The 112,944-nt window shown below is 40.5% G+C and overlaps 4 protein-coding genes across 4 annotated transcripts in view; 2 read left to right on the top strand and 2 right to left on the bottom strand.

Moving 5' to 3' along the window:
- LOC306879181 (lipid transferase CIDEC-like) overlaps positions 1-9,085 on the bottom strand; it is a gene marked incomplete at both ends in the record, with an annotated part of 15,650 nt that extends 6,565 nt beyond the window's left edge. Inside the window, 2 exons of the mRNA XM_079431982.1 lie at positions 4,737-4,854; positions 8,850-9,085. Of these exons, the coding sequence (XP_079288108.1) occupies positions 4,737-4,854; positions 8,850-9,085 (354 nt within the window). The remainder of the gene's footprint in view (positions 1-4,736; positions 4,855-8,849) is intronic.
- An 8,207-nt stretch (positions 9,086-17,292) lies between these two features.
- Positions 17,293-31,586, top strand: LOC306878901 (obscurin-like protein 1; the record flags this gene model as incomplete). The annotated part of the gene is made up of 21 exons (XM_079431490.1): positions 17,293-18,403; positions 20,317-20,586; positions 20,859-21,119; positions 21,272-21,577; positions 21,920-22,186; positions 22,593-22,868; positions 23,460-23,735; positions 23,893-24,165; positions 24,472-24,747; positions 24,947-25,222; positions 25,316-25,591; positions 25,684-25,959; positions 27,358-27,627; positions 27,875-28,141; positions 28,385-28,651; positions 28,776-28,888; positions 28,983-29,136; positions 30,402-30,563; positions 30,690-30,794; positions 30,900-31,166; positions 31,315-31,586. The coding sequence occupies 21 exons, from the start codon at positions 17,293-17,295 to the stop codon at positions 31,584-31,586; spliced, it is 6,021 nt and encodes a 2,006-aa protein (XP_079287616.1).
- A 600-nt stretch (positions 31,587-32,186) lies between these two features.
- On the bottom strand, positions 32,187-101,148 carry LOC306879179 (striated muscle preferentially expressed protein kinase-like). Its single transcript, XM_079431980.1, has 38 exons — positions 101,010-101,148; positions 100,168-100,661; positions 62,507-62,611; positions 62,046-62,160; positions 60,164-61,368; positions 58,000-58,146; positions 46,380-46,637; positions 46,047-46,205; positions 45,732-45,921; positions 45,414-45,643; positions 45,125-45,244; positions 44,932-45,036; positions 44,181-44,387; positions 43,538-43,661; positions 43,290-43,459; positions 42,173-42,285; positions 41,904-42,072; positions 41,617-41,722; positions 41,318-41,515; positions 41,167-41,224; positions 40,966-41,043; positions 40,706-40,878; positions 40,593-40,619; positions 40,082-40,234; positions 39,932-39,974; positions 39,677-39,745; positions 37,307-39,569; positions 37,005-37,109; positions 36,756-36,872; positions 36,498-36,665; positions 36,228-36,350; positions 35,927-36,091; positions 35,311-35,755; positions 34,948-35,187; positions 34,614-34,837; positions 34,437-34,512; positions 34,087-34,236; positions 32,187-33,594 (listed from the first exon to the last, which is right to left on the bottom strand). The coding sequence occupies exons 2-38, from the start codon at positions 100,523-100,525 to the stop codon at positions 33,339-33,341; spliced, it is 9,012 nt and encodes a 3,003-aa protein (XP_079288106.1). The 5' UTR covers positions 100,526-100,661; positions 101,010-101,148; the 3' UTR covers positions 32,187-33,338.
- Positions 101,149-110,426: 9,278 nt separating this feature from the next.
- On the top strand, positions 110,427-112,706 carry LOC306879668 (inhibin alpha chain-like). Its single transcript, XM_079432818.1, has 2 exons — positions 110,427-110,946; positions 111,865-112,706. The coding sequence occupies exons 1-2, from the start codon at positions 110,730-110,732 to the stop codon at positions 112,488-112,490; spliced, it is 843 nt and encodes a 280-aa protein (XP_079288944.1). The 5' UTR covers positions 110,427-110,729; the 3' UTR covers positions 112,491-112,706.
- Positions 112,707-112,944: the final 238 nt, after the last annotated feature.

Below are 112,944 nucleotides of genomic sequence, written 5' to 3'. Positions count from 1 at the left end.
CTTACACGGAGAGTGGTTTGCTATGGTGCGAGAAAGTCAGAGTTGTGAGATATATAAACTCGCAATTGTGAGAGAAAAAAATCAGAATTCTGAGAAAAAAGTCAGAATTGCGAGTTTATATCTCAGAATTGCGAGTTATAAAGTCAGCATTGCGAGTTATAAAGTCAGAATTGCGAGTTTATATCTCAGAATTGCGAGTTATAAAGTCCGAATTGTGAGATAAAAAGTCGCAATTACCTTGTTTTATTTTTTATTCATTGGCGGAAACGGACTTCCATAGTAAAGTGATCTAGAGGAAAAGCAGATGTGTTTTGCCTATTGGCATACATAGCCTATTACGTGTATTTGTTTTTATTTATGCTATTATAATTACACCGGGTCACCAACTAATGACAGATTGAAATCTACAGTAAATTAACACATCCTTCTTGACTCTTCAACCGAGTGTAATGGTATTTAAGAAGCCTTTAACATTATGTGCTCAACATTAAATCTGTAACATGTAGCCAACATTAAGAATAGGGTTGTGCCGGTGAGGAAATTCTCCCATTGATTAGTTAACTTATGACAACACCAATGTTATTTGTTAATCTCTTCTGTAGATTTTGATCTTTATAAGTTGTTATGATATATTGTTAATTAAAAAACAACAGTAAAATAGTACAATAAAAAAAACTCGCGTATAGCCTACTATAATCAAACTAATAAGACGGGTGACATAAAATACCCATATTATAACAAATAAATAAAATATATTTGGAAATCGCCCTTTAAAACGAAGGCTCGGTTTGTGGTTCACAATTATTTGATTAAAACAAAGACAAAGCCACTTATATTAAAAAAAAAAAATTATGTTTTTGTTAACAGAAGTTATATTGTGCTTTTAATTGCCTCGCTATCGTCCTGTCAATCATACTCGCGGGTCATTTTCAGAAAAAATGTATTTCACCATCATAGGTACCCAAGTTCTGACTGCTGACTGAACACTGGTCAGTGATCCTCTCTCGCTCGGCGCTGTCTAGCGCAGCTTCACCACACAGATTTAACTCTGCACAGCTAAATAAAACGGGCTGGTGGCATATATAATATAGACATAGACTAATATTTAATATTTCTGATGTAAAGATTTCTGTGAAACGCGTAAAGTTGCACAGAAGAAAGCCCAACAGGACCTGCCCTGTACAGTTTAAGAATCGGTAGCCATAGTAACGTTAGAGGACTATTATTTTGTTGAACAGACCTGAGCGACTACTGATGACGTCACATGCTCAGATTTGCTTGACCAATCGGCGGAAGGGGGCGTCTCAGGACCGCCCACATGTGGAAAGCGAATTTTGAAGTCATTTATTCGTTTTATGCCTCTGAACTAAAAAACGAAAAATCAAGCCGAAATCTCGTTTTTTCGTTTTTTTCAAAAAAACGAAAAAAACGAATAAAGGTCCCGTTTTCTCGTTTCTGCTTATTTCATTTCAAATTGGAAAACAAACTATCAAAACGTACACGGACCGTTAACAAAGTTTTTCACCTCTCTCCCAGTCCCACTCCCAGCCATGGACGCGGTTCTTGCAGCTCTAGACGGGACCGCCATGTGGCCAGACAGCCGTGCATCCTGTTTGCGTATCCTCTGCGCTTTCGTCATTGGCGGAGCAGTCGGTCAATCCCACCTTTCCAGTAAATATGACTTGTGATTGGACTGTACGTCAGCAGACAGCAAAGCATTGGCCAAGAGCAGAAGGCCCTCCCTCCAGGCTTTTTTTGTTTAAGTTGCAAGGTTGCGAAGCTTCATTTTCGCTCAGTCTGTGTTTCAGAGTTTCAGAGCAGAGCTGCGTGACAACGCTGCCACAAATCACGTGAGTCGCAAGCTCGCAACTGTGTGGGCGTATCTCCGCAAAGTGGGTGTTGTAAACTCAGCTCTGAAAAAATAGTCTGCAATAGGAGTGCAAATGTAATGTAATGTAATAAGTTTCGCCCTTTCGAACCTCAGTTTTCAGAGTTTCAAAACTTTTTTTCACCTATTCACACACCAGTTTTCAGATCACCATTTACAAGGTTTCAAATCTGGAAAACAAACTATTCACTGGGAGAACAGTGACAAATTCGAAACTCTGAAAAAAATATTGCACAACACCGTAAAAAAGAGTGTTGTACTTCTGAAGAAGGAAAACTCAAAAACAAAATTATGTTTGCAGAGATTTTATTTTATTTATCTCTTTGCAACCCTGCAAACCTCTGTTTTCAGAGTTTCACAACTTTTTTTCACACATTCGCACACCAGTTTTCAGATCACCATTTACAAGGTTTCAAACCTGGAAAACAAACTAATACAGTGGGAGAACACTGACAAATTTGAAACTCTGAAAAATTGTTTGCGCAACATCGTAAAATTTTTTTGCAGTTCTGAAGAAGGAAATCTCAAAAACAACACAATGTTTGCAGAGATATTTTAATTTTTTTTTACATTTTGCAAGCTTGCAAAACTTTTTTTGTAAGATTTTGAGTGTTCGAACACTTAGTTTCAACCTTTCAGAACTTTATTTTCAGTTTTGAATCATGGCAGGATATTAATCCCATATTACTGAACATGTACCGAGTAAAATATTACTGAAAATTGATTAGTAATGCCTTACACTACTGTGTTACAGGAAAAAGTAATCCGTTACTGTAATACATTACTTTTGTAACGCGTTACTTCCAACACTGGTAGTTATGTATTGATTTTCATTTTTGAGCTGGTGTAGAATTACAAAGATGTTTCACAAAATCATATACGGTTTTATCATGTCTTGCCCGAAATTTGATGTGAAAGCCATAGTCTCCTGAAGAGCATAGGCTGGTTGCCTAGGAACATGCAAAGGTCACATGACTAATGCTGCCTATGTAGAGCATTCCAGATTGATCGCTTATAAGGTACCATGACCTTTAAAAAGGTTTCTTAGAAGATAGGAGAGAGCAAAGAATCTTAACTACTGTAGGCTTTTGAAAAGAGTCTTTATGTTCTGTACTCCAGGAGACAGTGATTTTATTTTCCCTTCCTCGCAATGCAGGAGAGAAATGACAATAAAAAACACTTGACATGAGATATGCTTTAAGGAGGTCCATTTCATTCTTCACACTTACCCTTTCTACTTTTTTGTGACCCGGAAGGTGTTTCTGAAAAGGAAAAAAATAAAGAAAAGAAAAAATAATGTGTCCTTTATGCATGTGTTGTTCAATTGGATCAACAATGTGTTTAAGATCATGTAACATTGTTTGAGTAATTGAGTCTTTTAACTCTGGCCAACTGACTTAAACTAGACTTATCACATGTTTGCATGAACATTTCAGACCTCCTTCACCTTCTCCTTCAACTCACTGGCTGACACATTGCTTTTTTTCATAAGAAATAGGTCAATAAGCTGAGAATAGACTTGACTCTCAGATGTGTATTGCACAAGATCTAAACTCAGTCTGTGCAGTTCAAGGGTTCCACCACGAGGTGCTATCAAGGTGCATGTTAATCACAGTGGAACATAAATTTGTGTCCCTAATTATGCTTAACACTAGGCATGATGTTGTGTGTCAGTAGACCAAAATGACTATGGAATTGTGAAAGCGGTTAATGTCTAATTCATTATGTTACTATAAACCAACTAAATAGTGTTATAACCACAGAAATTCACTAAGTGGGAGCTGTGGTAAAGAACATATAAATTGAATGCAATCATGTGAGCATAAGAAAGCTGATAAAATGAATATATGTCCATATTGACATAAATTATGAAAATGCATTATATTACAGTTAATTTCGAAGAGTGTAAAGACCATCGACTCTACCGTGTGACTCCACCGGGCAGGGACACCGGCAAAGGATAAGTATCACTTTTTATTTCTCCTCTTTTCTACTACTTGTTTCACTTCTGTTTCAGTTTTTATAACCATTTCTTACTATGTGTAAGTAAGTTGTTGTTTTTAGCATGTGTGTTTGGCAGTGCTATTTCTTAGGATTACTTATAAACCATACTGTCGTGATTTGTTATCTATTTTAATTTTAGTTTAATAATGTCTGAATTTATTATGTCTGTATAGGTCTTTTATTAAGTTTTATTTATAATTTGAGTTATTTTAATACTTCAACAAACTAAATGGAAATGAAATATATATATATATATATATATATATATATATATATATATACATACATACATGTATACATATAGAGAGAGAGAATTTATAAATGTGTATGTATATATATTTATGTATGTATGTATGTATGTGTGTGTGGCTGTACATATATATACACATATATACATACATATATATATATATATATATATATATATATATATATATATATATATAGTTGTTTGTTTGTTGTTTGGCTAAGTGTTATGTTAGAATCATTATTATACTCTTATACCTTTTGTTCTTTAATATTTGGAATAGTTTTTAGCTTTATTTATTTATTTATTTTTTCATTTAAATGTTACGTTTTGAAATTTGGTTGTATGCATTTGTCATTTGTATTTAATTTCTTTATTTTTAAAATGTGTATAGGTAGTATTTATAAAGTTTTAGCTTTTAGTTTTGGATCTGTTTTTAGTTGTTTTAATACTACAATTGATTGCTTATGTTGTCCTCATTTGTAAGTCGCTTTGGATAAAAGCGTCTGCTAAATGACTAAATAATAATAATAATAATAATAATTTCAACAGACATGTCTCTGTGCTGTTGATCTTACCTTAGATGAAAACACTGACCTGCTGTGGAGCCCACTTCTGTCCTTCCCCTAAGACCATTAGGACAGTGTTGTCTTTTAAGGTCTGAAAAAAGTCTTCTGTATCCACTCCAGTTCCATCCTCATCCAACAATAAAGCCCTGATGCAGTGCATGTGGAATATATCTGTTACGGGGCTGACGAGACGTGAGACGTGCGGATCCATATGCAAGGCTTTATTATAGAACATGGTCAGAAACAGGCAGGGTCAGACAGTGGCAAACAGGTATGGCAAGGGCAAGACACAGCAATCCGTGGAGCAAGCGTGGGTCGATGATCAACGAACAGTATCCAAAGGGGCAAGGCAGAGAGATAATCCAGAGACGAGAGCAATAGTCCAAACGAGGTGCAAACACAGTCCAAACGGCAAGGCAAAGGGGTAAATCCAGGAGACAAAGGCAGGGTCAGACACGGCAGGAAAACAAGGCAAGACTAAGACTAGGACAATGATTATGGCTCTGTAAAGTTGCTATCGCTTGGTGAGTGATAAATGCTAACAATACTCGTCCCAGAGCAAGAGCAAGTCCCAGGCTTAAATAGTGAGTGATTGGGTGATGGTGATTGCGAGATGGATATCAGGTGTGGGCGTGATAATTGTGAACAGCTGTGCGTGTCGTCAGTGCAATGGATAATGGGAAATGGAGTCCAATGTGCGGTTTAGTGTGAAAAGTCCATGTGGTTAACGGGTGACCTCTGGTGGTGAATGAGTGGAAGTGCATGGCCAGGATTCGTGACATAGCCCCCCCCCAAGGAGCGGTTTCCAGACGCTCCTAAACAATCCAGGAGGGCGGTGGAGCGGAGGCGGAGCAGGGGAGGGACCGAGGGCCAGGTCCTTGAGGACGTGGGAAGACCGGGGATAGAGGCAGAACCGGCAGAGCAGGAAACCAGGGCAGAGCCAGAGGCCAGTTCAGGACCGACAGAGCAGAGGCCCACCAGGGCGGAGCAGACGGCACGGGAGCCCACCAGGGCGAAGTAGACGGGACCGGAGCCCACCAGGGCGGAGCAGACGGGACCAGAGCTCACCAGGGCGGAGCAGACGGGACCAGAGCCCACCAGGGCGGAGCAGAAGACCACCAGACTCGAGCAGAAGACCACCACGGCGGGGCAGATAACCACCAGACCAGAGCAGAGGACCACCACGGCGGAGCAGATGACCACCAGACCCGAGCAGAAGACCACCACGGTGGGGCAGACGACCACCAGACCCGGGCAGAAGACCCCCATGGCGGAGCAGACGACCACCAGACCCGAGCAGAAGACCACCACAGGGAGGCAGACAGGGCAGGAACCCATGACAGAGACTGGGATCTGGGGAGAACAAGGACAGACAACACAGAGAGAGCAGAGACAGACAACACTGGGAGAGTCTTCGTTGCAGGGCAGGACGGGACCAGAGCCCACCTGGGCGGAGCAGGAGACCCCCAGAGCCAGACAACTGACCACCACGGCGGAGTAGACGGAGCCGGAGCCCACCAGTGTGGCGTAGACAGGGCAGAGTATCTCCACGGCAGAGCGGACTGGTCAGGAAGCCATGACAGGATCAGGGATCTGGGGAGAACAGAGACAGACACCACAGAGAGAGTCCCCATGGTCCCAGGAGCCGTGACCGAGCAGGTCGAGAGTTCATGGACGGTCTCTATGGCTGTGGCAGAACAGGGCGAGAGCTCACAGATGGCCTCTTTGGCCGTGACAGGACAGACAGTGAGTTCAGGGGCGGCCTTCATGACCGTGACAGGGCAGACAGTGAGTTCAGAAACGGTCTCCATGGCCGTGACAGGGCAGACAGTGAGTTCAGGAACGGCCTCCATGGCCGTGACAGGGCAGACAGTGAGTTCAGGAACGGCCTCCATGGCCGTGACGGGGCAGACAGTGAGTTCAGGAACGGCCTCCATGGCCGTGACAGGGCAGACCGTAAGTTCAGGAACGGCCTCCATGGCCATGACAGGGCAGACCATGAGGTCAGGAACGGCCTCCGTGGCCGTGACAGGGCAGACAGCGAGTTCAGGGACGGGTGCCACCACTTCGGGAGGTTCTGCAGCGGAAGCCGCCACCTCTGGAGGCACTGGAGCAGACTCGTGGACAGGAGAGGCCTCAGGAGCACAGTGTGCAGCCCACACACTCAAAATGGCAACCGCCATAACGGGAAGTACTGAGGTCAGGGGAACAGTCTCTGTAACAGACAGGGTTGAGGCCCTGGGAATGCCAGCTACTCGCACTGACATCAGTGGTGGGTCCATCACACTGGATATCAGACAGGGAACTTGAAGGACTGACCTTAAATCCTTGGGTGTGACAGACTCTGGCTGGAGCACTGTGACGTGGTGTGACTCTGGCTTGACAGCGGAGACGTGGTGTGACTCTGGCTTGACAGCGGAGACGTGAGCAGACTCTGGCTTGACAGCGGAGACGTGAGCAGACTCTGGCTTGACAGCGACGACGTGAGCAGACTCTGGCCTGACAGCGACGACGTGAGCAGACTCTGGCTTGACAGCGACGACGTGAGCAGACTCTGGCCTGACAGCGACGACGTGAGCAGACTCTGGCCTGACAGCGACGACGTGAGCAGACTCTGGCCTGACAGCGACGACGTGAGCAGACTCTGGCCTGACAGCGACGACGTGAGCAGACTCTGGCCTGACAGCGACGACGTGAGCAGACTCTGGCCTGACAGCGACGACGTGAGCAGACTCTGGCCTGACAGCGACGACGTGAGCAGACTCTGGCCTGACAGCGACGACGTGAGCAGACTCTGGCCTGACAGCGACGACGTGAGCAGACTCTGGCCTGACAGCGACGACGTGAGCAGACTCTGGCTTGGCAGGCATGACGTGAGCAGAAGGGGTGCTGTTGCTGCCGCCATTTTGTGAGTGAGTGAGGTGTCGCGTTCCTCCGCGACACCCACAGTAAAAGAGGAGCCCACACACAGTAAAGCATAGTCCATAAATTGACTGAGAGATGAATGGGGACCCTCGCGGATTAACCTTGACCGGAGCGGCTGATTAATGCCTTCACAAAAAAAGTCAATAAGTGCGTAGTCCGGCAGATCAGAAAAATAGGCGAGGTCTAAGTACTCCTGAATATAATCCTCGAGCGGTCGCGAGCCCTGCTCAAGGGTTAATAACAGTCGTGCACAGTCCATACCTGGCCAATGTCCTCTTGAAAAGCCGCTGGATCCTTGTGTGTCCGAGTATTCTGTTACGGGGCTGACGAGACGTGAGACGTGCGGATCCATATGCAAGGCTTTATTATAGAACATGGTCAGAAACAGGCAGGGTCAGACAGTGGCAAACAGGTATGGCAAGGGCAAGACACAGCAATCCGTGGAGCAAGCGTGGGTCGACGATCAACGAACAGAATCCAAAGGGGCAAGGCAGAGAGGTAATCCAGAGACGAGAGCAATAGTCCAAACGAGGTGCAAACACAGTCCAAACGGCAAGGCAAAGGGGTAAATCCAGGAGACAAAGGCAGGGTCAGACACGGCAGGAAAACAAGGCAAGACTAAGACTAGGACAATGATTATGGCTCTGTAAAGTTGCTATCGCTTGGTGAGTGATAAATGCTAACAATACTCGTCCCAGAGCAAGAGCAAGTCCCAGGCTTAAATAGTGAGTGATTGGGTGATGGTGATTGCGAGATGGATATCAGGTGTGGGCGTGATAATTGTGAACAGCTGTGCGTGTCGTCAGTGCAATGGATAATGGGAAATGGAGTCCAATGTGCGGTTTAGTGTGAAAAGTCCATGTGGTGAACAGGGGACCTCTGGTGGTGAATGAGTGGAAGTGCATGGCCAGGATTCGTGACAATATCCATCACCTAAGGGAAAAAACATTCAAAGATCTTTGGAGCAACTTCAAGAATTTCAAGAAGTACTCCTGTTCCTAGGCTGGCTCCACATGGCACTAACCCTCCAACTTTTGAGCTATCACATATAATCATTTATTTTAACCACTAAGAGCCAAAGTGAATAATATTTGTAATGGAAACATTATGTGATCCAGTGTAGTTTAATTCAACATAATTAGACATTTGACTCCACCGTAATAGTGTTAAATACAAATGTATCTTAATTTAACTTTCATATATCAAGCTCCAGTACCAGTGATCAATTCTTTTCAAGTGTGTCAAATGGTAAAATGTTCCAATAATTGGTAGTTTGCAGAAACAAGGACTTCCTGAGTATGTTTCTCCGATCCTTTTAATTCCTGTCCTCACCTTGTTCCGTAGGTCTCTCAGGTCATTTGCCATGATGCCTTTCTTAATGGAGCGGTCAGAGTTGATGACCCGGAAGGGTCTGGAGTGCTGAGGCCAACATGGTAAGAGCTGCTGTGTCATAGAACCGCAGGCTGATATACATCTATGGATGTTTTACACACACACACACACACACACACACACACACACACACACACACACACACACAATGGTTTGCTTGAAATCCCAGTCCCTGGTTTTACACAAATATAAGGAAGGAAACTTAATCTAATATTGGATTAATAGAACAGCAATTGCCATATAAACAGACGATCATAATACAAACACAGTTACTTTGAAAGGGACGTTGAGAACACATCAAAGGATTTCTTGGCCTTTTCCATTGGAATCTACGGTGTAGCCCCAGTAACCTTCAACAATACAGTAAATAATGCATTAAATAACATAAGTAAATAAGTACCATCAACAATAATAGCTAAAATATATACTAAATTATATACTATACTATACAAGCAATAGGGATTGCTTAACAGGGACATATGTAGCACTGTCAAATAAATACTTATCTAAATACACACAGAACAGGAAAATGATACTGTGAACAGAATATCTAATCTAGTTTTTGTCTATTAAGACAACAAAAATATTTAAAGTTTAAAATCTTTTGTAAAGTTGAACATACAGTATAAGTACAGACCTCAAGACTTCTTGACTTTTGTAAAAAAAAAAAAATACAAAAAAAGATTACTTGTGTATGTAATTATTCACAAGAAATCAATAAGACGACCTATAGTAATAGTAATTACACAATACCTTAAAAAGAAAGCTCTTTGGATCAGTTTTTTGTTCTGGTATTGTACAGTAAATCTGTGTGTCTGGTCTGTTCGTTGCTTTGGAGTATCATTGCAAAACTCATCTTTTCACCTTTGTTCCACTCTGACAGCATGAGTATTTGGTCATGCTATGTTGAGCAATAATGTATAAGAGTCTCTCGGTCCCAACTCAGTCACACCACTCGTGACCACTTTCTGATGTTTATCAGTGGTGCATGAACAAATAAAAGATATATGGAAATGCATAAAATAGCACATGCATACACAATATAACACAAATAATACTATGTTAAAAGATAAGACACTTTATATCAACTAGCTTGTAGAGCCGTAAGGCCAATCATTTGATTACCAGAGGGGAAAAAACAAGATGTAAATAAAGGAAGGAAAATAAAGAAAATAAAATGATACCTTTCCTTTTAGTATGTATTTTCTTTGACCTGTTAGTAAATGTAAACAAACAAATAAATAAATAAGTTTGTATTGTTGCTTTTGAAAACCATGAATTATGTCTTGTAAAATAGGTCAGGATATCATAATTGTGACCCTGGACCACAAAACCAGTCTTAAGTCGCTGGGGTATATTTATAGCAATAGCCAAAAATACATTGTATGGGTCAAAATGATAGATTTTTCTTTATGCCAAAAATCATTAGGACATTAAGTAAAGATCATGTTCCATGAAGATATTTTGTAAATGTCCTACTATAAATATATCAAAACTTAATTTCTGATTAGTAATATGCATTGCTAAGAACTTCATTTGGACAACTTTAAAGGCGATTGTCTCAGTATTTAGATTTTTTTGCACCCTCAGATTCTAGATTTTCAAATAGTTGCATCTAAGCCAAATATTATCCAATCCTAACAAACCATATATCAATGGAAAGCTTATTTATTCAGCGTTCAGATGATGTATACATTTCAATTTTGAAAATTTACCCTTATGACTGGTTTTGTGGTCCAGGGTCACAATTATAGTCTCTAGAGTACTTAGAGAGATTTTAAAGGAGGAACTAAGGGTATCTGATAACAATAACTTGGACATGGATAAAGCAGTTTGTAACTATGTAAAATGATCTTGGGTTTTAATTTAAATACTGTTTGACAGAGATGTGTTGGCTATAGCTGAAGAGTTTGTGTTTACAGTTGATGAGACACATATTAAGTTGAAGAGAGACTGCACATGACATTCACAAAAACACAGTTCAGTCCACTCGATCCATCACTACTAATAATTTAATGGGTCCCACTTTATAGGTGGCCTTAACTACTATGTACTTACATTTAAATTAATCATTTGGTGCAATGCACTTATTGTGTACATACATGTTTTTACATTGTACTTATATTTTTAAAAATACCTATATGTAATTACATCTGTAATTAATTTCTGTAATTAAATTTATAATTACACTGTTGACCCATCCCTTACACCTTAACCTACCCTTAAACCTACCCATACCACCAAATCTGTTGTTTTTTTTGTTTTTTTAAATGTTCAGAATTTTAGTTTTTACTTAAAGGGATAGTTAACCCAAAAATTATTTCACTAATTACTTAACTTCATGTTGTTCCAAACCCGTAAGACCTTTGTTAGACATTTGTTACTGTCTATGCAGAGTCGGAAAGCTCTTGGATTTCATTAATAATATCTTAATTTGTGTTCCAAAGATGAACGAAGATCTTATGTGTTTGGAACGACCTATAACTAACTACAAATATCAAACCAATTAGCATCTGCAAACAAATGATGCTAGAGCTTTTCTCAGACCTAACCACAAATTTATGAGCCATTCTATTTATTTATTTATTTTTATAGTTCACGGCTGTAGTTCATTATTTTAAAAACAAAACATGTTCCACAGAATTTGAAATACAGAAAGTATCCAACACATTTTGTCTTAATTTTGAGCAGTATATCTATTGCTTTCTTAATCTTAAAACCTACTCAACTTTTGTTACATTTTGTTTAGGTTTCTGACTGAAAAGTGTTGTTATCTCTAGCTTTGAAAAATGTGACTGCAGTGAGTGACTTTGAATATTGTATAACTTGTATGTTAACATAGAAAATAAATGTAGTTAATCTTTTAGTGTATTAATTTTTTTGAAAGTACCAGACCCTACCAAGTGGAAGGGGTCAAGTGGTTAGGTGGTCTAAATTTAACCTTTGCAGCCCACCACTACCCCAATGATGATAGCTGTGCTATGTTTAGTAGGATGGGTGGCAGCTGTGAAAGCATTTATTGGCTCTGAGCTGACAATGACACAGTCCCCGGGACCGTATGACACATTCATTGTTTGGTGGTGGTGAAAAATAAGAGAGCTTAGTCATACTGAAAGGCACATATGAGAAGCACATGCATACAGAGACACATCAAGAAGCTCGAGCAACAAACCACACCAGTAGAAAGAATTGGAGATCAACCTGGATGGATTAACATCAGTATTAAGAAGACCAAAGCATCTGTCGTGTGGAATATTTTCTATGACTTGCAACTGTTCAATGTTAATGATATTATTTTTTCAAAATCATAACAAACACAGAGGTCAAAGGTCATTTCTTAAAGAAGAAAATCTGACATCAGGGTCAATATCCTCTTAGAAGAGGGCCTGAAGATTAGTGTTTTGGCTGGTCCTAGATGCTGATCTGATACTGCTGTTGACACGTGAGTTTACGTTTGAGATGCTTACTTTTTATGATGGTGTCTTCTTTTGCAATGTAAATGTCATAAAAAATAATGGCTAGGTAAATGTGATCACAATGTTCCACATTCAGATATGAATATTTATTAAACGTCCATGATATTTATAACCATCTGAATGCTAATAATTAATTAATAAACATTGTACACCTATATTATTTATTAACGATCAATTAATTCATGTTAATATTTCTTTTATAAGCACACATAAACTACTTTATATTTTTTATTTACAGTCAGAATGCTGTAATTTACACATATTAATGTGATTCTTTGGTCATGGATATTAATGATATTAACATTATATTGGCACAAGTGTGCACTATTCATCTGACTATTATTAGGGCATGGTTCATATTACTTGACTGGACACTTCCAGAAAATTTACCAAGAGTGACCCAATTAATATTTGCATGACCCAATTACTATTTATGCACTATGTCTTTAATATGCACTCAGTAATCTTTTATGTTGCACTGACTGATATGGCAGTCATCTTGGACGTAATCTCTCAAATTCTCAAAGCCCAGCAGGCATTGGAGTGCAATTTGATCCAATGGAGATCACTGAAATTCTTTCAGTTCGATTACCCCCACTCTCTGGTTCGACTGAGAATTTTCATATAGCTTCCCTGTTCATTCACTGACAGAGATTGTGTTATTTGCATTCAAACACACATTTAGAAAAGTATTGAACAGACCACAAGATTTGTTCTAACAATTTAACTACATTTATGTTGATGTCACATGTCGGTTTTCCTTTCAGTTCTGTTTTGACCTTATTTGGTAGTTCCTGTTCTTATTTAGTTAATTAGTAATCATCATTTAGTCTTGTCACCTGTGTTTGATTAATTATCTAGTTTGCTCCTTTGTTTCCTGTTTCTTTATAAGCATTCAGTTTTGTCCCTATCCTTGTCGGTTCTTAAGTTTACAATGGTTCATGTGTGTTGATGCTAAATAAATATATATTTTGTTATTCATCGTTGTGGGCGCCGATTACTACAACCACCAACCGTGACAGAAGAACCGACCTCTTACAGAAGACGAGAACTGCTCAGGAAGCTGGAGCTTGTGCCCGTTGTTTGCGGGGGTTCACGCCGCCGTTCGCGGCTCGCCCCTGCCCGTGCTGCGTGGGATGTCGGGCTGCCTGTAGCGGAGTACCCTGGCCACCCGTTTTGGGGACAACGGGTCGCCATTCGCCGCACACCCTTACCCACCGCCCCAATGAAATTCGTCCCGCCTGAGACGGCGATGAATGTTCCGCCCGCGGCGAGGAGGATTCCGCCGCAAAGGGCGATGAACGTTGCGCCGTCCGCGACGAAGAGGATCCCGCCATACACGGCGATGAATGTTCCGCCTGCGGCGAGGAGGATTCCGCCGCAAGGGGCGATGAACGTTGCGCCGTCCGCGCTGAAGAGGATCCCGCCGCCTATCACGGTTCACCCCGAACCACCGAGGAGGGAAAAACAGGTGCCGGTAGGGATTCTGATAGAGTTTGAGGGCATGTCAGTCCCTCCAGTGCCTGCTCCTCGCCAGTGCCCTCCAGTGCCTGCTCCTCGTCAGTGCCATCCAGTGCCTGCTCCTCGCCAGTGCCATCTAGTGCCTGCTCCTCGTCTGTGCCCTCCTATCCCTGCACCTCGCAAGAGGGTCCCGTCCAGCCCACCTGAGTTCCCGCTAGTCCCGTCCAGCCCACCTGAGTTCCCGCTGGTCCCGTCCAGCCCACCTGAGTTCCCGCTGGGCCCGTCCAGCCCACCTGAGTTCCCGCTGGTCCCGTCCAGCCCACCTGAGTTCCCGCTGGTCCCGTCCAGCCCACCTGAGTTCCCGCTGGTCCCGTCCAGCCCACCTGAGTTCCAGCTGGTCCCGTCCAGCCCACCTGAGTTCCCGCTGGTCCCGTCCAGCTCCGCGCCTCCCGTGCGCCCTCTAATGTCCGCGCTGCAAAGAGCGCCCTCTAATGTCCGCGCTGCAAGAGCGCCCTCAAGTGTCTGCGCCGCAAGAGCGCCCTCACGAGTCCGCGCTGCAAGAGCGCCCTCCTGCGTCTCCGCTGGTCCCGTCCAGCTCTCCTTCGTCTCCGCTGGTTCTATCCAGCTCCGCGCCTCCCGCGCGCCCTCAAGTGTCTGCGCTGCAAGAGCGCCCTCCTGCATCTACGCTGGTCCCGTCCAGCTCTCCTTCGTCTCCGCTGGTTCCGTCCAGCTCCGCGCCTCCCGTGCGCCCTCAAGTGCCCGCTCCTCCAGAGCGCCCTCAAGTGCCCGCTCCTCCAGAGCGCCCTCAAGTGTCCGCTCCTCCAGAGCGCCCCCAAGAGCCCTCTCCTCCAATATGGCCGCCTGAGGGGAACTTTCCCAAAGAAATTTTGGGGGGGGGCCATATAGCCTCAGTTTGTGTGGCCAGGCCAAAGGCCAAGGCCACAAAGGACCCAGATCCATCATGGCCTCCCGAGGACCCCGATCCGCCATGGCCGTCCGAGGATTCCGATCCGCCGAGGCCGCCCGAGGATCCAGATCCACCATGGTCGCCCGAGGACCCCGATCCGCCATGGCCGCCCGAGGACCCCGATCCGCCGAGGCCGCCCGAGGACCCCGATCCGCCGAGGCCGCCCGAGGACCCCGACCCGCCATGGCCGCCCGAGGATCCAGATCCACCATGGTCGCCCGAGGACCCTGATCCGCCATGGTCGCCCGAGGACCCTGATCCGCCATGGCCGCCCGAGGATCCAGATCCACCATGGTCTCCTGAATCTCCAGTCCCGCCATGGCCTCCCGAATCTCCAGTCCTGCCATGGCCTCCCAAGGCCCCTGATCTGCCCTGGAGGCTTCCCTGTTCTCCTCCCTGTCCGGATCCTATGCCAGCCTCCAGGACGCCCGCCCCCCCCTCCCCGATGTTACTGTTACGGTGCGGGACGCACCTACCGGGAGGGGGGCGATATCTGTCACATGTCGGTTTTCCTTTCAGTTCTGTTTTGACCTTATTTGGTAGTTCCTGTTCTTATTTAGTTAATTAGTAATCATCATTTAGTCTTGTCACCTGTGTTTGATTAATTATCTAGTTTGCTCCTTTGTTTCCTGTTTCTTTATAAGCATTCAGTTTTGTCCCTATCCTTGTCGGTTCTTAAGTTTACAATGGTTCATGTGTGTTGATGCTAAATAAATATATATTTTGTTATTCATCGTTGTGGGCGCCGATTACTACAACCACCAACCGTGACAGTTGACAACATAGTAGCCTATTTTGGTACAAGACACTAAAAACAGTGAGATGTGAAAGAACAAACAAAACGTGTAAACTGACCAACAATTAAAAACATTTAATGTATGAATGTCCTTTAAACAGTAAAAGTATTCTCTACAGACTTGGATAGAAAAGCAGCCATAGAATGAAATGTAATTTGCAAAGTTAAATGGATTTGTATTCATTTAACATTTTATTAGACAGAAATTCATGTTTAGTAGGGGAATGTTAACATACTGCTCTCATAAATATCATACGGTGATGGTATATTGATGTATAGTCCCTGATATAGAAAAGTGATGAATCCTGAAGCTATGGGTGTTTGCCAGAGTAGTTCATCTGAACATGCTTTGTCTTGTGCTGCACATGGCCAACTCTCCCGCGTCTTTATTTGGACAGACTATTTTAAATGCTTCCTCCTGATAAACAGCACCAGCTGTCTGGGCTCAAGTAGGGAATGGGGACTGGAGTTATCTTGACTGCTGTAAGAGGACTTCCTTTATGCAAGGAATGTCTCACTATTCCACATAAAGTTCACAATACGTATATACATTGTTTTGTACCATTACAAAAAAGTAACTGCAGTGGTTTAAATGTAGTACTGGTGTGGTAATTTTGAAAAGTGGCAGTATTGAAAAATGCACTTACACTACATTCAAATGATCACTGTCTCACTGCAATAGTGAAAAATGCTTTACGACAGTTATTAAAATGTGTACTACTGCATCTATAATACTGTACTGAACAGTTAAAAAAAACTGTAGAACAAACATTCTTACTCAAAAACATAATTGACCAGGTCTTGTATTATCATTAACACAGATAGCAGATCGTTGACAGCAACTGATCCGGTGACACTGGAATAAAGCCCTAATGTCAGTCATATCCATAAATCAAATCAAATCACTTTTATTGTCACATCACCACAGCACGTGTGCCTTCGTGAGTGAAATTCTTGAGTGAATGCCATGTGCATCCATATGAATGCCCTGTGCATTTTGTGTAAATTGTATATTCTTTTGTAAATTTTTAAATGGAGGACAACATAATCTTGAGCATTTAAATTCAGAATTTTCTTATTTAAATTTATATATAACATTTACTCGAGAGAGAGAGAGAGAGAGAGAGAGAGAGAGCGAGAGAGAGTGAAGGAAGGTTGTTGTAACATTTTATTTTACTGGATCCAGAAAGAATGTATAAAATGGAGTGTTTGACATTTGTCACGGTTGTGAAAGTTCTTGCACTGCGTTTTTATTAAATTTTTGTTAGCCAAAGTTTTATGTATTTGTTTATTAACTTGTCTTTATGTAACTATGTCTCGTCATAACCATCTATAAAATGTCTTTAGTGATTCATTGAGCCACAAGTCCTCAAATTAGAGAGAGAGAGAAAAACACAATGGGTAAACTCATAACTCACAATGAGTTATAATAGCAGGAATGTTACAAATGTCAGATTGAAAAATGATGACAAGTGTAAAACTTTGTTTTTGTTTTTCCAGAGCTGGGTATGTGCCACAGATATTTGTGCCATTCCTAATTCCAATAATAATACAGAATAAGTGAAATATGGATGTATTTGGAGGTGCTCCACGTGTGCTTGGTTACCCGCGTCCAGTATTGGTGAAATGTGGAACAGATGCTGTTCTTAAATGTCAGATTGGTGGAGATCCCCAACCAGATGTGATCTGGGAGCGGAAAAACGAATCTATTCTTCTGGAGGGTCGTTACCGTATTACTCAAGATGGCAAGGTATACAGCCTTTATATCTCTGGGGTGACATTGGAAGATGCTGGTCAGTATATCTGCCGAGCTAAAAACAACATTGGGGAAACATATGCAGCTGCAACGCTTAAAGTGGAAGAAGAGCCCCAAGAGCTCCAGCAAACACAGCCTGCCCTACCACCACCACCAACACAACAAAATGAAGTAAACGTGATTCCACCAGAACAAGAAATCAACATTATGAATCAACAACAGGGTGGGATGGTACAGAAAGCAGACCCATTCCAAGACAACAAGCCTCATTTTCTGATCAAACCTCTTTCTTTAAGAGTTGATCGTGGAGAAGATGCTGCATTCTCCTGCAAGCTGTCTGGTGAGCCTTTACCTCAGGTGGTTTGGGAGAAAGATGGTAAACAGTTGAATGAGATCTATGAAAGTTCCCACTACCATGTGGGCCAGCAAGATGGTGGCTGGTTCCAGTTGAAGATTTTCAGAACAAGAGCCCCAGATGGAGGCGTTTACATGTGCAAAGCAGTCAACACGTACGGAGAAGCGATGACTGGAGCTGTGCTCCTGGTAGAGCCCATTCCAGAACAAAGAGAGGGAAGCAAGACAAATGGCTACACCAATGGCCATTACTCACCACACCAATCGAGAGCCAAACACTCAAAAGAGCCTTATTTAAATGTGTCGAAGGCTAAGAAGTTCACAGTCACAGAAGGTAAACATGCCAAATTCCGTTGCTATGTCACAGGAAAGCCTAAACCAGAGATTGTATGGAAGAAAGATGGAGAGAATATTGTGCTGGGTCGACGATTTCTCATTTTTGAAGATAGAGAGGGGTATTACACCTTGAAAGTACTGTACTGTAAGCAACAGGATACAGGACTCTACATATGTGCCGCCTCAAACGCACTGGGAAACACACTGAGTGCTGTGCAACTGTCAGTTAAAGGTAACTCCATTTTTAATTGTCAACTATGTTTGATTAATTACTAACATATCTGTATCAAACAACTATGTCTCTGGGTTCTCTTGACAGTTCAGAGAACTAATCAAAACATTCTTACCTCTTCACCAAGAATCTTACAACTAAAATATGGCAAAAAAATATTGTCTTGATTGTTTTGTGAGTTGTCATATCACCATTATCTCCCATTATGGGTTAATATATGTTGCTGTGTGCTTAAAGGGATCATATGATGCGATTTCCAGTTTTTCTTTCTCTTTGGAGTGTTACAAGCTGTTTGTGCATAGATAAGATCCCTGAAGTTGCAAAGACTAAAATCTCAGAACCAAAGAAATATTCTCTATAAAAGTTAAGACTCGACCACGCCCACCTAAAACAGCTCATTCAAACATGCCCCCACATGTCTACGTCACGGTGTGGGAAGATTTGCAAAACACCGCCCAAATATATATGCAAAGAAAGAAGGCAGAACTATTATTCTCGCTATAGTAGGGTTTCTGTCGCCGGCGCCATGTCCTGGAGACGCTGTGTTTCGTTGTGAAAGCGAAAGTACTTTGTTTGGACTTCCAAAAGGGGACACAACTAGAAATCAGTGGTTAAGTTGTATTTACAACACTGTTCCAGAACAGTTCAACCCAAATATTAGAGTGTGTGCAGCGCATTTTACGGAGGACTATTTCCTGAACCTGTGAGTAGCCTGACAGCTATGCACAAAGTCTCTATAAAGTGGAGCAATTCCAACTTAGCAAGGACAGTCTGGTGCTTCTGACTCACAGCCTGTAAGTATGTTTTCTTATTTAAAGAATTTGCCACTGACGATTCAAACACAAGTTTTGAACAGTGTAGAGTAGCTCTTGTTGTTTGTCGTTTCTCCAATCACAAATGCAGATATGGTCATTTTTATGGTTTATGTTGATAATGTCGCATTGCATTGCGCTGCGTAAAAAGACAGTATAAGTCATAATAATAAATAATTATGTCCCCACTGGATGCAACAAATGCCTCGTTTATAATGGGATTTTTTGTTTATGTGTCGTCACGCCGGGACACAGCATCACAATATGGTAAGGTGCCTAACATTTCCGTCTCACACTTGAGGGATTCTGCCAATCACAACGCACTGGATAGCTGTATAGTGTGTGGAATAATGTATAGTATGTGGAAAATAATGTGTTTTTTTAACCTTAAACCACATAAGCACATTGCATTACAGCAAATACACAAAACAATGTTCTTTTTAGCAACGTCATATGACCCCTTTAAGACTTAAAGTTAGCATATAATTAAAATATGTGACTATGGCATATTAATAACACTGATATACCAAGTTCTAACAAATAATGTGTTTTTGTGTGTTTATATTCTCAATATAAGTTAATAAAACATTGGTTGTATTGAATTCCTTACTCTTTATGACCATAATATAACAGTGACTGTCTGACTTTGTGGTGATATATTTAGTTGTAAAGTTATGCACTGAGCAATGTATTCGATGGATACTGACCAATGGTCAATGCATGATGAAAGGTGAGAAAAGCCACAGAGCTCAGTGCATTCCTGAGTGACAGCATCACTGCAATCTTATCAACAATGCAATGGGGCATATCTTACGCTTTGTAAGGTGCAATTAAGCCTGTAGGATTATGTCCTTTCCTAGTAACTGCATGACCACAACCTTTTTTTTTTTTTTACTCTCCTTGGCCTGCCACATCCCAGTTGAGGTAATGTATAATTTAAAAGTGTTTAGTGCATATCTATAGATATGTGAACAGTGTTTAGATAATAAAACTTTGTTGTTTCACAGTGCATCTGCAGTGTGACTTGTTTTAATCACTTAGCAAACTGCAATTACTATAAAAATTAAAACATTTCTTATGGTAAATTTCTTCCATTTATAGGGCCTCCGGTCCGATTTAAGCGAGCTCTTCAAGATGCGGAGGTTAGGGAAAGGGATGTTGCTGTTCTGGAATGTGAGGTTCCAGAAGAATCCTTTTCCACGGCATGGTACCTGGAGGATCAGAGGCTGCAGCCAGGAAATAAGTATAACATGGAACAGAAGGGAACACGGAGACGACTAACCATACAAAATGTTGGGGCAGATGATGATGGAGTTTACCTGTGCGAGATGCCTGATGGTGGAAAGACTATTGCAGAATTGGCAGTTAAAGGTATGGTACAGAGAGAATAGGTCTTATTAGGGCTATCGAAGTTGACATGTTAACGCTTTAGTACTCAAGCCTAAAAATGACCAAAAGCATTAAAAAATTAACAATAAAAACATAAAACAATATTTTGTGCTTTCCAGCTGCATTTTTTTTATTACCTAATAAAATAAAATTAAAAGTGATAATAAAATATTTAAAAAAATAATAATATAACTTGTGTCATACATATGTAATAGAAAGATCTGTCTAATTTCATTTACTTATTTTTCTGTTAGGTACAATTGTGAAGAAACTTCCACGGAGGTTAGAGGTGATGGAAGGAGAGAATGCAGCGTTCTTTGTGGAGGTGGAACAAGATGATATGGATATCTGTTGGTTTAAAGATGGACTGCTGTTGCAAGAAACACATCAAACCATTATCAAGTCTTTTGGCAAAACCCACATCCTTGTTTTTGTCAATACATCATATCAAGACTCAGGCACGATCACCTTTATGGCAGGCAGATCGACAACAAGCTCCAAACTCAGAGTCAAAAGTAAGAGAATACACACATGGCGTTGTGATGCACAAGTTCTATTATTGTAAAAAAAAAAAAAAAAAAAAAATTCTACTAAATCTTTTTGAAAATAACATATTTAATGTGTGGAATTTAATATTTAGCATCTGATTTAATTTGTTTTCATTTAGCTGCTCGACACTGCCCCCCCATCTGTCCTGTGAGTGTCCAAATGCACACTGACTGTTTAAATGGTGCCATCCTTTCCTGGTCACCATCACCTAACTTGCAAAACTCTACTAAGTCAGTGTATGTGCTAGAACGTCAGGAAGTGGGCTCTCAGGAGTGGCAGCGATGCCTGACAACAGAGACAGCCACTTCTGCTGAGGTCCTGGGTGACAGCGTGCCTTGTGAGGGTGATTACCGTTTCCGTATCTGCTGTGTTAATAAATATGGCCGAAGTGGACATGTGGAGTTTCCCAAAGTAGTACATCTAGGTAAGAATAAACATTTTACAAACTTTCTATAATATCAATCTGTCAAAAATAGTTTGCATTATAAACACATCACTCATAAGAAACCTATAAAAAGAAGGTAGAGATATAAGTGTGGCAGGTACTACTTACCAAAAAGACCCTTCAGGTTTGTAAAGAACATGAATGTCTCCAGTGAGATTAGGTTTGACAATCACAAGCAATTTGTCATAAGAGCCTACAATATTCATAGTACAGAATGACAAAAGAGGTTTTTTTTGTACATGTACATTATAGTGGCACAATATCATGAGATAATCTTCTCATCTTCTCATCTGATCTCATCTTCTATTTTATTGTCTGCAGTCCCAGGTCCAAAGATCAAAACCCCTCTGAAGAATGCTGTGGTGACTGAGGGGGAGGATGCTATGTTCTCCATTGAGCTCTCTGCTAACTTGATTGGCACATGGTTCCTGAATAGCCAGCAGCTGCAGGATAGTGGACGCTTCTCCATCACTCAGTCAAAAAACCAACACACTCTAAGGATTCAGCAAGTGCCTAATGTGTACGATGGAGCTGTAATCACCTTCATTGCCACTGGTGTACGAGATTCAGCGACCCTACAGATTAAAGGTCAGTATTTACATGGGTGATTCAATTTTTTTTTTAGGTTTCAGTCACCATGTCTGACTAAATATGAAATGAAATGATGAAATGATTGGAGCTAACCTGCATATGTCATCAGATATCTGTAATTTAACAGAAAGTTCAAGTTTTGGTATTTTGATTAAACTTTATATGGGAAAATAAAAAAAATAAATAAACCCTGACACATATGCATTGACAAATTCTTTACAATAAGATCAATATGCATGTATTATATGCATGGATAGGGAAAATTTTCATTTCATGCTAATTTGAAATCCGTATAATGTTCGGATTGATGCACTTATATTTCCAACCAATACTTAATTGCATTACTTTCAAGATTTACGACATTGACAGTCTCACAGAAAATTCTCTATGTCCTGTTTTGCAGCACCTGAAGAGAAATTCTTACCAATGTCAGAGATGGACACCAAGAAGACCACTGAGGTGGGAAATCCCATTGTGCTGTACTGTGAGGTGTCCCATCCCACTGCCAATGTTCGGTGGTTCAAAGATGGACAGGAGCTACATGTAGAGGAAGGTCTGAATATCCAATCAGATGGCAACATGAGGAGGATCATCATTCAGTCAGCAGAGTACTTTCATTCTGGAGTCTACACATGCCAATCAAACAACGACATTCTCACATTTAATGTAAATGTTGAAGGTAAAAACTATACGCAATATTTATTCCTAGTACAACATTACAATCGTAAATGATGAGCTGGACAATTTTAACATTAAATATAAAATAAATTAAATATTCACCAAGACATAGTTGTGCCCTGTTTATTATAATTTTACTGTTTATTACCACATGCTGTGTGCATTGTTTAGTGCTATTCATTGAAGGAATTATGTAAGCCATTATTATTAATGGGTCATTATTAATAGGCATGCATGCACGTGTGATGTGAATTTGACAGTGCTGAATATTCTGTGCCAGATATTGTGTGTATTACATTTTATGGTTATTCTAAATTATTGGAAAGCAGCCAGAGGCTCACCGTGCCTTCAAAATAATCCAAATGAGGTGCATAGACCAAAAAAGTTTCCGAAATAGTAAGAGCTTGAAGAAGGTCAGCACACTCTCAAACATCAAAGAGAATCACAAGCGAGATGATTTTTGGAGCAATTTACTGAATAAAAGGCAAACGTTTCGGTCACATGTTGACCTTTTTCAATGCCAAGCTGACAATAGAGCTAGGAGCCATCTTCTTTATTCTAAATGATTAAAATGCTCTTCTTTTCCCATCAGCCCCACCTGTGTCGTTTAAAGAGATTACGCAGGAAGAGAAGCAGAAAAGCGCTATGGAACTTGACCCTGTGGTCCTGACGTGTGAACTCTCCCGACCAGATGAACCTGTCTACTGGTTTAAAGATGGAGTTGCGGTTCTTCAGTCAGACAACATCACCATTCAGTCTGAAGGCACCATGAAAAGACTTATAGTCCGATCAGCGGCGCTGGCAGACGCTGGGACGTATACTTGCCAAGCAGGCGACCAAACCATGTTGTTTTCTGTCAACATTAAAGGTAACAGTCGAAATACTGGTTCTCTAGAATCATATTGCATATGAAGAATGTTTTTAATATGTTTATATTCCATCACTGTACAATCTAAGTTGAGCCACAGTACACTGAAATTACAAAAAAAAAAATTAACTGATGATGTTGACTGACTCATATCTAGAACCTCTAGTTACAATTGTGGACCCAAAAGATGACATCCACATGGAGCGTTATGTCTCTGAGGAGGTTGTCCTGAACTGTGAGATATCTCGATCAAATGGAGAGGCTCATTGGTTTAAAGATGGCCTAAAGCTCCAGGAAAGTGAGAATGTCAGACTCGGTGCTGAAGGCCCATACAGGAAAATAATCATTCTCTGCGCTTCCAAACGAGATTCTGGAGAGTATGTATGCGACACAGGCGGTGACTCAGTATTTTTCCAGCTGATTATTACGGGTAAGTATCAAAGGATAGGTTTCAAGTGATTTTCTCACTTCTTTATCTCTGTTTTATACTTTATTTCTAAGTAAGATTTTTAATTATTAATCATTTAATTTCAAACAATTGTTTAATTAATTAGTATGGCTGTTTATTAATAAGTAATTTCTGTAGTCATTAATTAAATTGTTATTTAAACCAAATATTTGTTGTATTCATAAACAGCTGGAATAACCTTTTCCTCATTATAGTATTTTTCAAAAACAAGCAGCATGTATTTTTTTTCATGTTTTGTCAACCATTATGCACCTCTTCTAAACCCAGAGGCTCCAGTCCGCATTGTGTCCCCAAGAGTGTCAGAGGTCGATGTGTGTATACTGAGCTCTGAGAAGCTGGTCCTGAGCTGTGAGATCTCCAAAGCAGATGCAGAAGTCTGCTGGTTTTGTGATGGCATGGAGGTGGAAGAGAATGATAACTTGAAACTGGAAGATGATGGGATTTACCACAGGCTGGTGATTCCCTGTGCTAATATTGATGATTCTGCAGAATATGTATGCGAGACTGCAGATGACTCCGTCACATTTTGGGTGAAAGTAGAAGGTAATTTTGTGTAGTTTGTGGAAAGTAGGAAAGAAACATATTTTTTCTCTTATCTAACGTTTGATGTATTTCTTTATATTCTATTCTAGACTTATAGAGGTTTAATATTGGGGTTTATTGATTTAGGGGGGTTAATATTCTTTATAAGTATTGTTTTTTTTTTTAAATGAAATTCTGCTGATGATATTTTTTTCCACAGAGCCCCCTGTTAAACTTTGTTGTTCCAAGGAGACAGGCAGCGTTACAGAAAATTTTACTGGTGAACCTGTAGTCCTAGAGCTTGATGTTTCCCGTGATAATGCAGAGGTGTGCTGGATGAAAGATGGAGTGAAGGTGGAAGAGAGCAGCAACATCACAATTACGGAGAATGGCCTCATACGCAAGCTTACTATCCATTTTCCAACTCTGAAGGATTCTGGGATATATACCTGCAATGCCATAGATGACACAATAGATTTTAAAGTCAAAATTACTGGTATGATGGTAAACCATTATTTCTTAGTCTTTTTCAAAGTTATTAGTACTTTTTTTCTGAAGGTTAGTTTTTCTTTATCGTTATCTCTTCCAGAGGCACCAGTAAAACTCCTGAATAAAGATCAGATTAAGAGTGAGCACAAGGTTGCGTTATATGATGATGTTGTATTGGAGTGTGAGCTGTCCACAGCCAATGGTCTAGTCAACTGGTATAAAAATGGAAGCCCTATTGAGGAGAATGAACGCTTCTGTTTAGAGGAGGAAGGTGCCTTCAGAACACTCGTCATTCTCTGTGCAGAGCTGCAGGACTCTGGAGAATATATTCTTGATGCTAAAGATGATTCGATTTCATTTCATGTCACAGTACAAGGTAAAAAGTGTCTTTCAGTTGTGTTGATGTGAACCTGTGCATGATCCCAAAAGCAAACAAAAGTCATAATAACATACTTTTGATGAACTCAGAGCCATCAGTGAAGATCATTGGCAACTCTGGTGATCCTGATTATCAGGAAATGGTGACAGGAGATGATCTCATCTTAGCTTGTGAGGTTTCTCGAGCCAGTGCACCAGTTACGTGGCTATTTAATGATATGCCATTGGTCCCTGATGACCGCACACATATTGAAAGCAATGGAACACTCCGGAAACTGACTTTGTCCAACATCCTCCTTTCTGACTCTGGGAAATATAGGTGTAATGCTGTTGATGACCAAATGATAACCATTGTTAAAGTTCAAGGTACTGTATTTATTTTCCTTTCCTTAATATAATAAATGTGTTTAAGAACAAGGGGCTTATGACATATATTTTGTCTGATTTATGAAGAATACATTGCTGTTTGAGTCAATGACTTTACACTCATTGTTTCTTCTTAAATATACCTCTTCTGCATGTTTTTAAAATTACATTAACTAATGATTACTTTTTAATATTTTTTAAAGTTTGTCCACCGATTTAAAATCATGTGGTGTGACCAACGCAGTCATGTGGTCTAACTACCTTGCAGAAATATTGAGGAGAAAAAGAAAAGAAAATTGATGATTTTACCTTTATTTTCAAGGCAATGCTAGTTTGGACTGTACATTGTCACGTGGTCTGACTAAAACCTAAAAACCTAATAATATTTATGAATTCATAATTCATGATATTTATAAAAAAAATACTTTCTAACTTCAGAAATATATTTTTAAATGTTTTTGAAAATTATGACTAAGAGATGCTATTACTTGCTTGATGGTTACACCACATTTAACTATTAAAATGAATCATTTCTAGAAAATGGCTTACATTTCTTTGCATCTGTTTTAAACTAGACTTTTCTTAATTGTGGATACTCTTTGTGTCATATGCCCATTTACCTGAAAAACATAATGAAACCTTATATGCCTTATGAGTTGTATTAATCTCCAGAGCCTCCTGTTGAGTTCCTCAACAAAGAAGAAGTGAACTTGGTCACTGGTTATGAAGCAGAGGCTGTCACTCTTACTGCCATGGTTTCCAGACCTAATGCTATAGTGCGATGGCATAAAGACTGGACTCCAGTCAGTGATGAACGTTTCCACATAGCCAGCCTGGGTCTGACCCGCACTTTCACCATCAAACCATTAAAGAAACTTGATAGTGGAGAGTATACATGTGATGCGAACACAGATGAGATGCACTTCAGTCTCCTGGTCAAAGGTTGGTAACTGGAATCAAACGTTTGCTTGTGACAGAGCAAAGTCACATTAGCATTGCAACTCATTTAACATAAAATAATAACCATGTAATCTGTGTGTGTTACAGACATGCGTATTAAATTTGTGAAACCACTGATTGACACAGTGGCCCATAAAGATGGTATGGTAACATTTTGCTGTGAGCTATGCAAGGCCAAAGCAGATGTCCAGTGGAAGAAGGATGGAGTGGAGATCATTCCCAGCCGTCGCGTCTCTATCCGTGCCAACGGGACAGAGAGGAGTCTCACAATCCATCGTCTCACCAAAGAAGATGTTGGAGAGTATGCTTGTGAGTCCAAAGATGACTGCACCAGCGCCAGATTAAGGGTAGAATGTAAGTGTGAAACATCTGAAGATACAAAAAGATACTAAAGCACACACACACACTCAATACTATCCACTTGCTTTGCATTTGCAGTGCCCCGTGTGGTGGAATTCCTCACAGAACTTCACAATACCACAGTCATGGAGGGTGAGGATGCTACCTTTAAGTGTGTGGTCTCACCTGATGATGTTCAGTTGGTCTGGCTCATGGATGGAGAACCCATCAAACCCAGTGATCGCTACCATATTGAACAGAACAGCCTCTGCCATACTCTAATAATCCGGAAGGTCCAGCTTTTGGATTCCTCTCGGATCACTGCAGAGGCTGAGGGTATCATTTCTAAAGCCAGCCTCAAAGTCCAGGGTAAGTAAATAAATTATTCATTTTAATGATTAGTTCACCCAAAAGAAAATTATCTGTTATCATCTACTATCATATACTATCATCTATTTCTAAAATAAAAATTAATATGTGCAATGATCAAGATTTGACACAAAAATTAGAGGGGACTTTTTCAGCAAATACCGACTTCAGTTTTATACTTCTTGTTAAAGAACTTGTTTTGTAAATTCATGGCTTTGTAACACTAAACTTTTACATTTACATGCAGAGGCACAGGTGTTGTTCACAAAGAGAATGGAGGCAGTGATGGCTGAAGAGTTTGGAGAGGCTATATTAGAGACAGAAGTGAGTCTGGAGTCTGGAGAGGTGCAGTGGATGAGGCAGGGGGTGGTAATCCAGCCAGGACCCAGACATAAACTCACCCAGAATGGCTGCAAACGCATCTTGACCATCACTAACCTCAGCCTGTCTGATCGTGGCACTTACCGCTGTGAGAGTCTCCATGACCGTACACAGGTCAAACTCAATGTGGAGCGTAAGTGGCCAATTTTCAAATATTTGGTACTTTAGCCTAACTATTTATAATTCTGCTGAAAAAATATACAATCTGTTGGTGATATTAAATAAAATAATGCACCTAAGAACTTGGCAGTCATTTCAATTGGAAGATCAGCTATTTCTGATCTTTGGCCTAACAGTTCTGAAATTGCTTATACATGAAGATAATTTTTTTTATTTAGTTTAAGATTTACTAAATAAGCTCTGTTACAATTTAAAGCGAGGAAGATTGTCATATGCAAGGGGCTGATGGACATTGAGACGTTTGAGAGAGAGACTACATCCTTCGAGGTGGAACTTTCTCATGCTGATGTGCAGGGTGTGTGGCAAAAAGATGGTCTGCGCGTCAAACCCAATAACAACTGGCATGTTAGTTGCAATGGAAGAGTACATGGTCTCACCCTCTCCAATCTCACCTTAGAGGATACTGGTAGCATCGTCTTCTCTGCAGAAGGTCTGAGAACTACTGCCAGACTGGTAGTCAAAGGTGGGTATATGAAACTAATACTAAAAAACTAAAACTAATAGTATATTTCCAAGTTTAGGGGATCTTAGTTTTTTGTTTTTTACATATCCAGGAAAAATAACAAGCATTTTGCATTACATTGTAGAAACACCAGTAGCGATCATTAAGAAGCTGTTTGATGTCAGGTTTGAGGAGGAATCTCCAGTCATTTTGGAGTGTGAGTTGTCTAGGCCAAATGTGGACGTCAGATGGCTAAAGGTACTCCTATATGGGAAAAAATCCACAGTACCTTCCTAAATATGTTTTCATTCTTTCTTACTGAGCTGTTTTCTCACTATGGATCGATCGGCAGAATGGGTTGGAGCTTAAATCCAGTAAGACTTTGAGGATTTATTCCATGGGACGTAAACGCTGTCTACAGATCTTGGAATGCAGCATCCGTGACTCAGGCCTTTATTCTTGTGAAATAGGTGACCTCAGCACTTCCTGTAAACTTGAGGTCTATGGTAAGCTTTTTCACTTTATTCTTCATTTCTTTCCCAGCTTGTTGCTTATTGGAAACATTGAGAAAATGCACACTAGCGGTAAAATTCCCCTGTTGTTCTGAGACCAAAACCGATTGTGTTTTAGTGAATTTCTCTGAGACTATACATACCACAGTTTTAAGTCTGGATGTCCTGTACAGAGCACATTCAGGGCTTTTCAGAGATACTAAATGTTTGGATGTTTCACCATGACTGCTCCCTCTCCTTGGTCTTCAAAAATGTCTGATATTAATTTAGTGACACTCTTATGGAAATATGATAATATTTTGTAATTATCATTTAAATCTGTCTAATTTTTAAACTGTGTGTCATAAATCAACATCTCAGGAAAATGTTATGGGGTTTCAAATCAGAATATGACCTGTTACGAAACAGGACGTTGATTTCATATATGTCCTCATCTGGGACTAAAAGCATATTTATTACGCATTTTGGGAGACACAACTAATGAATAGGGAAATATTTAAATATTTTATGAAACATTATATATTATTATGTCTATTATATCTTGTCAGTTATTATTCCCATTATTACACTTCTGTTTTCATTAAATGATGCCCCAAAAACACATTAATATGCAAATTAGATTTAGTTTATAGATACATTGTATATAATGAGAAAAACCATTTATGGCCATTTTACACACATTTTGCAGAAAGAAAAATGGTATATCAAATCATTCTGTAATAACATAGTTGAGAATAATTTTTATACAAAGTTTGGTAAAAAATTTTTTAATAAAATCCTGAAAACTAAAAATGTATTGATGATTTAAAAAATTGAGTCCCAATGTTCTCTACCGAGGGCATAGCATAACTTATGAGTGAAATAAATAAATAAATAAATATATATATATATATATATATATATATATATATAATTTTTTTTTTTTTTTTTTTTTACAATGACATGAAAAAAAACAATTTTTTTCCTAAAACTTTTTCCCGGGTCTCAGGAGGTTAGAGAGGATTTTATTTGACACTATAGACATTTTCCACTCAAAATTCAAGACAGACAATAAAGTAGAGGTTCACTGCACCCTGTTTACCACAAATCTAGGAAGGTTATCTGAACTTTAAACTTGGCATGAAACCGAAACTGGCTATATGTATTTTCTTATTGTTATGGTTTTTGTGAATGACACAAAGCAATACACATTTCGGTACCAAATAAATCCCTTAGATCTTTGCTAAAAGTTTTTAAAATTTTCTCCACATTGTGCTCAGAACATGAATTAGAGATCATAACTGGCTTGGAGGATCTTTGGATTAAGGAGGACCAGAATGCTGTCTTTATGTGTGAGCTGTCTATGGAAGATATGCCTGGGGAATGGTACAAAAATGGCAACAGGATACGCTCCACTAGCACCATCAAGACTCGTACAGAGGGTGAGGATAAACTTATGTGGATAAACTACGACTAATCTTGCTTTAAAGTGCTTCTGTGTACAATATCAGACTTTTAAATGATACTTGAAAAAGAAATTAGTTATTTTTATTTTACCTTTTAAACAGGCACAAAGCACTTCCTGCTTATATGCAACGTCAAGCCAGAAGATTCTGGAGAAATCAAGTTTGTTTCGAAACAAGTGGAGTCAATTGCTTATCTTGAGGTTGAAGGTATTGTACAAAAGGTGTACTTTAACTGAATATGATTCTGCCTTCATAGTGAATAAAAACAGTTTAATTCAACCAAAAATCTTTTGTCCATATCTATTTTCACAGAGCTTCCTGTAAGCATTGTCCGTCCCCTCAGGGATCGTACAGCACTGGAAAAACATCGAGTCATTCTAGAATGCACTGTATCATCCGCAAATTGTGATGTCACCTGGTACAAAGGGGATCAAGAGTTGGAATCCACAGAAAACATGGAAATAATACAAGAAGGCTGTTATCATAAGCTTGTCATCCACCAGGTGGCGCTGGAGGATGAGGGAACCTATAGTATTGAGGTTGGGGAGCACACATCCACAGCCAAGCTGATGGTGGAAGGTGAGTATTGTGTGAATTCAACTGCTGACTATATATAGCAATGACTTTTGTGTGCTAATAGAATAGCACAAATGATTAAGTCAATATTATGAAACACACAGCATTAATATTCACAGTTCAAGCATTTTTTTTCTGTTTAACTTCACAGCCCAGTCTATCCTAGTGGTGAAGGACATAGAGGATGTGGAAGTGACAGCTCCTGAAATGGCTTGCTTCCAGTGTGAAGTGTCTGTGACCCTCATCAAGCCTCCCATCTGGACACTGAATGGAGAGACCCTGCAGTCAGGGCCCGATATCCGAATAGAGAACCAAGGGACTGTCCACAAACTGACATTCAAAAAAACCAGCTCTGACATGAGTGGGACAGTCAGGTTTACTACAGGGAAAGCCAAGACTAGTGCCAAACTGACAGTGCTGTAGAAATGATCACATACAGTACATGAGGACAGTATAAAAGAGGGGAATACTATATATATATATATATATATATATATATATATATATATATATATATGGATGTGTGAAAAACGTCATGATTTAAACCTGATGGTTGTCAGTATGAAATATCCAGTTGGAACAGAACGCAGTACCAAGCAAGTGTCATTGTAAACTCAAGATGGACATTGGAAGTGTTATAAAGATGCACAGTGTTTTTATTTTTTATTCATTTTTCAGTACTATTAAATGAAAGTAATACAACTCACTCATGAATGTTGATAAAGAGAAAGTATGTTGTATGTTATGTGGATGGGACACTTTTTATAGTATTTATAATCTTTAATATTTTGCAGAATAGATTGACAGAACATTCTATTTTATAGATGCAAAAATGTAATGTTAGTTTAGAAGTTTCATAATTTTGTTACATGAAAGTCAGCAATAATATCAAAGCTAATATGTAATATAAAACCATTTTCAGGGTAATGATGACATTGTAGCAGTAAACATGTCCCTTTTTAAAAAAAAAGAAAAAGTAAATAATTAAATAAAAAGTCATAAGATGCCCATCTGTCAAAAAATGGTGTCCATTTTGTGTCTTTAATTTTCCATTTTATTTTGAATTCTGCTGAAAGAATACTTCATTAGAAAGGAGAAAGTCTCTCACAAGAATCAAAAACACGTAAATATACGTACGTTATCACAGTACCCTTACCCGTTATTGTTGTTGGCTTTTTTTTTGGTTTTTACAAAAACTACAGCAAAAAAATCTAAAATAAAACATTGTATTGAAAGGCATGCCAAACAGTGCGATTTACAGAGTTCCAAATATAAAATCAAATGTAAAAGTACATCAACCAGATTTACAGACAAAGGAGAACATTTTCATTCTTGGTTTGACAAGGTTTTATAAAAAAAAAAAAAAATGAAACAAGTTGGAACACCAGAGCATAATATGTTTCTAAACTTTAATGAAGCTTAACAGTATGTTACTTAATCGCTATATATTTAAAACACTGACAAGTCAGTATTTTACACTGAAGACAAGAAAATCTGTTTCTATGAAATGTTGAAAACAGTATTATTGTATTCTTCTTCATGAACAGGCCGAAATTACTGTACCTGTTTCTGCAATTCTTAACATAATTCTCAGTTTAGGTTTAACATAAGTCCAAATGGATGCATCACATGTAGCAAACTACATTAAAAAACAAAATGATGTCAGCACTGATAGCCTCGTGGGCAGCACGCTGACGTGATGTGGTTGCGCTTCAGGTGTCCCGAGTTCAAGTCCTGGCTCACAGACTTTTCCCAATCCTATCCCCCTCTCTCTCTCCCATTTGCTTTCTGTCAAAATCTACACTGCCCAATCAAAAAAAGGCAAAAAATGCCAAAAAGAAATCTAAAAAAAAACCGAAATGACAATGCTTTATAAAAACATTCATCCTGGTACAATCACGGATCCAAAGTTAACTAAATCCAGTATTGCTCCTAATGTAATGTCCATCACCTTGAAACAACTGTTACTTATCTACAGCAAGCAACCAACTTTCCTATTATCAATACCATTGACAAATAGTCAATGTTTTTTTTTTTTATTATTATTATTATTATTTGTGAGACAGAATCTATTTTGTTCTCATATTACTGGTGTCATCAAGGAAACCCCTGGGTATAATTTCCAGTAGGCATTTTCCAGCTCTCAAGGAATTCATTACCTTATTATGTTCAAAGTCAATGTTTTTCTTCACTGATAGGTGTGCTTGGTGAACTAGGCTTGGTTGGTGAGGCTGGGGATGAAGACCCACTCTGGTAGACTCTCAGGAGGACCTTGTGTTTAGTAGCTGACTCTGCACATCTGCGCTGGTGCTCCTCCAGGAATTCTTTGAGCCGTGTAGTAGTGAAAGTCAAGGTCTGTCGACGCAGCTTCTTAAGATATGAGTCATGAAGCCATGAATGATTGAGGCAGTCCTTAATGGTGGGTCGACACCTGAGGAAAAGTCCATAAAATCAGTTATTAGGATATCTACTATATTTACTCTTCATAACTAAGGACATAACAAAACAAACATAATATCTACTATATAAATGTTGAATAAAAAAAGACAGTGCTAATTTAAACATAAAAGACTTTGAAACTGTTTTCAAATTCAAAAAGAGTATTCTATCATTTGGCCTGGGTGTGTTCAATAGAGAAAACATTCAAAATAGGGGTAGCCAACCCTGCTCCTGGAGTGCAGAGTTCAGTTCCATCCCTGCTTCAGGAAGAATGGAAGTTTTGAGTAATCCTGAAGACACAAACTACTGTGTTTCAATAGGGTTAGAATTAAATTCTGCACACAGTTAACCCTCCAAGAGCTACCCCTAATCTAAAATGTGTAATGTGGTGGAGGCTCCAGGAAGAGTTTAAAAACCCTTGTACTTAAGGGTTAAGTTTTAACTTAAGTTAAATCTGGCTTTAGGTTGTTTTATTGATACTCACCATTGATAGCCAGTTAATGTCTTCTTTAAAAAAGTGGAGGCACTTTGGGAAACCTTTGGGTAGAGCTTAGTTGAGTCAAACTTTGCGGCATGGATTTTGCTCTCTGTCAGTTTTGGGTCTTTGTCTTGGAAAGGAAGTCTACCGCTGAGCCTACAGTATAAACAAAGTGGCTTAAAATTAGATTACAAAAATAGTTTTAAGTAAAAGAAGCTTAAATATGTTCTAAACTGGAATGTTTTTTTTCTATTGCATGTTACTGCTTCTCTTAAAATTATACCACAATACAATAGTAAAGTTCGTTGCAACTTCTGTTTGATGCCAACTTTAATTGCTTTATAGACTGCACTTACATAATATAGGAAAGAACTCCCAAACTCCAGATGTCAGCTGGGGGTCCTACTAGATCCCTTTTCAGCAATTCTGGAGCTTGAAGAAGGCAGGAAACAGGAGATTTATGTCAACAAGACAGGAATAGACATACTTTAAATAATTATATAGAGAAATTACAGGTTCTATGTTGTGCATACCCATGTACTCCAGAGTCCCAAGTTCTCTGCTATACTGTTTGAGGGATAAGGGGTTAAACCTTTGAGCATTGCCGAAATCTATGATCTTAATCACATTGAGGTTGGTGACCATGATGTTGTCTGGCTTAATGTCAAGATGAAGAATTCGGCAGTTGTGGAGATATTCTAAACCCTGAAGGATCTGCACAATGAAACCCACTATATCATCTTCTGAGTAACAAAATCTGGAAGAGAAAACAAGAGTCATCTGAGAACACTGAACTTCATTTTCACAGCCCAGTTAAAATATAATAGATAATCTATCAAATCTTGACCATACTGGACCAATACACACCTGTCAACGAGACTATACAGGATCTCTTTGCCTGTGCAGTACTCTGTTATGAGTACAAGATGGCGAGGTGTGATATAGGCTTCATGCAGGGCCAAGATTCTTTCACAACGGAGGGACTTGAGGATCTCATATTCCTTTATCACCGCTTGCTTGGTCTGCTGATCATAGGGAATAATCTTTGCTATAAACATCTTGCCTGTAGAGTTTTCTCTGCAATCCTGTATCACTCCAAAACGACCCCTGTCAAAAAATTGTGTGAAAATGCTTGCATAATTGATTTGTGAACTGTATAATTCTACAGAGAATTATTAAATTAAATAAATAAATGAATAACAAATATAGGAATTCATTTTATAATCTCACCTGGATTTCTCGTCTAAAAAGCTGTATGGTTTCTGAGGAACTCCTTGTCTCAAAGTGGTCTCAGTTATGGTGGAGGATACCACTCTTTCCATAGGTGTCTCTGGTGTGGGTGAGCTTGCTCCTTCTCCTATTGGATTGATATTGCTGACCAAGATCACAGGAGGAGAGATAGGGGAGGAAGCAACTGAACAAGTGGCTGGAACATACGAAGGGACAGGGGAAATTGATCTGCCTATTGAGGGTGGAGCTGTGTATGACCTTGCAGATAGAGTCCGGGTTTGGGTAAGAAGGGGAACCGTGTTGATAATGTTTGCTGGCTTGGGGTGAACAAGAGGAGGGATTGACGTCTTTGAGCAAAAGTGAGAAATGGGCACTTCAGAGGAAGTATTTGTGACATCACCAGACTGTGCAGGAATAGCACCAGCAGGCTGGTGGAGCGGTGGCACTGCAGAACAGAAGTAGGAGTTATGTACACAGAAATGTATTTCCTTAATCCAGGAAAGAATTATGAATTCACATATTCAGTTCATTCAATCTTTAAACAAAAGCTAATATTACCAGAACAATGAAAAATTATCAGTTTTAATGATGTACAACTGAACTGCATGCATAGTACCTTCAACGTTAATTCTCACTTCCTTTGATACATTACTGTATGGACCTTGGCCCGCTTTATTTAAACATGCCACACGGAATTGGATGGTAGAACCAGTTGGAAGTACAGAGGAATTGTAGAAACAATCAGTCACACTTGTAGCATCAGTCACCCACTTATCATCACCTACAGATAAAAATGTGAAATTTGAAATCACTGTACACAATGAATGGCAAGGAGAACACTTTTAAAAAGAGAATAATATTTAACACAAACATACAGGATAAATCAGTATATGTCAGATGTATTAGACATTCCCTACCATCACATTTCCTCTCAAGTGTGTACGTGCAAGGAACTTTGGAGTCTGATGGTTTCCATTGCACCAGAGCAGTGTTATTATATATCTGTGGAATCTCTGGGGTTCCTGGTCGTTTTGGAACACCTTAAAATGTGATATAAACACAAAATATGGATCAGAAAATAACTTTTGCAAGTTTAGCATATACAGTAATGAACAAAATGTGAGAACACCCAAACATCTGCTTGACATTATGCTATACTGAATAATAAGCAACCTTCTAGAGCTTACAGGCTATGGACAGTATACATGAAGTAGTAGCAGAGGCCAGGTTATTAGAGGCGACACATTCATATATTCCTGAATCCTTCTTAGAGGTTTCCATGATCATCAAAAGTTGCCTTCCATCTGGGCAGGCCACTAAGCTCATTCTGTTATTAATCTCCAAAGGTTTCTTATCTATGAGCAAAGAAGAAAGGATAATTGTTGAAACACTACTAAAAGAAGTTTAATTTCACAATTAAAAGAAAAAACTGAATGAAAAAAGACCTTTTATCCATAATATTTTTGGCTCAGGACTACCAGCTGGAAGACAACTAAGAGTCACTGGATTTCCTTCAAGAAAAACATGATCCTTTAGTGTAATATGGAAAACTGGATGAAAATCTGAAATAAAAGGTTAAAAAAGGATAAAGTGTTAATTGGAGTTGCTGATCAAAACTGTGGAAGTTGTTCAAAATTACACTTTACATATCAGAAGTATAATTATTTTAATGAATTATTATTTTTTTTTTTTACCTTCCCTCGGAATTTCAGGTGCATTTGATTTTGATGGTGTCCTGTCTCTCTTGCCTCTAGACAAACCCCATCTGTCCCACCTAGACCTGGTGTCAGTTTCAGGAGCTGTCAACAGTGAATCATTTTAATGTAGTTTTGTAATGAATGTCTTCATCATTTGCATACATCAGGTTCCAAGGTTTAACATGCAGTACACTAGTTACAGTACAGTATACTTAGCAACATGCTTAGCAATAAGGGTTGGAATAGTTTTCTATCACTGAAAAATAATGTATTGCAAAAAAAACCTCAATAATACATACTCTGAGAGGATTGTATAGAGTGTGAACTAGAGGTGGAGATCAGTGTCTCTTTGGATGATGTAGAAGCAGTTTGTGAGGGAACTTGGTTCTCCGGATTATTCACACTCTTGTGAATGAGCCCATCAGACTGAGAGCAGCGATGACGAGAGAACAAAGGTGTTTTCTGTCCTTCATTTTTAACCTCCTTTTCTCCCTCACTCTTGTCAGACTGACTTTGTTTTCTTAATGAAAATCCAGATACTTTTGACTCAAACTTTCTTCGCAGTGCCAGAACTGGGGAATCACTGATTTTCTTTATGCCTTGCTTCTCTTCTTTTAGAGTTTGTTCATCTCCGTGAGGTTTAGTTTCCCTATCCTTAATGTCTTTTGACTTACTATGCACTCTATCAAATATTCCTGAAACATTAGATTCAAATTTACGTCGCACTGCAAGGACAGGTGATTCAGCAACCCTCTTACTATTTTTTTCAAGATTTTCTTTCTCTGTGTCCATAGTGTTATCAGAGCTTCCTATCTCAACTTCTTTTTTGTCTAGGGACTTGCTACGTCCCATTGCCCAGGTAACACGTCGTCTGTTAGCTACAGCATCTGAGGTCTCCTCTTTCCCTTGTTTTGGTTGCAGTTTCCTTGCACACATAGAGAATCTTCCAATAAGTCCTAGGCCGGGTTCCTTCTCCACCTCCCTGAGGTCTTGGACAGACTTGGATTTTTCCTTTAATCCTCTAGGTCCAAACTCCAATGGGGCACCCACAGGGCGAGGTCGATAAACCTCTTCATTAGATTTCCGTGGGAGAACAGGTGAGTTTTCTTCAGACTTGGTCATTGTCAATCGTTTTAGGCCATGTGTCAAAGATGATTCCTTCTTCTTAAACCTTGCCTCAAAAATTTCCTCTGAATCAATATCTTTAATATCAATTCTGAGAGTTGGGTGATATGCAGAGGAAGCAGAAGCATAAACAACTGCATGTCCAGTGGTAGGCTGAATATCCGGCTCTGAGATTTTCAAGATAGGGGTGGGTAACAATTTACTGGAATAATTTGAGTATATGTCATGTGGAAGTATATCAAGAAAAGATTCAGTACTTTTATTTATCTTTCCTGGCACACAGTCTTCAGAGAACACGTGCTCTTCCATCTTTACCTTCTTATCACTGTCATTTAATATAGATGCAGGTTGAGATGTATTCATAATTTGCATGGCACCAATAGCCTCTTCCTTAGATGCCTGTTTATTTTGTATGTCTGGAGTTGGTGGTTTGGAAGAAATTTCTCTTGGAAACACAGGCTTTGGACCATCCTTTTTTTGTTCTGAGAGAGCAGATGTGGCTTCCAACAAGTTATGGTCCCCAGAAAAAATTGAGGGAATCTCTAATGGGGCTCCAGATCTCCTATGTAGTGAAATTGACTCAGAGTTTCCATCCCTGAATGCAGTATTTGAACAAGTATCCTCAGGGCAGTCAGAGGAGAATGCCCGAGGAACTTCTGAAGCACTCAACTTGGCACATCTAAAGTTACGATCCAAAGAAGCAGTTCGCCTCTCATTATCAACACCCAGTGTCTCAAGCAGGGGGCCACGAAGACCACTCATGTTCTTGTCAACAGTGCCTCCCCTTAGCAACCTCTGCCGCATAAGATCCAGTTTTAGAGCATAATCTTCCTTGCTCATCCTCCCTGTCTTTGGACTATTGCTCCTGTGTGGCAGCTCCATGGAAACTGCCTTTTTTATGTGCTTTTGGCCTTCCTCTGTAGTATCGTTCATATTACCATCTTCAGGTGTGATCTGTAGAAGAAGCGCACTATCAGCAGAACTCCCTTTTCGCATTAGCGATCTTCTGGATTTGCCTGCTACCTGTTCAGCTTCTACACTGGAACCCCTTTCCAATGATTCTTTCAAGTTCACAGTCCTTTCTGCAATGTCCAGGTGGTCTACATCCTTCTGTCCATCAGTTGTCTGACATTCTGTGATGTCCTCCAGCTGATTAATGTTTTTTTGGTAGGACTCATTGGATCCTCTAATGACATCGACATCATCCTCATGGATCTCAGTTAGTGACATCCTTGATCCAGAGAACATCATTGTGTGAGGCATAGGGATGAAAGGAAGTTCATCGATGTCCTCTTCTGAATTGGAGGATGACGATGGAGGTGGTGAACCATCTTTAAGGTTTCTGGGCACAGCAAGGGACACATGGCTTGAAGAGTCATCCAGCAACTCTGACATAGATCTCATCACCATTTTAGATTTGTATCTAATGAGTGAACACTGAAACAGACATAAAAAACAGTTAAGAAATTAACAATGTCATTTCTTTTATAATTAATTTATAATTATTATTATTTTTCTTAATATATGGGTTTTTAATTGCTTACCTGCCATTTCCGTCTGGCTAACACTTGCTTATGTAATGTTGTGTTGATACTCTTTCCCTTTACCAGTGACTAAGGAAAAAATGTCAATTAAATTATTGTGCTCTAAAAATACATTTCAAGCCAACAACATCTCTGCAAACATATAGTGACCCAGAACAGGTAGGTTAAAGCTACCAAAAGTGATTAATTAAAGGGTGCTTGAATTTAAAAAAAAAATGCATTAAGTACTGCAGCCTGTTTGATATTCCATCTTACCTTGAACCAGGGATGAAGAAGACATTCTGTGCAATCAGGTCTCCTAAAGTACAAATGATTAAACAAATTTAAGACTTCATAGCTCCATGACAATAACAAAAGTCAGACATATTTACCTCAGAGATTAAATGAGGTGGAATAAACACTTACAGTTTGCTTGCTACAAGGAGCTTTATGATGAATCCTTTTGCTTCTCTGCAAAGGTCTTTGAACATGCTCTCCTCAAATGCAACATTATAGTTCCTGATGTTCAGCAAAGTGTCACGATCATTTTCTCCAGCAAATGGAGAAACTCCTGTTAGGCTGTAAATTTTATGAATGAAAAAGACATGGTACATAATTTCACACCTAGCATTAAATGCAAAAGTGGTTAAAAATTAAAAAAAAAAAAACTTAATTTTTTTGATAATCCACTTTAGACATTCTACCAACTATAAGTAACTTTGCAATTACACTTACTTTGTCAACTACCAGTCATTAGAGTAATTGTAGACTGTCTGCTATACTGACATTAAGTTTAACTTTGCAGGTCTACTAACCCTAACCAAACAGTCTACTAATACTTTAATGAGAGTTAATTGACATGTTATTGAAAAAGCATAGTTAGAAGAATGTATAAAGTGGACTATCGAAATGAAGTGTAACCTACAAAGATACATACCATAAGTAAGTTATGACACCAACTGGCCTGTGGCGAGAAAGATAGTTTTAGAAAATATAGAGAATAAAATTTAACCATCAGTCAAAAAGGTAGGTGTAGCGATGGTCTTTTACCAAATATCTGTAGATTTGGAGATGGGTGACTGGTTTACGATCTCAGGAGCAATAAATTCTGGTGTGCCGTATTTGCAGTACAATTCTTCATTTGGTTTGACTTTCAAAGCATTGCCAAAATCACAAATACGAATGTGATCACTTTTTTGGTCTGCCATGAGGATGTTTTCAGGCTGAAAGACACACATACTGTATAGTCACTCGACTCTGAAATGTTAAAAACGGTAAAAGCATTTCGTGGTACACTTTTATTTGTTAACCTTTATATCAAGGTGAATTATGTCATTCTGGTGAAGATAGTCGATACCCTCAAGTAGCTGCCATATGATAGACCGAACCTGCAAAACAGAACATGAACATTAATTCTGTGGATTATATTAATCTGTCAGTAATTCACTGATTTTGTTTAACATCATGCAGCAGTAAATAATAGTTACAGAATACACAGTTAAAACACCAACCTCAGATTCTAATATGGTTGTTCTTTTTGCTATTCTTTCCAAAAGCTCTTCGTGGCACCTTTATAATCATTTAAAGATAATAACGCAAGCAAATATAAAAAAAAAAAAATTGATGATTTAGTAGGGATAATTCATCAGAGGGAAAGGATACAGCTCAGTAATGATGACCACTACACGCCTCTTTTCAAATGCATCATAGAAGTGGATGATCTTCTCATGGTCTAACTCTGACAGGAGGGTCATCTCTCTCAGAGCACAAGCTTTTTTCTGTGCCCGTAACGAAATGAATTTTGCTGCAAATATTTGCCCATTTGTCTGTGTCACTCGCTTGATATATGAAAAAGCCCCTCTGTGAGCAGGAATATTACAGACTTGTCAGATCCAAATATATACAGCATTCTCTTAATAATATTGAAAGTATAAACAGGAGTGTCCTTGTGGGTGTCTGACCTGCCAATTTCTTTGTGTATGTCATAGTAATCAGTCAGCCTACGCATCCTCCATAGAATTGTGCCTTCATCTTCCATTTGCTTTTCCTCCTCCTCCACATTTTTGGCTGTGAAATAGTAAGTACACCCACACACATTTACTTTGATATCTAAATAGGGACGTTCCATAGACATGTAAATAACATTACCCTATTAACTTTAAACATACATAACTAGATTCTTCTGGCTGAATTATTCTCTACATCTGCTTCCAGCTAAGCCATATTCAAATTAATCTGTATTACTCACCAGTATGAACAGTAAACTCAGCCTTACAGGACACTGACCCAGCCTGATTTTTTGCAGTGCAAGTGTAGACCCCTTCATCCTCAGGCTGAGCATTGAGAACCACAAGCGAGCACTCTCTGTCATCATACACAAAGGTAAAATGACAGCTTTCTGCCAGAAGGATATTATCCTGAAAGTCAAATTGCACAAATGAGTGGATTCACTAAGGATAGAATAACAACTGTTCAGTGAAATTTCATTTGGCATGGCAATCAAAAGTGCAAACTGACCTTGTACCAAAGGATATCAGGGTCAGGTTTCCCATCTACAACTACAGCAAAACGAGATGTTTCCCCCACACACACATCCAAGTCCTCCATGATGGTCTCAAATGAAGGTGGCACTGAAATGTACAGGAAAAACCCAACAGGATCAATGCAGACAATTAATACTCAAGTATAAAGATTTTTTTATTTTATTTTATTAGTTATTGTGTCATGTCATGAGTTTAAAGTCACATGACACCCAAGAACATATGAGTTTTGATGTTACTGATGTTTTGATGTTTCATTACTCCAATGAGTTTATTATATTACCTTAACCCTACCTTTATATCTCACAATCTAATGGCATCACACAAAAGGTTATATTATTGGAACTGTGATATTGAATTATACATCAATGTTGTTGATCAATGTTTTGATTATTGCTTGGTATACTGAGTGGTTATATCGCTTCAAATTAAATTACTGGGGTTGTTTGGATTACTTTTATGCTACTTTTATGTCCTTTTTGGATCTTGTACTTTAATTGTTTGAACAAGAACAGATTCTTTACTGTAAATATCTTGTGTGTTTCAAAGAAGAAAGAAAATCATAACAATTTGGAGTTTGATGAGTAAATGATAATTTATATATATATATATACACATACATACACATACATATATATATATATATATATATATATATATATATATATATATACTGCAATTTAATATAATTATATATATATATATATATTTGTTGACTATTCCTTTAATAAGACACCTGGTTGAACGTGCTGGAAGGTTTTTGCAACTACAGTACCACCCAATAATCACACATACTAAGATGTATGTGCATCATCTGGAAAGTACTGCATTCTAATTATTGTCTGCAGACTTCAGAATAACATTTAAAAGGAGCCTAATTTTCATATAGTACATAAACATTGTAAATTTGTCAGAGCTAATAATATTGTGGGTAGTGTGGTTGCACTTTGGGAGACCCGAGTGGGCTAATCCATGGACCTTATCCCTCTCCCCCACTTACCTTACTTTTACTGCTCTTCTAAGCAATATCGCTGATGTGCACCTAATATTTATGAGTTTAGAAGAAATGAGTGGCCAGAAAAAAAGGCATTCACCTGCCATTGCCAGCTGCAGAGTGCAAAGGTCACTGCCATACTGGTTGTTTGCCATGAAGATCAGCTGACCTACATCCGTGCTTTTCACTTTGGCAATGTGAAGGGCATGCTGGTCATCATCAGGCATGGTCATCTCTAATGCATCAGGCTTGTTGAGAAGCACCACTCCCCTTCTGGTAAACAATAGCTTTCTTAATAACCACAATTTATATTGCAGTTGGAATGTTTGTTTTACATTTGACACAAACCTTTTCCATGTGCCTGTTGCTTGGACATGATTAAGGGTTATTGTGATGGTGACAGGCCGGTCCTCAACCACATATACAATATCAGGCTTGTCCAGAATGACTGGGGCTTTTTGTAAATACTGTCCTGTGATATGAAAAAAAATAAAAAATAAAAAATTATTTCAACAAGTCTACATACAATGTGCATCCATCAGGCAATGACACAGCCAGCATTTCATAAGCAAAAAGGTTTATGTGGGTTTGCTTTGGCTTGCTGAGATGATTTACAGTGAAGTAAGGATATAGCTATGTCAGATACATTCATTAAAAGTGCAGAATAGCAGAAGATACATGTATCAGCAAGGACAGAATGAACATATGTCATCAGAAAGTAGTAATTATCTTCACATCTATCCATCTGCTGCATTGAAAAAAATATGTACTAAAATTTTTTTAAGGTAAGCGGTTGCAGTCAATTTATTTTAGCTACATTTAAATAAACAAATTTAGTTGAGTAACCTTCAGCCAAATGTGTTTATTTAAATGTAGCTAAAATAAATTGATTGCAACCACTTACCTTAAAGAAAAAAAGTAATTTCAATTAGTCTTTTTTTTTTTTAGTGTGTGAGTACAGACATAATTCAAACACAAATCTTCTCAATACCTCTGTCATAGAGCTGGGCCAGGTCAGTGGGCTGTGAGGGTTTGCTGGATGCTTTTCCAGTAGTACTAAGGACTCTGAAGGAATAACACACTCCTTTAGAAAGAGAGGTGACTGTATAAGAGGTGTCTTTGAGGCTGGAGGCAATAGTTGTCCACTGGGTGGAGCCTAGAGCTTGTTGTTGAACAATGTACATAAGTGAAGCAGGATCTGAAATGAACAAAAGACATAGAAAATGCTAGAGGGAAGAGCAAGGAAAGATGAACAAGACAAAGGTAAAACTTATACTAAAAATCTGTGATGTGACTTCTTCCTCCATTTTAGGGATACGTTGTGTTGTTAACGGGGACATTAAATGTCATCAAACCAAACAAGAAAACTCATCCACTATACAACTTTCCACTCACTTTTACAGCCTCACTGTTTATAATCATTCTCTTTCAAACTATTCTCACTCAGACTTTCAGGAAAAGGGTGATGCTAACTTCTGAATTGGCCTACAACATGATACACTCAATTCCAGATGGACAAAATCAAGTGACATGTCCTACCACATTCTCCCTAGTTGTCAATTAATTATCACAGATTATAGAACATGATAAACTAACTTTACGCAAAATCTAAAGCAGCTGTTTTCAGATAAATGAGATATACAAAATGTCCAGGGCAGTGGGTCCCTAGGACCAGGACTGAAAAACACAGATAGAAGGAGCTATCAAACCAGTTCAGTTAAAGAATAAACAGTCAAATTTACCTATGGATGGGTCTAGGTTTTTTGGTATTTTCCAGCTCAGTGAAACTGTTCTCCCAGTTACAGATTCAATTACTGGAGGACCATCAGGTGGCTCAGGAAGGCTAACTGTAAAGAAACTACAATGTCAGTGGGATGTGACACATGGGATGTCACAATAATAATAGGCTATATATGACAAAAAGTTCCATCTTACCTGCAACATATAAATGAGCATAGCAGACAGCCTTTCCCACCTTATTGGAGATGACACATTTATACACACCACTGTGGCCATGACACACAGAATTAATGACCAGACTGTGAACATCCCTGTCTAGAAGAGGTACATGGTAGGATATAATTGAAGACAACATGTATTCGGGAGACAATAAATGTAGAAAACTTATAAAACCTCACAATTAGAAGTCTAGATAGTCTCATTAAACCAAAGATGGGCCATAAACGTCCTTTAAAATGCCTCTGACAATATTTTGTGGACTTACACTGTATCATCCTTCTGTCATCAGAGCTCTCTATCTTCATGCCATTGTGGTACCAAACGATTTGGGGATATGGAAGGCCTGTCACCCTGCACTTCAATACTGCTTCTTTCCCTTCTGCCACTTCCAGGTCACTGAGAGGTTTTATGAAGTCTGGCATTGTCCTGTGTTCCACCTCTCCCTCAAATACCTCAGGCTCCTCGGGGATTGATGGCATCTTCTCTAACCTTGACCTGAAGAGTGAAAAAGAAAAACAAATGAGTCAGAAAAGGGGTAAAGTAACAAAAAATGTTTTTGTTTAATTAGACATTGTCTTCTTACATGTGAGTAGATATGGCTGGTCGTGGTTCCTGTACATAGAGTTCAGCTGAGCTTTCTACTTCTCCATGAACATTTCGAGCAAATACTGTGTACAGTCCCTCGCTCTCCTTGTTAACGTGAGTGATGAACAGAGAGTGATGCCCATTTACTTTGAGAATGTGAATATTATCACTCTCCTCCACAGGTTGTTCTAGGACACAAAAAAGTATGTTCAATCAGTCTTAACAAATGTCTTGTTTTTCATAAAAATTGTTAAAACAATGTTATTTTAGGGAAATAAAGACTTAATATTTATTATTATTATTGTTATCTTACCACAATGAGTCCAGTTGACTTCAGGAGGGGGAGATCCACTGACTTTGCAATCAAATTGTGCAGAACGGCCCTCGGTAGCCTCCAGTGCCTCCAGTTTCCGTGTAAAGAGTGGCTCCTTAGTTGGAATCACCAGAAGATTAGCTGTGCAAATTAGCTCTTCTGTACCATACAAACAAGAACAAGGACCACAGTTAATATTAATTAAATGGAAGCAAATAAGCATTACTGGGAAACAAGATTAACATAGCATTAAAGAAAAGGCAGCCTAATGTTGATGTGTAAATGATGCAATATTCATCTATGCTCAGTTTGGACTGTAGTTATGACTCCTACCTTTTGTTGAACTGATTTTGCAAGAATAGCTCCCACTGTCGTCTTCATGCACAGATTTGAACAGAAGACGGCATCGGTGTCCATCAAATTGCATCTTACAATCAAATAATGCTGGCTGTATCAGCTTCCCATTGGCCAGCCAATCAACATCCACAGTCTGTGGCCCAGTTATGAAACATTCAAATAAGGCTATCTCTCCTGCCTTGACCTTCACATCCTGCATTGGTCTGGTAATTGTCAGAGATGACTCAGCAGGAGCTGCTTTGCAGAAAAGAACAGTTACAAGTCATGTGTACCATCCAAAGTTCATGCCTTAGTTTGAAATAGAATTACTAGCAGTATACAGTTTTGCTATTTACATATAAAAAAAAAAGATCTGAGACACTGATTTCATTTAAACATAATATATAAATATAAAACCAAAAAACAAACCCCCCCACCCACTAATCAAATGTTAGCAAATTTTGACCATGATAGCTTTTTCAAAATAAGTCTCTAAACTGCAAATTAATTGTTAATAATTTATTTCTATAAATGTAATCACTGCAAACCCTTCTAATAATGAGTGAGCGAGAGAGTTGTTTGATGACATTCATCACTGGAAAATTCAGTGCCATTATTAATACTGTGCACTTTTATATATTCTTGGTATTATCATTATCATTAATATCATCATTATCATCAATAGTAGCACTATTTTAATTGAGTTATTATTTCAATTGTGACCAACATAAGATGTTGATAAATATTTTTCAATTTGTTGGTCCTCCGCAATGTAACTAGACAATTAGACATATAGAGTATTTGAAAGGAAAGGCCTATTTTTCATATAGCAACAGATGCCATGATGTAGTTTGATTATGATTTGCTAAATTTTCTATTGTACCATTACTTCACTAATCAACCATTAATTAGTTATTATGCAAATTGATAGTGGGACCTAGTGGTTAAAGTAATGGTAATTGTTAGCTAGCACCCCCCCTCCAGGTTTCACGAGTTCACACTTACATATAATATATAGTTGATTATATTTGGTGTATATACAGTTATGTGTATATAGTTATGCATATTTGGTGTGCTGTCCCGGCCTCAGAGCCCCCCCCCCCCCCGAGTGCTCCTCCCCATGCTGGAGTAGGAACGGGCTAAAGGTGCAGAGTTGGGGTGGCGGAGGGATGCTGAAAGTCGAGATCTCTCCACCATGGCCAAGACCATAGAGCTGTAGAAGGATGTCAGGGACAAGATTATAGACCTACGCAAGGCTGGAATGGGCTACAAGACCATCGCCAAGCAGCTTGGTGAGAAGGTGACAACAGTTGGTGTGATTATTCACAAATGGAAGAAACACAAAATAACTGTCAATCTCCCTCGGTCTGGGGCTCCATGCAAGATCTCACCTCGTGGAGTTTCAATGATCATGAGAACGTGAGGAATCAGCCCAGAACTACATGGTAAGATCTTGTCAATGATCTCAAGGCAGCTGGGACCATAGTCACCAAGAAAACAATTGGTAACACACTATGCCGTGAAGGACTGAAATTCTGCAGCGCCCACAAGGTCCCCCTGCTCAAAAAAGCACATGTGCAGGCCCGTCTGAAGTTTGACAATAAACATCTGAATGATTCAGAGGAGAACTGTAGTCAGATGAGAACAAAATTGAGCTCTTTGGCATCAACTCAACTCGCCTTTTTTAGAGGAGGAGGAATGCTGCCTATAACCCCAATAACACCATCCCCATCATCAAACATGGAGGTGGGAACATTATGCTTTGGGGGTGTTTTTATGCTTAGGGGACAGGACAACTGCACCGCATCAAAGGGACGATGGACGGGGCCATGTACCATCAAGGCCAGAGCATTGAAAATGGGTCATAGAGGGGTATTCCAGCATGACAATGACCCAAAACACACGGCCAAGGCAACAAAGGAGTGGCTCAATAAGAAGCACATTAAGGTCCTGGAGTGGCCTAGCCAGTCTCCAGACCTTAATCCCATAGAAAATCTGTGGAGGGAGCTGAAGGTTCGAGTTGCCAAACGTCAGCCTCAAAACCTTAATGACTTGGAGAGGATCTGCAAAGAGGAGTGGGACAAAATCCCTCCTGAGATGTCTGGAAACCTGGTGGCCAACTACAAGAAGCGTCTGACCTCTGTGATTGCCACCAAGGGTTTTGCCACCAAGTACTAAGTCATGTTTTGCGAAGGGGTCAAATAATTATTTCATTCATTAAAATGCAAATCAATTTATAACTTTTTTGAAATGCGTTTTTCTGGATTTTTGTTGTTGCTGTTGTTGTTATTCTGTCTCTCACTGTTCAAATAATCCTACCATTAAAATTATAGACTGATCATTTCTTTGTCAGTAGGCAAACGTAGAAAAGCAGCAGGGGATCAAATATCCCCCACTGTACCATTTTATGTATACCGTAATGTTAGATGTGTAGTGTAGTTAAACTTTTTATTGAAATTGTTGTTGTGAAGGGCTGCCTGATTGCATCAAGTTGTTCCCTTACTAACAAAAACAATTCCTTTGAGCGACCATTATTCCATGTCATAAAATTGCTATCAACATCAGCACAATAAAACACGTTGTGGTAATGAATGTCAGCAATTTGATTCCACCCACTCAGACTTTCACACTTCATTAGTGCACTTGGGTTTTATTTCCTAACATTAATGTTGTTATGGCAGTGTAATGCTTGGCAACAGAAGAGACAAACTGCAGTGGATCTTGGCCAATGAACAAACACAGATGGCTCTGAATGAGATTTCTAAGTGACCACAGCTGGGGAGATAATAGATTTACCTTGTGGTCTCTGATCCAATCAAAGTTTTTCAACTTATAAAAGGCAGTGCCCCAGCACAGAATAAACACTGTGGCTTAATGGAAAATTCCAGGAACATTCCTTTGTTGAAATGTGTCACACAATTGCTGCTAGGTTAAACTTGTCATGGCAGTTCCCAAATAAAATAAAAATAAAAATCTACCATTATAGATTTGCTGATACTTTGATCAGAATCAGAATCAGAATCAGAATGAGCTTTATTGGCCAAGTATGTTTACACCTACAAGGAATCTGTTGTAGTGACAGAAGCTCCACATTGCAACTGTGATCGTGGTTTATATCTGGTTTCCCATGACATGAACTTCATATGCTTGATGTTGCTCTCTTATGTCTTCTCACAAGTAATATCTAAAGTTAAAAATACCCAAATAAAAATGCTTTTTCAGTGACAAGCTAAAAGACACTGATTAATTTATTTGTGGAACACGAGAAAAGCCAGTGAGGTGTTTTTCTCACTGGCTCAGTGCAAGTATGAGAACAGACACTTCTAGCACTATGCCAGCTTGATTTCACATGTTGTGTTCCAAAATGCGATTGCAATAATTATGTTGCTGTACAAGTTATGTTACTTGCTGCAGTGGTTAATATTTAAGCAAAGTATATGGCCAAAATCTGAATTTTTTGTCACCCACAGAAGTAAATCGGACACACTGTCCTTCCAGTACATGGTACAATAAACATTTAACCTCATTAGAAACACTATATGTATTGGTGCTGGTCCATAGAATATCTCAAAAATACATAGTAATGCTTTTTAATTAATTTTAATCTATTAAAAGTCTGTTTTATTCAAAATGATATGGTTGTCAATCACACACAGATGCATAATCACAGATGGCCAGATGGAGGAAGGTGCATAAATTAGTTATCAAACAGGATCTGAAGAAAAACATTCTGGGATTTATCTTCATCAGTGGTTAATTTTCAAGTAAATTAAAAACAATAATCTTACATTTTGCAATATAACAAGGCTGCCATTACATGAAGGAACAAGGGGCACCATAAATGTGCTGTGTACTTTGTGGCCTAAAAAGGAAGGCAGCGGCTATTTGCACTAAGTGTAAATAGCGATAGATGGTATTTACACTAAGTGCAAATAGCAATAGATGCTATTTACACTCAGTGTAAATAGAAATGAGATGCTATTTACACTAAGTGCAAATAGCATATTTTTTAGCGATAGATACTATTTACACCTAGTGCAAATAGCAATGGATTCTATTTACACCAAGTGAAAATAGCAGTATTTTTTAACGATATACTATTTACACTAAGTGCAAATAGCTATAGATTCTATTTACACTATGTTAAAATAGCAAGATTTTCTGCTGTTTATACTACTTATTGCAAATAGTGGCAATTAGTATTGTAATACATTCTAAAACAGTACGCAATAATAACGTATTGAGTGTAAATTATAGTTTTAATTCAGATTATGGATAATGGATGCCACTTTATTGGGGCAATAAAGCCCTCCCTACACCTACCCTAACCCTACCCGATACTTTTATTTTCAACTTTTTTATTATTTCTTTAATTTTTATTTGAAAATAAATGCCTTTCTGACACGATATGAGATTTGAAAAGGGAGAAAAAAGTTTGGCAAAAGGCAGACTCATACTCGGGTCGATCGAAGAAGCACGCGTTGTACCATCTAAGCCACTGAAACTGATGCCGAATTAGCATCTATTTTTAGTTTTGGCTAATCCAATCACATGTTAGTGGGCGGAGTTAGTGTAAATAGCCTTTGCCAACCAGGAGGGCTATTTGCACTTATTGTAAATAGACACTCCGAGAAAGGCAACACTTACTAGGCTTCTCCACTAGCCAAAGACAGCATAAGTACTGTGACGAGTCGGCTGCCTCCCCCCTTATCATCATCACCACCCCGTCCCGTATTCGCCGCCCTTCACCAGGCTCCCGACGGGAGTGGGTGTGTGAGAGAGGAGGGGCGCTGAAACAGCCAGGGCTGGCGGCGTGTGATGAGGCGCACCTGATGTGAATAGAGCCTCATCACCGCCGCCGTTTAAATGTCAAGCGCGCCTCTCCTCGGGAGACCGGTCTCTTCCCCGTGCATGCATGCTGGTGTCCTCGTGGGTCCAGGAAGGGCGCGTCGAGTAGGAGCACTGCCGCACCCGTTAGACAGCACCGGGATGCCGGGCCGTCGAGTCCCCCAGAAGCTCCGGGGGCCTAGGAGTAGGATGTCGCCGCTGGAAGAAGCCGCCACCACTTGCTCCCGGACTCGAGAAGGGAGCGCGTGAGGCCACCGGACTCTGCCCCTTCCCTGGACCCTTCCTTTCTGAACACTGCCCTCCTTCACGTACCCCGCAGCACGACGAGGACACCAGATCCCCTGTTTATTTTGGACACTTGTTCCCCTTGGACACTATTTTTGTTGATTTATTGTTTAATAAAAACCTCTCCGAGGCCTGACGCCACGCCCACTGTGTCTGTCGTTTGCTCCTCCCGCCACAGTGGTGGAGAATGCGGGCAGGTGGAGCCTAGACAGCGCAGTCGGGCAACATCTGATGAAATCATCCCCTCTCGCTCGCATGAAGCCGTGGAGCCCGCACGGGGACGGAGGAACGATGGGGACAGCCTCCCAGCCACCAGTGGAGTAAGTGATGTTCTGTCTATTTGTCATCATTACCCCGTGGTTGGTTGAGGCTGTCAACTAAAACCCGCTTTCTCTGTCCCGGTTCCGGCAAGGTGCGAGAGGGAGAGTTGCCCGGAGAGGAATTCCTGCCCCGCCCACTCCGACCGCTGGAGCCTGGTTGAGGAAGGTAGCACTCCTGCGTGGGCGGCGACCCTAGGACGGGGATGTCGCTTGGGGGGGGAAATGTGACGAGTCGGCTGCCTCCCCCCTTATCATCATCACCACCCCGTCCCGTATTCGCCGCCCTTCACCAGGCTCCTGACGGGAGTGGGTGTGTGAGAGAGGAGGGGCGCTGAAACAGCCAGGGCTGACGGCGTGTGATGAGGCGCACCTGATGTGAATAGAGCCTCATCACCGCCGCCGTTTAAATGCCGAGCGTGCCTCTCCTTGGGAGACCGGTCTCTTCCCCGTGCATGCACGCTGGTGTCCTCGTGGGTCCAGGAAGGGCGCGTCGAGTAGGAGGACTGCCGCACCCGTTAGACGGCTGACGGGCCAGGATGCCGGGCCGTCGAGTCCCCCAGAAGCTCCGGGGGCCTAGGAGTAGGATGTCGCCGCTGGAAGAAGCCGCCACCACTTGCTCCCGGACTCGAGAAGGGAGCGCGTGAGGCCACCGGACTCTGCCCCTTCCCTGGACCCTTCCTTTCTGAACACTGCCCTCCTTCACGTACCCCGCAGCACGACGAGGACACCAGATCCCCTGTTTATTTTGGACACTTGTTCCCCTTGGACACTATTTTTGTTGATTTATTGTTTAATAAAAACCTCTCCGAGGCCTGACGCCACGCCCACTGTGTCTGTCGTTTGCTCCTCCCGCCACAGTGGTGGAGAATGCGGGCAGGTGGAGCCTAGACAGCGCAGTCGGGCAACATCTGATGAAATCATCCCCTCTCGCTCGCATGAAGCCGTGGAGCCCGCACGGGGACGGAGGAACGATGGGGACAGCCTCCCAGCCACCAGTGGAGTAAGTGATGTTCTGTCTATTTGTCATCATTACCCCGTGGTTGGTTGAGGCTGTCAACTAAAACCCGCTTTCTCTGTCCCGGTTCCGGCAAGGTGCGAGAGGGAGAGTTGCCCGGAGAGGAATTCCTGCCCCGCCCACTCCGACCGCTGGAGCCTGGTTGAGGAAGGTAGCACTCCTGCGTGGGCGGCGACCCTAGGACGGGGATGTCGCTTGGGGGGGGAAATGTGACGAGTCGGCTGCCTCCCCCCTTATCATCATCACCACCCCGTCCCGTATTCGCCGCCCTTCACCAGGCTCCTGACGGGAGTGGGTGTGTGAGAGAGGAGGGGCGCTGAAACAGCCAGGGCTGACGGCGTGTGATGAGGCGCACCTGATGTGAATAGAGCCTCATCACCGCCGCCGTTTAAATGCCGAGCGTGCCTCTCCTTGGGAGACCGGTCTCTTCCCCGTGCATGCACGCTGGTGTCCTCGTGGGTCCAGGAAGGGCGCGTCGAGTAGGAGGACTGCCGCACCCGTTAGACGGCTGACGGGCCAGGATGCCGGGCCGTCGAGTCCCCCAGAAGCTCCGGGGGCCTAGGAGTAGGATGTCGCCGCTGGAAGAAGCCACCGCCACTCGCTCCCAGACCCGAGAGGGGAGCGCGTGCGGCCACCGGACTCCGCCCCTTCCCTGGACCCTTCCCTCCTGAACACTGCCCTCCTTCACAAGCCCCGCAGCACGACGAGGACACCAGATCCCCTGTTTATTTTGGACACTTGTTCCCCTTGGACACTATTTTTGTTGATTTATTGTTTAATAAAAACCTCTCCGAGGCCTGACGCCACGCCCACTGTGTCTGTCGTTTGCTCCTCCCACCACAGTGGTGGAGAATGCGGGCAGGTGGAGCCTAGACAGCGCAGTCGGGCAACATCTGATGAAATCATCCCCTCTCGCTCGCATGAAGCCGTGGAGCCCGCACGGGGACGGAGGAACGACGGGGACAGCCTCCCAGCCACCAGTGGAGTAAGTGATGTTCTGTCTATTTGTCATCATTACCCCGTGGTTGGTTGAGGCTGTCAACTAAAACCTGCTTTCTCTGTCCTGGTTCCGGCACGGTGCGAGAGGGAGAGTTGCCCGGAGAGGAATTCCTGCCCCGCCCACTCCGACCGCTGGAGCCTGGTTGAGGAAGGTAGCACTCCTGCGTGGGCGGCGACCCTAGGACGGGGATGTCGCTTGGGGGGGGAAATGTGACGAGTCGGCTGCCTCCCCCCTTATCATCATCACCACCCCGTCCCGTATTCGCCGCCCTTCACCAGGCTCCCGACGGGAGTGGGTGTGTGAGAGAGGAGGGGCGCTGAAACAGCCAGGGCTGACGGCGTGTGATGAGGCGCACCTGATGTGAATAGAGCCTCATCACCGCCGCCGTTTAAATGCCGAGCGTGCCTCTCCTCGGGAGACCGGTCTCTTCCCCGTGCATGCACGCTGGTGTCCTCGTGGGTCCAGGAAGGGCGCGTCGAGTAGGAGGACTGCCGCACCCGTTAGACGGCTGACGGGCCAGGATGCCGGGCCGTCGAGTCCCCCAGAAGCTCCGGGGGCCTAGGAGTAGGATGTCGCCGCTGGAAGAAGCCACCGCCACTCGCTCCCGGACCCGAGAGGGGAGCGCGTGCGGCCACCGGACTCCGCCCCTTCCCTGGACCCTTCCCTCCTGAACACTGCCCTCCTTCACAAGCCCCGCAGCACGACGAGGACACCAGATCCCCTGTTTATTTTGGACACTTGTTCCCCTTGGACACTATTTTCGTTGATTTATTGTTTAATAAAAACCTCTCCGAGGCCTGACGCCACGTCCACTGTGTATGTCGTTTGCTCCATTCCCATTCGCCGGGCCTCAACAGGAGACCTCAGACCCCCCTGATGGTTCAAATATGAGACCACAGACATATTGTCTGCTCGTATTAGGACATGGTGACCGCTGAGATCTGGGAGAAAGATCTGGGAATGCCGGGCCTGCCACAGACCTCTCGCATGTGGCCGTCCATGACCGCGCCCCAACCCGTAAGGTATGAGTCTGTCGAAATGACTTTTCGGCGACATGACACTCCCAATACTGGGCCTTGGGACAGAAACCAAGGTCTCTTCCATATGGACAGGGCACGAAGGCATCGGCGCGTGACCTTGATCATACGAAACCCCTTGGTTTTCAACCACCACAGTAGGGGTCTCATGTATAGAAGGCCAAAAGGTATTACATTGGACGCAGCTGCCATGAGCCCCAACAGTCTTTGGAACTACTTTACAGTGGTAGTGTGGCTTAGCTTTAACCTGGAAACCTTCGCCAGGATGGACTCTATAAGAGCATCGTTACCGAGTCCCATACCACCCCCAGGAATGTGGTTCTCTGGGCGGGTGACAACACGCTCTTTTTCGTGTTGAGTCTCAACCCCGAGCTCCGAATGTGCTAGAGCTGACCTCGGGTGTTCTTCGAGTATCGTTTACGATCCCCTGAGGCAGAATACCAGCAGGAAAAGATCGGCAACGATTTTCTGTGTGCGGACACTGTCGCTACCAGGCCGCAAGCCTTTGGGGCGGACACTGCAGCGTGCGTTCGCCGGAAATTGATTTTACATTAACTTTCCTGGAAGCGTTTCATAAGTTGAAGCCAGTGATGTTGTCTATATCATAGAGATGGTCTGTCTAGTTATACAATTGAATGAATCTAAATCCATCAAACTGGTTAGTGAGTTGACAAAATTACCCACCACAATTGATTTTCACCCACATTTGGTGGGAGTTAATTTCAAAACATTTTATGATATATGTGACCCTGGACCACAAAACCAGTTATAAGTAGCACGGGTATATTGTAGCAATAGCCAACAATAGCCTACATTGTATGGGTAAAAATTATTGATTTTTCTTTTATGCCAAAAATCTTTAGGATAATAAGTAAAGATCATGTTCCAAGAAGATATTTTGTAAATTTCCTATCGTTAATATATCAAAACGTAATTTTTGATTAGTAATATGCATTACTAAGAACTTAATTTGGACTTCAATATTTTCTCAATATTTAGATTTTTTTGCCCCTTCAGATTTCAGATGTTCAAATAGCTGAATCTCAGCCAAATATTGTCAGGACATTGTCATATCCTAACAAACCATACAGTACATAAATGGAAAGCTTATTTATTCAGCTTTCAAATTATGTATAAATCTCAATTTAAACATTTGACCCTTATGGCTGGTTTTGTGGTCCAGTGTCTCCACTGTTACTTGTTATAGTATTAAGCCCCGTTCACACCAAGAACGATAACTATAAAGGTAACTAAGATAAAGATATCAGTCTCCACACCAGCGGACAATATTGTCTATTTATTTCTAAGTGCACGCTCATCTTTAAATTCTCCAGCTCGTTATAGCAGGATGGATTCTGATTGGTGTCAATGTTTGTTACACGTTCTCACTCCCAACTCGTCACATATTGATGCTTGGTCAGGACCCCTTGGCGTCACTTTTTGACGCACAGGGTACCCCTTTAGCGTCATTTTTCAACGTGCAGGGTCCTCCATTGCTTTAGATAAGAAACCCTTGGCGTCAATATGCCAATGCAAAAAGTACTGGCAATTTTATCATCATGATTAAATTATATATTGGGTAATAATATTGCCATTATTGCATATATGTTGGGGTGTGATTTTTCAATGTAAACAGTCACAACAGTTTTATTTATATTACACTATTTACACATTTATGAGCACGTTGTCACAGATCAAGGCAGAGACAACAGGTAAGTGAATAATCAGATGGGTTTATTAACAAGATCGGTGAAGCAGATGGTGAGGAGCAATGGCAGGTGAGAATCAAGCACAATGAACAGTCCAATGAGTCTTAGCTGTCTACTGAGATGTGGTGTCTTTGCAGGTTTGTCGAAGATCGGGGACTAGGAACGGAGGAGAGCAATATAGGAGTATGGTAGGAGGATTGTCAGAGAATCTAGGGGTAAGTACACACACAGATAAGTGGAGTGCAAAGACTCTGGTAAGTTCATGGATGTGAATGGTAGACCAGACAGTGAAAGACTGAGTGCAGCGTGCTATTGAAGGTGACTTGATTGAAGACAACAGGTGCGGGTGATTAAATCTCCAGTTGATGGTGATCGTGACCGAGAACAGGTGTGAGCCGGGGAGGATTCTGGGACATGGAGTCCAGAGCTGGTGACTGGTGACAGAGACATCCTGACACACGTAACCCAAGCCCTGCCCCTAAACCTACCATTTGTCAATAACATTTTTTTACAGTCTATGGTGAAAATTTAAAAAATGCCGCCAGAAGAAGCCTTACGTCAGCCTTGGAAATGCCACTGGCTCTTGTATGTCTCGTGACCGATTGCGTCATGCGACGGGATGGGAGTACTTTTTTGAATAAGATGTGAGCACGTTAACGGAGCGGGATCATTTTCAGTGATTAAAACCTTATGATTTACTCTTTTCTTCACCTAAAGACATCGTATGGCTTCAGAAGGACTTGGAATGCAACACGACTTGTTTGTAATGCTTTTATACTGCTTGTTTATGGTCAGTTTTTACAATAAATACCTGTGACCGCACTTATATTTGCCCATTACGTGTTTTATATTGTTCAGAAGGGGGTTTAGGTGCTCCAATGAAAGTATAAATTTAAATAAAATGATTTATATTTTTTACAAATGCATGCAAACAGTTAAATTAAGACAAACAACTTAAAACAACGGAGGACCTTGCACATCGAAAAGTGACGCTCAAGGGGTACCTTGAGTGTCAAAAAGCGACGCCAAAGGGGTCCTGACCAAGCGTCAATATGTGACGAGTTGTGAGTGAGAACGTGTTGTTTTTATCATTTATCAGCTGTAATAAAATCCTTCTGGAAGTGATTCCAACGATATCGTTTATCTGTGCCTTTATCGTTATAGCTGTGGTGTGGACTCTGCTATTCTTTAATATTGAGAGCGATTTTTAGAACTATAACTATATAGAACTATAACGTTCTATAACTAACTTTATCGTTATCTTTATAGTTATAGTTCTTGGTGTGAACAGGGCTTTAGTCCTACATGAGAAGATACCATCATGAGAATAATCATAAGATAATTTTAAAGAGCCACATTACAAGCATTTAAACAATACTGTAGCTTAGGTCTGAATATCTTACCTCTGGGAACAGGTTTTCCCTTGATGACGCACTGAAGCATCACCACTGATCCAGCAGCTACCACTTCATTCTTAAGTGGAGGTTCAGACATGGGGGCCTCTGCTGGGTCCTCTTCCACAGACATGTAGGAATCATTTGATGGGTCTTCTAGAAGGATCGGGAAACGATTGACCAAGTGACAATAAGGTAACATACTGTATCATGACGTAATTACAACCTCACAATAGTAATCTGTTTCTGGTTATAAATAACTGATCTAAATTTAAACATTATTCTGGAAACACAATAAAGAATTTTAATATGTTGCTCTATTATGGTAGACATAGCAGTAATGCAGTAAAATAGGCTTCAAAGATTTTTCTGATCTTTGAGTTTTAAAGGAGTATTCTGTGTTCAGTACAAGTTAGGATCAATAGTTAAAGGGGACCTTTTATGCAAAAATCACTTTTATAAGATGTTTGAATACAGTTGTGGCCGCAGTGTGTGAAAACAACCAGCCTATAATGGTAAAAATCCACCAACTCATTTATAATCTAAAAACATCATAAACAGTCTCTCAAAACGAGCAGTTTCAGATTCTCCCTCTGTTCACGTCACTGAGGGGAAAAAGTCCCTCCCATTTGTGACGCTGCCCTATAAGCATAAACACAGCCCTGAGAGAGGCTGCAGTCCGAATCCGCCATTACTGATTATTTGCTGTAGCTGCTGGAGATATACGATGTCAGCGCCAAAGAGGCATTTAAAGTGTTGTGTTTTGGGATGCACTAATGAACATAGGAGTCTCCATAAACTCCCTCCATCTAAGCCGCTGAGGACACTGTGGTTAAGTTTCATTGTCTAAGGAAATATCCCGGAAAAAATCGGTAAAGTCCCCAATACGTGTAGGTATCAACACCAACGCTATGTGCGCGAACGTCAGCTCCATACAAAGTAAGAATAATGCGTTTGTTTTCCACATTGCCCTTCTGAAAGAGCTTCTTGGCACTCTGTAAGGCTAATGATGCTAAAGCTACCATTGTCTCTGCCTGTTTCACTGGTGCTGCCCATGAATGATCGTGAATAGGAATGTGGTAGTTAAAAGTTGCATATGAAAGCAATGTGAGTCGATTGCTTCAGTTTGTTGAGCTCATATTCACGAGTGGGACTTATAATGTTTGTGATAGCATGTCATGAACCATGAGACCAGCTATGTTGTTATTTTTATTGTGCTGTGCTCCCTGTCTGTGTCATTCACAAACTCAAATTTATTATGCACAGTACAATCAGATAACTGACTTTTAAACAGAGTATGTTTTCTATAAAGATAAAAGGCTTGTACTAATAGTGGAATGTTTATTTGCAAACTAGCACTGCTAATGCAGGAGCTTGAGCTCTTGAAGTTACGCCCTCTTCTCTGGGAGCAACAGCTCATTTGCATTAAAGCAACATACTAAAAATCAGCACGTTTTGGCTCATACCCTAAAAGTGGCCATTTTAACAAGCTATAAAAAAAAATTATCTGTCGGGTATTTTGAGCTAAAACTTCACATACACACTCTGGGGATATCAGAGACTTATTTTACATTTTACAAAAAGGAGCATATTAGGTCCCCTTTAAGACAGCATTTGTGGCATGCTGATTACCACAAAACAATTCCATTAGTCCCTCCTCATCTAAAAAACAACAACCACAAACCAAGGTTATAGTGAGTCATTTTCAATGGAAGTTGTATGGACTATAAATAGACCATTTCCCAATGATTAAAATATTCACTGTTTTAATAATACAGCCACAAGAAAAAGAATGTTAACACAATTTCAGTGTGAAATTACTAACCTTTTTGTTAAATTGTATAGAATTTTACAACTTTGTTGTAAACAGAATAATTAATGTATGTGCTTGTGTAAAAATTGTAAGCTGCACAGGTCTACTTTTGAATCCTCAAAAAAATTGGCCACATTTGCTTCTAAATTCAAAGTTATTTTTGTGGAAATCAGCACTTTGCCACAAATTATATTGATTGCTCTTGAAGTGTATTGAACCCCAAATATTTAAAATTTTTATTTATGAACATGAATCTAATAAACTACAGTTCTGCTTGTAAGATTTGCAAAAGCTTGCATTACACTTTATATTTAACCCTGTGGGTTTTAAGAAATAGTGGCTTATTGGAAGAAGTTTTACCTCTGTTTCTTCTGGTTATTTTTCCTTCATGTTTGTTAACTTCCTTTCTACATTTCTCTGCTTTATGTGCCTCTTCCTCCACAGGCTTATTTTCAACCACAATTGTAGGTATGGTCATTTTAGGTATAAGTGATGAGTCTTTTTTCTCCTCTCTTTCCTTAAATGACTTTGGGAGCACAGAAATTGAACCAAACAACCTTGGAGGTTTTTGGGGTGTTTGCACCAAATCCCCTTGTATTATGGGTTGAGCAGGTGGTATTTCTACAGGTGATTTTGGTAGTTTGCTGGACATATTTGCCCTTGGCACCATTGGTGAACACTGTCCTGGTATTTTACTGAAAGTGACCTTTTCATTGATGACTTGCCTGTCCAACAGCTGCCTGTGCTTAGAATGTTTCCTCCACTGGCTTTCTGTAATATCAGGAGGTGATATCCTTTCAGGTTGTTTGGATTCATCTGCCAGTTTCTTTTTCTGTAGTTGTGGTGATTCCTCCTTTGGCAAGGCTGACCATCTTTCTTTTGATTCTGGTAAATCCTTTGAATAAGTAGTCTCTTCAACCTTCTGAATTACCTGGGCTGGAATTGAATCAGTGTTTCCAGTGGACTGCTCGTCAGTCTGGGTGAGCTGATCCATTGAAAAGGCTTTCTTTATACTGGACTTTCCAACAAGTTTTTTTATTCTGTGAAGCTCTTCTGAGAGTTTACTTTGAAAATGTTTCTGTACATAGGTTGACGGTTCCTCCAGAGAGGATGCTTTCTGCTTGAAGAAAGACCTCTTGTGTGCCACATCACTCTTGGCACTGTCTTGGAGCTTTCCAGATTTACTCCTACTATCCTCAGGATTGCAAGATGATGTTCGATTGAAGCCCCATGATAGTCTCGATGAAGACACCTTTGGTATGTTACTGCTGTGTCTTTGTTCCTCAAAAGCTCTCACTTTGTCTAAGACTTTGGAACTTCCCTGTGATACTTTTGGAGTTTGGAAGGAGGATTTATCTTGGGAACCACTGCTTTGAGATGGAGCTGAGCTTGAGATTTTAACAGCTAGCTCAGCTCCATTTATGGCTGTTTTGGTGCCATCGTGGGCAGTTTTTGTATCAGTTGTTGGCTCTACATCACTTAGGGTAATGGGACCTTGAGCATTTTGGAACGGCTGGGTTTGGACAAATGGAGATGTTTCCCTTTTTATAAAGTCCAACTGGTCCCTGAAATGAGGGTGATTGTGGGAAATGTTGCATTATGACAAAAAATAAAAACACCAAAATGGGTCATTTTTTTGTTACTAGTGCATTTTTTGAGTGAACAAAACCAAAATGGTCAAACATAGTTATCCAATAAAACATGCACTGGAAAACATATCGTGTTGAAAGATATAAAATATTGTTGGAGATAAATAAATCTAAATTAGACTGCCATAAGAATACAAATGTCACACACAAAGGCATGCAAAAAAGTTTGTAAGAAAAAAAATGATGCAAGAGGAGTCAAAGGATAGTAGGAATAATAATAAAAAAAATGAACATGACATGGTTGACATAAAAGTCCACAATAAATGAAAAGTACGGTAACAAAACCTGTAATCTTTAGTAATTCTGTAGACCTGTAATCTAAATTTAATGCATTTATTTTGTGCCACCTTAATTTAAGTTACTTTATGCCTTTTCATATCCAGTGTGCCAGCACTCATTCTTGAACACTGTAAATGGAAAAGGTCCTTCTTCGATAGAGGCTCAAAACACTGCCATAGTAGTCACTGGCTAAGGACATACTCTCCTCTGACCCCAACGCCACGTAGTACACACTTATTTGTGAGGCCCGCACAAGAGCTTCAATCCCCAGGTGTCTGACTGGAGGGCTCTCAACACACCCAGCATTTGCTTGCCTGCTAGGTGACAAGGGATCCTGAAGACCAGGAGCTCTAGAGCCCAGGGTTTGCATCTCCCTCTCCACTACTGGACCATCACTTGGGAGATGGGAAAGCACTGCTCTCCCCCTGCCTGAAAATACATAATGATCTGTTAATGGAATATTATGTTATAGCTTTTATTATTATTATTATTATTATTATTATTATGTTAAGCTTTTTATATTATGTGAAAGGTTTTTTGTTGTTGTTGTTTTTTTCAACTGTTTAATTTGATGGATGGATTCATTTGAATACATTTATGAATTCTGAGCTTTCTTGGAGGGTTTACCAATCACAATTTTAGTTTGTCTTGCAGTGAATGATTCTGAAAGGCATTTCCATTGTTTGAGTATACTGTCATTGGGAAAAACACATTTTTATGCTTTGTGGCCAAATGTGGAAATGTCATTGATGCTACAAACTCAGTACGTTCTTACCGGTGGGTTGACTGTTGATTGCTTCCCCCTGGGGGGGCATGAACTGTTCCTTCATCTCCATGGAGACCTGAGGCTCTGCACTTTCATCCTCTGTACTGTTTGAGTCTAAAGAGAGTAGGCGAGGCATGTTGAAATGTATTGGTATGATCTTAAAAAATAAAAATTTTTTTTTTATTAATGAACCTAGCTGCAAGAAATACCTGGAGAAACAACATGTTTTTATACCTTTGTATCAAATATCCTTCTTAAAATAATAAACACTCCAATGATCTTACACATACTTTCTTTTTAAAATTAGTCTTAAAATATAATCAGCAACAGTTGCCCAAGGGCTAGCACGTTTGCTTAGCATGGCGTCAAAACACTACATTATATGAGATTTTATATCATGTTTTTGCTCTAAATAGAATTTTGTTTTCTTTGAAATGACCTCCCTATGTGATCTGATCTGGCTTTCTATCAGAGAATGAGTCAAAAGTTTAAAGTATTCTATACAGTGATAAAGACTATGCCAAAAAGCACTGAGACCCCCCCCCCCCCCCCCCCCTCCCAAAAAAAAAAAAAACTTTGTGAATTTTGTATTTTTTCATGTCATTACATTGTTTAGAGCATTAGAAAAAAATAGAAAATTAACATTTTTGAAAAATTATATTTTATTCATGTTTTATTCTATGTCCTCTGTAGAGGACACTAGGACTAAGTTTTTCTAAAAAATAAAATAGCATGAATAGACATCAAAAAGGCAAAAACAATGGGATTTGTTTAAATCACCAATATATTTTTAGGTTTCAGGATTTTTTTCTTCTAAACTTTGTTTAAGGATGATTCTCAACTATGTTATAAAATATATAACAAAATGCTTTGATATACCATTTTGTTTTATGCAATATGTCTGTACAAATTTCCATAAACTGGATTTCCCATTAAACACAGTGTATCTATACTGTATCAAATTTGCATATTAATCGGTTGCTGTTGGGACAGCATGTTGAAAAAATAATTGTCATAATGGGAGTAATAATTGGCCAGATTTTCATAATAATATCTAATATTTCATAACAAAATAGATATATAATTTATTTTCCTATTCAATTGTTATGTCTCCCAAAATTAACAATAAACATCCTTTTAGTCCCGGTGTCCTCTACAGTGAACATGTATGAAATGATGTCCTGTTTCATAACAGGAAGTCATATTTGAATTTGAAAACCCATAACATTTTCCTGAGATGTTGCTTTATGACAAACAATTAGAAAATTATTCAGATTTAAATGACAATTGCAAAAATAATCATATTCCATAAGGATGTAAAATGTTTCACTAAATTAAATTTAGCCATCTTTAAAGACCTAGGAGAGGGTGTGGTCATGGTGAAACTTCCAATCATTTAGTATCTCTATAAAGCCCTGTATGTGCTCTACAGGACATCCAGGCTTACAACTGTGACATGTGAGGTCTCAGAGAAATTCACTGAAATAGAATGTCCACTACAGAGGCAAAAACTCCAGAGCTGGGTCTCAGGAGGATATTATAAATTTACTTTATTATTTTGTATTAAAACTTTATTATTTTGTATTACTTTATTATATTTTATTAAATACCCGAGATTGCTAAAACAAACATGAACACTATATATCGACTTCATGTTTTATCATTTAAAACGGTTCTCTTATTTAACCACTACAGCGATGGTTGGATGTCTTTGTCCATGTAAGAGATTTCCTGGAATAAGTTTTATGACTTCTAGAGTCTCACTTGTGGGGACTTTCTGCTGGAGGGTGCCCTCCAGCTACGAGTATGAATGAAACAGATATTACATGTTTAGCGCTCTGCAATGCTTGGAGTAAAAAAAAAGAAAGAAAAAGACCTCAACATTTTTTTTTTTTTTTAAGTAAACATAAGAGATCCATCAATATTTATCCAGATGTGCAGACATTTGGACTAAAAACCCTGAGGGATGATGTCTAATGAAACACTTTTTCCCCCCTCATGGATACAGCGGAGGCTCATACTGTATGTCATATTAAAGGTACAGATTCTGTTTTTTATATTCACAATTCATTGCACATATTAATAAAATACTGGCACTAAAAGATTTTTAGAGTAAAAAGGTAAAAAAATTTAAGCTTAAAATATATTTTTAATGATGTATGGTTTGTCAAGTTAATTAGGCCTATATTGTTTGACTTAAAGTACAAGTACTTTCAGACTGTACTGTGTTTTTCTGGAAAGAAAGAAAGAAAGAAAGAAAGAAAGAAAGAAAGAAAGAAAGAAAGAAAGAAAGAAAGAAAGAAAGAAAGCCATGATGTGAGCAAGGCTTACTTTTCCCATAACAAATAGTGTAGAATTTAAGTTTATGAAATTAATAGAGCTCCGAATGAAAACCTACAGTGTACTTTACTGTTATGTATATAATAATGCATGGTTGCAAACCCAAATCAATTCAAAAACCCAGTAATGAAAGGCAAGGATCACAGAAATGGATAACAATTACCATTGCTTTGCTTCCTGCACAAGCGTAAAACTTCACTTCCATAACGGCAGCAAGCAGAGGTGGACAAGAGAAGACTGTTACTATAGAAACAAATGTCTGCAGACATGCACTTGTGTGGGAGCATATACATGACACACAAACATACGCACATATCCACATTTACAGGCTACATTTAAAAAATTGTATTATTGTACAGCTTCAATCAGCGTTGCATTCCTTACGGATACCCAACAATTTCTGATGTCAACATTTAAAAACCTATGGATAGAAATGTATTATCTTGGCAGCTATTTTTAAACCTGTTTAACCATCTACGTCATGATTATTCTGCAAAACATGTCCATTCTGTAAAGTTGTGCGCACACTTCCATTGTTGTATTTTTGTCTACAAATAGGTTTGTGGTTTTGGACTTTTTACAGTTTTGTCGTAAGCAAAACACACCATGAGTGAATCTCCCAAACGTCCAGCTAGAATGCCCAGCTCTCTGGAAAGACAAAAAATACACAAAAGGCTGTCTGTTAATTTTGGGAAGTGTAAAATAGGTTGTTGATTTTTCTAGCTTTTTTGTTGCATTCATAGGGTTATGCTAGTGGTGTAAATAACTTGGTTTTCATTCAACAATGTACAATATATACAATATTTCATGATGACACAGGGCAGAAATTAAACACAAAGCCTATATGAAGACTTATGTTTTTTCCCTCCTTTGTCAATTCTCATGTTTGCAGGCTTGCAGCATTTCAAAAGTACTCCTACGTTGCTACCAAGGCAACTGGGTAATTTAGTTGTCACAGTACCTAAGAAATTGTTTATTGCCCATTTTAAAGGCAATTAACTGACATCAGGTCTGTTTGTTTCAAAGTCATTGTATTGGTTGTACTGTACATAAACTGTTGGGCATGAGGTAGCTGATAGAATACCTTAAAAAAAGAACTACAACTACATCAATTATTTTACATTGCTACATTGAAAATGTGATTTGCCAATCCAAGAAAAATCCAATACAATCCAAGAAAAAGTCAAATTTTGTCATTTGTGAAGTGTATGACTCTGGATAGAATGATTCGACTCACCTGGAATCTTTTCTTTGACCAGATTTTCTTCATGGCCTCAAATGAACTTAATCTATCTTTCAGACTAAACAACAGAGCCACCTGCCCGTGTTTCTGCGGAGAATACCACTATCTATTTCTAATCTGAATCCTGGTTATTATCGACTCCTGTGTACACTCCTAATAGTCTCAGTTATGTCGCTGTCAGAGCTTTTACCTCAGAAAGAATGTACCAAAATCCACAATTATACAGAAAGCAATAGAAACAGTACAAACATCCAATCATGATCCTCATGTGACAAAAGATAATTCAGGGGAAAAATAAAAAATCTCCTCAAGTAAACAACAATATCCAAGCTGTTTTGGATCCCCTCCAGATGCTCTTAAATGACAAACAGAAATCCAAGTGATAAGATATTCCAAGGCACAGCAGGATGTGGAGGTCAGCTCAGTCCTAGTCACAACAGAAGGGATGAAAAATCTGTCTTTTACAGACACCCACTTGCATTCTTTCAATCCCCTTTGGAGATAAAGAAATAAAGAAAGGGGGAGGGATAGAGGACTAAAAAGACTAAAAAGAGAAACAAATAACAAGCGGCAGCTAATAAAAGATGCAGATCTTAGTGCAGTCAAAGCAAAAACAACATTTTCAGCTGCCTGAGTGTGCTATCTCTCTTTCCTTCTCATCTCTTCCTTTGTCTGTGGTGCTGGTGTGAAGAGAGAGAGAGACTATTGGTCTCAGCGCAAAGCATTAATTATATATTCTGTCAGGCTGTGGTGACGTCACACTATTCCCATGTCAATGGTGCTGCTGCTGGAATGGGAAAGAAGGAAAACTGAGACAGAGCATTAACTTTTTTTTTTCTTTTGCTATAATGAGCTCATAGCATTCTTTCATCCGGTGTACACAATGATAATAGTATATGCTTTATTTTCTCTGTTTACATATAATTATGTGTACTGCATGGAGAATGACATTCAATCTTTACCCGGTAGACATGTGTCAATGAAGCCACAAAGACAATAGAATATATATATATATATATATATATATATATATATATATATATATTTTTTTTTTTTTTTTTTTTTTTTACTTAGGCTGGCCTCAAAACAGAACAATTTATAGTTGAAGCACTGACCTTATTATTTTAAATTTAGCTGTGGTTAATTCCTATTTTTATTTAATTTTGTAAACGAATTCAGTAGCTTTAAGTTTAAATTTGTTTGCTAATTTTATTAGATTTTTCAATAAATCTAACAAAAGAGACTGAGCCAGATGACTGTGTTAACCCAAGTGTTGGGATATTTGGGTATACAGAGCATATGATGCCAGAGTAGCAGTAAAAAAAAAAAAGACTAACATAGATGTAGAAGATGGCACATTGATAAAGCAGATAAATTGATGATAAGGATATATTTCACAATGACAATGAAGATGAAGAGGATCACCAGGGGAGTCATAAAGAGAACACTGCAGCTGGAGAGTACAAGACTAGAAAACAGAGGCAAGTGTGAGGTGAGAATCCTGCTGGAGTTGATGGCAGTAATTTCAGAGGAACCAGGAGCCAGTTAAATAAACATAGCAGTTATGTTAAGATTGTGTCTTAAGAACTTAGGCCAAATCTTAGACCAAATTAGACCAATCTACCTTTATGTAACTGAATTTAAAAAGTTATGACCAGTCTCGAAGAAAAAACAGATTACTTTTTTAGACTAGTCTAAGCAGTTTATGCAACCGGCCCCACAAGACTTGGACTGGCTGTTGGACTGAGGATGATAGCCTGAAGAAAGTGATCCCCTAACAGTGGTCTAACAGTGGTCTAACAGTGATACCCAGTAACTTGAAGCACTCCAGACTTGGGATATGAATTGCAGACCATGATCAGACGCTAAGTTTTCCAGTAAGTCAACGGTCACCTTGACATTGTGGCCATTGCACTAAAGCTAGGGCCACCAGTAACAAGTGAGGATAAGCAAAATTTGGGGGGTTATCCCCAGATGTCCACTTGACATCCCAAAGATATTCCACACTAAGGTGATCTGTGAAGATCTGAAACATATGGTGAGAACCCTCAAGCCAGTGGAGTGACTCCTTGATTGCCAGCTTGAGGGGGGTTGTGCATGGATAAAGCTCTGCCAGGTGCCTCACTCTGGATGTTGAAGCATTATGTAGAAGCATTATCCACACTGAACAGGAGTTCTGGATTGTGTTCATGGAAAAGTTCTGAGGTGATGCGTGTTTTTTTTAGCTGCTGGAAGGCTTGAACAGCTTCAGTAGACCAGGGCAAAGTTTTTGTTGGTGAGGGGAGTTGACATTCAGGATGAATAGTCTGTAAAAAGTCTGAGAATCTGAAGAATGTGTTGGAGTTATTTAAGGAATCTGAAGAATGTGTTGAAGTTATTTAAGGATGATTGGAGCAGACCAGGATGTAATAGCTTGCACTTCTTCAGGGACTATATAAAATGCCATAATGTATCCCAGGAAGTGGGTGGTGGTAGTTCAGTGCATCTAACTTTATATTGCCTTTATTTAACCAGGAGAGAACCTCACTGAGATTAAAAATCTCTTTTCCAGAAGTGTCCTGGCCAAGATAGGCGGCCCAGTTATACAAATACATGTACGACAAAGAACAGTACATCATAACAATAAAATATTACAGCATTAGAAGCATTTGCAAATCATTCTATCATTTTCTATTGCACACAAAAGTGTTTTAAAACTACTAAGAGACACCAACTGATTTAGCCGCAGTTTCATTTGAAGAGAGTTCCAGTCTGAACGGTACAGCATATTCAAATTCAGTTTTACCTAAATTAGTTTGAGCTGAAGGTACATTATAAAAAGACTGGGAACGCAATGAATAGTTAACAACTACTTTTTGTTGAATCACACAACAGAGATAGGATGGCAAAAAAAACAGAATAGCTTTGTAAATCAATAAGTACCAATGCATTTTCCTTCGAACAGCAAGTGAAGACCAGGCAACTCTATTATATGAATGAATGAATTAATTATTATATAGTATACAATGATGTGTAGAAAATTTACAATCCGTAATAAATCTTAAAGCACCATGATACACAGCTTCCAAGGAGGCAAGAAGTTAAGAAGAGGCATGCTGATACATCACATCCCCATAGTCATGAATCGGTAAAAAAAGTTCCAGACACAAGCTTCTTTCTTGCATTAAATGAAAAGCAAGGCTTATTTCTGAAATAAAATCCTAGCCGCTTCTTCAACTTTAATCACAAATAATTAATATATGCATTAAAACGTAGTGTGTCATCAATTATGATGCCCAGGTACTTATACTCTGACACTTATGCAATCAGTCTCCCTTGCAGAGTTCGGAGAACAACAGAACTATCCAAATAATTTCTAGAATTTGATAACCACATAAATTTAGTTTTCTCAACATTTAAGACCAACTATAAAGTAAAAGACCTTGCTTGAATAATATCAAATGCTGATTGTAAGTCACCCAGAGCTTGTTGTTTTGTAGGAGCAGAACAATAGATGACAGTGTCATCTGCATAAAAGTGGAACCTTGCATTATCAATGTTAATCATTAAATAATGATGGCCCCAATACAGATCCTTGGGGGACTCCCGTACCCTCTTCCATTAAGTCTGATTTGATACCTTCCACTTGCACACATTGAGTTCTTCCCTTTAAATAAGCATTAAACATTATTACATTCTCTGATAGACCAAAACTTCTAAGCCTATCTAACAAAATCTTATTGTCCACTGTATCAAATGCTTTAGTTAAATCAATAAAAAAGACATGCACAGTGGTGTCTTTCATCTAGGGACCCCACAAGGTAATTTAAAACTTTTAAGACAGCCGTAATGGTGCCGTGTTTTTTACGAAATCCTGATTGGTTGATACACAAAAGTTTATGACAGTGTAAATACTGTGTCAGTTGTTCACTGATAAAACTTTCCAAAAGTTTTGACAAGATACATAGCTTTGAAATAGGTCTAAAGTTATCTAATAAAGTAGGGTCGCCCCCTTTCAACAGAGGAACAACAAAAGCAGACTTCCAGATCTGTGGAATTTCCTTGGTTGTTAGGGAAAGAATTAACAGATATGTCAATGGTTGTGAAATAATATTAAAATAAAAACGAACTCTGTTGTCCATAGATGCCGCTCTGCATTAAAAAATTCAGAATTTACAATGGTATAATTATTAGTCTGAAACAATGACCCTGATTCGGTAAAGTGGCTATTAAAACAATTGAGCATTTGTAATTTATCCACTATTTTAATACCATCCTTTGTTATGCAATTGAGAAGACCTGAAACAGATCTATAACCAGTCAAAAACTTAGTTTTCCAGAACTTACTTGCTTTTGCTGATTTTTTTAGTTTTATCAAGAAAATACTCTGCTCTGCTTTTGCCTTTCTGATCATAACTGTACATCTGTTACGAAGCTGTTTAAAATACAACCAATCAGGATTTAAGTTGGTTTGTCTGGCCTTAGCCCATGCCGCTCATGAATAAGGTCAGACAGTGCAGTTGAAAACCATGGATTATCCATCATGGAAGTGATGCTCTTGTAGGCGAAGGAGGACTAGGCAGATTAACATGATTGGAGAATGAGTAGGGGTAAATCAGGATATTGTCTATGTAGATCATGAGGAATCAATGAAGTTAGTACCAGAAGATTTAATCAGTTAACCTCTTAAAGATGGAAGGTGAGTTGGAGAGCCTATACAGAATCATCAAGTATTCATAGTTCCCTAGAGTGAGGAAAGCATATTAGTTGTTCTTGACATCAAGCTTGTTGCAGATGTGAGCACCATCTAAAGGGCCACTGGAACCATGGGTACATTGACATGATGTTTTATTAACAAAGTTCGGGAGGAGCGCGTCAGATACTTGGCCTAATTAACACAGGAGGTTCGCACTCAAGTTAATCAATGCACGGATATAAATACAGCTGACATACCTCTATTCATTTGACGGATAATCAGCATTCGGTTTGCACCTTTTACCATTACATTACAGACTCAACGCATCCCGTCCAAACAACGAGACCTATACTGAGGATTTTTCGGATCCGCCGGCCCCATGATCGGTCTTTCTCCACCAGACACGGCCGCCGAGCTCCAGGCTTCGCCGCGGCCGCTTCTCTCTGCCGAGGCTACCTCGCATGCACTGGCGTCACTTCCATCCTCCTATCATTCGGACGCAAATATCATCCGTGCCAACAATCCCTCCAATCGGAAAGTGGTTCGCATTTAAGCCTGAGGCAAACGCTGAATAATTCAGACGCAACGTCCTCACGGAGGATAAACAAAGCGGATTTGCACGTTCTATTCTTCACCACGCAAAACAGCCAACCTCACTCCTAAATCCACTCCAGCCGCCAAGGCGGCCAATAGATCGAGAAAAGCTCTGAACTCTCCTCGCTCAACACCACCGTCGTCACCGCGAGCGTCGGGTCGCAGCAGCAGGCCTTCAACGAGCAAAGCCTCGCAGCAAAGCCTCACTCGCATCCCGCTTCGGCTCAGCCTGCACCGCGGGTCTCCCAACCGCAGCGCCGTATGCTGCAGGACCTCTTTCTTCTGTTTCCAGATGCTAGCGCGAGGTGGCTCCCGCTAGCGGTGCAGACCACCAATGTTGCCAAATAATTTTCAGGTAAAAAATGTTAATGGCAGATAATTCATTGCTAAAAGTTGTTAAAGGGTGTCGCGATATCACTGGATGTTAACGTCTTATGTTACCATAACGCAAAGAGCTAGAATACACACTGGAATTACTCGAACTTTCTGCATTTGTCACCAGCATTTTTACCCGTATTGAATCTACACATTGCATTGCGATAAATGGATAGATAAGATGGATAAGATTAATTTGTTTTATGAATAAGATCAACAGTGGAAGGGGAAGTTTCGCTGGTGGTCACAGTGGACCAACAGATTACAATCATGGGTACAAACTTTAAAAAAAATTAAAAAGAAATAAATAAATAAGGCGCATCATAAATAAACAATTATTTAACAAGTGCAACTTAATACATACGTGAAGCGCGTACTACTAGGCACCTCTACCAAAGTGTCTAACATTACCAGCCGATGTGCACTTGGCTGGCTAGCTGTTTCAATACTTTTCTTGCCTTTGTCTTTCACCCAGATATCACACTATAGAGACTGTGTCTGTTCCCCAAACTAGAAAATACAGAAAACGTTCAAAACAAATTAAAATTAACAATTCAATTGATGTTCAACAAATATTTTTTTTTTACAATACATAGAAACAATTGATAAAGCTTGGCTTACTGAATATCAGGTCCCTTTCTACAAAAGCACTTTTTGTAAATGATTTGATCAATGATAATAATCTAGATTTGCTCTGTTTGACAGAAATATGGCTAAAACCAGATGAATACATTACTTTAAATGAGTCTACCCCCCAAGATTACTGCTGTTAAAATGAGCCACGTCCGAAAGGTAAAGGGGGAGGTGTTGCTACAATTTATAGCAGTATTCTCAGTATTTCTCGGAGGGCAGGCTTTAAGTATAACTCGTTTGCAGTTATGGTGCTGCGTATAACATTATCTAGAGAAACACGTGCTAGTAATAAATCCCCTGTGATGTTTGTACTGGCTACTGTATACAAGCCACCAGGGCACCACACAGACTTTATTAAAGAATTTGCTGATTTTCTATCTGAGTTAGTACTGGCTGCAGATAAAGTCTCAATTGTTGGTGATTTTAATATCCATGTCGATAATGAAAAAGATGCATTAGGATCAGCATTCATAGACATTCTGAACTCTATTGGGGTTAGACAACCCATTTCCGGACCTACTCATTGTGGAAATCATACTCTAGATTTAATACTGTCACATGGAATTGATGTTAGTGGTGTTGAAAAAGCAAGCAAAGCGATGAAATCTCAGCTCATTATCTAGTCTTGTGTAAACTCCATATAGCTAAAACTGTAAATTCTACTCCTTGTTACAAGTATGGTAGAACCATCACCTCTACCACAAAAGACTGCTTTGTGAGAAATCTTCCTGATTTATCTCAATTCCTCAGCATATCCAACAGCGCAGAAAAACTTGATGATGTAACAGAAACTATGGACTCTCTCTTTCTAGCACTTTAGATACAGTTGCTCCTTTACGCTTAAGGAAGAACAAAGAAAACAATCCGACTCCGTGGTATAATGAGCACACTCGCACCTTAAAGAGAGCAGCCCAGAAAATGGAGCACAGATGGAGGAAAACAAAACTAGAGGTATTTCGTATAGCCTGGCGGGAAAATACCCTATCCTACAGAATCTGATTACATTTTGTCTCTTCTAGAAGAAAACAAACATAACCCCCGGTATTTATTCAATACAGTCACTAAATTAACGAAAAATAAAGCATCAACAGGTGTTGGCATTTCCCAAAAGCACAGCAGTAATGACTTTATGAACTACTTTACTTCCAAGATCGATTCTATCAGAGATAAAATTGTAACCATGCAGCCATCAGCTACAATATTGAATCAGATAGTGCACTATAGATCCCCTGAGGAACAATTTCACTCATTCTCTACTATAGGAGAGGAAGAATTGTATAAATTTGTTAAATCATCTAAACCAACAACATGTATGTTAGAACCTATTCCATCTAAACTACTAAAAGAGCTGCTTCCAGAAGTCATAGATCCTCTTTTGGCTATTATTAATTCATCACTGTCATTAGGATATGTCCCCAAAACCTTCAAATTGGCTGTTATTAAGCCTCTCATTAAAAAAACACATCTTGACCCCACAGATTTAGTTAATTACAGACCGATCTCAAATCTCCCTTTTCTGTCAAAGATACTAGAAAAGGTTGTATCCTCGCAATTATATTCCTTCTTAGAGAAAAATAGTATTTGTGAGGAATTCCAGTCAGGAGTTAGACCGTATCATAGTACTGAGACTGCTCTCATTAGAGTTACAAATGACCTGCTTCTATCATCTGATCGTGGTTGTATCTCTTTATTAGTTCTACTGGATCTTAGCACTGAGTTCGACACTATCGACCACAACATTCTTTTAAATAGACTAGAACACTTTATTGGCATTAGTGGAAGTGCATTAGCATGGTTCAAATCGTACTTATCTGAACGGCATCAGTTCGTAGCAGTGAACGAAGAGGTAACATATCGATCACAAGTGCAGTATGGAGTACCTCAAGGCTCAGTACTAGGGCCGTTACTTTTCACGCTTTACATGTTACCCTTGGGAGATATTATCAGGAGACATGGTGTTAGCTTTCACTGTTATGCTGATGATACTCTGCTCTGTCAATTCTTCTTCATCAGTTAGGAACCTAGGTGTGCTGTTTGATAGCAATCTTTCATTTGAAAGCCATGTTTCTATGTTATCTGTAAAACTGCTTTTTTCCATCTCAAAAACATATCTAAATTGCGACCTATGCTTTCAACGTCAAATGCAGAAATACTAATTCATGCGTTTATGACCTCTAGGTTAGACTATTGTAATGCTTTATCGGGTGGTTGTTCTGCACGCTTGATCAACAAATTACAGTTGGTCCAAAATGCAGCAGCTAGAGTCCTTACTAGAACCAGGAAGTACGACCATATTAGCCCAGTTCTGTCAACACTGCATTGGCTCCCCATCAAACATCGTATAGATTTTAAAATCTTGTTAATTACTTATAAAACCCTGAATGGCTTAGCTCCTCAGTACTTGAGCGAGCTCTTATCACACTATAGTCCTCCACGTCTGCTGCATTCTCAAAACTCTGGCCATTTGATATTACCTAGAATATCAAAATCGACTGCGGACGACAGATCCTTTTCCTATTTAGTACCCAAACTCTGGAACAATCTACCTAATACTGTTCGGGAGGCAGACACACTCTGTCAGTTTCAATCTAGATTAAAGACACATTTCTTTAACCTGGTTTACACATAACACACTAATACACTTCTATTATTCAAATCCGTTAAAGGCTTGTTAGGCTGCATTAATTAGATCAACCTGAACCGGGAACACTCCCCATAACACATGATGTACTCGTTACATCATAAGAAGAATGGCATCTACGCTAATATTTGTCTGTTTCTATTCTGTCGGAGACCAGGACACCTAGATGAGCGCCAGAGACAGATCCCCAGTTGAGCCCTTACAATCTGACTTTGCTGCAGTTGGAATTGAACTGCTGGTTCGTTTGGCCAGAGGAGAACTGGCCCCCCGACTGAGCCTGGTTTCTGCCAAGGTTTTTTTCTCTATTCTGTCACTGATGGAGTTTTGGTTCCTTGCCGCTGTCGCCTCTGGCTTGCTTAGTTGGAGACACTTCATTTCCAGCGATATCATCGACCTGATTGCAAAGACACTATTTAAACTGAACTGAGCTGGATGATGACATCACTGAATTCAATAATGAAATGCCTTTAACTGAAAATGTTTAATCTTTTCATTTTACATTATTGGCACACTATTTTCCTTTTTTGATACTGTGCAGTTGCTTTGACACAATTTACATTGTTAAAAGCGCTATATAAATAAAGGTGACTTGACTTTGCGTGGTTAAAAGAAAAACGCATGCCTTTCATCACTTACCACTATTTCAAGGTTGCCACAAAAAAAAAAATAAGGGCCGGTACGTTCGCTGCTTGAAAAACAAAAACAAGGGTTTGCTAGGGTAGTCTGAGAAGTGGCTAATCTAGCAGCAAAATGGCTAAGTCGGCAGCACTGCAGGCCACCTGGACATTCCAGCATGTCGCGTTAAAAGTCACAAACCATTTTCCCGTGGCCTACAGCAGCAGAAGCAAGCACAAGGCTGCCTCCGCTTGCAACACAGGCCCACACATCTCAGTCTTTTTTCTCCCGCTACTAATAACCCCCTTTTTTCGTTTTCAGTGGCCTCCAACTCCCATAGCAGACACTAGTGCGAGGCTACCTCCGCTAGAAGAGCTCAAATTATTCAGGACTCCCTTCCTGTGGCCTACAGCTACAGCAGGCGAAGCAAGCGCGAGACCCACACATAACAGACCCACACATCTTTCTTTTACTCCCTTTTCTCTTTTGCTTTCATCAGTTTCCCACCTCAAGCCCCAGAGGCCGATATTACACGTGAGGCTGCCTCTGATGGAAATTTTGGCCCCTGCTCCTCTCCCTCTCAGCTCTCTACTTCATTTAAAGTCACAATATCCTCTTTTATAGCAACATCACTGCCTGTCCCACCAAATGATGTTGCCTCGGAGCCACCGCTAGTGGCTTACAACATCCGAGCATGGATCCCGGCAGGTGCAAACATAGACCCCTCATCCAAGGCACCTAATTCACTAATGAGCAATTGGGTAACAGATGCATTGCAGGCCACAATAGGCCATAATAATCGTTTCGAATGAAGTATCAAAAGTAAATAACTTGGTTCTGTGGTTGGTTCCATTGAACAAACAAACTTAATAAAATGTATAAAACAATATAACATATATACGCATTACATTGAACGTGGACATCAAAAGTTGCCATTTTTCTGAGTTTTTCATTACGTTCAGCCATTTCACTGTTATAATCTGTTCAGTTTTTCCCCTATTAAACGAGGGTTCAGGATCAGCATTTTCAATGACCGCCTTCTCAGCATTAGCCCATTGGAGTGGCTGCTAGGAAAATTTCCGGGGTAAGAAATGCCTTATAATCGATCTATCAGCTCTGCATAACTCCTCGTTTCAAGCATAAACGCCTCGATTTCCTCTCGACGAATTCTCTCACAATAGTAGGACATTGATTAGGCAATCCATTTGATAAAATCATGGGTCTCAGCACCTGGCTGTCAAAAGTCGACATCACCTCTGCTTCTAAAAACATGCCTATCCATCCAGATTCATGGCATTTATTTGGGCTACGCTAGCACAGGAAATCCTATTTTGTCATATGCTTAACTTTCGAACACTGTCCGACTACCAGCGACGTTTATCCGTCCGATGCTACGAGTATTGAACACCCTTCGAACGCGACAACAGCCTCCGGTGAAGCAAATCTTGGCCTTTTCAGTCCATCTACTGGCGAGGCTTAACCATCCGATGCAGCGAGTATTGAACTCCCGTCAGATGCTGCGAGAGCCTCCCGGTCGAGCAAATCTTACCTATTCAAGTCCCCTGTCCGACTACCAACGACGTTTATCCGTCCGATGCTACGAGTATTGAACTCCCGTCGAACGTGGCAAGAACCTTCCGGTCAAGCAATCTTGGCCTTTCAGTCCGTCTACCGGCGAGTCCTACCAGTCCTACCCGTCGGATGCCGGCAAGAGCTTCCCGGCCGAGCAAACCTCACCTTTTGAACTCCCGTCGAACGTGGCAAGAACCTTCCGAATATGTTTTTCTTTCAACAACCGGTGATGCCTACCCGCTCGTGCCATGAGTATGGAACTCCCGTCAAACGCTACAACAGCCTCTCGGTCAAGCAAACTTGGCCCTTTAGTCTGTCTACCGGCAAGGCTCAACCATCCGACGCAGTGAGTATTGATCTCCCGTCGGATGCCGCAAGAACCTCCCAGCCAGACAACCCCTACCTTTTCCATCCCACAGTCAGCGAGGCTTACCCGTCCGACGCCGTGAGTATTGACCTCCAGTCGAATGCTGGCGAGAGCCACCCGGTCGAGCAACCTTGCTTCTCCGGCTGACTACCAGCTAACCGTATCCGTCCGATGCCATGAGTATTGAACTCCTGTTGAACATGGCAAGAACCTTCCAAAGATGTTTTTCTTTCAACTACCGGCGAGGCTTACCTGTCCGACGCCGTGAGTATTGACCTCCCGTCGGATGCTGGCGAGAGCCTCCCGGTCGAGCAAACCTGTCCGGTGCCGCGAGTATCGAACCCCCGTCGAACGCTTCAACAGCTGTCCGGTCAAGCAATCTTGGCTTTTCAGTCTGCCTACCGGTGAGGCTTAACCATCTGATGCAGCGAGTATTGACCTCCAACCGGATGTCGGCGAGAGCCTCCCGACCACATAACTTTGCCCTTCCGCCCTTTGCTCGGCGACACATTTCCGACCGACGCTGCGAGTCTTGATCTCCCGTCAAATGTGACAAGAGCCTTCAGAATGCGTTTCTCTTTCAACTACCGGTGATGCTTACCCGCTCACGCCGCGAGTATCGAACCACCGTCGAACGCTAAAGCAGCCATCCGGTCAAGCAATCTTGGCTTTCAGTCTGCGAGGCTTAACCATCCGATGCAGTGAGTATTGATCTCCCATCGGATGCCGCGAGAGCCTCCCTGCCAGACAACCTTACCTTTTCCATCGTACGGCCGGCGAGGCTTACTCATCCAATGCTGTGAGCATCGATCTCCAGTCGGATGTCGGCGAGAGCCTCCTGACCACTCATCTTTACCTTTCTGTCTTACCTGTCCGAGTCTTCATTCCCCATTGGACGTCGGCGAGAGCCTACCGGCCAGACAACCTTACCTATTCAAGTCCCACACTTGGCGAGGCTTACCCGTCCGACACAGCGAGTCTTGATCTCCCATCAGACGTCGGCGAGAGCCTCCCAGCTAGACTAAACTACCCTATATATTTTACGGTCACCGAGACTTACCCGTCCGACACAGCAAGTCTTGGTCTCCCGGCCACCCAACCTTACCTTTCTTCCGACGGTCAGCGAGGCCCAGCCATTTGACGTCATGGGTCCCCCCCCACCCCCGCTGTCCGAAACCTCTCAGCCAAACCTCACATCTTTTTTCCCCCGCCTGGTGAGGCTTACCCGTTCGATGTCCTGAGTCTTGATCTCCCATCGGATGCTGCGAGAGCCCTCCCAGTCCGGTTTTCCTTTTTTCCCTACCCGCCCGGCGAGACTTACCCGTCTGATGCAATGAGTCTTGATCTCACGTCAGACGTCGGCGAGAGTTCTCCCGGCTGGGCTCCTATACTTGCCGCCCGCAAGCGAGGCTCGTCCATCCGATGCCGTGAGTCTTGATCTCCCGTCGGATGTCGCGAGAGTCCTCCTTGTCGGACGTCCCAAATTCTTTTTATCGGTCATGCCGATAGGACCCACTCGTCCGACGTCCGGAGTCATGATCTCCAGTCGGAGGCTTCATGGGCCCTCTTGGTCAGCTACCTGCCCTCTGTCCTCTGATTAGTAGGGGCTAACGGCCAGCAGGACCCGTACGCCGACTCCGTGAGCTGCTCCACTCAAGGCAACTCGGGCCCCCCTGGTCAGGGCCAAAATTACACTGCTCCTCCTCCATCTGCCGGTAGGGCTCACTCGTTCCAATGCAGTGAGCACATTGTTGAGCATTGGTTCGAGCCCTCCCGAACAGGCGCACAACCACGCAGTCCACCAACGGCCGGTCGGGCCTACCCATCCTACGCCTAGCCTTGCATGCATCCCATGGTGCATGCAAGCTTCGGCCTACCATAAAAGCGACTTCTCAAAACCAGCTCCCACCAGATCTCAGTGTGTATTTGGGGGGTTCTTAGTCTGGCGGCTGTCTCAATTGCTTTTTGGGGGGTACTCTGGGTTTGCATTACTATTCTCGCCAAATACGCATTACCTTACTAGTGCTAAATATATGCAAGTGTGAAGTCGTGAAATTATGTTTTATTAACAAAGTTCGGGAGGAGCGCGTCAGATACTTAACTAATTAACACAGGAGGTCCGCACTCAAGTTAATCAATGCACGGATATAAATACAGCTGGCATACCTCTATTCATTTGACGGATAATCAGCAACCCTCCACCACCCCTTCTCCTCTCAAGAGGTATCACTAGAGTTCTCACCACACTATGGGGGGTACTCTGGGTTCGGGCCATTCCTGTGCCCGGAGCCCTTCCTCAGGACAGCACGCCAACTACGCATTACTATACTCACCAAATACACATTACCTTACTCATGCTAAATATATGTAAGTGTGAACTCGTGAAAGTCATATTATTGAGGGCATGACAATGAATGCAGGGTTTTAGTCCACCATATTTTTTGGCCACAAAGAAAAAGCTGGATGTAGATGGAGAAATTGAAGGGTGGATGTAGCCCTGCTTGAGTGTCTCTTCAATGTATTCCACCATAGCTCATTCAAGAAATCAATTGCGGGGTAGTACTGCACCCGGCAGAATGTCGGTGGCACAGTCTCAAGAAGACTTCTGTGGTAGCTGTGAGGCTTTCAGCCTTTAGGAAATTGGAACATGCCATTCTTTCCATTTTGAAAGATGAAGATCAATATGCATAGGCTCTTCAGAGGGTTTGGAAAATGGAGGAGAGGACAAAAGAGAATGGATGGGTTTCAATTGTAATTATCTGACCTTTATTACCTTGTGGCAAGGCATACCTAGTGCTTCAAGGCCCAACAAAACCTACCCAAATGCTCAACTAATTGAATGCATAAATGAAATTAAATACAGGATGACTAGTTATGTCACATCAACACCAAGCTCTCTCCCGCCACCAACACAGTGTTCACTCTCCCCAGACTATTAATTATCCACACCTGGTCCATGTTAGCTGCAATCACGCACTGCATTTAAACTCAACATGGACATTCAGTCAGCATCTGGTATTATTAGTTGTGGTCACACCATGTTGTAATTACCATCATTTCAAGATGACAACACGTGATTTTCTACACAGAGCTTCGGGAATGATGTGTTCATATGGCAACACTATCAACGCCAAAAAGTTCACATGCTAGTAGAACTCATAATTACAGCTTGTAAATTGGTAATGCTCTGGATCACATGACATAAACCAAACAATGAAAACATGACACATGCAACAAAGGAACCAACTAGAACAAAACACATGAACTAGGGAAGCAAAAGTGAAAGTGACATACGGTGACCCATACTCAGAATTCGTGCTCTGCATTTAACCCATCCCCACACCGTGAACACACACCCAGAGCGGTGGGCAGACATTTTTTTATGCTGCGGTGCCCGGGAACAGTTGGGGTTCGGTGCTTTGTTCAAGGGCACCTCAGTCGTGGTATTGAGGGTGGAGAGAGTGCTGGTTATTCACTCTGCCCACCTACAATTCCTGCCGGCCTGAGACTCGAACTCACAACCTTTGGATTACGAGGCCGACTCTTTAAACATTAGGCCACGACTTCCCACAGCACAAGACAGGATCACTTAATGGGGAATAAAGACATGAAAACATAATACACAAGAACCAAACAACAGACATGGCAATAACCTAGAATACATTCTGACTCTTGATGGATGTATAAGATTCCCTCCTGCAGTTAGTCTCACCGCCACTAGGTAGCACAACTTGGCTGTGCACTCTTTAGTTAAAACTGTTCATTAAGCTCATTTTTACCACCTGTTTTTGTGCTGTGTTCAGTCTTGAGCCTGCCTTGTAGAGACTACCTGAGTTCAGGAAGGTTAAATGTTGTGTGTTGCCATTTGGCCTAATTTTTTGTAGACAGAATTTAATATGATTCTACAGCAGTCCATAAGCCTCCCCTGTCCTTCCAGCCTCAAGATCTCCCTCAGCTGAGACCACCAGCAGGACTTCTATCCAAGTCTAAACTCCCTACTCCAGAAAGGTATGATGGCAATCTGGAGAGGTGTCCAGGTTTCATTACCCAGTGTAACTTTGCTTTATGGTTGCAGCCTAACAGTGAGCCCTGAGTGCAGCTCTACATCGCATCTTATCACCTGAGTTAAAAGATAAGCTGGTCTTTAGAAATCCAGCTCATGATTTAGAGTTGACTGATGTGGTATCAAAGTGGGCAACCGGATTCAAGATCACCAGGGCAAGCACCATCATGATATTTGACTGCCTGAGCTGCACACCTCCACTATTTTGATTGAATTTCCCCCACTGATGAGGAGTTCTGAGGACCTTATGCAACTGGGGAGGGCCTGGTTCAGAAGGACCTTGGACAGACATCTCTTCACCAAACTAGACCTCCGGAATGCATACCATCTGGTCAGGATCCTTGCTGGGTGCAGAATCTTTCATTCAAAAACCACATTTCTAGCATTTGTAAAAAGTAGTGGACTACAGCTATTTGTTTGTTATACTTTAAAGTTTGGCTAACTCAGTGGCCTAATAGTAGCAAATGTTGTAAAACATCCCATTCACACTGTAGAGAACAGCACATTTCAGTGCCCAGATTTATTGCTGCAACAGTCGAGTAGTGTTTGCTACCTTTTGATTAGATCTTGATGGACTAAAACAAACAAATTTTGATTTGGCCTGTGACCACCATAAAAATTCCTTAGGACCTCTGAATGCAGCAGCTGTGGCTGACACAAAGAAAAGCCACACAATTCCAACCAAATACATTCATAACTACTGTATGTTTGGAAACCTTAAAATTTATATAAACTACAGCACACCCATTTAATACCAGAGAAATTCATATTCAGAGAAATAAGTATTCTCATGTGGCAGTTATCTGTAGTACAACACTTCACAAAAATTCAGCAAATGAATGCAAGTCAGTTTAAACTTTTTCCATCACTGCCAAATGTATGGTTGTTGCATTTTTGTGCAACAAATGGCGCTTTTCCACTGCATGGTACAGCACGGTACGGTTCTGTACAGCTCACTTTTGGGGGGTTTTCCACTGGGTACAGTACCTGGTACCTGGTACTGTTTTAGTACCACCTCGACCGAGGTTCCAAGCGAGCCGTACCGTTAACAGAAGCGTGACGTGTAAACCCTGCTGATCACTGATTGGCTGGAGAAAATCGTCACTGCCTGCGTCATTTGAATTATTATTTTTTTTCTTCATTTGAACTTGCGGCACGAGACACAATAGACCCGCTAGATTTAAATCAGCACAGCCATCGAAGGATCGAACGCAACTGTTTTGAATGAGCGCACCTTTCTTTTAACAACCAAAAAATGGCTGTTTCATTGTCGGTTGAGGAAGTACAGACTGTCCTCTCGTGATAGCCAAGGAGCAGATCCAGTGAGAGCGTGATGGAGCGACGCGGAATTAAAACATTTTTCAGGAGTCACGGCAGTAGAGGCGACGCAACTATAACGGCACATGAATAATCGCGCCCACTCTAAAGCGGTACTAAACTGCTGTGGAAACGCAAACCGAGCCGAACTGAGCCGTTCCGTGCCATTCTGAACTGTGCCAAGCCGAGTCGTACAATGCAGTGGAAAAGCGCCATAAGAAAGGCAGAACAGGCCTCATTGTGTATATTATTATTGTTCTTGTATATGTTTTTGTGTATTGTATACTGTTTTATGCATGATATGATCATGATAGATGATAGATCACTAGTTAATATCACTTTAACTGTACCATGTTTGGTCTCTATCAACTCGTCTTCGGTTGATCTAATTGAGAGTGAACATAACATGTTGATACCTATGCAACATATGAGTGTCCTAAGAATCTTTAGTAGTTTGTGCATTAGCCCAGGCGAATTACCTATGCAAATTACCATGTTCAGAGACAAAGAGTCGTAAAACTTTGGTTACACTTTATTTCGATAGTCCACTTTAGACATTCTACTAGCAATAAGTAACTTTATAACTACATGTCAACTACATGTCAACTAATTCTCATTAATTTGCAACTACATGTCTACTAACTCTCAGTAGGGTAGGTTTAGGCTTAGTAGAATAAGTTGACATATACTTGCAAAGTTTCTAATAGTCAGTATGTTGTATGTTGTGTAACCATCAAAATAAAGTGTTAGAAGATATTAAGTAGACAGTCTACTAATACTCTAATGACTGCTAGTTGACATGTAGTTGCAAAGTTACTTACAGTTAGTAGAATGTCTAAAGTGGACTATCGAAATAAAGTGTTATCAAAACTTTCCCTCCAAAAAGTCAGGACACCATTGGCTCTTTGACACCCTAGAGGTGTGACCTCTATAGCAGATAAAGCTCTCACATCAGTGACATCCCCCCCAGTCTTTTAGTTTATTAGAAGATGAGGATGTGAGCTCTTCTGGACCTTTAAGCTTTGCGCCAGGCCTTGCGGCCTAGACTTTCCATTCAACCAAAGCTCCTCGGACCTCAGCCAATCTCTTTTTCACTTTCTACCTGGGAAGAACATTTCTACCTCAGAACATCTTTGAAATTCATCACTCGTCAACCCGCAGAGGTGGGTAGAGTACCCAAAAACTGTACTCAAGTAAAAGTAAAAGTACTTCTAGAAATATTTACTCAAGTAAAAGTAAAAGTAATAGTCTGAATAGTTACTTGAGTAAGAGTAAAAAAGTATCGGATAAAAAAACTACTCAAGTAGTTTGTTACTAGTTACTTTGGATCATATAGGTACTGAATATAGTCTATTTTTATTTAGATATATAGATTACATTTATGTAATGTGTATGTGTATACACACACACACACACACACACACACACTGCCGTTCAAAATATATATATAATATATATATATATATATATATATATTTGAATGTAATTTATTTCAGTGATGCAAATCAGAATTTTCATCAGCCTTTACCCCAGTCTTCAGAGTCACATAATCCTTCAGAAATCATGTTGATTTATTATCAGTGCTACTCTTTTTAGCTTTCTATTCATCAAAGAATCCTGAACAAAATGTCACAGGTTCCAAAAAATATTAAGCAGCAAAACTGTTTCCAACACTGGTAATAAATCGATATATTATAATGATTTCTGAAGGATCATATGACTCCGAAAACTGGAGTAACAGCTGATGAAAATTCTGATTTGCATCACTGAATTATATTTTAAAGTAAATTAATTATGTATTATCCTATAACCTCTGAAAACGCCTCACATGACTGCTCTGAACATAACGAAACAAATGCATATTGACGGATCTTCTGTTCTGCAAAATGTAAACAAATGTAGCCTATATTTTTGCAAGCGTAAATATTGTAAAAATATGAATATTAATTGTGTCTCTGCTGCGCAGAGCTAACACGGGTTCCGCGGGTGTTCATTTCATACTCTGTGACAGCTTATTTAATGTATAAATTATACATTGTATTTAATGTAAGGTACATGAACAACAAACTGGTAATGTCATAGTGGTATCGTGGCCTAAACCTGTGGAACAGTAGACAGCACACGCAGTGTTCATCTAATAAAAGATCTTCATATAGCTCTAGCAAACAAGCCTTTGCAGATTTGCTTTCAACTGACTGTAGATCCAAAGCCACGTCTTCAGCGCTCTTGATGTTCTTAAACTCTCTGTTATCTGAGTGAGAACCGCTTCAGAGACTCAGCGCGTGCGGCAGGGAACTGAACGAATCATTCAAACTGATTCTCGAACCGATTCACTGGTTTGCCAACTGGTTTGATAAAGCCTTTAAACAGAATCGACTCAAAAGAATTAATCATTCGCGAATGGGCATCGTTCATTGTCCAGAGAAAAGTAGACGACGCGTTTGGAATAAACCGAAGCATTTTTAACTTGTATTGCATTAAGTAACGAGAGGAGAGTCGCCCACAGTAACGAAGTAAAAGTACCGTTTTTTCTCTAAAAATATACTTGAGTAAGAGTAAAAGTACCCATTTTAAAATATACTCTAAAAGTATTAGTTACCCAAAAAATGTACTCAAGTAAATGTAACGAAGTAAATGTAACTCGTTACTACCCAACTCTGTCAACCCGGAAGAACGTGATCGGGAGTCCAAAACCTTGAAACCATTAAGACTTTTATCCGAGACTGCATTCCGGACATTCATCTCAACCAAGGCAATGCAAGTATCGTACATTTAACTAAACGAAACAGAGGTTTAGTATAAGTTATAGACCCCGTTATAAACGACGCTGATGGTTTTACTCAGGTGGTTAAATGACTCTTTCCATTACTGCATTCTCTGGTTTCTCTAATGGCTTCATTCATCCACTTTAGCTCCCCTTTGTATGTACGTGTGAGTGTATGTTTATTTGTTTAGATTAGTTATGTGTGTTAGTGTTTAGTTAATAAAAGTTGTGCACAAATTACATGAGTTTCTGGTTCTGCCTTGCAAATTAAATGTCTCCTTACGATTTTGACCTTTGCTACATTAATAGGAAAGTATTTCTGTGGCCAAGGAAGTATCCCTTCTTTTTTTTTTTTTTTTTTGTTAAAAACCGTTTGAGTTTTATTTTGTGGAACAGTAGTACAAAAAAAAGCAGCTGTACAAATTTAAAACCCATCCCTTCCATTGGTAGACTAAAAAAATAAATTAACACATTAATTAATATTAATAGATAAATGACAATAAAATAATTTTTACAAAGATTTTAGAAAAGAAACAACATTAAAAGTTGAATGCCATGAATTTACAGTTTTCACGTTAGATCCATGTATACGAGAAGTAGAGAGTTCCATTGAGATAATGTCCAACAAATACACGGTCCAGGTTCGTCTGTCCATTGTGTGAGGAGGATTCCAATGGTTGACTAGCAATTTTTTTGCTCCTGTGAGATCAGTTAACAGTAAAGATCTTTGTTGGATGGACAAGGTGAAGTCCCAAAAGTCATTCATGAAAAAATGGCGGAGTCGAATATATCTCAGTACCCAACAAATATGATCCAAATATGATAGGTAAATTTCTCTAGATGACGAGATAGTACTTTAGCATATAATTTAACATCAGTCCCTATCAAAGAAAGTGGCCGGTAACAAGAACAGGAAGTTGGATCTTTATCTTTTTTTAACAAAAGAGAAATAACAGCTATATTAATAGATGGGTGAAATGAGCCTTGAGTAACTGAAACATTGATCATGTCTAACATGAGGGGACCTAAATCCGACCAAAAAGTAGTATACAATTTGATTGGAATGCCATCTATGCCTGGGGATTTCTCCTTGTTCATAGATCGAATTGCTGTCTCCAGCTCCTGAAGAGTGATCGGTTCAGCCAGGTATTCCAAATCTGAATCTGATAGCCTAGGTAAATCAAGGTTGGACAGAAACGATGCAAAAGAGTCAGGGTCACCATCAGCAGAAGAAGTATAGGTTAGAGTAAAAAGAGTGAAAGGTGATATTAATGTCTTTTGGGTCTGTCATAATGAGCCCAGATTGGGATTTCACTGCTGAAATATTAGCAAACTTCACTGTTGCGTAATCTTAGGGCTAAAAGGTGGCTTGGTCTATTCCCTTGAAAATAATAATTCTGCCTGGATCTTTGGATCAGGAATTCTGCCCTGGATCTCTGTAATGAATTGAGTTCGGACCTAACCGCCATGATTTTACTGAGTGTATTGTCTGAGAAACGCTGATTAGCTCTAGTCAGATTCTGGAGCTGTGATTCTAGTTCAACTATATTTTTGTGTCGGTTTTTCTGAAGGAAAGAGGCATATGAATCATATCCACCAACGAGGATAAGGTTACACATTGCCGAAGTTTGTCAGAACACAAAGCTTGAGAGTGTGATTCCTTTGGTCCAGATCTATCTAGGATATTCGACATTACAGAATTCATATCTGCACCCAATACAATTTCAAAATCTGAAAACTTTAAGAGATAGGTTGACAAAACATAGAGAAAAGTAGGGTCAGGAGTACAAGGGGCATAACTGAGAGAAATACAATATTCCTATTCTCCACTATTGTTTTTATTCTACCATCTGTATCACAACTTTTATCTAAAATAGTAATATTTAAAGTCCTCCGGACCAATATTAGGTCACCCTTGGTTTTAGTATCCGAAGATGAGCAGTGAACAGTGAAACAGACAGTCACCTAACCATTTAGAGCATCTCTTCTCCGATTAGACAGCAAATGTCCAGCTGGAGTTCACTGAGAGTTGGTGGATGAAAGGGATCTGAGAAAAACTCTTGCTTCTTCTGGGGAGTGTAGCATTTTAGGTTCACCTTGATTGAGAATGACCTTCAGTGTTGCAGGATAAAGGAGAAAATTCTGGATACCAGCGTCTCTCATCTCCTTCCTAATTGGCGCAAATGCACTTCTTCTTTTTGCGGTGACCGGAGAAAAATCTGTAAAGAAAGACAGCGTTGCTCTGTCGGAAGTTTTCACATGAAGTCTGGCGGCCCACAGAATGAGCTCCTTGTCCGTGTACCGCAGCAGTTTAAAGACGAAAACCCATGGTTTAGCACGATCTGAGGAGAGCCTTGTGTACACGCGATGCGCTCGCCTCCACTTCAATCTCTTTGCCCGCCAGAGACGGGAGCCACGTCAGTAGCGATCTTTTCAAAAAGCCCATAGGGTCGTCCTTTTCGGAACCTTCAGGCAATCCAACCAGACGCAGATTGCTGTGCCTATTGCGATCCTGTAAATCCACAACCTGTTGCTCGAGTGCCGCAACGCGTCTATCATGATCTTTCTTTTGTTCTCTCATCTCCCCTGTAAGAAGATCCAGTTTAGAGCATAGTGGCTGAACAACTGACATGTGAGAAGCGAACTCGTTCCTCAAAGAGTGTAACAGTGTTCGCCATCTTGTCCATCATATCGCTTGAGTTCGGTGACTTGAATTTCTTCTTAATCGGAGAAGCCGACGGAGACATCTCCTGCTGTTTATGACTGTATGCCATCAGGTAAAGCACCACCAATGAATAAAACTTAAAACAAAATGAAAAAAATCTGCAAAAAGAGGCCAAATGTACGGAGCTCTACTCAAGTGCGACTAGGTTCATGAGCACGTCGCGTGACTCTGAAATATCCTTTCTTAGAGTTGATATGAACTTACACTGAATATTCGCTGGACAAACAGATCAGTTGATGGCAATTACATTCTGCAACATTTATTACTGTCAGCCAATATAAATAATTGTAATTAATCATAATTAATTGTCCTCTTTTCAGATGAAAGTAAATTTTGCATTTAATTTGGAAATCAAGGTCCCAGAGTCTGGAGGAAGAGTGAAGAGGCACAGAATCCATGTTGCTTGAAGTCCAGTGTGAAGTTTCCACAGTCTGTGATGATTTGGGGTGCCATGTCATCTGCTGGTGTTGGTCCACTGTGTTTTCTGAAGTCCACAGTCAACGCAGCCATCTACCAGGAAATTTTAGAGCACTTCATGCTTCCTTCTGCTGACAAGCTTTATGGAGATGCTGATTTCATTTTCCAACAGGACTTGGCACCTGCCCACACTGCCAAAGGTACCAAAAGCTGGTTCAATGACCATGGTGTTACTGTGCTTGATTGGTATTGTTAAGAGGAAGATGAGAGACACCAGACCCAACAATGTAGATGACCTGAAGGCCGCTATCAAAGCAACCTCCATACCACCTCAGCAGTGCCACAAACTGATCACCTCCATGCCACTCCGAATTGAGGCAGTAATTAAAGCAAAAGGAGCCCCTACCAAGTATTGAGTACATATACAGTAAATGAACATACTTTCCAGAAGGCCAACAATTCACTAAAAATGTTTTTTTATTGGTCTTATGAAGTATTCTAATTTGTTGAGATAGTGAATTGGTGGGTTTTTGTTAAATGTGAGCCTAAATCATCACAATAAAGCCCTGAATGGTTTAGCTCCTCAGTACTTGAGCGAGCTCTTATAGCATTATAGACCTCCACGTCCACTGCGATCTCAAAACTCTGGCTATCTGATAATACCTAGAATATCAAAATAAACTGCGGGCAGCAGATCCTTTATCTATTTAGCGCCAAACTCTGGAACAATCTACCTAACACTGTTCGGGAGGCAGACACGAGAATACTGGCTGTCCTTCTCCCTCTCCAATCACAACGCACGCCCTCACCTGGTTTCACCTAATCATTGATTGTGCACACCTGCACGTCATTGGATCCTCATCACCATCCACTACAAAGTCACACACCTCACATCTCGTTTTGCTTATGCTTGTTTCATTTCAACGAAGTGGGCTCCTTAAATTATCCCAGCGACTTACCTGCTACTTACCTACTGCCTGTGTCCTCTCCAGCGTCTTGTCATGCTATCTCCTGCGTCAGTTTCCTCCAGCGATCGCCAGCCTGGATCCCAAGTCATCCAGTGAGGTGTGTGCTTCTGAACTGAAGTATGGTGACCCATACTCGGAATTCGTGCTCTGCATTTAACCCATCCAACGTGCACACACACAGCAGTGAACACACACACACCATGAACACACACCTGGAGCAGTGGGCAGCCATTTATGCTGCGGCGCCTGGGGAGTAGTTGGGGGTTCGTTGGGGGTTCGGTGCCTTGCTCAAGGGCAATGGTATTGAGGGTGGAGAGCGCTGCACATTCACTCCCCCCACCTACAATCCCTGCCGGGCCGAGACTTAAACCCGCAACCTTTGGATTACGAGTCCGACTCTCTAACCATTAGGCCACAACTTCCCCACTTCTCCCTGCTTCCACGAGTTCCTGGCAAGGCAAAGACATTCTCTCACGTTCTCATCTCCACTATAATCAGTCCCTTGAACTTTAGACTCATCCTCACCAGTCATTCTTTACTCTGTTGTTCAATAAATGCTTATTTGATTATATTAATCCCTTGTGTGAGTCTGCTTCCCGTAACAAATACACTAATACACTTCTAATACTCAAATCTGTTAAAGGATTGTTAGGCTGCATTAATTGGGTCAACCGGAACCGGGAACACTTCCCATAACACACAATGTACTTGTTACATTGTAAGAAGATTGACATCTACGCTAATATTAGTCTTTCTTATTCCGAGATCACCGTAGCCACCCGATCCGGTCCGTATCCAGCCCAGATGGTCACTGCAGTCACCAGATCCAGTTCGTATACAGATCAGATGGTGGATCAGCACCCAGAGACGACCTCTACAGCCCTGAAAGTCAGCGGAGACCAGGACACCTAGATGAGCCCTTACAATCTGACTTTTATGCAGTTGAAACAAACTGCTGGTTCGTTTAATTTCCAATAAAACAATTAATTTCCAATAATGCTCACCAATCTGTTTTTATAATAGTAAAGCTTTTTTAGTGTAGTCTGTTACACTGTTATCTTGAGTCATTTTTTATCAAAAACACTGATAAAAGCATATATACCCACACTTTATTGGTAGCCTATTTAGTAGCCTATATGTTTATGCTGAACTTTATTCTTGAACAGATTGCACTGTATTAAGCAATAAATAAAAAGTGTTTCTGTTGCTCATAAAAAACGTTTCTGTGTATTTCACATATATTGCATTTAATTCACTTTATATGTGATAAGAGTATGCAAACACCGTGCGAGCGTCACTAACGGGAGCAGAAAGTGTCCGACTTGACGTCTCCACCCTGACTGCAAGCGGCTACTCTCACCAGCCGGTGGCAGGCTAGTACAGTTCATCTCGAACAAGCCTAGTGCCTCATAAGGCAGCGAGGCAGCAAGTCAGCTGCCTAAGTTTTCGGATGTAGCCTTTGTATGTCTCCCTAAATCTGACATACCCACTTCAGGTCTTGCAGTCTCCACTAATGAGCTGATGAGTTGAATCAGGTGTGATAGATGAGGGAGACATACAAAATGTGCAGGGCTGGGAGTACTCCAGGACAAGTTTGAGAACCACTTGTCTAGAGCAATGGTTCTCAACATTTTTTGGTCACACTCCTCTCCAAATCAATACTGTAAGGGCCCCCACACTTTTCTAATCACAAAAACCTTTGTATAATAGTGTTAGCCTGCGTCCCAATCTGCATACTATCCATCCAAAATTCTATGTGACATTAGTAATTTTCAATACTAGTTAGGACAGATAGTGTGGATAGTATGCACATTGGGACGCAGGGTTAGTGTCAGACTTGTGTCCATGTGTTCTGTGTGTTTCCCTCCCTCTTGTGCCCATTTTTGGTTAGTTCCTGTTCCCGTCCCCGTTTTGGATATTAGTATATTAGTCCCCAGCCTTGTGTCTTTAATTATCCTATTATAAGCCCTGTGTTTCCCTGAGTCTGGTGTCAGCTGTTATATAGATGTCATTCGATGTCTCCTTGTTCCTGTGTTCCATGGCTTTTGATTTCCATTAAAGACTTTGTGAATATTATCTCCTGAATCTCCTTGTTTCCGTGCTCCAGTCAACGTGACATTTATCATTTTTCAGTTCCATGTAATTATTTTTTTAATAAAACCAATTCAAGACAGATTTAAACATTCAGCGTTCTTTTTTTTTTTCTTGCAAACATACTTTGCAAAAATGTCACTGCAGATATTCTTTACTAAAAAGTATGTAAAGCTCAATTATACTGTAACTCACCGCACAAGTCAACTTGCCATGCCAAACAAGACCACAGGGAGATGCCAAAGGACTGCATATAAACTACTATATATATACATTCAGAATCATTAAACACACCAAAATACAAATCAAAAACGTACTCCGTGATCTGAAGTAATCAGTTGACGTAATCAGTGAAGAGTTACCCTGTCAGAACAAGCAATCATGTCTGTGTTTGGAGCGTCTGATGCAAATATGTACATAAACACCACTGATCCTCACAAACAAAAACACGTTTTCAGTGAGAATCCATTATAAAACACTCACTGTACATTCATTTTGACAACTACATGAATAAACTGAACAGTGTCGAGAAACGGTTTGTTTGCGCATTAATAATAATGGATACACATTCAGGTGCTTTGCAGTTGGAAAGAATCATGGATGACCCCACGTTTCTTGGGGAAATTTTATTAAAGCCAAAATCTTGATGATAACTAATTTTGAGTAAAATGTCCAATTCATTGACAATCATATAAACATTCACAGAGCTATTTATATAGTCAGCTTGACAATTCTTTATTTTCTTTTAAATACATGCTACTTTGCATAAAACATACAAGATGTTTGAAATAGTTATTGCAGTTCTATATGCAGTTCTCTCCAGTGCTCTCTATCAATTAGGGCAGTCGTGGCCTAATTGATAGAGAGTTGGACTTGTAACCCGAAGGTCGTGGGTTCGAGTCTCAGGTCCGGCAGGGACTGTAGGTGGACTGTAGGAGTGAATATCTCTCTACCCTCAATACCACGACTGAGGTGAGACCCTTGAGCAAGGCACCGAACCCCCAACTGCTCCCCGGGCGCCGCAGTATTGGCTGCCCACTGCTCCAGGTGTAAGTTCACTACTGTGTGTACACTTGGATGGGTTAAATGCAGAATACAAATTCCGAGTATGGGTCACTATACTTGGCCACACACCACTTCCCTTTCCTCCCTAAAAGCAGCAACTGCTTTCTCCGTGTTTAAAGTTTATGGCCTGCACAGCTCAGAAATGTAGGGTATCAAAATGATCTATTTCTAGAAAGGGGAAATGGCCTGCACAACTCAGAAATGTTGGGTATCAAAATTATCTATTTCCTAGAAAAGGGAAAATAACATTATCATTAGCACTGGGCATTAGAGCTAGCTAGTCAGACTTGATAGTTTTTTTATTTTATTTTGGTCAGATTTTGATTTATCAACTGGCTAGTCAGTTGTATTTATTAAACTTTAACCATCACTGCTTGCTATGGCTGGGTGATATGACAATATAGCTATATGTTGGTAATTATATAAAGTGTGAACAACTGAGTGTCAGTCCTTGGGTGCTTCTCAATATCCCTCCTCGCTTCCTCACTCCTCCGTCCTCCATCCTATGACCCGGAAACCGATCGAGCTTAGCCATCTTGAAGGACATCTCAATTCTCTAATTGCACCGTGAGGAGGCGAGGAACGAGGAGTGAGGAGCCTTCCAAAGGAGCTATGAGCGAGGATACACAGGTGTATCCTATGCGGAAGTCTTTTTCATCGAAAAACCTGACGCACGTGTAAATTCTCCTCCCCCTTCTCATCTGTTGTAATAATTTTTAATTTATATTTTACCTTTGCAATTTAAATAAACCATACATGTCATATATTTCAACAGGGCATCTTGCTTTATTAATGTTTATTTTGAAAGTCTTAAAAAACAAACTTTAACAACATAAGGGCAGATCCATTTTGCGCAGCTGATGACGCTCTAAAGTGATGCTAAAGGGAGCGAGGATATATCATTTCACTTGATTCAATTCCTCCATCCTCGCGTCTTTTATGTGCATTCTTCCCTCGTATCCTGAAGGGGTGGAGCTAAGATGCGAGGAAAGGACGCAAGGAAAGGAAATGAGGATGCACAAATAAGAATTGAGAAGCAGCCCTTGTCTTGTGTTTCCCCTCCTCTCGTGTCTCTATTTGGCCATCCTCGTTCCTGTTGATTAGTTAATTAGTAGTTCATGTGTCCCCAGCCCTGCGTTTGATTAGCCCTCACCTGTTTCTGTTCTTCCTCGTTAATTTCCCTGTGTTTATAAGCCCTGTGTTTCCTAGCCCCTGTGTCCGGTCTTAACGTCATTGATGTTCGTCTCTCCCCAAGCTCCTCGTCTCATTGTGTGTGTGTTCAATAAAAAGGATTATTGATACCTCCACGTCTCCGCGCTCCTTGTATCCCGAGAGGGAACGTGACAGAAGACCGGACCTCACAAAGTAAGCGGTGCTCCTTTTCTCCCGTTTTATTTTCCGTTTTGAAAAGTTTTTGTTTGCGCCTTTTTCCCCCGCTCCCTCCGCGATGATAGAGCTTGTTCCCGTCGTTCGCGGGGGATCACGCCGCCGTTCGCGGCTCGCCCCTTCCCGTTGTGCGTGGGGTGTTGGGCTGCCTTTCGCTGCTTTTCCTGGCCTGTAGTATTGGGGAGAACGGGTCGCCATTCGCCATTCGCCGCTCGCCCAAACCCACAGCCCATGAGGAAGAGGAGATCGCCGAAGAAGGCGATGAACGTTCCGCCCACGGGGAAGTGGAAGCCGCCGTACACGGCGAAGATGGTTCCGCCGCCGACTTCGGCTCATCCCAAGCCGCCGAGGGAGGAAGCTCAGGTACCGGTGGGAACTCTGGTAATTTATGAAGGAATGTCTTGGACTCCAGTGCCTGCTCCTCGCAAGTGCCCTCCAGTGCCTGCTCCTCGCAGGTGCCCTCCAGTGCCTGCTCCTCGCAGGTGCCCTCCTGAGTTCCCGCTGACTCCGTCCAGCCCTCCTGAGTTCCCGCTGGCTCCGTCCAGCCCTCCTGAGTTCCCGCTGGCTCCGTCCAGCCCTCCTGAGTTCCCGCTGGCTCCGTCCAGCCCTCCTGAGTTCCCGCTGGCTCCGTCCAGCCCTCCTGAGGTCCCGCTGGCTCCGTCCAGCCCACCTTCGTCTCCGCTGGTTCCGCCCAGCTCTCCTTCGTCCCCGCTGGTTCCGTCCAGCTCCGCGCCTCCCGAGCGCCCGACAGAGTCCGCGCTGGTTCCGTCCAGCTCCGCGCCTCCCGAGCGCCCGACAGAGTCCGCGCTGCAAGAGCGCCCGACAGAGCCCGCTCCTCTGTGGCTCCCAGGGGGGAGCTTCCCAAGAAAATTTTTGGGGGGGGTAAGAGGGTCACAGCCTGTGTGGCCGGGCCAAGGGCCAAGGCCACAGAACCCCTCGGGCCCGAAAAAAATAGGCCGTGGCTTCCCGAGTCCCCTGACCCGCCCTGGCCTCCCGAGTCCCCTGACCCGCCCTGGCCTCCCGAGTCCCCTGACCCGCCGTGGCTTCCCGAGTCCCCTGACCCGCCGTGGCTTCCCGAGTCCCCTGACCCGCCCTGGCCTCCCGAGTCCCCTGAACCGCCATGGCCTCCAGAGCGCCCACCCCCCCTCCATATTGGATGGTGTTAGGCGTGAGGACATGCCTTCCGGAGGGGGGAGTAATGTCAGTCCTTGTCTTGTGTTTCCCCTCCTCTCGTGTCTCTATTTGGCCATCCTCGTTCCTGTTGATTAGTTAATTAGTAGTTCATGCGTCCCCAGCCCTGCGTTTGATTAGCCCTCACCTGTTTCTGTTCTTCCTCGTTAATTTCCCTGTGTTTATAAGCCCTGTGTTTCCTAGCCCCTGTGTCCGGTCTTAACGTCATTGATGTTCGTCTCTCCCCAAGCTCCTCGTTTCATTGTGTGTGTTCAATAAAAGGGATTATTTATACCTCCACGTCTCCGCGCTCCTTGTATCCCGAGAGGGAACGTGACACTGAGCATTTTCTATATCGTTTATATATTGTAGTATGCAAATATATCAATGCAGGTTTTAGTTGATAGGACTTGTTGGCCCGTTGGAGAGTTTAAAAAACGGATAAATGAGTAACAAAGTGAGAGATGTGTTTTCTTTGCACGCGCCTCGATACAAACTATATAACGATAATAATAAAGCTAAAGGGTTTACTATAGGGCAGGTTTATAGGGCACCTTACACTAAGTGGCCTTAATTACTATGTACTTACATTTAAATTAATCATAAGATACAATGAACTTATTGTGTACATGCGTGTTTTTACATTGTACTTATATTTAAAAAATACCTTAATGCAATTGCATCTGTAACTAATTTCTGTAATTACATTTATAATTACACTGTTGACACATCGCTTAGGCTGATGATACAGATGATTTAAGGGTGGGATAAAGTGTAAAGCTGATGATACATGGGCAAAGTTTGGGGCAATGTTGCAATCAACAGGCAACAAGGTGAGACACAGGGCCCATGACTGATCTAAAGTATCCAGATTGAAATTTGTTACCTATTCTCAATGGGAAAGTGCCCAAGCAACATTGCTCAAAAAACATTGCCAGCAAAATTGCTCAAAAATTTGCCTCATGTATCATCAGCTTTACACCTTAACCCACCCTTAAACCTACCAAACCTGTCCCTAAACATACCCGTATCCCACCTCAATAGCAGCAGAAGTGTTTTACAATACAATATAAACACAATAAGTAAACTGTATTTATTTTCTGAAGTGCATAGTAGTTAAGGCAACCTAATATAAAGTGGGACCAGATATAGTTCTAAAAAACAGTTTTAAATCTAAACAAATAGCAGAGTTCACACCACAACTATAACAATAATGGCACAAAAACATGATATTGTTCAAATCACTTTCAGAGCAATTTTATCCTACTGATGAATGATAAAAACATTGACAGCCAATTAAAATCAATCCTGTGTTATAAAGCTTGAACATTTACAGGGATAACTGCAGCACATGCTTAGGATACACTAATAAAGTTATCTTTATATCATTCTTGGTGCGAACAAGCCTTAATAGTGGTACTTCGCTGGATGGCCAGTTTTCACATGTATTTTAGGCATTTTCAAAATGCAAAATACTGTATAGTTCAGATGCAAAAGCCTCTAAGTTGCCATCTGAACTTTTCTTCTAAAATGAGCATTTTTATCAAGCTCCTATATTTATGTTCAGTTATTTCATTTTAATTGTATAGAAAAGGACCTATACATTGACATTAGAGTAAAATTACTGAACCTAAACATAGAAGCCTGATAAAAATGCTAATTTTTGAGGATAATTTCAGATGGCTTTTGCATCTGAACTCTTCGTTTGTATTTAAATACATTTTTGCAGGCAGTATTTTGTATTTAAATAAATTTTTCCACAACTCAAACTCAAAACATACTTTGGTATTATATGTGAGGGCCCTCTACAGAAATGTTATTGTTTCATATTAAATCTAAAAGGGGATTAGGCTTATTTTTTTTTTATCACAACTGTATCTATAACAAACTGTCAAGTCCCGCTTTGTTGGGTTGTGACAAACTAAAAAAAGCATGAGCTCTTTGATAAATCTCATCCTAACTTCCTGTTTAATCTAAATATGTCTGCACATTGAAGAAAACTGGGTAACACTTTACAATAAATTGTCATTTGTTAACATTAGTTAATGTATTAACTAACATGAACAAACCATGAACAATGCATTTATTACACTAGTTATTAATCTTTGTTAATGTTAGTTAATGAAAATGCAGTTGTTCACAGTGCCTTAACTAATGTTAACAAACACAATTTGTGATTTTAATAATGCATTAGTAAATGCTGAAATTAACATTAACTAAGATTAATAAACGCTGTAGAAGTATTGTTCATTCTTAGTTCATGTTTACTAATGTTGTAAACTAATGTTAACTAATGAACCTTATTGTAAAGTGCTACCGAAAACTGAGCTTGTCACATCAATTCATGTAAACTTTAATATTAGTTACTGTTCCATGGATTTATCCACTGACTTATAGAATACTGGAACTGACAGAGGCAGATGCAAGGATGAAGCTATCAAATTAAATGTCACAAGCTGGATTTGGGATCAAGTAGGGAGGCAAATGGAGACTTACACATCAGTCTTGTGTGCCCCACTGACCCCTCAACCCACACCGTCAAAAAAAAGTGTCAAATATGCCAAAACCATGCTTTTTTTCCATAAATGTTGTGTGATATATCCAGTTTTCGAGCTTGATCAACATACTTTGGTTTTACAAACCTAATCAGAGCGAACTCCTGATATATACCACATCTAAATTACTACTGCCACAGATTCAGAATCTTGTACAAACCTAACTCACCTTGTTCTTTCTCCTTCCAAGGACCAACAGTTCCCCTCCTCACATTACTCGGAGCATTCCTCTGATCAGTCAACTTTTGACTTATCATGGCTTCCAGTATGATGCTCTCATTATCCCTAGACCACAAAAATTAAGCTTATATTTTTCCCATAAAGTGGGTAAATTTCTCCCTTTTGTCTGGGTAAGTTTCTCTTACTAAACTCAGAACTCACTGATGTTGTTGGGAGAGTCCAGTGGTCTATTTTGAGTGGTATTATAAACCCTGCGAGAACCTCTCTCACACTCTGCCTTTCACTAATACCATCAGATTACCATGAAGGCATATTCAGTTTTTGGCACAGCTCTAAAGCATAGCTCTTCGCTCTATCTATAAAATTCACAACAAAATTATGGAAAAAAATAATAATCTCATATTCATATGTTTATCCTATTTATTCTCCTTCAGGTGGGCTTCTCCAGCTACTTTAAGACATTCTTTGATCCCCTTTATTAGTTGTCATATAAAGTCAATAATTATTTTGTTAGTTAAGCCAGGAAATTATTCACTGTGATTTTCATTTAGCAACATTTCATTCACTAAATGGGAAATAAATTTCTGAGTGGATCAATGATGCTTTGTAATTCCTTAACTCTTGTTCAGATTTGTTGTCATTGTGGGTCTAAATAAAAACACAGGCATCAGTCCAACACAGCCACATCTATAATTGAGAATGATGTTTGACAGAGTAACAGTAAATCTGTAACTGGAGCTCTGGCACATTCCAGGCTGTAAATACGAGATACACAGTGCCTAAAAGAGAAAGAGTGAGAGGTGCTGAGTGTTCTGACAGCTGATGACCCTGCGTAGTCATAGCCATTGACTGTGTTGTAGTTGGTGTGGCTCTTGAGTATTTTAGATTCAGAACAGCAATAACTCGCAGAAGTGGGACTTAAATTGTTTTGGAAGCATTGAAGTTTACACAGTGTACCCCTGTTATTCAAAAAGAATAAAATAACCCTTTCTGGTGTAACACTTTACAATAAAGTCCCATACATTAGCATTAGTTTTATAGATAACAAACTAACAATGAGCAGTATTTTTTTTTCAATGTATTTATTATTTTTAAATGTTATCATGTGTATAATAATATAATTATTCCTTTTTTGTTCATGTGGTTCACAGTGCATTTACTAATATTATTAACGCATCTACTTCTGATTTTAAAACTATAATTAGTAAATGTTTAAATAATTTATTAAGAATGATAATTCATATTGACCAATGTACATTGTTTAAACAATGGAAACATATTGTTATACAGTCTTAGACAAAAATGTTTCAAATTGTACTTTTAGGGAGACAACAGCTTGTCACTGGGCCAGTACCCTTAAAGGGATATTTCACGCAAAAAATGACAAATCTTTCATTAATTACTCACCCTCATGCCGTTCCAAACCCGTAAGATCTTCATTCATGAATGAAGGTCTTATGGGTTTTAGAACAACATGAGGTTGGGTAATTAATGATAGAATTTTAATTTTTTGGGAGAACTATCCCTAAAAGGGCCATCTTTGTACCTTATTTAAAGGTACATATCAGTACCTTAATGGCACATGTTGCTACTCTAAGGTACTAATATGCTCAATTTAGACAAAGTAGATAAGGTACAATGTTTTCCCTTTAAGCTGTTGTACTCCTAAAGGTACAGTTTTTTTCTGACAGTGTTCAGAACCACTGAAAGCAATAAAGCCATTATATGCTGTACATCATACCAAGAGAGTCAAGAAAGGGTAATTCCTCCCCCATCACATTAAGGGAAATTTATCTTTCATTAACATTCAGACCACATAGTCAAGCTGGCTTAAAGCAGACTTGGGAAATCTTTTTTGTTTTCTTCTGCAAGGTTTTGTATTTACTCTCAGGCACACTATACAGTGCATCTTACCTTCTCCAAGGTCCAGCACAGCAAGGATAGCACTGGTCCTAGCTTCACCCAGGTGATTAACAGCCACACAGGTGTAGAGACCTCCATCATCTTGCTTACAATCTCGTATCCACAATCCGTCGTAATCCTCATGATCATTTATCAAAGGGTCGTCATTATGGTACCAGTGCAGTGTGGGTCTCGGGTTGCCTCCCACAGATACCCTCAGACGGACATCACATCCTACAGCAACAGCAGCCCACTTCAGCTTTCGGAGGTACACGGGTGGACTTTCGACAGTGGACTGCTCCGTCAATGTTTCTTGGGTCGGGGAAATCATGGAACTTGAGTTTCTCTTCACCAACTCAGCTTTTTTCATTGTGATTATTATATTGACCAATACTGTTAAAACTTAATCTTTTGCACTGAGACAAATCCTTTGGTGGCCACTGACTTGTTGAGATATTATGTTTCCCAATTTGTTATAGGCTGTCATGATGAAACTTGTCTTTAATCTGCAAAAATAATTCAAAGCAATGGTATTTTGAAATTTAGCAATTATTAAAAATATTTAATTGCAGACTGTCTGATCAGAAACTTAAATAAGCAAATACAAAATAATAATTTGCACATAACATTAAAATACATCTAAATTTAATAAAAAAATTGTATATAATAATAATAATAATATGCAGTATATATTGAAAGAAATATCATTTTAAATTTCATGTACATTAAAATATGGAACTGTAAATGACAAAGCAAATTAAGCCCTACATCATACCTCCTTGTACCAAAATCCAATTAACAGTAAAAACAACAACAACTACAACAAAAAACAATAAGAAAGAGAAATGTTTTACCCCAGCACTATGCCTCTGAATATCGTCATTAACTGCAGCTTAATCTTTAAGCCTTCTCAGGATCATGTAGTATTAGTCCAGTGCCAGGGTCTGTTTATACAAGAGAGGGTAATAGAGTGTTCCTTCCCTCTTTTGGATTGTGACCCTCTCTACCAGAAATCTACCAGCACGTCACACGGCCTCTTGCTGACTAAATGGTAGGGTAGCTCAAGTCATTTAAAGATCTAACACGTTCCATTCTTTCTTTGATCCCGCTTTATCTTTCCTTCCATGCCCTTTATACTACACTGACTCCCTGTAGAGGTGGCAGGCGACTACCACCAGCTTTCAAGGGTAGTTGGACATTTTATTAGGAAATCCCAAAGCCTCATGTAATGCTTTTACTATGAGATCTGAGTGTTTAATACAAGCCGGGTTTATAAGATTTGTGAGCAAGTCAAAAACAGATGTTGCTCCATAAATGTATTTATTTTGAGAAAGACCCTTTTATGTCCTTATTTATTTATTTTTTTTAATTAGTCTACATTTGCAGCCCAGTGGAACAATCAATGTCACATTTCAGACTCCTTTGAGTCCATCAATAAAACATCTACTGTAAGATAATTGTGTATTTATAATGTATTTATTGATTCCTAAATTTAACTTGAGCAGAATACATTAATTTTCAGTGGCAATCATTTGAGAAAAATACTTTTGCATGCATGATGGTGTAGTTATAGAATCTACCAGCAGGGACTAACTGTTGACACTAACCAGCCAAACCCAAGTAGACTCCTCGCCAAACCCTGATCCCTTGGTCTTAAAGGAACAGTACATGCAAGTATAAATACATTTCTATACTCTGTGATACAAATACGACACTCCTGCCCACTGCTCTGAAACATACCAGAGATTTTGTAACCAACCAACCATTGTTTTTTTTTTGTGTGTGTGAAGACATTGAATTAATGTTGACTGATTCATTGGTTAAAGATAGCAAGGGCTAGCACATGAGTGCTTCTACTCCAGAAAAAATATCAGTATGAGTTTTTCTTCTACTGAGTCTCACATAAAGTTCAAATCATACAAATAACATGATGCATGACATTTCATACAGTATGCAGACTGCAAACTGATCTCATCCTGAAAAATAATGTATAATAATGCTAAGCCTGCTAACTGCACTCCTTGTAGGTTTACCCCACCTGCTGGAACAGTGCGGAAGCTTAGACATCTTCTACATGTATCCTGCTATTCTTATGATGCTTATTCTGCTATTTTGACTATTAAAATGAGAAGAAATCCATATGTACCGCACCCATTAGTACAATGGTCTAAATCTAAACCAGACACATGTGACTTAGAAAACTGGGTGTTAAAGTGTTTGCCAAAGACTAAAAAAAAAAACACTGTTGACATTTAAAATGGTGACTCAGCTAATATTAGCTCAGAGAATCCATTATATATTTGCTATATTTGATATCAAACACAAGATCTGATCGTCACCATTCACTCTTAAGAAAAATGTTTCTGAACAGTACCAGAAAAGGGTTCTTCGGCTTGCAGAACCCACAAAGAACCCTTTCTAGTTCTAAACAGAACCTTTTTAAAAGGGTTCCATATAGAACCATGCTATAAAAAGGTGTTATAAATAACCTTTTAATGATAGTTTTTCACTAATATTAGTATATTAATATAATTAATATTAGTATTATTTGTATTTATTATGTATTAATATTGTTTTTTTACCCCTCTATCTGCCAAGTTTTATAATATCATGAAGTGTCTATTAGAGTTTTACATAAAATCATCAACAACAACAACAACGTGTCAATTAGGTTTTTTTTGTTTTTTTTTAATGACGTGAAATTGTAGCAAAAATGACAGTGTTCTAACAACAGTTATTAGCAGAATACATTAATGAATGACTATGGACATTGAACATAAATGCTTAAAGAAGTAAAACAAAATATAACATAAAATAGTGTATTGAAGACCAAGCTCCAGTGAAATATCTTCACAATCCTCTATGGTGCCCTTAAGTTAATCATCATCTGTATTTTGCTGTGAATGAATGGCAGTTTCTCTCTGCAGATTATGAGGTTGTAGGATGTGACAGCATCTGAAATGGACACTTGAGTTTAGGTATGTGTCTCCTTTCATTAGTTTATGTGAAAACAGCTGTTTATGAAGGTCAAAAGTAGTACGTGAGCACTTCATAATGTTAAAAGGAAGAAAGTCATGGGATAGCTGGGTATTGACATCAGGTTTGTAACATGATTAGCTATAAAAGGTATGTCTTATAGAGGCAGAGTCTCTCTGAAGTAAAGATGAGCAGAGGCTCTCCAATCTGTGAAAGAGTGCGTAAAATGATTGTGGAATACTTTAAAAACAATGTTCAACAATGTTCAACGTCTAATTGCAAAGTCTTTGCAAATATCATCATCTACAGTGCATAACATCATCAAAAGATTCAGAGAAACTGGAGAAATTTCCGTGCGTTAGGGACATGGCCGAAGACCTTTGTTGGATGCCCGTGGTCTTCAGGCCCTCAGACGACACTGCATCACTCATCGCCATGATTCTGTCATTGACATTACTAAATGGGCCCAGGAATACTTCCAAAAACCACTGTCGGTAAACACAATCCACCATGCCATCTGCAGATGCGAACTAAATCTCTATCATGAAAAAAGGAAGCCATATGTGAACATGGTCCAGAAGCGCTGTCTTGTCCTGTGGGCCAAGGCTCATTTAAAATGGACTGTTTCAAAGTGGAAAAGTGTTCTATGGTCAGACGAGTCTAAATTTGACATTCTTGTTGCAAATCACAGATGACTTGTCCTCCGGGCTAAAGAGGAGGGAGACCTTCCAGTATGTTATCAGCGTTCAGTTCAAAAGCCTGCATCTCTGATGGTATGGGGGTGCATAAGTGCATACGGTATGGGCAGCTTGCATGTTTTGGATGGCACTATGAATGCTGAATGGTAAGGTTTTAGAGCAACATATGCTCCCCTCCAGATGACGTCTTTTTCAGGGAAGGCCTTGTGTATTTCATCAGAACAATGCAAATGCTGAAAAAAAAAAAAAAAAGAACAATGCAAAACCACATACTGCAGCTATTGCAACAGCATGGCTTCGTAGTAGAAGAGTCCGGGTGCTGAAATGGCCTCCCTGCAGTCCAGATCTTTCACCTATAGAGAACATTTGGCACATCATTAAACATAAAATATGTCAAAGACGACCACGAACTCTTCAGCAGCTGGAAACCTATATCAGGCAAGAATGGGATCAAATTCCAACACCAAAACTCCAGAAACTCATAGCCTCGATGTCCAGACATCTTCAAACTGTTTTGAAAAGAAGAGGAGGTGAACATGCCCCGTCCCAACTACTTTGAGACCTGTATTTGTTTGAGCTCATTTTGTGCATAAAATTGTAAAATTTCTCAGTTTAAACATTTGTTATCTATGTTCTATTATGAATAAAATATTGGCTCATGTGATTTGAAATTCTTTTAAAAAACTAAAAGATAAGAACATGTTTGATTGTAAACCAGTTACAATTTTAAACTTAAATTTGTATTTCAATTTAAGAATGAAATCATTTACCTGTTGAGAGTGTGTTGACAGTCTATGCAGTTGGATCACTGAATTCCAGAAAATCAGTTACAAGGTGCTTTGACACAAAGAACCGTTTCAGCATTAAAGCGTTCTTCAGAATGCTAAATAAAACCATTACTGCATGTAAAGAATCTTTAAAGAACCATCTTTTTTTAGTGTGTTTATACATTCTGGTGGTGTATGTGAGGTGGAAAGTGGCTGAACTGATCTTCTATATTTAAGAATAGCCCTGCCAAGACCCTGGCAAAGCACACGACAGAGGTATTTGCACAACCAAGGCCAAACATTTGATAATGTATTATCTTGTTTGTTCTTTTCAAGCTCACATTTCATACTGTGGGAAAGCAGGTGTCATAGTATCCAAACTGTCAGATAAATCTTACATATTTGGCCAATATAAAGAGCTTTAATAAGAGGCAACAATAAAATTATCAAGAATATATCATCATTACAGCCAATATAGAGCCACTAAACAGCCACAAAATGATATAGTTAAAATCTAAAAACCTTGTTTTAATGATTGGCAGGTAAGCAGCTGTCATTCTGCTTTCCAGGATGCAGAAGGAAAATTTAACATTTACACTACGAGTGTGATTGGGAAAAATGTGTCTGTGGCTGCTTCCATATGTGATTTACATAACTGATTAGATCATAAAATGTTTTGGATAACATGTACACTTTATTAGCACTGAGTACTTGTGAATTTCTTTAAGGGATGGTTCACCCAAACCAGAAAACTCTGTAATTATTGCTCATGCACATGTTGTTCTTGTCACGAAACTGGTTCGTGGCCTTCCGTCCGACTGCCACAAGAGGTCACCTCTCCATCATATTGACTCACACCACACATCACACTGGACTACAGTTCAAGATACATACACAATTATACAGAGTATAACCAGCAGTAAAATGTAGGTCAGGTCCGCTCAAAGGACAGTGCAATTATAAAGTATACAAATATTAAGAAAAAGAAAAGTAGAAAAAAATAAAATAATAAAACAAAATAAAAGATAAAAAAAATATAAATATAAATATAAATGTGCAGGTCAGTATGTTGTTGACTTAGTAATAAGAGGAATGTGCAAAAAGAATGTGCAAAAAGTTGTACAGGGTATTTAAATAGCTGCAATATGAGGTAGAAAAAAATTCTGAATAGCTTATTGATATGGTGATATTTACATGGAGTCATGTGATGTTATGACACAGAGTTAGAGTTTAGGAGCCTGATGGCCTGGGGGAAGAAGCTCCTTCTAAGTCTCTCAGTCTTTGCCATCAGGCTACGGAAGCGCTTACCAGATGGAAGCAAAGTGAATAGATGGTTACCAGGGTGATTTGAGTCCTTGATGATTTTAACAGCTCTACTTTTGCAGCGTTTGAGGTAGATGTCCTGCAGAGAGGGGAGAGCAGACCCTGAGATGCGCTCAGCTAAGCGCACAACTCTCTGTAGTGCTTTGGAGTCCTGATTGGAGCTGTTTCCATACCACACTGAGATGCACTGTCAATACACTTTCTATGGTCCCTGAATAGAAAGTTTTCAGGATTGCTGGTGAGACCGTGAATTTCCTCAGCTGTCGCAGATGGTACAGTCTTTGCCTGGCTTTCTTAACCTGTGTTTGGATGTGTGTAGTCCAAGTCAGGTTCTCGGAGATGTTTACACCGAGGTACTTGAAGTTACTCACCCTCTCCACAGGGGTCCCACTGATCATAAGAGGAGTGTAGGGCTGCTGCTGTCTCTTCCTAAAGTCCATGATCAGCTCTTTAGTTTTGCTCACATTCAGAGAGACAGTAGTCCTGGCACCATGATGTGAGTCTCTCTACCTCATCTAAGTATGCGGTCTCATCGTTGTTGGAGATGAGTCCCAGAACCACAGTATCATCAGCGAATTTGACAATAGATGTGGAGCTGTGAGAGGATACGCAGTCATGCGTGTAGAGAGAGTAGAGCAGGGGACTCAGGACACAGCCCTGTGGGGCTCTTACGTTGAGGGTGATGGAGTTTGAGGTGAACTGGCCAACTTTCACCACTTGAGGTCTGCCGGTGAGGAAGTCTTGAATCCAGTCACAGAGTGAGGGGTTTAGGCTGAGGTCAGTGAGTTTAGAAGCCAGCTTGATGGGGACTATAGTGTTGAAAGCTGAGCTATAGTCAATGAATAGCAGCCTTACATAATTCCCATTGTTGCTGTCCAAGTGTGTGAGGGAAGAGTGGAGGACGTGAGAGATGGCATCGTCAGTGGATCTATTTGGGCGAAACTGAAGAGGGTCCAAAGTATCAGGGATGGAGGAGCAGATGTAGCTCTTTACAAGTCTCTCAAAAACCTTTATGACTATTGATGTGAGGGCAACTGGGCGATAGTCATTCAGGCAAGAGGGTTTATTGTTCTTAGGCACAGGGACAATGACAGATTTTTTAAATGCGGTGGGAACCACGGAGGTAGCAAGGGACTCATTAAAGATGGAAGTGAACAAACCAGCGAGCTGATCGGCGCAGGACCTCAGAACACGGCCGGTTATCCCATCAGGTCCGGCTGCTTTCCTGACGTTCACTTTCTTTAGCGCCCTCTGAACCTCATCCTCCGACACGGTGATTACAGGATCATCGTTGCTCTGCCTGCTGCTTCCTGACGCGCTGGTCGGCAGAGACGTGCCGCCGCCATTGCAATCGAAGCGGCCGTAGAAGGTGTTTAACTCGTCGGCCAGCAAAAGATCTGCTCTCATCTCCGCGGAGGATTTGTTTCCAAAGGCACAGATGGTCCCTGCCACATCCGTCGAGAGTCATTGAGCTGGAAATGAGACTCAATTCTCTCTCTGTATCTGTGTTTAGCGGCTCTTACTGCGCGTCGGAGAGCATAGCACGATGCTTTGTACTCGCTCATATTCCCGGTCAGAAGAGCCTCATTGTAAGCGGCAGTGCGTGTTTTAACCGCAGCACGGATAGTTCTGTCCACCCACGGTTTCTGGTTGGAGAATGTCCTTATAGTTATTGTTTCTGTAGCTTGCTCGGTTAGCGTGTTTACAAAGCTTAATGCTACATCCGTGAACTCGCTGACATCAGAAGAACTCGCCCGGAACATGTCCCAGTCGACGTTATCAAGAGCCGCCTGCAGCATAGCCTCTGAGTGGGAGGACCAGCGCGTCACTACTCTCTGCACCGGAGGTTCCTGAACGAGCCTTTGTTTGTATTCCGGTGTTAGAAAAATGGCGGCATGGTCCAATTTGCCAAAAGCCGGTAGTGAGCGGGCTTTGTAGGCATTCTTGAACTGAGTGTAGCAATGATCCAGTGTGTTTGGTCCTCTAGTTGGACAGGATACATGTTGATAAAAGTTCAGCATGACCTGCTTGAGATTGGCTTTGTTAAAGTCCCCCGCGATGATAAAGGCAGCGTCAGGTTGTTTATTGATGTAGCCGCTGAGCACATTGTGAAGCTTAGACAAAGCCAAGCCGGTGTCAGCCTGTGGTGGAATGTACACAGCAGTAACAATGATCGATGAAAACTCCCGGGGCAGATAAAATGGGTGGCAAATAATGGAAAGATGTTCCAGATGAGGCGAGCAGGAACGACAGAATGGAGATATTCCTGGGATCACACCATTTCTTGTTAATCATGAAACACACTCCTCCACCCCTGGATTTACCGGCCTCTGCTGTTCTGTCCGTCCGAAAAACAGAGAAGTTATCACTTGGCATTACAGCAGTGTCCGGGACCATGGACAAAAGCCACGTTTCTGACAAACAAAGGATGTTGCAGTCCCTTATGTCCCGTTGGAAACTAATCCTGGCTCTAAGATCGTCCATCTTATTTTCCAAGGATTGGACATTTGCGAGCAGAATGCTCGGGAGAGGAGGAATGTGAGCCCTTTTCCTGAGTCTGTCTCGAATCCCAGCGCATTTCCCGCTGTGTTTCTTGATCCGTCGCCTCGGGGGTTTATTGAAGGATTCCTGGATAAAGTGTCCTGGAACAGGTTAGTGTAGCGGTTTCCAATGTCCAAATGTGTTTCTATGTTGTAGGTGATCAGTGCCGACGTGGAATGTGTAAAAAGAGAAAGTAAAAGTAAGCGGAGCGGCCTGAACGGCGTCTGAACACAGCGGCGCCATTTTTTTTTTTGTTCCCATCATCCATTGCACTGATGACACACACACACACACACAGCTGATTGCACTGATTACACAGCTGATTCCCATCACACGCCTTACTTAAGCCATGGGCTTCCTCAGTCAGATCGCCGAGTATTGTCTAGCGATTAGCACTCTCCTTGTGTTAGCTACTGTACCAAACCATTCCAAGTTTGTTTCCTGTCTAGTCTCTAGTATTGTTCTGCGGTTATCATCTCTCCAAGTGATAGCTGCTTTACGGAGCCTTTTCCTGTTTTCGTTTCTAGTTCTAGTCTTAGTCTAGTCTCGTTGTGTTTCCTGATTTACTAGTTCCTGATTCTTGCCCATGTATTTTGGATTAACCCTTTGATTGCTGTTTTGGACTGTGTTTGCTCCTCGCCTGGACTTTTGCTTACGTTATCGGATTATCCGTCGTATTTAGTTTAGTTTATTTTCTTGTAAAGCACATTTCTACTGCATTCAGAGCAGCCCAAAGTGCTGTACAATGCATTCCAAAAAAAAAAAAACACAAACAATGACACACACACACAACATCTTAAAAAGGAAAACATTCATTACGTCTCTCCTAAATCAGATTAAAACGCCATAAAATAAAAATGTTTCTTCAAAGCTGTTTTAAAAGCGAACACAGAGGGGGCAGCACGAATGGCTAGAGGCAGATTATTCCATAGCTGAGGACCGGCAATTGAAAAGGCCTGATCCCCTTTTCGCTTAAGTCTGTACCGCGGTACCTGGAGTAATTGCTTGTCAGCAGATCTCAAGTTCTTAACAGGTTTATGCAAGGTAACAAGATCTGACAAATACAAATGTGCGAGACCGTTTAAAATTTTGAAGATTATTACTAAGGCCTTAAAATCGATCCAATATCTAACAGGTAGCCAATGTCAAGCCCTCTGGATATTGTTCGCCGATCAAAGACCCACGTTTGCCCTAGAATTACTCCTCTGTCTTGCCTGTGCCATACCTGTTTGCTGTTGTTCGACCCTGCCTGTGTTTTGACCATGTTTCATAATAAAAGCTTGCACTTAGCTCCTCACGTCTCGTTCGCCCCATTACAGTTCTAAACCTGTATGATTTTTTTTTTCTTCTGTGGCCCACAAAATAATGCTGATAAAACATGTTGGTGTCTTCTGACCTCCACTGTGTGAAAAAAGCATTTTTAATATTTTTTTTGTGTTTCACAGTAAGTCATACAAACAAATTAAATAATGGATCATGGAACAACATGAAGGTGAGTAAATGATGACATAATTGTCTTTTTTTTAATCAACTATCCCTTTAAGACCAGGTGTAAACAGAGTCATAGGATGTTTTCAGACCTAATTCAGTTCAGGGGTCACCTTTGACTTATAAGGCAAAGTGCAGTAACATCACATTCACATAATAAATATTATGGTCTTCTGAATTCAAGATAAGTTAAACACTTCAAGCAGGCCGGAGGAATAAAAGCATGATCAGCTTTTGTGTAAATCTACTTTGACCAAAAATCCATTTGAAAAATATTCTGTTATACTGTGTCAGTTCCCTTCAAGGACAAGGGAATGGGGAAAGAAACCGTATCGAAGGATTGTAATCTCAAAAGCTGTTTTGTCCTGTCCACACTGTGATAGCATGAACCCAAACAATGGTTGCCATTTGTTGGAGTGTAACAAAAAACAGTCACATACTTTTTCTACCAGACAGATCTGCGAGAGAGTTTAATTCCAGCTCTCTCATGAAACAGTGAATCAAAAAGTGTTCAGAGATTTCTTTGAGAACTTGCTGTATTTATCTTTGAAAACCTTCTATACATGTCACTTTTTGTTTTTGAGCCTGCAGTTTAAAGTGTCTGATTTTAACCTGAGTTTTGAGGATGTTTACCTCGACCAGCTCTTTGCCTTCATTCGCTTGTGCCCTTATGTTGTGGGCTTTGTTGCCACCTCCACTAGTCCAGGCCTGCCAAGGAGACGAATTACCGCGTGACATGGTGCATGGCTGGCTGAAATGACGGATCCTTGACAGTTTGGGGATGGATGAGTCTCCTCTGCCAGTGCTTCAACTGCCAACACAGCAAGCGGTGAACAAAGTTGTGCATCATGTAGCTTCGCGAATGACTAGGGAGAAAAGAGTGGAAAGAAGACACCATCAGGAGTCCTCACAGGTCATTCTGTTCCCAAGCTCAGGTGAGCTTGTTTCATGTCCATTAGCTATAGGAAAAACAGTAATGTCTCACATCATGATATTTGGTAAGATTATCGGCTCCTTGTATGATTATGTATTAATTTAGTCGTAATATTTTTGAAGTGGAATTCATACATACAATAGCTTTAATACACATATTCTAATAAACATATTCTAAAAGCATGCTTTCAATTTCTGAATTAACTCTGTGATTTGATTTGGGTGGAGGGATGGTAGTAGTTTGGCATAATTATTGATTATTGTTATTTCTTTCTACTGTGCTGCTTATAAATGTTTTAAAACATTTATAAGTAAAATTGAAGTCATGTGTGAGGCAACACAGACAAGGGGGGGAAACAGCTACTTACATGCAGAAAAAAAAACTCTGTTAAAATGTTGGATAATTTGACATTTTTGTGTCAGGGAAAGGTTAGATCGTACATTTACATTTATGCATTTAGCAGACGCTTTTATCCAAAGCGACTTACATTTCATTCAAGTTACAGTTTTTACATTTTATCAGCTCTTGCTTTCCCTGGGAATCAAACCCATGACCTTAGCGTTGCTAGCGCCATGCTCTACTATTTGAGCTACAGGAAAGCGTATCATAAAATGTCATATGGCGTGACTTTCCAAAAACCTAAATATGGTATTATTTTTGATAGTGATAGTGATGCCGCATGGCATTTTTAGAGTCATTGCTGTTGAAAATTGTATGTTTTTCAAAACCACACGACACCAACATGAATTGAAAAAGTACACTTCTAAGAACTTGCCACATCTTAAACTAAATGTTTTAAAAGATTTTATTTATTTATTTGTTTATATATGTATTTATTTATTCAAAATGGACACTTGTCATTGACCCATCTAAGGCTGAAATCACTAAATATATATATTTTTTTTTTAAACAAAGAGGCTATTTTGACAAATGAACATAGCTTCAATTGCTTTACATTCTGAACTTTCTTATTAACTTTTAGAGTCTACATGCAAAGACATGCCTGATAACTCCTCTGAGGCTGCATCTGGTCACTTTACTTACTACTTTCAGCCCTCTCTGGACAGCCAGGTCTCCATCATCACCTCTGCCCACTTCTGGTTCTATGCTGGAGAAGCAATTGCTTCTAGCAACATTTCAGCGCCTCTTTTCATCCTCACCCCTTACCATGAGCTGCTCCAGGCATCTGTAAGTCCTGTCAAACGCTGCACTGATGGCTGGACGACCTATAAGTTAGTTCTCCATCTCTACGTTGCCATGGCTATAGGCCCTTTCATGCTGCAGGTCCGTTGCCCATCCTGCAGTTGCTATGATTCAGAAGATAAAACACCCTTTTTGCATCTCCACACCCGTTCAAGCGGCCCCGACCGCTCACGGAGGGCGCCCAAAATTCCTTGGTCACCAGCTGCTATTGAAAAACTTAGGAGACCTGCTTCTGATGACACAGATTGCAAAAGAGAACAAATAGAAATCTCATTCGAGGACCTTGGCTGGTTCATCCTAAAGCCTTCACCTTCTACTACTGCCATGGCAACTGCTCAAGCGCTGAGCGCACTACTACCCTACTTGGCATCAACCAGTGCTGTGCTCCTGTTCCAGAGAGCATGAAGTCTCTCCGTTTCACCACCACCTCAGATGGGGGATACTCATTCAAGTACGAGACCCTGCCTAACATCATACCAGAAGAGTGCAACTGCATCTAACACTCTGCTGTGGCTTAGTTTTAAGATTATCTGTAGAGTGCGCGTATGGTTTTTTTTAAACACAAATCAGCTATTTTAAATGAATGATCAAAGCAAATAATGTGTGCATTAAAACTGTGTGAAAGATATATTCTCTGACTGTAAATTTAACTTTATCAAATGCTTAACTTCAATAACCTTACAATTTTGTTAATACACAAACACCAGTTTTCTGTAAAACGTTGCTCAGTAAAGTTTATCAAACATATAGAGCATCAAATGAGAACTTTTTGCAGTTTAATTCTTTATGCAAATAAGACAATTTGTACTAAATTAAACAGCCATTTACAGAGAAAAGCATCTTAACCTTGTACACTAAG

The sequence above is a fragment of the Barbus barbus genome, assembly GCF_936440315.1.
Source record: "Barbus barbus genome assembly, chromosome: 13".
In the NCBI taxonomy this organism is placed as follows: Eukaryota; Metazoa; Chordata; class Actinopteri; order Cypriniformes; family Cyprinidae; genus Barbus; species Barbus barbus.
Note: the sequence above shows the minus strand (reverse complement) of the source record. Positions and strands in the feature narration are given on the sequence as shown.

Coding starts and splice junctions, on each gene's coding strand:
- LOC306879179 (XM_079431980.1), bottom strand. CDS start 100,525: ATGAAAAAAGCTGAGTTGGTGAAGAGAAACTCAAGTTCCATGATTTCC. Junction 46,206..46,379: donor CAAAATCAGTTCAACAAAAG/GTAGGAGTCATA, acceptor TGTATGGTACAG/AAGAGCTAATTTGCACAGCT. Junction 42,073..42,172: donor CTGATATCCTTTGGTACAAG/GTCAGTTTGCAC, acceptor TTTGACTTTCAG/GATAATATCCTTCTGGCAGA.
- LOC306879668 (XM_079432818.1), top strand. CDS start 110,730: ATGGATGAGTCTCCTCTGCCAGTGCTTCAACTGCCAACACAGCAAGCG. Junction 110,947..111,864: donor GTCTCACATCATGATATTTG/GTAAGATTATCG, acceptor ATTAACTTTTAG/AGTCTACATGCAAAGACATG.